Genomic DNA, 136,624 nt, shown 5'->3' on the forward strand with positions numbered 1-136,624 from the left:
AATGAGATTATAAAGACTCATGTGTCCACCACTCAGACCTCCTGGGTGACCGTTGTGATATATTTGCTTTGTTTTTACAAAATAAAGACCCATCCCAGGTTCTGTTAAGCTCCCTAACCTCGCCTCAAATCAAAGCCATTTCTCATCACATAGCTAATTGGGTTATGGTGACAGGTACAAAAACATTGATTTAAAAAAAAATGTTTATTTCGTAACTGGCCACCTTGGAAACTCGTAACTGTCTTGATAAATCTTCACTGGGTTCGCTTGAGTTTACCAAGCGGAATTTTCCGAGTGTCAGGGAATAGAAGTCATAGTGCAGCCTCTCCTGGTTCAATATCTGTGTCTTTTATTTCTGTCCAGCGTTCTCGCCAGGGCTCCTGGCCTGGGGGATGCAGCAGCCCGGGGACGAGGGACGGGCAGCTTAGCTTCTCCCGGGCTTCCCAACGTGCAGGACACCTGCTGCCAATCGGTGTCAATACCCTTCCATAGGTTAGCAAGATTCTCCCCTTTTCTTTTCAATCAGCAAGAGCCGCTGACTTCGATTAGCTGCTTTTCCAGCATCTGTTCAGATGATCCCAAGCTTTCCCTGCCTTTCTAAGAATGCAGAACTGTGCTTCTCAAACTTTGGGGGCCCCAAGATCCCTTTACCCTCCTAAAAGTTTCTGAAGACCCTAAAGAGCCTATACGAAGATTATAGGTTTTCAAGTTTTACTGCAGGATAACAAAGGAAAATCTACATAAGCAAAGATAAAACCCCGTCCTCCTGATGGGAGTTGTTGTCATGTTGCAAAGACAATGCTCTACCATATCGATTCTAATAAACACACCTTCCATCTTTGAACATCTCTGAAACTGAGATAGACTTTACAATCAAGGGCATATCACGGCGGAACTGGCCGCATTTTTTTTCCCTTCCTAGTAATAAGAACAATAATGATGTATCTTAAAAGAGATGATTTTTGATTTCTTTTTTTTTAAAGATTTTATTTATTTATTTGAGAGAGAATGAGATAGAGAGAGAGCGTGAGAGGGGGGAGGGTCAGAGGGAGAAGCAGATTCCCTGCCGAGCAGGGAGCCCGATGCGGGACTCGATCCCGGGACTCCAGGATCATGACCTGAGCCGAAGGCAGTCGCTTAACCAACTGAGCCACCCAGGCGTCCCGATTTTTGATTTCTATACATGCTTTTCATATGATAGCTCATTTATTTTTTACACCAACCCTTGGAGTGGTCTTGGTGTCATTATTACCCCATTTTACAGCTGAAGAAGCTGAAGCTCAGAGAAGTCAAGCAACTTGTCCAAGGGCACACAGCTGGAGAGCAGCAGAGCTGGAATTTGAACTGAGGCTTTTGGTCCTAGCATCTCCGCCTCTCTTGCTCTACTTCTCCAGGTGTTGGGTTTCTTCAAGCTGATCTGCAATTCAATCCAGTCTTAATTAGGGCCCCTAAAGGGTTCCCAGTCTCACAAGTTGATTATACAGATCATTCAGAAGAGAAAAGCTCAAGAAACCCATGAAGCAGAGTAAGAGGATATCGACAAGCTTCCACGTAGCAGTGGCTCCACGGAGCTGTGAGAGTCGCACGTGTCGCGTGCCGGTGAACAGACAGGCACATGGATCATAGGGCAGCAGAGGTTCCAGAACCAGACCCCTGTGTAGCTGAATGGATGCAATTTCCACTTCAATAGGGAAGTGGTGACACCGGGCTATTCGTGTGTCAAAACAAAATACAAACAAGACCAGGTAAACCTCTGGCTCATATCCACGAAAATCCTACCTGGGTTAAAAATTAAACATCAACTCAAAATGGCACAAACAGTAAGGAAAATACCATCTACTTTCACGAGCCTCCCAGCAAGCCTGGCGGATCGTGCCCATGAAAGCTGGCGGCCTCCACTCCATGACTGACCCTAAACCCAGGTGAGGACGGACACCCGCCTCAGAGGAAAGAGTTGTGACCCGTCAAACATCCTGAGTGTATAAAGAGTGTGTGCACATCAGTGTGAGGCACGAGGACTCAGGAATGGGAGAAACGGGCAGATGATCGGAGCAGATGTATGGAAGGTTCTCAACCTCACCAGCAGGCAGGAAGACACTAAGTCAACCAGCGAGAGAGAGTTTTCTGCCGACAAGTAGGAAGAAATAGAACGGATTACTGACACCCCATATTGGTGAGGATGCGAGGAGACAGCCCCTGTCCAGCATGGCTGGGAGGAGGGCACATCGGCAGGAGCCCTCAGACGAGAATGCTCGAGGAGGCATCAGAAAGCAGCTTTCACGGAGAAGTGGGCAAGGTGAGGAAAGCCACAAGGTAAAAGCAGTGACCAGGTGCTGTCTCCACGCCGAGGCCAGGAGGGGTGAGGCCCCAGAGAAAGGGGCAGAGGAGCTGGTGTGTGGCGTGGACAGACACAACCCCACCTGACATGAGCCTACAGCGAGAGAACCGCAGGTATGAAGACCCCACCTCTCTCCCCGTCCGGGCCATGCCTGCTGGGAAGCTGCAAGGCAGAGGCCCAGCGCCGACCACCCCATGAAAAGCAGCTGCCACCCGCCTCTTACACAGAGCCCTCGAGCCTCTCTTAAGAGCCACACGCTGCCACCTGTGGGGGCAGGGGCTCCTCAGCCCCAGGTTTCAGGGGAAGAAAGCACAGTTAGCCCGAGCAGCTCTGGAGAAGGCTCCCAGTGGAGGGAAGGGAAATGTTAATCTCACAAACGTGAGAGTCTCGCAAAGTCGCCTACGGGGAACATAAGCCATCGGTCTATTTGTCTTGTGGTGGTATAACTACCCCAAACCTCTCATCAAAACAAAACAGCCGGGGCACCTGGGTGGCTCAGTCGGTTGAGCGCCTGCCTTCAGCTCAGGTCATGATCCCAGGGTCCTGGGATCCAGCCCCGTGTCGGGCTCCCTGCTCAGCGGGGAGCCTGCTTCTCCCTCTCCCTCTATCTCTGTCTCTCTCTCTCAAATAAATAAATAAAATCTTAAACAAACAAACCACACCCAAAACAGAGGGAAATGGCGCAGCGGGAGAGGCCGGGCCGGCATGGGGAAGGGCACTTGCCCTCGTGTGTGATGACGGCTTTGTAACAAGGACAGTGGCCCAGAGTCCCTTCCCCCACCCAGGAGCCACTCTGCACCCTCAGCTGTGGGGAGGGGGGCTGACCCCGTTTCAGGGTGACAAGGGTCAATGACAAGACCAGGGACGGCGGTGGAGGGCACGTGCAGGGCGGGCTTTGCGCCTGGCACTTCCCTCCGTTTCCCACAGTGATTCGCAGAGCAGATCAGTGGCCTAGCAACTGGCCTGGGCTGGGAGCAGGGCCGCCATCAGCCCCCATTTGGAGACACATGCTAATGTGCCTCCAGATGTTCTCCCCAAAGCCTCGTGCGTCAGAGCGTTGCCAAGGGAAAGCCAAGAATGCAAAGGCCTCTCTAGAGCCCAGGGGAGAAGGGAAGGCCTGTCAGGCAGGGCTGTGGGGTCCCTGGGGTGGTCAGTGGGAAGTGGCCATGGGCAGGGGCCACGGGTAAATGCTAGCCCCGCTCCAGGCTCCATCAGAGGTAAGGGGGTTGTCTTGCCAAGGCTCCCACCCACCCACTGGGGATGGAGGAAACCAGCAGGACTGGGACTCCAAACACCAGCACCCAGGCTCCAGGCCAGAAGAGGACGTGAGATTTGGTGCTCAGCGCAGCCCTTCCTGCCAGGATGGCCGTATCTGTGCTGGTGGGGCCCCGCCCAGCCTGGCCGAGCCAAGGGTCCCCTCACCCTCATCCTGTGAGGTAAGCAGATCTGTGTAGCTCAGAGACATACCTGGGGAAACCGAGCCTTGGAGGGGCTGAGCGAAGGACCTGTATTCACCCACCCAGTGAGCAGGGCCAGAATCCGGCCCAGGCCTATCCGCCTCCAAGCCCTGTCTCTCCATTGCCCTGCCCCACGGCAGTGTGGAGCTTGGCTGTATGGCCACCCCCAGATCTGCATCCTCAGGTCCAAGTTCTGGACAAGCCCAGGCTGTGGGCCAAGCCCCGGAGCAGGCCTGGAGGAGGCAGCGGCAGACCCATTAGAACATCAGTTCTGAGAGGGCAGGGCTGGGCCTGGGGAGGGATGGTGGGCTGGGCCAGCATGGAGAGCTAAGTTTGCCCCCCATCCAGGGGACAACGGGGAGCAGTCTGGTAGCTCCTGCAGCACAAGGGCCCGGGGCGAGTGTAGGGCGAACTCAGAGGGTCGGAAGCTCTGCTGAGGGGTCTTGTGCTGGTCCAAGAGTCCCCAGGGCTGATGGGCTCAGATGGGCTCTGCCCTTTCTTCCTGGGAGGCCCTGGGACGGGGACGGGGGGCTCTGGGCAGGAGTTACCACTGAGTTGCTCATGACCTCTGTAGCCCAGCCGGTCACTTGCACTTCCTCATTGGTCCAATGGGAACAATCACAGTGGCCAGTGGTCTCCAGTAGGGGCGTGAGGAGCAGAAGGAGGCTGTGCTTCTGGCCACCCCTTGTCGGGGCTGCAGAAAACCCAGGACCAGCACAGAGCCTCCGGCGAATGCCTTCCCACCAAGGCTGACGCTGGGAGACAATGGAGAATGGAAAAGACAAAGCTCTGTCCTCACGGCTCTTCCAGTCCAGAGCAGACGGGCAGAGAATGAGGCAGCCCACAGATGAGACATGCCCGAGAATCAGGACCACGAACAACGTGCATGCGTGCTGGATGGAGAGGGACGGTGGGTGGGTGGGGGGGAGAATGAGGATGAAACTCACCCTCCATGCTTCTTTGGGGGGCTTACGAGAGGGCCGTGTTACTATAGGGAGACCCTAGCTGAGGCTCTTGAGCCACCCCAGGCCACCCAGATGTGGGGGTGGGAGCAGCAAGGCCAGGGCAGGAGGGAGCCTCGGCATCCCACACCTCACCCTGCACCCTTTGACCGTGGAGCACAGGGCTCGTCCTTGTCCTTGGTCTGCCGTGCTCATTCTGCTTCCCCACTCCTAACCCCACTGTTCCCCCTTCCTCTCCTCCCACACCCTCCCTCCTCCTGGCCCCCAATCCAAATCTGCCACTGTCAGCCAGGGCGGCAGGGTCTGACAGGACAGCAATGGCCAAGCCCTTGTTTTCGATCTTTGTGCCCCGGAGAAGGTCATGTGCTATAGGGCCCTGGGTGGCGTGACTGCATGTGACCCCCTTCCTGCAGGAAGGCCCTGCTCTCTCCCGGGGGCAGTGACAGGGTCCCACCTCACACGACATCGTATTGGTATGTGTGATGTCTGCCGTGTCACATCAACCTTCACCCTTCTGTTCAAATGAACAGCATTCTGCATCTTCCACAAGCCTGTGCTAACAGAAGCAGACAGGTTATGGGGAGATCGCTTTAATTTTAGGATCCCACGGTCCAAATAGTCAAGGTCTTATTTTTATCTCCTGTATTTCAGCAGGATAGACTCAGGGCTGCACAGCAGCATAGGACGTGCTCAGTGCAGACTTCGGAGTCAGACGGGCAGGGGGTGGGAGGTGGGGGTGGCCACGGCGTGGCCTAATGCCGGCCATTCACCTTCTCCGAGGCTCGGGTCCTTTAGTGCCAGACAAGTCCTTGTCTCCCAGGGCTGTCGGGACAGCCACGTGCTGGTAAGCTCACCACAGATGCCAGTTACCTATAGTACTGTCCTGGGTCTGGCTCCACTCAACCCAGGGAACCCTGTCTCCTCAGCCCTTGGAAACCTCGCCCACTCCGAGCTCCCCGACGCCAGGGCCTCCAGCTCGGTCTCTGCACCCACAGTGTGTGGCACGTGAATGAATGAACGAGTCCATGCACGCACTGCCTGGATTTGCTCAAGCTGTGGAGAGTGGGCTGGCTGGGAAGCGAAGATGAGATCACCAGAGCTCTTGTTAATGCTTCTCTGGAGAAACATTCCCAGAAATGGAGGAGATGGAAGAATCTTCCGTAGCCCCCGCCTCACGCCCCACCCTTGGCAGGACTTGTCACGATGAACTGTGACTCACCCAAGGAGCCCCGAGGGACCTTTGCCTGATCCGCGGCACCTCGCTCAGCGTCACCTCATCCTCATCCATCATCCTCGAAGATTCCTAAAGAATGAGCATATCAAGCTTTGCTGTCACAACGTTGTAAAATGTTGCAGTAATTGAAAACCACCAGTAATTTCTGTTCAAACAGACGAGGCTGTCTTTTCAAACCAGAGCAATGGAAACACCGCGCACACCACGTGTGCCCGAGCACCCACAGGCACCCCCAGCCCGCCCACTCCCGTCCCTCTGCACGCTCAGTCTCTAACCCTCTCGTTCTTGCTCTCTCCTGCATGCTTCGATGCCTTGTTATTCTCCCAGTCACGTCCAAAAGACACCCAATCCAAAGCCCTTGATCTGGAATGTGAGTGCACTCTGCCTAGCCAAAATCACAGAATAATGGCAATGTCATGGCATTGCTCATCTCTCAAAAAAAAAAAAAAATCTAGGGGCGCCTGGGCGGCTCAGTCGTTGAGTGTCTGCCTTCAGCTCGCGTCATGATCCCAGGGTCCTGGGATCGAGCCCTGCATCGGGCTCCCTGCTCAGCGGGAAGCCTGCTTCTCCCTCTCCCACTCCCCCTGCTTGTGTTCCCTCTCTCACTGTCTCTCTCTCTGTCAAATAAATAAATAAAATCTTTAAAATATATATATATATTCTCTAAATGGGTTTGACCTGGATGGATATTTTGGAATTGGGTAGACACAGTTTCAGTGACATAAGTGGATCCACAGAGCCCATTCGATCAACGGCAAAACCCCTCAGGAGTGCAGACCGGGGCAAAGAAAACAATTCAAAGACCAGACAAAGGTTAATTTAGTAATTGCCCGAAGGTGCTGGCAATTTCCAGAAGTACATGCTGGTGGAAACAGCAACCACTTGGGTCATTTGGCCCAGTGCCCATTCAGGGAAAGAAGAACTTGGAAGACTCCACATGGGGCCCCCGTTTGGTGGCCTAAGAACCACCAGGCAGCTGAAATGGGGGCCAGGCAGTGGGACGCCCACGCTGAGCTGCCATCAGCCGCCCCTTCTGAAACCTCAGGGACTTCCTGGACCAGAGGGGTCCCCTGGGGGCCAGCTCAGCCAGCTCGTCTGCTATGAGTGGACAGCAAGCTGCTGCTTGGACACGTCTAGGGATGGTGAACTCACTCCCTATTGAGGGTTCCCAGAAAGGGAATTGGAAAGGCTCTGGGTCATTATTCTTCATATCCTGGCCGAATCTTCACTCCTCACGCACTTGGCTCCTCTGCCGTTCAGCCGGATGAGACTCAGGTCAGAAGCAGCAGCTGAGTGCATACCCTTTGCCTCCAAGAATGTAATTCCCTCCGTCCAAATTGATATGTGACTATCTTCAGTGGGCGGCTATGATCAGAAGGTCCAGGCACCTGCAGTCACCGGCATAATTTATTCCTATGCATCAAGTCAGGGAGTACATATTGAACATATACTTTTGTGGAGCCCCAGAGAGAAATGGACATTGGTCATCACAGCCCCTCCCCTACAAGCTATCCACCCTGGCCCCGAAGAAAATGGATGGATATGAAGGTCCTATCTTTAGCGCACAGGGCTGATCTTACAAAAGCCCCATTCGCCCCCAGTGGAAAAGAAACCCTTGTAAACAGCCACACATGTTCGAACGTGTTGGGGCTTTTTCAACCAACTTGGCCATCTGTTGGATCTGAGTGATATCCATGAACTTCTGTGCTGGAGAAAGATGCTGGTGATGGGGCCATAGTAGCCACCATAAACTGAAGTTACCATGTAACTGAAAGCATATGGTAGTGGAAGGAACACTGGGGGGGAGGGGGGCGGGGTAGTACCGAGCCGTGCCTCCAGGGCTGTTTTTGGCCAACCTGAAAGAACTATGTGTAGTTCAAATCCTTTTTGCACCAGCACCAGGAGAACTTGCTATTTAAGGAAATCTGACGGCAAATCGTTTCTATAAAGTCGGACCAGTGACTGCTCACTTTCCCCCCATTTGTTTTTTTTGGAAATGGGGTTTTTGCTTAAAACCAGACCATGGTTTGGTCACACGAAGAGTTGAGTTTGGTGGTGACCACGGAGCATCGTTCTCCAAATGAAATCCGTTCAGTGCAGCAACCCCCTTGTCACTCATGTGACCAGTGGTAAGCTATTTCATGCCTTGGTTACCATCAGTAAAGTGAGAGTAAGAAGGGTATCTACTCTATATGTTGTATTATCAGTCCTGGATTAAGTAAAATGGGCTCCGATTGCATCAGCACAAGCCCCAGGAGCCCACCTCTGCAGAGCACGGGAAAGAAATCAGTGCTTCACAGGGTCAGGAGCTCTGGAGGTCTGCAGCCACCCAGACCACAGCTGGGGAATTCTGCAGCATGTGAATGAAGAGCAGGCGTGGGAAGAAGTGGAAGGGCATTGGAGCTGGTTGGTAAAAAGGATTTGGCAGTGATGCTCCTTTTAAAATTCTTGGCACACATTTGCCAGGATCTAAGCAGTCCTGAAATTAAAAAAAAAAAAAAGTGGCTCACTTGTCATAATGGGAATTTTGATGGAAAATGTCAATTTAAAGGATTTCTAAGCTGACTCCTAGGGCACCGATTGGCTGGCTGGTTTGCATCTCTCGAGCCCTCCCCCTCCTCCTTATATGGAATTTCTATTAATGTTCCCGTATTTTTTCGTAGGTTGGGGAGAACATCAAAAATCTAGAAGGAGGGTGTAAGGAGCACGTGTTTGGGATTTCGTCTAGCCCAGCTCTCTTTAGTCTCTGATCTTTGCTGCAAAGTGAGGGCAATACCAGTGTCTATCTCACTGGATTGTTGAGAAAATTTAAACGAGACAGTGCAGGCAACGTGTTTAGCCTTGTGTCTGGGACATATTGAGCACATAATGAGTGATGTTTATCATGAAATAAGTGTCTGGGGGAAGCAGGTACTGCACACAGTTAATTAGCGAATCAAGCACCGCCACTGATCTCTTAGGAAATGAGGCAGGTGACGTTTAATTATCCCGCTTGGAAGGGACAGAGGTACTCACCGGGGCAGGCACCAGCTCTTTCCATTAGTTAAGAGAAATGAGGTACCTGCCCGGTTTGCTATAAGGAAATTCTCCAGGGTCAAAATGGCTTGAACAGCTTTGGGAAATCGGTCAGTGACCATGCCTAGGGGACCTGACAGGGTGAGGTGGCAGGCTGGCTGTGTGTTGGTCTGTAAGAACTCACCCTCTTGGTCCTGTGGTGTGACTGAGCAAGTTGCTTACCTTTCTCTCCTCAGCCTGTCTATAAGGTGGGAATGAACTCCAAGCAGGTCATCTGATCTCCTCTACATGTCCTCAGTATTCTCGTCTCTAGAATGGGAGTGAAGTAACAGGTTCTTCTTACCAGGATATAGCTTCTTATAAAGAACTTAAGAGATGGGGCACCTGGGTGGCTCAGTCCATTAAGCGTCTGCCTTCGGCTCAGCTCATGATCCCAGGGTCCTGGGATCGAGCCCCACATCGAGCCCCACATCGGGCTCCTGGCTCAGCAGGGAGCCTGTTTCTCCTTCTCCCTCTGCCTCTCTCCCTGCTCATGCTCTCTCTCTGTCTCTGTATCTCTGTGTCTCAAATGAATAAATAAGATCTTAAAAAAAAAAAAACTTAAGAGTCAAACAAGCAAACATTCATATTATGTTTTCAATGTGCTAGGCATGGTTCTTAATGCTTTACATACTCTAACTAATGTTTCATTCCAGACCTCTGTCAGCTCGGGGGCCCTGTGGCTTCAGCCTCCTCTTGAGTATCTATCTGCAGGAACAGAGGTCACTCACTGCCTCTTGGACACTCCTTTCGGGTGGAGGGACCTTATGTCAGGAAGCAACTAGCCCCATCTGTTCTCCTTCAACGTGCAACCATTGGTCCTAACTCTGTGCTTTGTGGTCCCAAGGAAGAAGTCTGCTCCCTTCCCTATGGATGCCCTCAGAGATCCAAAGGCAGCTAGCAGGCCCCAACCCCCCGCCAGCCCAGGGCGGGACAAGCACAGCCCTTTCTCTCCCTGGCTGGTGGTTGCTCACCAGAAATGGAAACAAACCATGAAACAGGCCAGAGTTTGCTGAGCACTCATTGTGTGCCAAGCCCCTGGACGTCCCTGCCCTGCATTCTCAGACCAACCTTACAGGCACCTCTGCGACCCATTTCAAAGATGAGAACCAGAAAGAGACTCCCCCACCCCCAGCTCCGGGGAAGGAACTTGCCCCAAGGTCGCACTGTGGGTAAGCACCAGCAGCTTCAGCCTGACTCCCAATCCCAACGCTGTGGAAACGGGGAGCGCCGGAAAGCAGGAGAAGAGCAACGGGAGCCCCCGCAGGGCGCGGGGCGGGGGCGGGGGTGCCCCCCAAGGCCGGAGGGAGGTCGCGCGGCCTCAGCCCCAGCCCCGAGGCGAACGAGCCGTCAGCACCACGGACAGCTCCCGGACCGCTCCCCGCAGCCCCCGACGGCGGCGCGCGCGGGGCCGGCGGCGCGCTCCCCGCCAGCTCGGGCGCGCGCCCTCCCGCCAGCGCGCGCCCCGCGCCCGGGACTGGGCTGGAGCCGCGCGTGCCGCTCGCAGGGAGCCAGACTGCGCGTCCCGAGCCGCGGCCGCAGCCGGAGCTAGCAAGGGGCTCCCGCCCCGGCACGCAGTCGCCTCCCGCGGGCCTCCGGGCCTCCCCAGCGCCAGCCTTGCCCGCCCGGCCCCAGCAGGCGCCGCAGCCCGTGGCCTGGGCAGGAGCGGCCGCCGGTAACTGCGCCCTGCCCGGGACGGACGCCGGACCGCCCCGTCACGTGCGCCCAAGTCCTCGGCCGGCCGGGGCAGCGCCGTTCCCATGGTTCAAGGTAAGGGCCGAGCGGGGCTGAGCGGTCGCGGGGCATGGGGGCCGAGGACGCCAAGGACGCAGGCAGGGAAGCCCCGGCTCGGTGTCCACCTCGGCTGGAGCACCCACTGCAGCCTGCCCGGCCGCCTGGAGCCGAGTCCCTGCCCCACACAGCAGCCCCGCCACACCACTTGTCCCATCTTGATCTTCCCTGGAAGTGCGCCCCTGGGGAGGAGGCTGTGGACTGCGAATGGGGACTCAGGTGGGCAGCAAGGGCCTGAGGGAGGCGGGCGACCCACTGTGCCAAGGGACACCTGGGCTCTGTCTTGGCCTGGGCATGAAGGAAATCGGGGAGAGAAAGTTTCCGAGGGGAGCCTGGCCTCCATTCTCTCTGGTGCCAGGAGCTAAGACCTTTCATTTACTGAGGCTTGCCTTCTACCAGACACCTGCTGGGCACCTTGCCTGCGAGTAATCATTCATTCAGTTCACCCAACACCCATGAGAAAGGGACATTGGTCCTATTTGACAAATGGGGAAACTGAGGCTCAGGGAAGTTTGATCACTTGTCAAAGGTCACACAGCCAGTAAGTGGTAGACCTGACCTCAAACACCCCATTGTCTGTCATTGCCACTGGCCTCACCCTCACCTTTGTCTGAAATCTCAGCTTAAATGGGGGAGAGGAGTACCAGACTGGCATTTGAGTTGTCCTAGCGAGGAATAAAAAGACTCTCCAAACACCAAAGATCCAAGAGAGATTTCCTGTCCACCCTCCTGGTTCAGCCACTTCCTCCCACCCAGTGTCCGGCACTCCCAAAGCCAAGGACCACATGGACACTAATGGTCCTGCCAGGGTGCATCTCATGGCAGCCCCCATGACTCAGTGACAAAAATCTCAAAAGTCAAGTTCGCTGACCCTTCTCGAGGATCAGGGAGTGTCCCAGAGGTCTTAGCCCCTGCATGCCCTGTTTCCACATTCCTCGGGAAGCTGGAGCTCAGGAGAGCCAGAGGAGACAACCTGTCAGCCTTCCCCCAGCATTCCCCTCAGCTCATGCCAGGACAGGCTCTTGGGGGGGAGGGGGCGTTTCCAGACGCCATGGGAACTTCCAACCCCAGAAAGTTTCCACTTGCTAGGACACATCCATCCCCCTCTGCCAGTGGCACAGGATATAGCCTAGGTGACCAGAGTTCTTCTTCCCTAAGCAGGTGGCTCAAGCACTTCCTGGGCCCAGGGGAGGGGTTGACTTTAGTCCTTTGTGCTCTGACTGCAAGCTTCCTCAGGAGCTCGGGTGCTGGGAACTTGTGACAAATTCATCTTGCTCCTGAGGCTGGGGCTCAGGCAATGTGGGGTTTTGTTCAATTTTTCATTTGGCAGTGGCCATTGGGCAACCTGCATGACAGGGTGAAAAAAACAGGGTGATCCTTGTACCCTGGTTCCTCCTGACTTCTGATTTCCCTGCCACCTGAGTGTCCAGCGGGGCTCACTGGTCTGGATTCACTTGAAAGTCTGGGAATTGGCCTCCTGAACGGTTTGGGAGTCTGGGAAGGACCCGCAGGCTCTCCCAGCCTCGGTGCCCAAAGGGTGTGTGGGGAAGAGTGCCTGGGGAGCTCTGGGGAGCATCGGCTGTTCTTTCTGGAGCTCACTGGCACTCTCTGCTGAGAGCCTGGCCTACAGAAGTGTCACAGCTTCTCAGCCTGGCCTCTCCAGGGGAGAGGGGAGGGCGTCCACCACAGAGCCTGTCCCAGCCTCTGAGGCTTCGAGCTCCCAGACATGCATTGCTTACACCAGCACAATCATCAAACATGAGTAAGGACACTTGGGGGCGGGGGGAGGGTGGGCACAGCTGGAGGAGCCAAGACTGATCTGCCCAGTTCTGTCCACCCTTCTAGGTGACCTTGGACAAGTCACTCTCCCTCTCTAGACCTCAGTCTCTCAACTGTGAAATGATGGAGTGGCTCATGTTATGCCCCCGATGGGCCATTACCACTCTGTTCACCCAAGCCTCGAACTGAGCGGTTAAGCCTGGGAGGAGCTGCAGTATTGAGGGAGGACAGAGGGGTTCTGAAATCTCCGGGCAAACCTGAGCCCAAGGCCCCCACTCAAATGATCACCCCAGGCTTGCATGTTTGGGGGCCGGCTCTAAATCGCTGACTGCTGATGCTGGTGCTGGGTGACTGATATGGCCCGGCCGGCCTGGAGGCTACACAGCAGGGCCCCACTCCTGCAGGGAGGCCCCTGGGTCTGCTCTACAGAGTGGAGGCAGGGAGATCCAGTGAGGAATAATTACAGTGCTCAGGAGGGGTGAGGGAGCAGGCGGCGCTGCGGGAGAGTTACTACGTCTCTGTAAATTGCTTCTGACTCCGGGCAGGAGGCAAGGCACAGTGGCAGCAGGGCCCCTGTCCTGGCCCCTGGGAGCTCCCGGCCCCACCACTGTCTCCAAAGTAGCGAGCCTGTGTCTATCCATCAGTAAGAGGCAGGTTGTGGATTCTGGGCTACCTCGGGCAAATCGCTCAGCCTCCTCGTGCGCAGAACTGAGGGTGCTTCTGGCTTCCCTGCCAGCATACGGCGGCCCCTGAGAAACTGGGCCTGCCCGAGGCGCTGGATGCCCCGAGTCTCTTCCCACAGTCTGCTCCACGGAGGCCAGGGCGACTGGGGGCTTCTCAGCCTTGCTTTGCTCTCCTCCTGGCCCTGGTTTTCCTTGCAGTGTCTCGATCCCTTTGGATTTGCTCCAAAGGGGATTTGACAAGCCCAGCCTCTTCAGCGTTTGCCAGCCCCTCTCCTTCCACCGCTGAGCGGAGAGTTTCCTGGGCGCGGGTGCGCTGGTTTCTCTTTTCAAAGCTCTTTGTTCCCTTGGGAATGAGGTCCCCTCCCTAAACAGGCTCAAGCTGGGGAGCCCTCCCCTGGGGCTTGGCCCAGCCCCCCGCCCCGGCTGGAGGCTGTCTAAGGATGGTAGGGGCTGCAGGAGGAATTCTAGGGGCACTGGCCACCTTGTCCCAGGGGGAGGGTGGGCTGCAGTAAGAGCCCCAAACTCACACTGAGGTTGGTTTCTGAGTCTGGTGTTGCTGCTTCCTGGCTGTGGGACGTGCTGGGCTGTGAAATGGGGACTGTGGCCCCTACTTCCTTGGGGGCCTTGCAGGATGAAACAGACGATCCTGGTGAGAGTCCTGGGGCCTCTGGAGTGGGGGAGCAAGGCGGGAGGTTAGATCAGGCAAGGCTTGTAAGCCCTGCTCCAGGGCTGGGTTTCTCCAGGGGTCCACAGAAATGACAGGCATCGTGAGCCTGGGAGGGACACGGCCAGATCCGGCCTCTAGAGAATGTTCTTGGGCTGCAATGTGAAAGATTGCTTGGAGAGAGTGAGGCTGGAGGCAGGAAGGCTCTGGAGGAGGTCACTGCCTCCAGTCAGAAGGGAAACCATGGAGGCCTGGACCAGGAGAGTAAGAAGTGGGCAGCAACACCATCCAACCGAGGCGGGGGCACCGGGACGCGCGTTGGGTGGTGGGAGGGGCCTGGGATGGAGCAAATAGCGGTCCTAGGGCACTCCTCTGCATGGGGCCGGGCCAGAGACCGGGGCGTGGCCGGACATGCAGGATGGGCCAGCGCACGCGGTGAGGACGCAGCCCCAGGGGCCCCCAGGGGGACTTTCTGTCCCAGCAACATCAGCACAGTGTCAGAAGTGCCCATCACCACCTGTGCTCAATGGTACTGCCTGTCCTCTGCGCGTGGTCCCCGCCCACCTTGGGCGCTTTCCATGGGAACGGGCCCTGGCCGCGCCTGGCCAGTCACTATACCCCTGTGGTCAGCTTTCCCAGGTGGCGGAGGTGGGAGGAGGCTGGGCCAGACGCGAGGCCCACGTGGAGGCCGGCCAGGCTCCCGGGGCTGCAGCCTCATCTGCCACATTCCCCCGCCACGAGGACAGGTTGGTAGAGTGGCAAGTGGATGAGAGCATTGGCCAATGGGGCTGACCAGAGCCATGTTTCTGCCCAAGCTGTGTGTCCCTGGTGAAGTGACTTAGCCTCTCTGGGCCTTGGGTTCTTTGGTGATAATATTAACATCTACCTCATAGGATGTGCCGGATTACGACTCAGCTGGCTGACTGGGGAGGGCAGTCCAGGCATGCTGCGCGCTAGCAGAAGCCTCTCTTCCAGGCCTGGTCCACCCCCAGGGCAGCCCCCATGGGTGCTTGTTTCCTGGCTCAGCCGCAGAGTGGCCTCAGGGCTGCCCAGCCTCGGGGCCACCCTGGCTCCCTGGCTACCGCCTGAGTCTGGGTTCTTCCCGACCGGATCCACAGTTTCTGCAAAGCAACAGCAACGGCAGAGGTGGCCCTTCGGGGCACTCCCAGGCTGGCCCCGGCCAGTGGGGCCCTCTGCTGGCCTGGGTCCTTGGAGAACAGTCCTCCCTCTTATGGTTGCTGTTGTTTGTCGTCATTTGCTGTACTTAGTTGCGCATCCCAGAGGAGCTTACATTGGAGCCGTGCTACCCCGGTGTGGTCTGCAAAGCAGCATCAGCGTCCCCGGGGACTTGCTGGGAGCGCAGATTCTCAGACCCCCTCCAGACCTTCTGCTTTAACAGGCTCCCCGGGTAATTCCTGTGCTCAGTGAGGTTTGAGACACACTGTTCTAGAAAACATGCTGTTCACCAAAACGGAAAACCGACTCCACCTGCAGAAAGCTACAGCAGGTAACTGTCTCCTCCAAGCCACTTACGTTTTCAGCTGATCTGTATTACATTTTAATGCACTAAAGGGATTTTTAAATAAAATACATTGATGCTGGCTCTAAAAGAAAAATCAAACCCTCCATTTGTTTGTTTTTCATGAAGTAAAAGCCGCGGGCGTCCCCCCTGTGACCCCCCCCCCCCCAGCGCTCGGCACCTGCCAGTCGTTTGCGTGCCGGCCACCCGGGCATCTTCTGGGGGCTTATCTGCGTGTGTTCCTGCCTTGCCCTTTTAGCAGCAGATCTGGATCCTCTCCCCGAGTCAGCACCCATCTTCTCATTCGTTCACCTGGCCCCACATTACTAAGCCGGGGTGTAGGTCATCCTGGGTTTTTGTTTGTGCTGGATAGTGTTATTGACTTGTTCACTGGTGTGATCCCAACAGGAAAGGATCTCGTGGCAGAAGGGGCCTCAGGGGGGTGCCCACTTGTGAATAGAATGAGACAGCAGGGCACGGGGCAGCTCTCGATGGATTGTAACATGGGTGTGCGGCAGCAGGCATCCCAGATTCAGAGGAAGATACCCCATGGGCCAGAAAGAGCAGTCAGGGAGGGCTTCCTGGAGGCGGAATTTGAACTAAGCCCTCAAGGAGGAGTATGGAGTGGGGAGGAGCAGGCGTGCTGGGGAGATGGGGTATTTCTGCCATCACTGGGATGCAGAACACCTGTCTGTTGACTTGGGCTGATAATCAGTGACTCACGGAAGATACCCTGACTTTCTCCAGCAGTCCACTCCCCGTGAGGGTGGGGGGACCCGGTTGGCCACTTCCTGGTGGTCTCATCGGCTTTGAGCCTCAAATCTGTTGTGATTGAAGTTGGCTTTCCCGTGCATCACCCCCTTTCATCCTCTGGTCTCTCTGCCCAGCCTCGAAAGGGCTCCCCACCATCCCGGTGCTGATGGGGCTTTGCTACAGACAAGTGAGGGACCCGCAGCAGAGCCCCCACCCCTGCCCCATGGCCCTGCCTCAACTCCAGAGCGCCAGCCAGCTTTGGCTTTGTGCTTCCTGCCCGTGCGTCCCCCTAGCGTTGGCTCGGGTTATTTTGCCAGACTGCTGGGAGCAGGAACAGGGGCTGCTCAGAGCACAGGAGTGTGTGTCCCAGGGTGTAGGAGGAGGCTGGGAAGCATCATTAGTGTGTCCCTGACACTTGGGGGGGGGGGGGGCGCTTGCCTCGCAGTGTCTGAATGTCACATTTACTCCCTGTTTTCCCAATTCTCCCATTTGCTGTTGGCAAATGCACTTACTCATTACCTTCGGGAACCTTCCTAAAGCAAAGATGCTCATTTTTCAGATTCCAAGGCAAGCACCGAGTCCAGACGCCCTTTCTCTGCAGGGCATCCCCCCTCCTCACTGCTCCCAGAGCCCAGCAGACCCCGCTGGCTTAGGGAAGGACCCACAGTTAGGGCCAGGACCCGCGTGTCTGTTGCTATCAGGGTCTCCCCTGGAAACATTGCAAAACCAGCAATGTCTTTGAGAGGGCTAACTCCGGGATATGATGATCCAATTTTGGTTCGAAGGGGGACAGTGAAAAAGTCTTCGCAGAAAAACAGCAACTTCTTTGTAACATTGTCAAATTGCGAGCTTCTGGTATTTACCTGTGTTTAGAGTTTGTTTGGTTAAAACATTCATTATACAGAAGGCTCCTGGCTCAGTGGGAACCCATTTACAAAATTAAAAATATAGTCAACTTTAATTTTACCTTCATGGAACTTCCCACATGAGAGTTTCCTCTAATTACCGAACAGATTTCTATTTCAAAAAGAAAATTTTTGGTTTACGACGCAGCGTCTTACATAATCACTTTTGTGGTAGATTTTGATTACCACTGGCTGTCTTGTTTTTCCCTGCACACCCTCTTCTCTCTGGAATTACCCCACCGTTGAACACGAGACCCGGGGGCAAGAGGGAGGCCTGGGAGCAGGTGGGTAGGGGTCCGGCATGGCTGCAGAACCTGTGGGATGCTCGAAAAAGGCACAAGGGTTAGGACTCCACAGCTCAGCCCAACCCCCATCGCAGGCTCCTCCCAGCTGGTGAGCTGAGATGCACTGTTGAGTCACTCTGCACCCTGGTTTCCTGGTCTGTAGAAACGGGATGGTTGTATCCCTCCTGCAGGGTGGTGGTGAGGATTCTTCGTCACCCGGTAGGAGCGTGACAGAGGGAGCCTGGGGCTAGATTCTGGGGTCTCTGAGCACGGTGGGTGGCAGGTCCTGTTGCATGACACCCATGGTGGATCTCAGGTTCCCCATCGGCGTGTGCAGCTGAGGGTCAGTACCCTGCTTCCATCCCATCCCAGCTGAGGGCAGAGCCCAGACCCCCACTGCAGCCCAGAGGGCCCTGCATGCCACAGACCCTGCTAACCCCCCAGCCTCCTCACTGGCCTGTCTGCCCCACTGTGCTCCTGCATGTCGGCTCACTTCCCACTCTGGAACACGCCCAGAACCTTCCTCCCTGGGGGTCCTCCTGCCTACTCCCCTCTCTTCCTGGACGAGCTCTCCTGGCTCGTGAGGGTCTCGGCGTCCACGGTGTACTTCAGGATTGCATCCCTGACCCCACGGCACCTCGCTGGAGGTCAGCCCCATGACACACACCCTCGGACCGCATGTGACACTGGCTCTGTGCATCTTCCCAACTGGTCTCCCTCTGCACACGGGCCGGGGAGCCTCTGGAGGAGGGCACCTGTTGATGCTGTTCACCCATGAACCGAGCACCTGGCACGGTGCCTGGCACAGAGATAGGAGCACTTGGTAGATATTTGTCGGACGGCTGGAAGCTTTTTGGGCCGTTCTGCGGCCCAACCTCGTCTGCCAGGGGCTGGAGCAGCTTCTGCCTGGCCTCTCCCTGGACCGAGACCCCCCCCACATTTAGAGTCACAAAGGACATCTCTTTTCCCACCAGAAGCTTCCCTCCGAACACTCAGAACCTCCTCGGGGAGGAAGGGGCTCAGAGTGTTCCAGAAACGGAAGTAAGCCAGTGTGGCAAGAGCATGGCCGGCTGCGAAGCTGTTCGGGGGTCAGCGGGGTCTGCTCGGGGCAGCGCCTGGCGTTTTCCAGCTGCAGGAATGTCATGGTGGGGGCAGGCCTGGGGCTGGCGGGTCTCCCTCAGTCAGGCCTCAGCCCCCGGCCAGGCCCCCGGGGTTAATGCTGCCATTCTTCATTGACAACAACTGCTGGTTCAAAAAAAAAAAAAAATCACTTAATCTGCAAGACGCACTCTTTCAACAACACGCCTACACTCACTGAAAATGGCTGAGCCCAGTTTTCTTACAAAGGGAAGTTGATGTAAAACAAGTTGCTTCAGGCAGGGTCTTTGCTGAAGCCCGGGCCACCAAAGACTGCTGGGGGGGGGGCAGAGTTGCCCCCAGAAGTTTCTAACGGAGCCACTGAATTAGCTGCAACAGCAGAGCCTCGTGGAGGGGGCCGAGGCGGGTCTGTGGTCCGTGCCCGGGGCCCGCCTGGCGGGCAGTCGAGCGCCGGGAACTGCGTCAGATGAACGAAGAAATTGGGGGTGGGGGTGCTGGGCAGAGGGTTGGCAGCTTCCCTTGGAGGCCTCTGCCCCCAGGACGGCAGGTGCGTGGGCAGGTGGGGCCTCCTGGGGGCCCTCGTGCCTTGTACTTGGAGATGACTTGAGGTGACCCCCAGGGAAGAGCGAAAAGCCTGGAAAGTGGCCAGAAGCCAGAGGTGACGCTGCCCTCCTCCCTTCCCTGAGGGTGTGTATCCAAACACTCAGGCTGACCGTCTTGGATGAACTGCGATTTCCAGACGGAAATCTCCATCAGGGTTCATTGAGCAGGTGATTAAACCAGGTAACGTCCAAATCTAAGGGGGAAAGTGGGGGACTCTTAGATTCCAAGCATCATTATTCAGATGTACTGATTCTCTGAGCCGCGTGGCTCTCAGTTTCTGTGAGTCCATCATTCCACCGCCTCGCCTGACCTCTCCTCCCAGGCTCCAGTCGTCCTCTGGCTGTCCGCCGCCCTCTGGCTCCCCACCCCACATGAGACCCTGCCTGGAGCCCCAGCGCAGAAGGGGGGGCCTGCCTTAAATGATCTGCACTGACCTCAGGCAAAGACAGGGATCCAGGGATCTCCCTGGTAGGTGCCAGGTCCCCTGGAGGGCATCTGAACTCCCAGGGGAATGCCCAGACAGGGATGGTGCCGCCCCCAGCCCGCCCCCAGCTGCTGCACCGTCCAGCCAGTCCCTCTGGGACCACCAGGTCGCTCGACTCACCTTTGCCTGGGCTCATCTGTTGTTCCACACACACACGCATACACACACACACACACACACGCATGTATTTATTCAGGGACAGCAGAGAATTGCAATTCAAGACAGGCAAGTGACGGCAAAGCCATAGGTAAGTCCCGAATTGCAATTCCATATATGTATATATATATTCTGAATAGACCCATTTTGCTAGTAAAATAACCGGCTCTCCTATTTTTAAGGTTAGCGGTATACACCCACACATGGAGGCACACAGCACCGGGATGACAGGTGGCACTGCCTGATTGCAGCAGGGCAAGGCTGGCCCCGGCCCCCCATGGGCCCCGAGCTGTCCTGGCTGAGGCAGCGGTGCCAGGGCAGTCAGCGTGCGCGGGGTCGCCTGAGGTGGGGACACAGGAGGAAGCCTGGGAGTTGGACAGGTGCGGCCGCACTCCACCGACCCCCTCCCCGGGGTGACCCCACCTGTGAATAAGGATGAGGACTCCTGTCTTCCTAACTCATGGGGCTGCTCTTGGGGTAGATGCTGAAAATTCATCTTAAACAGCAGGGAGCTGTCCAGACACAGGTGGTGTTCTGGGTAGCTGCCGAATCCGTCCTGGGGAGCGTGGGGAGAGAGCTGACAGTTCCCGCTCGCTCCCTCCCTCGCTCCCTCCTTCCCTCCCTCCAGTCCAGCAGCCAGGTCCAAGTGCCCTGGCCTGTTGGGTTAAGGAGAGCCCACCTCCTTCCCTAAGTTCATGCAGCTTACCACGGCGCCCATGGAAACTGCGGTAACCGTGTGAACCGCTAGAACGCATATGTGTGTGTTTGGTTTATTGTTTTCAAAAACCTTATGCAGATTTCTCTTCTGCTTTTACACTCCTGTGAGGAGAGGGGAGGTGAATAAAGGCACAGGGTTGTCCTATAGAACATGCCTCGCACCTCCTACGCTCACTCTGCAGGGCCTGGGTCCAGGACGTTGGGGTCCCCAGTGGGGAGAGCCCCTGAAGGGCCGCTGCTCCCTCCACCTGGGCTTCCCCCAAAACAAGCCAGATTCCCAGTCCCCTATGAACAGAGTCTTTCCCCCAGGACTCCCCAACCTGTGCTCGGGTTGGGCCACTGGAGACCCAGACCCAATGAGAAGATAAGAATCTTCCAGCAATAGATCCGGAGGGCGTGCCCTGGCCTGGAGCCGGACTGTGGGCCCTGCCCTCCAGGACTGGGGAGTCAAGAAGAAGATATGGTACTCATGCTACTCTTTATTTCATCTTAATTTCAGAAAGATCTTTGCTGGACAGAAGATTCTAGGTTGGGGTGTTTTCCCTACTTTACACCTGCCGCCCACTGTCTCCTGGTTCCCACCGCTCTCACCGCAAAGTCCGCGCGTGGCTCTCCCACTTTGTTGCTCGTGGGCCTTTGTCTCTTCCTTCGATTTTCATGTCATTGCTCGTTCTAGACAATTTGCTCAGGACGGTTCCTCCGTGCTCCTGGTGTTTCTTGTGTGTGGAGTGTTTCGGATCTAAGTTTCAGCCAGTGTTTCTTCTCACTGGACCTCTGTCCGCGTGGGCCTCCCTGTGGGGGCGCCGGTCCCATGGGCTCTGGGCGCCCCCGCACCTCCCGAAGCCCTGCTCCCTCACTCAGGGTTTGTCTCTGTGCAGGTTCATTTTGGCGGTTTCTCCCCGCGTCTCCAAACCACTTCTTCCACGGCATCTAATCTAACATTAATCCCATCCGGTGTATTTGTCATCGGAACTGGAGCCTTTTTTTTTTTTTTTTTTAATCTCTAGAAATTTGGTTTGGTTCTTTCTAACGTCGTCTGTGTTTCTACTTGACGCGCCCAGTCTCCCCTCCCGCATTCGGACCACGGCGGTGACAGTTGTCGGAACTATTTTAATGTCCTGGCCTCCTAAGCCTATCACCTGTGTCATTTCTGGGTTAGTTCCGAGGGATTGACTTTTCTCCTCGTTATGGATCGTACTGTGGGCTTCCCTGCATGCCAGGTAACTTTCCACTGGATGCCAGACGTGGCGGATTTCACCGTATGCCGCTCTGCCAGCTTTGTTCTGGGGTGCGGCTGTTATTTGGAAACAGTTTGATTGTTTCAGCTCTAGCTTTTAGGCTTCATTGGGCGGGACCAGAGCAACACTCAGTCCGGCCCTTCTGGGTTATGAACCTCTCCTCTGAGAGCTGGGAGCAGGAACTGGACCTGTGTGAGCATTGAGTAGTGTTCTCTAGAATCCTTTACAGTGGTTCTCTCTCTGACCTCAGGTAGACTTGGTGCACATCCCAAGGTGAGGTTGAATGATCTAGAAAGCATTTCGGGAAGGAAAGGGCACCAAACTGCAGCAGGCAGAAAAGTGAGCACCAGAGCTCCGTGAAGGCTGTTCAGGAGCAGACAGACCCTGCGGGACCGCCCACATCCCGCCCTGTGCCCTTTCCTTCTACTGCTCTTATGCACCAGCTCCTGGAGCCCACCTTGCTCTGCCTGCCTCCGGGCCTTTGCACTTGCTGTTTCAAAGGTGGGGGGACCCAGAGCAGAAACCAGGATGCCATAGAAACTTAATGAATATTTGCTGTTGAACTGTTCATAAACTATAAATGCCAAGGACATAGTATGGACAGTGAGTGCTATTAGATCCCAGAAGCTCCTGGACCAGTGAGGGCCACGCGGTGAAGCCTGCATCAGGGCCCAGCACCTCCTGGGCCCCCCAGGGAGGGGCGCCCCCAGTGCAGCCCAGGTCCCGGGGGGGTGCCCCTTGCATGGCAGGCAGTATAGGACATCCACAGGTGTCTGCAGTCCCAACCCAGAAGGCCTGGCTCCTGGGCCCGCCCCTGGGACCCTCACATATTTGGCCTGGGGCAGGGCTGGGCGATGAGCTGCCCAGGTGGTCCTGATGTGCAGCCTGGGGCCAGCCTGTCGCTCCCCCGGGGGCCTCGTTAAAGCACAGGTTCCCACTGTTCCTGAGCAGGGTTCAGGGTGGGACCTGGATTCTGGTTTCACCAGCTGGGGATGTTCTGAGTGAAGAAGTCACAGGCCCAGAGCAGCCTCAGGAGCTGATTGTCTGCAGGGCGGCCAGGTTGGTGGCCGAGGAGGGCAGAGGGAGGCCCTGGGGGCAGAGAGGTTGGTTTTCTGTTCTACAAGAGCTGGGCTCTCTGTGATCGGGAGCCACCCCCCGCCACAACCTGCCCCCCCACCTTGCCTCCTCCTGGAAGCCTGCCTGATCACTGCACCGACCCTCTGCCCTGAACTGCTCACGAGCAGTCACCATCCCTGCAGGGGACAGAGGGCCCAGTGCCCCCGGCCCCTCCCCAGGCCCTGGGAGTGGGACCCAGCTGGCTGCCAGTGACTGACGAGGTGCTTGCCCAATCCCGTGAGATGCCAGAGGCAGCCGGCCTTTCTGAAAAAGGCCCCCATGTCCTCTCCCGGCCCCCGGTTCTGCCTCTTGCCAGCTGTGCACCCTTGGGCAGGTGACATCATCTCCATGACCCCCAGTTTTCTCATCTATGAACCCCAAGGATGATGATGAGGCTCGAATGGGGCAATGCGTGCATCCCCCCCACAGCACCAGGAGTCAGGCGTCAGCGCCCTCCAGGAGCGCTCTCGGAGCCACGGGCCTTCCCCGGGGCACAAGGCCAGAGCAAGGACCAGAAGCAGATGTGCTCAGGGTCTCCTCAGTCTCCCCCTCCCGAAATTCATCTACGGCCCCAAAGTCTCCCCTCCGCTTTTGCCTCCCCCGGCGTTCAGCTCCCAAGGGCACCGCCTTGGCTGGTGACTCATTCCACAGGCGTATATGGAGCTCTTGCGGTTTGCCAGGGCCCGTGCATCAAGGTGACGCCTGACTGAGCTCGCAGTCAAGGAGGCAGCTCACGATGCAGAAGATGGGCCAGGCCCACGGAAGAGGGTCATTAGGGTTTCATCAAACTCGAGGTGCCGAGCCGTAGGGATGGGCAAAGGCCTGGAGTCAGATCCTGGCTGTGCTTCCTCCTTGTGTCCAGACCCGGACGCACCGTGCTCTCTGTGCCTGTGTCCCTGTCTTCACATGGGGACGCTCAGGGGGCCTGGGCGGAGAGTGTCCATGAGGGTTAAGTGACATATCAAGAGTAGAGCCTTCAGGTCAGGGCTGGGACGTGGTGTGTGTTTAATGAACGGAAGCTCCGACCGCGCTCCGTCCAGTGCACCTCCAACCTCTGACCTGGGCCCAGGAGCAGCACTCAGTTCTCGGAAGAGGAAGCTGAAAACAGAAAAAGAAATTTAAGGCAAGCAGCAGAAAGGGTTTTGCAAACCCAGCTTCTACCCATTGTTACTCTTAAGGGAGAGAAAAAGGCAGCCCGACTGCAGCTGAGCTGGTGCTCACCCTCCCGACCTGCCCAGGAGACTCGGGGGGGCAGGCAGGTCCAGGAAGTGAGGGCCACAGTGGCGAGACCCCACCCCCTTCCTCCCCAAGCTCAGGGCCTGTTCAGTGGGGGCTCGCCAACTGGACCCAACCCCATTCCAATCCCCCCTATTTCGGAGCCCTCACTGTGTCCTTGTGCTGTGCTGACCCCTAGTGACAGAAGGGCATAGGAAACGTGGCAAACCGGGCTCTTGCCTTCATGGGGCTTGTAGTCGGACGGGGCAAGGAGGAGAATGCACCCCTGTCCCGTCCCTCCCACTTTTAGGCAAGCCTTGGGGGGCAGCCAGGAGGAGGGAAAAGACCAGACACCAGCTTTGGGGTGGCACACCAAAGTTCAACCCTGCTCCCCCACCCCAAACCACGTGACCCCCTGTGCACTTCTCTGGCTCTGTTTCCTTGTCTGTGAAATGGGGTGATGATAAATCTGCTCAGACTGTCCAGGGATTAAAGATGTTGGTGAAGGGTGTCACGCCCCGCCTGGCACAAAGGGTGCTCAGGACAAGATAATGTGCTTCTTACTAATGTGAGGTACTGGGGAGCTCCCCGGGGTATGTGAGGGAGGTAGTGACTTGTCCAGACAGGTTGAGGAACCCCAGCAGGGCAACATGGGCAGGAGGGTTGGGGGGAACCCCAGGCAGCCTCTCCGCGGTGTTGGAGGCACTTGGGCATGAACTGTGAGCGTCTACAGACACACATACGTCCTTCAGACCACGGGAGGTCAGACAGGAGAGGTCCGGGGGCGGCTGGGGCCCCAGGGCCAGACACTGCTGAGCTCAACATCAGACAATGGGCGCCTTGCCTCCTCTTCCCACCCCCACCCCCACCCCCACCTCGGGGCCCAAGGATCGGGTTCAGGGTCGCTGGCCAGTGCCCAGCCCTGGTTTTGTGGCACACATCCAGGGTGACTCTGGGCAGGACTCCCTTCTCTGGGGGGCCCGGCCACCTGTCTGACACACCACCAAGCCTGGTCGCCACAGAGCCGGGGGAGCCAGCCTTACCTCACCCCACGTCTCCCTGCACACCGAGTGTCCGCTCCTCTGGACAAGCAGGACAAAGTGCTGAGGCGGGGCCTCTGGGACCGACTGCAACAGTGACAGCTCAGACTTGAATTAATTTTGGAGCAGGCTCGGAGGGCAAGGAACAGCGTGGTAGCCTGCCTCTAAAAGGGCCCCACAGGCCGGCCCTTCCACGGGCATGATTGGGTGCTGCCCGCTGCCCCCAAAGGACCAGGAGGACGTGGGTGGCTTTGGCGGGGCTCTGTGACAGAGGCCAGGAGGGCCTTCCCGAAGGTTCCTGAGGAAGGGGACAGCGACCGCCTGGGGACGGTGCCAGAGGGGGCAGGAAGGCCACCCAGTTGGGGGTGCCCTATTTCCCAGGCAGCAGGGAGGCTGAGCTGCCTGGCCAGTCCTGGTGGGGCTGGCAGAGCAGCTTCCTTCAGTTTCCCGGCCGTGGCCCAGGCGCCCCAGCCACCCAGGGCCTGGGGTCTGCGCTGAGTCCTCTCCGCACGGTGCATGGCTTCGCCTTTGCCGCCTCAGCCACATCCACAGTAGGCCCGGAAGGGACACCAAGACCAGAGGTCCCTGCTTGCTCGGTGGGTTGCTTCATTTTTCCAGCCTCGGTTTACCCCCGGACTATGTGGGTGGGGTCATCTTGCAAAGAGATGCATCTGCTCCTTGCTTCCCACGTGGCCTGGGGAGAGCGGGTAGGGGGGCCACCCAGGGGGGAGTCGAGGGGAAAAAGAAGCTGGATGAACCATCCTGCTAGGCGCACGGCCGTTCTTATTAAGGCTCCTGGCTCTGCCCGGGTCCATCCTGGAAGTTCCCGTTGATTCTTCGAGAGCTCCCAGTCCCCCACACTCACTCATCACAGTTCCTCTGAGCATTGAGCACCTACTGTGCTCACTGGGCTGGGTAGTGGGAACAGAGCCGGGAACCCCAGGCAAGGCCCTGCTCCCCCAGCGCTGACCCCAGCGGGGGGGCTCTTCAGCGGGGGTCTGGGGAGAACTTCTGGAAGTCTGTGAACCCCAGAAATGGCCAGCACCTTGTGCTCTTCCTGGCAGTCCCTGAAGGAGCCCATAGCGTGCAGCAGGCCAGCCCAGGGCATCCTCGGCTTCCTGAACACCAGCTCCCAGCTGTGCCTGGCAGCACCAGGCCCCGTTCCCCCCCCAGCCCGGCCATTCTCTGGCCTCCACCTGGTGGTGGGCACAGGCCTGGCTCGCTGGGCCCTGCATCAGGTGGGCCTGCAGTTCGGGGAGCTTGGAGAGGAGATCTCCAGGGACTGCTGGGAACCGCCCCTCCAGGCCCTGCGCCGCCAGCCTGGCCCAGCCCAGCCCAGCCAGGCTCTGGAGAATATCCTGAGACCAGCCACAGGGCTGCTGAGCACTTCCCTGTCTATTTATTACCAAACCCAGGAATCTGGGAGCCCGCGGAGCGTGAAATTAGGAACAAATGTGGAGGAGGTCTAGACAGGAACTCCGCGGCCACTCTCACTCGCGGACCACGGGGCCCCTGGGCTTCCAGGTAGCAGGAGTGCTTTTGTAACCAGACAGATGTGTTTGTGGAGGAAAAGGCGGGCTGGCTCTCCATAAGCCCTTGACGAGACAGCAGGTTGGGGAAAGGCCTGCGGGGGGTAGGCAGGACCCTCCGCCAGGCTCCCCTAGCCTCGGTTTCCCCATCTGGAAGCCAGTGGTGCTTGTTACACAAGCAGATTCCAAGGCCCCCCTTGTAGACCCAGAGAAGCCTGGGCATCCGCGTGTGTGTCCCAGGCTCCCCCACGTTCTGGTGCCTGGTGGGTTTGGAAGTCACTGGTCGAGAAGAGCCAGAGGCCCGGCCGGGGCGCAAGGATGCCGGGCTCGGCTTCTCCTTGGCTCCTAAAGGAGCACCAGGCCTCTCAGGTGAACGCGGCGGACAGAAGCCTCATGGGCGTTGCTGTGTGCCCTGCGCCTTGCAAGGCTTGGGGCTGGGGCGGGGGGGATCGCGCAAGAGGAACAGAGGAAAACAGGAGTCTGAAACTCGGTGTGGGACGTGTGGTCCAGATGGCAGCTGCGCGGGGGTCTTCTGCCAGAGGAAGGTGGTTATGGGGAGGGGGCTCCGTGGGGGGGGAGGCAGGTGGAGGCTGGCGTCTGGCTCTGCTGCCAGGTGTTTCCTGCTCCCCGCCCCCGACACCACCCCGTTTGGTCTTCCTGCTCGGAGACAACCCGAGCTCATAAAGCAGTGCGCCCGCCTGCCTGCCCGCCGGGGAGACTGGCTACCCGGCCCCCTCCCCACAGACCCTAGGGGTGGGGGTGGGGGTGCATAGACGGGCCCCATCTCACAGCCTGTCCCTGTAAAAACCGAGGGTGGGGACAGGGAAGCAAAGCCGTTTATAAAGCTTTAAAACCGTTTATGGTCCCAGGGGGCAGATTAACAATTCAGCACGATCCCCGCCAAACCGTCTTGGCTGGCAGGGCAGTGAAGACTTTAGGGAGAGCCCAGGAGGAACCTCCACCAGGCTGTCACTGCGTCTGCCAGCACCTCTCCGCCTCCCAACCTTTGCTTTGCTGTCCCTCCTCCCATGGCCATCCCCTTCCTCCGCCAGCCCAGCCAGTCCCTCCTTCCAGGGAGCATCCTGGGGTCCCCCCAGGGCAGGCCACCTGTCTCCAGCCCTGCCCCCCAAAGCCCTCCGTTGGTCTCTTGGGCACTCAGCATAGCCATGCTCGGGACACAAGTGTCCAGGGGCCACTGGGCCAGCCCAGTTTCTTCCAGGCTCCCAGGGAAGCATGCACCCAGCGTGTCCGAAGCAATCCGCTCGGCCCACCCTGGGGGATGCCATCTTGATTTACGGCCTGGACCTGTGGCTGGCGCTGTTTTACCTCTGTGATCCTCAAACTCTTTCCTGCATCTCTATCACCCCAGCCCTTGGTAGGCTGGGCTGGTTAAAGATACAAACCTAGATGTTTCACGTCCGGAGCTGCCGGAATGGGTGTCTAAACCCTGCCATACCCATATTACGGAATAAGGAAACTGAGGCCCAGGGAGAGGCCTCTGACCCAGGGTGACCAGCAAGTGTATGGCAGGACTTTCCTCACCTGCCCCCCATCTTGGGCAGGACGAGGGCCCCTCGGGCTCATCACCATGGTGTCCGGCCGGGCAGTCCCCAGGCACGGGAAGGAGGTCTGAAAGGCGACGGTCCAGCAAGGATGGCAGGTGTGAGGGTCGGAGAAGCAGGCGTCTGGCTGCTCTTCCTCCGCGAACTCACTGTGAGGTCATGGACGAGCCACACCCACTGCTCACACTGGCCTCAGCCTCTCTGTCCATCCCAGCACTGGCATTTCTAGGATGGAGAAGTTCAAGAAGGCTTCCTGGAGGAAAATGCAGCATGCTCTGGGCCCTGATGGTAGTGTAGGCCCTGGGAGGGCAGAGGGCAGGGATCCTGGGGGTGGGCAGGGCCAGGGCAGAGGGGTGGCAGGAGGGCGGGGCCGAGGGAGGCCATGTCCCTCGGAGGGGGTGTTTGGAGTTAACTGTGGACTGATGTCAGGCCGGGGCGCCAGCGGCGCTGCCAGCCATGTGCGCGTCTGCTGGCCGGGCCTGGCCCCGGGACTGGCGCCCGCCGCGGGCGTTGCTGCCCCTCGGCATGCGTGTATCTGCAGAGCGAGGCTGAGACGCTCCAGCTGGACGCGGCCGGGGTGTCGGAGCCGTGGCTGCTGACAGCCCTGGGCGCCTGGCCTGCGCCGGCACCCTTCCCATCACGCCACCAGGCTGCCGGCCGCTGGAGGGGCCCTGAGAGCCGGGCCGAGCAAGGGGCCTCCTGGATCTCAGACGCGGGAGAGGGGCCCTGTGGCCACCACGGCCACCCTCCAACGTCCTCCCAGGCCTGCCAGAGGCGGTAGAGCCAGGGAGGGACACGTGTATTAACAAGAGCAATCAGCACAGTACGCCGGCCGGCCAGTGGGATCCTTGATGTCCTCGTCACAGCACCCAGGAGAGAACTGAGGCACGGAGCCAGCCCCGTGCTTGCAACTAGCCGGAGGGAGAAGCAGGCTGGCTCTAGGGGGTCTGCTGGGTGCTGGGTGCTGGGATCGCTGAACTGCCCAGCAGAGCTTAATCCCTGCATGACCTCTCTTGACTTCTTGCGAGCTGAGTAAGTTCCCTCACTGACAAAGTAGGAGCATAATTACCTTTTGGGGTATAAAGAGCAGAAACGCAGGCAAGGTGACACAGTCATAGAATGAGTCTGTCTGCGGATACGGGGAAGGACACGCACTTCCTCCAGTCAGGACCGCAGCTCGGCTCTCTCTGGGCACCGGCGTCCTTCCACTCTCCGCCCTGCACACCCCCGCCCCCGCCCAGGACCAGCTCCTCGGGCCGTCGCACACGTGGCTGGAAGCACCTGTGTCTCTGCCTTACATCAGGTGATCAGCAGGGACTGGTCAGGGCTGGGTCCCAGGCCCATCTCTTAGGAGAGAGGGGAGGACTGGCTCAGCCTGGGGCACACGTCCACCCCGACCCCGGCAAGCGACGGCCAGAGGGCTGGCAGCCGGGATCCACACGCGCTGTCGAGGGCCAGGCTTGGAGAGGAGACCAGGGGCCGGCCAACGCCCTGAAACCCAGAGGCTGCGGGGCTTTGCATGGTTGGGGGCAACAGGGGCTCAGCTCAGTTCCAAGATGTGATGATATGGCAGGTCTGACCTCCACCCTGACCCCAAAACTACTAGTGCTGGGACCTCTGCCAACCTTGGTTTGCTCATCTTCAAACGTGGGAACCACCACACCTGCGGGGTCTCCCGAAGAGGGGGGTCCCGCCTGACAAGCGCTGGGCAGGATGGGGGGGAGGCCGATGCCCTCTGGGCCTGGGAGGCCCTGGATTCCAGGTGGTGGGCCGTGGGGCCTCTATGGCTTCAGGCTGCAATGGGCCCTATTTGCCAGAATGGTGTTCCCGGATCAGCCCACCCTGACGGGGCGCTGGGGTTTGGCTGGGTCGCCAGAAATGGGCCTGCTCTTCTCTGGACCTGACTCCTCGTCTACAAAGTCAGGGTCCCAATGCTGGCTCTGCCCTCCCATGGCACCATGGACCCTAGGGAGGGCTGCCTGGGGTCCATTCCCCTGCCGCCTTATGGCCACTTCAGGGTAAGGCTGAGGTGGGCTGTGGCATCCTGGGAGCCCCACAGGAGGGCAGGGAGCAGGGGAGTCGGGCCAGCAGCTGTCGGCTGTGCTTGGTCTCACCTCAGCAAAAAGCGTAAAATGCATCTGGACAGCAGGCCTGGCCCCTGCCCAGCATCCCCCCGCCAGCCGCCTCGCCTGCACACCCAGCTCCCTGGATCTGGCCCCAGGTCGGCCTGCACCCTTGGCAGGGCCAGCAGGCCAGCTGGCCTCAGCCGCCCCGGGGGCCAAGGCGGGTGGGAGCTGCCTGGCAGGGTGCCCAGGAATGTGGGGGTCCCCGGGGCTCCTGCCTTGTCTGTGTGGCCTGCACTGTGTCTTCCTGACTTGGGCCCTGTCTGCACCTCTGTCTGAATTTGGAGCTGTCTGTGAGTCTGCGTCTCGTTGTCTCATCACTTTGGGTCTGTCCAGATCTGCCTTTCTGTCTGTCTGTCTGTCTGTCCAGAGTCTGGGTTCCCACCCCAGCCTTGCCGCTGAGGCACAGTGTTGCCTGGAAAGACTCTCCATGTCGGTACATGGTCGTGCTCCCCGCCATCTGTAGACGGGGTGCTGGCCTTCCTGCCCAGCCTGGCCCCCTCCCCAGCTAGCTGCAGAGTCTGCAGGGAAACCCCTACACCTTCCACCTCACCTCACCCCTCCTACACTGCTGCCCGAGTGCAGGGGCCCAGCCCCTCCCTCCCCACACACCAACTGCTCAGATCTTGAGTCTCCGAATGAAAATCCCATGTCAATTCTCACACATTCCTGGAAGGGGAAAAATGGGCCCAGATTCCAGCAAGTTTTTGGCAAGGTTTATCAAAAAACTTCAGAAACGTGCACACCATAAAGCTATTTGTTGCACATTCCTGTAATCTTTTAAAGTAGGAAATAATGCAAATGCTCACCCATAGAGCCTGGTTGAGGAAGCTCAGCTTCCCCACACTATGGGGCAGCAGGCTCTGCAGGGGTCCCTGGGGATGTTCAGTGTGACCAGGGCGCATATGGTCCATGCAGTGATAGATGGCCTGGGGAGATGGGGAAGGGGCAGAAAGTATATACAGAATGCCATTTTGGAGTAAGAGAAGGAAGGAACTACATATTCGCTTATATTTTTAGAAAGAAGCAATGGGAGGTAAACCCAGAACTAAGTAAAATTGTCCCCTCTGGGGCAAAGCAGGGGAGAGGTGGGAAGGGAGACCTCTCTGCACCTGGTTTTATGCTTTTGACTTTGGAACCAAATGTTTTCTACCATTTAAAGGCAAAACTAAATCAATTAAAAAAAAAAAAAAAGTAAGAACTAACTGGAATAAATGAGTCTGAGTATCAAGTTGGTGGAAAAACCATCCTAAGAATTATCTCAAGTGACTTTGAGACAGTTTTTTTTTAACTATCCACCCCTCAGGGGGTAAGGACAAAAAAGAGGAACAAGTACGTATCCTGTTCCATTCAGTGGATGTGTTAGTAAAAATATTGGTAATGTTATTTTTAAATTATTATATGTAATAGGGAAAAACAAGGAATAAAGTCAATATAAACTCCATGTTTTATTTTTCTTTTCCTAAAAAAAAAAAAGTATTCCCTGGCTGTGGTGTCTGAAAAAGCATAGAACCAATGAAAACTCAGGAACAGCAAGCACCCTTAGTGCTCAGACTATGTTCTCTACCAACCACTTCCCACTAAGAGACCCAGGCTGTCACAGAGGAACAGTGGGTCCCAAGGCCAAGATGAGCTGGGACATCTTGTGCCTGAAAGCCAAATATTATCAAGGATTAGTGGGGGGTCCTATCAAAATGACACAGGAGTGGGCGCCTGGGTGGCTCAGTTGGTTAAGCGACTGCCTTCGGCTCAGGTCATGATCCTGGAGTCCCGGGATCGAGTCCCGCATCGGGCTCCCTGCTCAGCAGGGAGTCTGCTTCTCCCTCTGGCCTTCCTCCCTCTCATGCTCTCTGTCTCTCATTCTCTCTCTCTCAAATAAATAAATAAAATCTGAAAAAAAAAAAAAAAGACACAGGAGTGAACGTGGAAGGGCCTCCAAACCCACAGTCCCAATGGGGTCATCTGAACACCAAGAAGTACATTAAATATATAAAAATCAGTGAGATCAAAGTGATACTAGGAAACCACCACACACCTCTTGGGGAGCCGACATATTCTGGAAATTGATAAGGAAGTGAGCATCCGGGCCTTTCCCCTGCAGCCTGTATTTTAGGATAACCGTGTAGGTATTAGGGAAAGTTCTTTAGAGAAGAATCAGAGTTGAGAAATGCAGGAGAGATGATAGTGTTTGAAATGTCACTCTCTGCAGCCCCTAATGAAGTAATGGATCTAAGTAACAATCTCCAAAGGCTGCTAAATCGATTAGGTGGAGGGCCAATAAGGAACCTTCCACTGGAGGAACCGGGCTGACAGCAGCTGAACCCCACCGGTTATTCTCGACATGACGACGAGAGGACGGAGTCTCAGTCCCTGGAAGCGATGTGATAGGAAGCCAGTTTAGAAGACAAAACAGTGATAGAGGCACCACGTCCAGTGCCACTCAAGGAGACCCAGCCCCCTCTAGTACATGGAAAATTCTGTCAGAGAAATGACCCAGTTTCTTCGATAAACAACCTGGGGCAGGGAGTGGGCGAGGAGAGTGGAGGGAACTGAAATGTTCTAGAGTCAAAAGAGCCAAACGCAACTGGATGCTGATTTGAACAAACCAACTGTAAAAAGACATTTTGGAGCTGATGGAAGGAAGCTGAACACAGACTGGGTATTTTTTTTTTTTAAGTCTTCATCTGTCAGATTTTGCACTAAACTGATATGCTCTGGGATTTCCTTTCATATCCTCGATTCCACCACCCACCCACCCCCCGCCCACGCCATGTCCCTGCAAAAGAGGGATGGCAAATGGGAACGGGGAATGCTGGAGCCAGCGACTCCTGGCTTGTAGGAGAGGCTTGCTAGCCATCCAGGAACTTTGCAAGCCAGTTGTCAAACCTTTGTAACTTGAACCAGGCCATAGTGAGAAGGGGCATCAGCTACTGCTCTAAGCGGGGCGCTTTGATTCTGGAACGGGTTTATCGGCGCCCGGGTGGGCGGACAGAACAGCTAGCAAGACGGTAGCTAATGACGCACGTTCGTTCTGCTTTTGTTTCTGTGACTTGTGCCGTGATATAGAGTTTACAAAGGGGCCTGTCCTTTGGCCTAGAAAGCCCACTTCTAAGAATTTATCCGCAAAGAGGAACTGAAGTAGGCCATGGCTCGGATGACTCCAATCACTTAGCTACAAGAACGCTTACTGAAAAACATCCACTTTGAATATTTCTCTTTAATGTAAACAACCTAAATATCAAAAAAGGATTGGTTGTCGGTTGTCAGCCGTTGAAAGGTGACAGAGTTCCGGAGCGTGTTCCATACACAACAGTGTGGCGTATTTAACGCCCCTGAACGGTACGCTTCACATGGTTACGATGGCAGACCACGTTATATGTATTTTAGCCCAGCTAAAAATTTTAAAGAAAACAGGTCGGTTATGTCATACAATGGAATATGCCTAGAAATCATGTCGTGGAAGGAAATGTAATGATATGGAAAAATAAGGATGATCTTGTTAGGTTACAAAACCATATGTTCAGCTTGACTGTGTTTGGGTGAATTTAAAAATGCGTGAGCTCGGGAGAGCCGGCTGGAAGGGCGCCATTCCCTGAGAGCGTGCTACGCTGAGTGCTGAAGTGCGTGCTCATGGAATCTTCTCGGAGCCCCTGGAGCCAGGCTGGGGCATGCCACTAGCATCAGCCCCTCCAGATGTGGAAGCCAGGCCCCGGAGAGGGAGGGGCAGAGCCCGCCTGGGTCTCCTCCTGCCCCTGCCTCCTGCCTGCATGCCGGGGGGTGTTTGGTCTCCCCCTTTCAGCCAGTGTCCTCAACTTTCCAAGCTCTAAGGGGTTGCTTTTGCAGCGAGGAAGCAATGATGCAGTGAAGCTGGTGGCGTGTGTTGCAGGCTGTTGATGGAGAAGGGGGCGGATGACAGCCGGGACAGTGGTCATCACCGGGGGCATCTTGGCGACTGTGATTCTGCTCTGCATCATCGCTGTTCTGTGCTACTGTCGGCTCCAGGTAGTCCCGGGGCGCCGGGGGGGTGCGAGGAGGGAGCCCCCCACCCCCGCGCTCGCGAGGGCTGGGGACCAGGAAGAGGGGGAGGGTCAGGTCCTGCAGAAGGCGCAAGCAGACAGCCCTGGCCTGGGTCCCAGCTGTGGGGGCTCAGGATGTGGCCACCTGGCTCCCCTCACCCAGGGCTCCCCAGACTCCCTGCAAGGGGAGGCCACTGAGGCTCAGGGAGGATAAGGCAGGAGAGCGGGGGTGGGTGCCTGCGCCGTGCTACTCGCCCCACCCCGCCCATCCCGTAGGGCCCCCCACGTCTCCCTGAGGGGAGGGGAAGCCATAAGTGCAGGGCGAGGCAGCACAGCCCGGCGCCCATCTTCGGGCCGCTTGACCCTTCTGTGCCTCAGTTTCCCCACCTGCAAAATGGCGATGATCCTCGTGCCTGCCTCCCGCTGCGGTGGGGATGAAACCAGCCCGTTCCTCCCTGCGGCGCTCGGCAGGGGGCCCGGCCTGAGCGTGCCCCGAAGTGTGGCCACTGCGCGGGGGGCGTGGGCGGGAGCCGGGGGTCACCAGCCCTCTGCCTGCAGTACTATTGCTGCAAGAAGGACGAGTCGGAGGAGGACGAGGAGGAGCCTGACTTCGCCGTGCACTCGCACCTGCCCCCGCTGCCCTGCGGCCGCAACCTCGTGCTGACCAACGGGCCGGCGGTCTACCCGGCCGCCTCCACCTCCTTCAGCCAGAAGACCCCGCAGGCCCGCGCCCTCTGCCGCAGCTGCTCCCACTACGAGCCACCCGCCTTCTTCCTGCAGGAGCCCGAGGACGAGGGCGTGCGCAACGGCGGGGAGCGCGTGGCCTACCAGAGCATCGGCCAGGAGGACGCGGAGCTGCCGCCCGGGAGCCTTGGGGGGCTGCAGGCGCTCAACCCCAACCGCCTGTCGGCCATGCGGGAGGCCTTCTCCCGGAGCCGTAGCATCAGCACAGACGTCTGAGCGGCCCGCCCGCCCGACGGGGCCCCAGACCATGGTGGGGTCCCCGGGCCGCATCGGCCTGGCCCCGGGCCAGGACCAGGGCCCGGCCCAGCCCTCCTCGCCTCCCTGTCACCACGGGGCCCGTGGGGGAGCTCCGCGGCTCACGGCACGGATGAGGCCCTGTGAGCACACGCGTGGCCGCCAGGGGTAGGGGCTGCGGGGCCTTGGGGCTGGAAGGCAGGCAGGCGCAGGCGAGGGGTGGTTCCCGGGTGTCAGGCTGCAGGGCAAGGCAGGGCTCTGGCGGGGGACCCCGGGCTCCTGACGGTGAGGCTGCCTTTCAGTGAAGCCGCCGTGGAGCGTGGCCCCCGGCCCGGCCCCGGGGACGTGGCCATCCCTGGCTGCGAGACCTGACCCCGTCCCCTCCCCTCCCTGGGCCTCCGCTTTCCCACCTGTTCAAGGAGGAGGGGTGACTGGCGATGCCACTGGCCCGGTAGCAAGTGCAGACCGAGTATTCTGTCCTGGAAAGGGCGCCGCTGTCCCCCCCCCCACGCCCCCCTCCCACACACACCCCTGGCTTCCAGGGCCAGGCTGCTGAGACACTCTTTGGGCAGGCCTCACTGCAGATGCCCTAGATGAGTTTCAGGGGCGGCCGGGCCCTCGCCATTCACAGCCGCACCTGGGTTTTTGGCGACAGAGGGAGGCACAGAGGGACGAAGAGGCCACATGCCGACCACCTGCTTCAAGAGTGTCCACACCACGATACGCGCCCCCTTCTGAAGCTGCGGTGTGGTGGCAGACAGAGCCAGGAACAGGACCAGAAAGACCCACTATCTCCCCATGAGGCTTGGGACAGGCCCTCCTACCCACTGGGCCTCAGCCTCCGGGGGCCCTTCAAGCTCTGGTCCCCAGGAGAGACCCCCCGAGCTCTCCCACCCAGCCCCTGTGTCTCGGGAGGATCTGGGAGCAAGGCCCATGATCCTGCTCTCGCTCCATGGAGGGCCTCAACTGAGCCCACTCCCCACCAAGCTCCCAGCAGGGCCAGGGTCTCCCTGGGAGCCCACCCTCCAACTCCCTCCCTCCAGCTGGGGAAGTGATACCCAATGGCCACCCCATGGAAATGACCCAAACCCAGCGCCCCAGGCATGGGGAACGCAGCTCCCCCACCCAGCCAGAGGCAACAAGCATTTCCTTCTCTGCAGCAGGGCCCCAGAGCCCCCGGCCCTCTTGGGGCCCGCCGTGGAGCCCCCAGGGTAAGGTAGCCCCTGTCTGCCAGGGATACAGACCAAGCTCCTCAGCCAAGCCATCTTCCTAAAAGACAGATCTTTGAGGGTCCCTGAGCCACGGGCAACCTGAGCACCTGCCTCTTGCCGAAAGCCCCAAAGAGTGGAGTCATCTGGATGTGAGAAGACTCGGGGGAAGACAACTATTTTTAGCTTTCTGGATTATTTCCCCTTCTTCCTTTGTCCTCCTGCCTCAGTTTGGACACGCTATTGGAATCCATCCCCAACTTTCCTTGCAGCCGATCTCCTCTCCCTTGTGGAACCCCATGAGTTTGTTTCGTGCATTTGCTTGGGGGGTGGGCTGGGGTGGGGGGCGAGCCCCGAGAGGTGACACTTCTGCGGGCGGGTCTGTCCCGGGCTCCTCTTTCCTTCTCTGGTCTCTATTCTCTGTATAGATTCATAGATCCACTTGAAATGAGATAAGCACCCCTCCGTGTGAGCTCACGCAGCTGCACTATGGGGACCTGTGGGGAGCTGGTGCTCCCTGAGGAAAGCGAAAGCCAATAAAGCTCATCTCTGCCACCACCGCCACGCCGCCGCCTTCGGTCAGCCTGGGACTCCAGGCCAGCCCAGACCCCTCCCCGGCACTGTCTGGGAGGGGGCAGCGTCCAGTCCCGTGCCAGGAGGAGTTGGCCTGTCCTCTCCCACCCGGGGGGTCAGGGCATTTCCCGGGGTGGTCGTGTCTGTCTGCCAAGGCTGGGAGCCACTGGCCTAAACTCTGAGCTCCTGGAGAGCGGGGTGGCGGTGACGGGCTGAGTCACCTGGGACGAGTGGTGGATGATCTCTGGGCCTGTGCTAACACCAACACGGTGGGGAGATAGCGATGCCCGCTTCATGGGGCTCTTAGGAAGCCCATGACGCAGAGCCTGGCACACAGTAAGGGCACAGTGAGTGTTGTTGGAAAGCAGGATGGGGGCGGAAGGCCGAAGAGAGGGGGAGGAGGGGGAGGAGGGGGTGACAACAAGGCACAGCAGAGGGGTGCATCAGGGAGACCCAGACCCCTGGATTGCGGTGGCCCACCTCCCCTGGAACCGAGCTGGGGACCTCATGCAAGCCCACGGCCTCAGTGACCTTCAGCATCCATCCCCATCGCAGCCCCGTGCGGTGAACCCGGCTCTGGCCCCGGTTTGGGGAAGCGGCTGGCGGCACATCCCAGGGAAGCCACCTGCCCTCCTGCCACCTGTCGCCAAAGGAGACAATCCCTGTGGCCTCCTGGGCCCTGTGGCAGTCTCACTTCCGGAGGTGGGTGGACACCCAGGTCTTCCTTCCCTCCACCGAAGCCAGAGCAAGTTGCTTTCAGCGTCTTCCACACCCCCCCACCCTTCCCCTGGAGACTTTGTGCTCGCTGCGTTCTCTTCTGCACACCCTTCCCACCCCTTCATCCAGGAGAAGGACTCCTGCTGCTGGACCGGCCGAAATATCACCTCCCCCAGGAAGCCCTCCAGATCAAGTAGTCCTATGAGGCCCAGAAACAGTAATGATGGAGGGTGTTCTCGAGCGCCCAGTGTGGGGCCTGCCCTGCCCTCCCGATTTCCTCCTCCTTCCCTACACACCCCAAAGTGGGGGTTTTTCTCCGGAGGTTCGGAGGTTCGGGGCAGGCGATTCCTCCAGCCCCACCCCCCGCGCCATCCCCAGCTTCCACACCAGCGAGTGGGCGTGAGATTGGCTCAGTTCTGAGTACAATGTCGGAGTCCTGATGTGCCCCGTCCCCCTCACCCCTGCAGGCACCCCACCTCTGCGTGCTTGCCCCCGACTGTCACCTCCTCAGGGAGACTCTGCCCCTCGGCCGAGGCCCCAGCAAATCTTCCTGAACTCGCGAGCTGGACGGCCTGGCTCTCAGAGCCCGACAGCTACCCCAGCCCTCCTGCCGGAGCCCCTGGGAACCCGCGACGCCGCCATAAATACGACCACTTTATTAACATACAGGAGTACTGACTGACGACCATATCCCAGCGTGCCGTGAGAAGCAGTGCCTCTCCCGGGGCCTAAAGTGCAGCGGGTCCCTCCGTGCGCGAGAGCTTCGTATAACGAGGCAAGGGGACGCTCGTTGCGAGATACAATTCCTCTGGAAGGAGCACGCCTAAACAGGATCCGGGTCCGAGGTGGCGCCTGGATCTCCCGGCCGCCCCGGCCCTCCTCGACCCCACAGCCCCGGAGGGAGAGGGGACGTTCCCAGGCCCCTTGGGTGGGGCTGGGGCCCGGGCTGGGTGCTGGGGCGTGGGAACCGCAAGCACGCCGTCCTCGTAGCTCCAAGAACGCCTTCCCAGGCAGGGACGGCTCTGTCGGGGGCTCTCCCTCCCCGGGGGAGAGCAGAGGCTCAGTGTCTCGTCTTCACAGCCCGGGCGCCCTCGGGAGGGGTGTCCGTGGAGGGACCCCAGGAGCTGCGGGGTGGCCCCAGGGGCGGGGCGCTCGGGTCTCCGAGGGGCGGCGGCAGGGCCTAGGAGTGAGGGGGTCTGCAGGAGTGGCAGCATGCCTTGCTGTAGTACCAGTGACCGCAGAGGTTCACCTTGATGGCCAGGGCGCAGTTGGTGCCTGGCTGGTCCTGGCAGCTGTCATCTAGGGAAGGGACGCGGTGGGGGGCATCAGAGGTGGCCAAGGGGTGAAAACTCAACAGGGCGGGACCCACCCCCACCCCCACCCCCACCCCCACCCCACTGCCTCCTCTCCTCAACTGCAGGAGCTTGGTCCACTCGGGGGTGGTCCGAGGCAGCAGAGCACCTGGGGGCCGGTGGCCCCTACCTGCCCGTTTCTAGGTGCAGGGGCAACGGGCCCCCCACCCCACTTGGGGCCCTCGAGCGCTATTCCTCTGCCACCCCTTTCCTGCCGATATCCCCCCAGTGGTTTGATCTGTGCATAAGAATGGTGACACCCAGAGCCAGGGTTGGGGGGAGTCCTTGACCTCACTTCCCAGGAGGTCCACAGGCCCACAGGCATCCCCGCTATGGAACAGGTGTGAAGCGACTCATCACCCGCCCTGGGGCCCCCACAGAGCCTAGCACCCTGCCCCTCTTCCAGGCACTCAAGCCCTCCATCAGCCCTCGCCACCCGCCCGCCCGTGCCCAGCACCTGAGCTGTGTATCCCGTTCAGGCTGAGTCATCCTGGATACGCTGGTGTCTGCCCATAGTTGGCCCCATCTTCTGAAGCCAGATGCCCACCTTGGCATGGCTCCTGGGGACCCTGAGCCCCAGTTAGGTCTCACCTGCCGCCCTGCCCACCCTCACCTCCTAGCCGGGTTCAGCCATTCGGGGGCAGGTGGGGGGAGGAGGGGTGGAGCCTTTGCTCCCCCATAGGACTTGGTGTCCCCAGCCACCAGACCCTCCTGGCCCCTTGGCTGACACCTGCTCATCCCTCAGGCCCTGGCTCTGCCCACGTTTGTCGGCCTCCCCCTTCTCACCTGGGGGCTCTGTGGGGCAGGGCTGCAGGTCACAGGCCTGCCTGCCGACAGGCTTCACCAGCGGGTCGCAGCCCCGGACGATGTCCGTTCCCTGGTAGCATTTCACGTCTCGCATCCGCACGCCCACCCCACAGGTCTTGGTGCACTGATGAGAGAGAGAAAATGACTGAAGTCCCCCCCTCCCAACCTGGCAGGACAGGGTTTCCAGCCAAAGAGGGACTCCCACCCCTCCCCCCAGGCTGCTGAGTCTCAGTGGGGGGCGGGGGGTGGACAAGAAGCCTGACGCTCATCCCCACCCAGGGCCACTCAGCTTCACCACACATTTGCACCTTGAAGCAGTGGGCCCCTCCTCTCCCCACTGTCCCTGGGTGGGTCCTTTGGTCTCAGCTTCCCCGGGGCCCGTGAGACAGAACATTCCAGACACATGGGGCCATGGCCGAGGGAGAATGCTGGTTTCCCACTCCAGTAAAACACTGTTTGTCGTGGGCCAGTTAAACCCATCTTCCAAAGTCGCCACTCCCACCGGAGGCTCCCCCGTCCAGATGTTCCCCTTGGAAAACCCTGCTGAGCTACCCAGAACACCAGGGACATCTGCTGACCCCAGTTGCCCCGTCATCCTCCTGCCGAGATCTGACAGGCAGTGGCTCTCTCTTGTTCCCCCTGATATGGGTGACCCCACATCACCCAGGCACATCTGGGGCCTGAGCCCTCAATTCCCCAAGGGGGCGAAGGGTGGGAGGCCCCAGCCCTGGACCCAGCCTCCCATTTAACTGATTAAGACTTAGCCGGGAGGACACCCACCCACTCCCAGCGTGGGCGGTTGGCCCGGGCAGGAGGCAAGAGGAGGCCAGCTTGGCACTGAGCACAGAGGACCGCCCACCACGGGTGGGTTCCCCGAGGAGCCTCTGGCTGTAGCCCCAGAGGGAACCCTCTGCCCCCGGGGAGTAGAGAGGACAGCTGGGAGTGTGAGCTCTTACTGAGCCCGCATCCCAGGGAGGGGCAGCCACAGGGACAAGATGCCAGAGGCCCACACGCCCACCGTGGTCCATCTGTGTCAGTCACCCCTCACCCACCCATTGTCAACAGAGCAATACGGGGATGTCCCTCCCCCAGCGCTCTCAGGACATCTGGGGGGGTCTGCTCCCTCTCTGTGGCTTTCCTCCCTTCCAGGTCATGGCACCCAACCCCCAGCACAGCACCTGCACTGGGACCAGTAGGTCCTGGCCCCACCCCCACAGCCACCCCCATCTTCTGAAGCTGGTTCCTGGGGGCCTAGAGCCCCAGGCAAACTTCAGCAGCCTCCCAGCCCCACCTGATGCCCTCCCCATCCCCCCCTCCCAGCCAGGCGCTGCCACTCGGGGGGAGACTTGGCCCCCTGACATGCCTCGCTCTGCTCTCTGTAGCCACTAGACCCTCCTGGCCCTTGGACGCCTGTTCACCCTTTGGACCCTGGCTCTGCCCACGCCTCGTCTGGAAGCCTCCGCCCCACCCTCAGCCCCTTTCCTCTCCCCAGGTGGGTCCTTCTGTGGGCAACACAGTATGAATAAATGTGTGTGTTTTTGCTCTTGAATGAGCATGCGTGCTGTAGGAAGCAGAGGTCCCATCTAGGGCAAGATTCACGTCACCACAGGTCTTTCCACGGAGAACCCTGAGCCTGGGGCTCACCCTCTGGGAGGGGGGCAGCACTCATAGAATCCCCAGACTCACCCTGTCTTATAGACTCTACAAATCTTCACCTTGAACTCTAAGGTTTAGGGATTTGGCCTCCACCATCCTAACAACCAAGACCGTGGAAATCCTTGGGTATGATGTCTGAGGCACACTGCAGAACATCACGGCTGAGTGTCCAGGGCTCCCCGTCCCATGTGACACCCCTGCGTCATCCCCATAGTGTCCAGAGCTGGCCCATGAGGACACTGAGGCCAGAGGCTCTGGAAACTCCAGGTGGCACAGCCTAGCCACAGCGGCACTGGCCCTGGGGCTCCTGTTCTCTGTCCCCACCCCACTCGGTGATGCTCAAAGACCACTTCGGGCCTCCCCTTGTGCCACCTCTTGAGAGCAGATGACATCATTAGGTGGAGAGGGGCCTGGGGGCCCAGGAGGGACATTGTTGCTAAGGACACACTAGGAGACCATGGAGGGGGTGAGTGAGGGGCACTTGGGGCGGGGGCGAGGTACCGTGGCAGGACCAGAACTCAGGGCTGGCCCGAGGGGGCAGAGGGGCCTGCAGGGCGCTCACCTCTGACCACGGGCTGGTGTACCACTTGAAGCAAGGTCTCTCGAAGCAGGTGCTCTCCTCGGGGGGCTTCTTGGCCAGCCCGCACTCGGGGCCGCTGCGGGTCTGTGGCTTCCCGTTGGCCAGCTCCATGCACAAGACCAGCCTCTTCTTCACACCCCGGCCGCAAGTGGTGTTACACTGAGGCCAGGGGACAGATGGGGCCGGGTCAGAGGCCAGAGGCCAGGGGGACCAGAACACAGCACGTGTGTGACTGCAGCCATAGGGCTTGGTCACCAACAACGGGTGAAAACGTTTGCATCCCTGGGAAATCGGCTGAGAACTCTTGGTTGATAACCATTTGGCCCCAGACACATCTGATCAAAAGCAATTGACTACAAAACCATCTGTTTTCAAACAGAATGGTTAATGACACTTTGTCCCAACAGGACTCGGCTAATAGTGGTCCACCCACAGCAACTTGGCGAGAACGACTCGTCCCGAGGGGCAAGTCAGTGACTGGCTGGTCAGTGGGCAGACGAGGTGGTTGTGGGAGCAAATGGCTGAGTGCCCGCCCCCCCCCCCCGCCCACCCTGGTTTTCCCTAAATCTGGAAAGTGGGGACCGAGAGGGGCAGGGGAAACACGACCCATTCAACATGCCTCATCCAGCACTTGCCTCCTTAGATTTGGCAAGTTTTAAGGGGTGTTCTTCCCTTGGGGCCTTTTTTCTATTTCAAATTAATTTGTAGTGAATCGTGCCATCGCAATGTGCAATTAATTCCCCGTATGACCCATCTGTCCCTCTGGCCACCTGGCTCTCGGCCGCTTGCTCTCCCAGGCTGCTGGCTCGGGGCACTCACCCGCTCCCAGTCCTGGGCCAGCCAGTGGGCGGGACAGTTCTTGTCCCCGCAGGGATGGATGGCCAGAGGCTTGGTCTCCGTCTGGCACTGCGACTCGGGCACCACCCGGCCGTCACTGGTCTTGCAGTACACGTGTCTGATCATACGGCCCTGGCCACAGCTTCCACTGCACTGCAGCGGGGAGGCCGGGGTTAGAGGCAGGGCCCTGTCCACGTCCCCCGCCGCCCCCCGCTGCCGCTTCCCAGAGAGGACAAGCTCCCCAGGCAGCATGGGGGAGGGAGCGGTTGCCACGGCAACCACTTTTTAAATAACATTTTCTGTTCTAATTACAGAAATATTCCATACTCGGTGAAAAACAGACACAGAAAAGCACACCTAAATTACCTAAAAAGGTCACCCGTGTACCCAGCACCCAGAGGGGACCCTGGTGAGCGGCTGAGTGTCTGACTTACAGACGAGGGACACAGAGACAGACACACAAGCAGACAGATGGGGAGGACTTGAGAAGGGATCGTGTTTTCGGATAAAGGTTTAGATTCCTCGTCATAGCAGGGAGAACGGCTGGTTAGGTGTTCTAACCCCACATCCTCACTGGAGACGAACAGGGAGACTGAGGCACCGCGAGGTGAAGAGGGGCCCCCAGCCCCGCGCGCACCGCCCCATCCAGGCCCTGCCCTCACCGGGCCCCAGTCGGAGACAGTCCACTGGCGGTCGCAGGGGGGGCCCGTGCAGTCCTTCTCCCCCACGGGCCTGGTGTTGGGGTCACACAGCTTCTCGTCCTCCGAGCAGCGGATGTCCCTGGTCACCACGCTGCGCTCCCCACACTTGGCCGTGCACTGCGAGGAAGCGGGTGGGGCGGGGGTCAGGGCTGCCCCGAAGCGCGCGGACCCTGAGCCCGCGGGCCAGGCTTGGCCGCGCACACGCTCACCTCGGACCACTCGGACATCTCCCACTGGGGCCCGCACGCTGGGTTGCGGCATGTCTTGCGTTCCTCGGGCCGCACGGCCTCGGCCGCCTCACACAGGTCACTGTACACGGAGCTGTCGAAGCCGGGGGACAGCATCTTCCAGCAGCGCACGATGCGGAACTGGTAGCCCTCGCCGCAGGTGCGTGAGCACTCGCTCCAGCTGCTGGTCTCCCACCTGCCTCGGGAGGGGCCGGCCTTCAGAGACCCCACCTTCCTTCCTGCGGCGGGGACCCCACGCAATCCCCCCGACCGTGTCCAAAATCACACTAGGCGAAGCCAGCCAGGAAGCTGGTGAGGCCCCAGGGTGGAGGCTGTTGCCCAGATGACCCTGAGCCCCCCGGGAGCCGCCCAAGGTTGGGGGGGGGGCACCGGTGCCGGGAGCTGGTGCCCAGAGCATGAGCTTGGCCAGCCTGCCTAGGAACCCATGTGGCCTCCACCTGTTCTCCCCTCCGCACACACCACCTGGCTTTCCAGCCTCTCAGGACCACGTCCTGGCCTTGCTCCCTTGCTCACGCTGCTCCTTCCTTCCCAAAGTGCCCTCCCGCCTTCTCCTACTCGAGGTCATGCTTCAGTGTCCCAGAGCCCTGTGCTGCCCCCCATGGGGACTCCAAGGGGGAAGGGCAGGCCCCCAGGGCGACATAACCAGCTTCTCAGAAGGGAGCATATATGCAGGGAGCAGAGGGCCCGGATGGAGCCAGCCAGAAGAGGACAGGTGCGTAGCCTCGGGCTCCTCTGGGGACCCCGTCTGGTCGTGCCTGGGAAGAGGACACGCTTAGGGCTTGGTCTCTGACCATCTGTGAGGCAGTGTGGGACATGGCAGAGGACTGGCAGGCCAGTTTCGTACCCCCACCCCACAGTCCCCTGCCCACAAAGCCCGTCGTGGGAGCAGGATGCTAGCTAAAGCCTGCTGCTCCTCTGGGCAGAGGCAAAGCAGACCCCCAGGTGCCCCCACACCCCCTGCCCCGGGCGCTGGGTGGCAGGTACCTGGGCTGGCACTCCCTCCCGGCGCAGAACTCCTGGACAGGCTCAGGACGGGTCAGGGCATCACAGTAGCTGTCGTCCACCTCGATGCCATCATAGCGGACGCACATGGCATAGGTCGACATGACCCCTGGTTCAGGACAAGGGAAGGGCCCATGAGCCACAAGCGAATCCTTTGGAGACCAGCAGATGGGCCATGGGACCACAGACAAGTCACCTGACCTCTCAGAGCTTCCCTGGTTTAAACTGAGGATAATGACAGTAACCAGCTTACAGAACAGTGGCAGAGCCCAGTGAGGACAGCTTTGTGGATATGAACTCTCTCCCTGCCCATGTCTCGGGGTCTGATCCCTCTCTGCACCCCCACCTCCACCCCTATCCCATCCAGCTCAGACTGGGCATCCACTTCATATGTCACAGACCCTGGGCTCATTTGGCCCTTATAGGGGTGCAGAGGCACATACAGCCAGGCGTCACTAATCTTCATTCTTACAGCAACTACCCATCTATGGGTGAGTAAATGGGAGGGTGGGTAGGTAGATGGATAGGTGGATGGATGGATGGATGGATGGATGGATGGATGGATGGATGGATGATGGATGAATAGATAGGTTGTGTGTACATGGATGGATGGATGGATGGATATGGGTGGATGGATGGATGGGTGGATGGATGTATGGATAGGTTGTGGGTGAATGGATGCATATGGATGGATATGGATGCATGGATGCATGGATGCATGGATGCATGGATGCATGGATAGGTTGTGGGTGGATGGATGGATATGGATGGATATGGATGGATGGATGGATGGATGGATGGACAGACAGGTTGTGGGTGGATGGATGGATGGATATGGGTAGATGGATGGATAGTTATGGATGGATATGAATAGATGGATATGGATGGATAGTTGATATGAATAGATGAATATGAATGGATGGAAAGTTTGGTGAGTAAATGGAAGGATGGATAGGTTGGTGGGTGGGTGGGTGGATGGATATGTTTGGAAACTCTCACCATTCCAGCCCTTTCTAGCTCCCCCCAGGTGTCATATTTGACCTTCAGACTCTCCCTGCCCTCCTATGGCACACCTTAATCCTCATCCAACTCTCTTGAACTTCCTTTAATCACTACGATGTGTGTTTACCTTCCTTGGTTCCCCAGTTCTCCGTAAATCCCATCAGGGGGACGATGTGTAAAGGGCCAGCCCTCACCCAATATGGTTAGTTCTTTGACACCCCCCCCCTCCATCTTCTACTCCTTTGGTCTTCTTGCCCCTGCACCCCTGCACTTGGCACTGAGTTGTCACAAGAGCCAAATTCACTGAACAGTGGTTGGGTCCCTACAAAGGAAGCAGGATGACTCAGGGAGATTTGTTAGCATCAGTGAAGGCCAGGTGGGGTTAGGGTTTGTTGTTGCTGGTGTGTGTGTGTGTGTGTGTGAGAGAGAGAGAGGGAGAGAGAGATGGGGGGACCCAGCCCCTGAATGATGGAGATAATGGGGTCCTCCTCAATGGAGCTGCCGGTCCCCCAGGAGGAAATCAACTTCCCATTGATGGAGAGCCCCAGCCCTCCCTTCCCAGCGGCGCGTGTCTAAAAGCTGCTGCCTCTCCAAGCCCCAGCCCTGGATGGAACGGAACAGCCTGGGAAGCAGCCTACAAGGGGATTTTTTCTTTTTTCCGTAAAGGACGAGCCAGGCTGCAGCACTGGGCTGTGTCGTCTTTCGCCCTCTCTGAGGGGGAGGCCGCCTTCCTGGCCAGGTCTGCTTGGAATGTTCCAGGCCTCGGAGACACCAGCTCTGGGGCCCAGGGAGGTCCAGGGTTGGGGACTTGCAGACCCTCGCCAAGTGCCTGATTATCCATTCAGACCTTCCCATTGACTGGAAACATGGCAGGTCTTGAGCAAAAGCTACTGGGGCTCAAGACCCAGCTCAGTGTCTCCCTCATCTCGTGAATACTGTCAGACTCCCCAGGCCTCAGCTTGGTCGTCCCCAAGTTGGGGACCTCTCCAAGATGCTAGGAGAATCGAGGTACCAATTTTCTTCATTACATCAGTCTTGAGCACGGTGCTTTTCAAGCCTCCTTACGCACGGGGCCTTCCCTTTAAGCAAAAGCGAGCAGGGAGCTGGAGCGCATGAAACACAGATTGGCGTCCTGCACTGGCAGGGGGCCAGGTTCAGGGCCTGCTGGCCCCGCTACCCCCAGCCCTCACCCCGGATGTGCCAAGGGGCCCCTGCTGTGTGCCCGTGACACTGCCCAGGCCACAGAAGGCATGTCACCCCACCACCACCCGGCCTGGCCTCGGCACCCCGCAGAACGGGATGTCAAGAGTAGTCGGCCACAGTCGCGAGCTTCGAATTCGATAGCGTGTGTGGGAGGTGGTGGCAGGGGGGCCATTCAGCTGGAACCCAACTCTGCCATTTCTGCCACGTGCCATTTGGGCCGAGCTGGGTGCCTCCGTGGTGATGGGGAACTCACCCTCTACCGGGGCCATTCATTTCACTCCTGGAGATCCTCAGCTAAAGGAAAGTGCTTCCTAGAGCAGAGCCCAAATCTTTCTCGCTTCCTTTCTTCTTTCATCCTGCTGTGCCCCTTGGGCCACAAGAGGCAAAGCCAGCCCGTCCCCCTGCCTGGCTACTCTGTGGCCGAGGAGAAGTGGCTCTGTGTCTCCCCCGCCCCCAGGGGGGCTGTCTTCCACCCAGGGCCAGCCATCAGGCCCCTCACCACCATCTCCAGCGCTGTCACCTCCCCAGGCAGCACTGTGTCCGGGGGGGACAGGAGCGGCTCCCAGACATAATGTTTCAGGACAATTCCAGCACCTGCAGCGTCCCGGGGAGACTGGGGGACTCTGTGCAAACCGGTCTGTGCCCTCCCGAGACAGCCTCTGGCAAAGCAGACCCTCCAACAGCGCCCCCCACGTGCCCAGCCCCCTTGGGCCAGCCCAGTGAGGTGGCTCCCGTGGCTCCCTCCCAAGACCAGCGGCCTGGCGATAGGTGGGTGGTGGCCACGTAGAGGCGGTGCCCACGTGCTGAGCTTTGGCCATGACAGCTTACTCCTCCTTTTGCTTCCATCCTCACAACCACCTTGGCGGAGGTGCGCGTCCCATTTTACAGGTAGAAAACTGAGGCTCAGAGAGACTCAGCAACTTGCCGAGGGCACGTGGTGTGGTCGGCCAGACGGTGCAGCTCCCGTGCTCAGTGCACACCCTGCAAAGCTGGCCTCATGCCCCCACAACATCCGGGGGCAAACTTGGCATGCCCTGCACCCAGCTCAGGAGGCTCTTGCAATAGCACGAGGGGCCCAAGCTCCCTAACCGACAGGTCCTCCCTAAGGACCTACAGTGTGTTCAGAACCCTGTGGGGCCACCTCCCCAGCTCCTCCCTCGGACATCACCTATGCCAACCGGGGCTGCAGGAGGTCTACGTGACCCAACCTGGTCCACCAGCTGCCCAGGGTCCACCAGTGGCCTGCCTCATCCTCCTCACTGGCTGGAGACTGCAGGGGCCAATTTGGGGGTTGCTGGGGCAGGGTGGAGAGCATCACACATTTAAGCGGCAGCCCCGGGTGTTGACCAAACCCAAACACGAAGTCCCAAGCATGGGCGAGGCGGCACTCGGGGTCTCCCTAAATGTTTCCCATGGGCGCAGGCCCTGGGTCTGACGTCTGAGCTTACAGCAGCCCCCAGGGGAGGGAACCCAGGTCCCAGGGGGCTGTGGCCAGCGTCCGAATGCGGCAGTGGCCATGTGGGCAGACAGACATGGGTTCGAATCTCAGCTCAACGCTTACTAACTAACCACATGTGTCTGTCTAGGGGCCACCAAGGGGGGGGTCTCTCTTCCCCTCCCACCTGCTCCCCTGGCAAGGTCCTAGAATCTGTCCCATTCCCTCATGGGGCGAGTTCCCCTTCCCAGGTTGCTGCAAACAAAAGTAAAATCCTCACCACTTGGTCGGTCTTACTCTTAACCAAAACGATGTCTGCCCTAACAAAATACACGAAGATGAGGGAGTGCTTGGGGCAGCCCGCCTCACCCCCAGGAGGCCGGGCCTGACTGTGGTCCCCACACTGCCGGGAGCACAAGGACACCAACTCCTGTCCCCTCATGCCGTCGCCCCATCAGGGGATCACCAGACCAGCTCCCTGTGGGCGGGGGGGGGGCCCGCAGCTGCAGCCCCGCCGTGGAGGCGGGCTGAGCAGGTGCTGCCCTGCAGGTGACTCGTACCTGTGGTGCAGGTGGAGCTGCAGGGCTCGTGGGACGAGAGCTTCCACCGGTACATGTCCGCTGGGCTCACGCCTTGCTTGCGTGCCTTGGGCCTGGTCCTGAAAGGGAGACGCAGAGAAGCGGATGAGCCCTCCCCACGGGGCTCTGGGCATGAGCTCCCCCCGAGGCCGTGCCCTCAGGGAACAGCGTGCCGGCCCTGGCCCCGGGCAGGGTCCGCACTGTGAGGGTCAGTCCCCCCGCCGCCGTCTAGAACGGAGGACCGGAGGGAGCACCGCAGGGAGGCACGCTCTAGGACAGAGCGACATTTGCCTTTCTGTTGTAGACCGAGGGCCGTCCAAGCACACGGCACGGCAGGCCCAAGCTCCAGGCTGGGGGCGAGTTCGGGGCTCGCCCGCATGGCCACGGCTCCCCACACACGCGCCGGCTTCCCACTGTCGCCTTCTAGCATGGGCAAGTGGATTCCTTTTCTCTACTCCCCCACAAGGGACCTCGGAAGGCACCTTCTCTGCTGAGAACGTGCCGGAATTCTCTCTTGCGGCCTCCCTCAGCCGGGACTCAGCTTGAATGGGGACGCGAGCCATTCAGCCTCCAAGGATCAAAGCAGCAAAGCTCAGCTGCAGACAGGGGAGTGGCCGGTCCCCTCCAGACGCCTCTGCCCAGGTCTGTGATGGCTGTTGTGCAGGGGAAAGCAAGCTGGGTCCGCGCCAGCAACCAGCTATGATTCTTGGCCAGAGCCCGCGCGGCTGAAGCCAACTATTGTTAGGACTGTTTGCTTCTTTGAACCAGTTGGTGTGCTGGGGCCCAGCCTCCATATCCAACATGCAGGCTGGGTTTGGACTCAGCGGGGGAGGAGGGAAGTGGCGCCCCAGCCTCTGCTCTGAGATGTGGCCGCCGGAGCTTGAAGGCGGCCCACGGAGCCCCGCAGCCCCCAGAACGGGACGTGGCGTGATGGCCTGGCTGACGGCATCCTTCGGGCCTCGGCATCCCTCTCACACCGGACCCTGCCCCGGTGCCCCAAGCCCGAGGGGCTGGCTGACCACCGCCCATAGCCGCCACCCTTCCACGAGGCTTCTGCATGGACACATTCACAGGTCCCTTTCCGGGGGCCTTCTGCCACCTCAGTAGTCAGGCTTAGTGAAGGTTCCAGGGCGTACAATCTGAAGGGCTTGCCTTTCGGTTCTGTGATCGGGACACTGGTTTGGATTCATCTGGGAGCTCGCTCCACTTCTGGGGTTTCTTGTGTGGACCAGCACCGTGGTCCACTCTCGTGGGAATGTGGCCCTGAAGGCTCATCTCGCTCTGAGAATCAGGGAATAATCCACCCACAACCTTAAGGAATGAATCTACCTTATGAAGAATGTGGCCTCATAACCCAGGGAGGGGGAGAGAGGTGGGGAGGCTGAGGAGGAGAAAGCAGGGGGGAGGTGGGGCAGACTGTGAGCCAGTGGCCGGTTTCAGGGTCACTCAAAACCACTGAGCCCCTCACCTGGTGGCTTCACAACCAAGAGCCAACCCTTCCCTTTCATAGATCTCGGGATGGGAAGGGGAAGGCCCCCCTCCCTCCTCAAGAGTGAAAAGAAATGTTTAAATGGGGCTCCCCACCCACCGAAGACCTTGTCATCGCAGAGCAAGGGACCCATGGAAACCTGGGCGAGAGCATCCAGCTCCCCGGGGCAAGGAAGGGCCCGGAAACCTACTACCTAACGCCTGACTCGGAGAACATGAATCTTGCTGACTGGGTCCCCCGCCCTCCTTCCCATGGCTTTCAATTCTCCCCAAGAACAAAAAGAGAAGAAGAGATCCCACCCATGCCCCACCGCCCCCCCGCCCCCCATGAGGAAGCAGCACCATCTTCAACTAATTACACACTCCTTAGCCAGCAGGCTGCGTGACTCATTCTTGACTCGAGAGAGAGCGGCCTGGTTCAAAATAACCCTTCGGGGTTGAGGCACAAAAGGTATTTCTGGAGGGGCTGCCCACACCTCCCTCTTACACGGGGCCCACGTCGTCGGGACCAGCAGAACCCCTCTTGAAAAACCTGGCCCGTATTTGCACAACAATGCAACGTCTGCCTTCTGTTCTTGGAAGGAGCGAGCACCCCCAGGATCTCTGAGCCACCAGCCCCTCTCCTGCCTCCTTTTGGAAGGAAGAGAGTGCCCCTTTCAGCCAGACTCGGTGGGGCTCTAGGCTCAGACAACCCAGGCAGGAGAGTCTTGTTTACAAATGAACCAGCAAGCCTCTTTGCTGTTCTTCCCCCGTCCAGGCCAGTGGGGGAGAGAGAGAGCCTGTGTCTCCGTGTGCTGGTTCCCAGTGTCTGCTTCTGGTGACTGGGGGGGCCTCCCTTGATTGTTTGAGGCCGCTCCGAAGAGATGAAAATAACCTTTCCTTTCTGAGCTGCCCCTTTGATTTCGGCCTCTCTCGGAGCAGACGCGACTTCCTGTGTTTGGACAGCGTGCCGCGCCGGGCTATTTTGGCTGGTGGTTTCCCCGCCGCCTCCCTGGGTCCTTTATCTCTAAAGACCATCTTTGGTCTCCAAGCAAGCAGCAGCATCCTTTGATGGCAGCCGGCTGGGGGCGCCGCCCCATCTCCCCGCGCCCGACTGGCTGACTGGCCGGGGCTTTCTGAGTGTGGACAATCGATTGTATTGATTCCTGCGGCCCAGGAGGCCGCCCGGGGGGCTGAGGAATGGGTAAGAGTCCTCTGGGTTTGGGGCAGGAGAGACACTTTCAGCGTGGCTCAAGGACCCAAAAGTTCGTGCAGGCGTGATCTGGCCTGGGAATCCCGGGCTGCTCGACTGGCGGGCCCTGGGGGTTCCTCCTAGCCCCGCACTCAGGGACATGGAACCTGAAGCCAGGAGCGGGTGGGAGACATGTCTGAGTCACACGGGAAGTTGGGATGGTGACCCAGGTCTCCCGACACTCCTTCCTGAGCTTTCTCCACGCCTTAAGCCACATGAGGCAGCTGGGCCTCTGTGCCACCCGGGTAAAGCCGTTCAGAGAGGGACGCCAACTTTCTTGGGCACCTGCAAGAGTGCCAGGCCCACCCTGGAGATTCTGCGGGCTACTGATGGTTCTATTCCCTGAGTCCTCATTCGAGGCTTCCACTGGGGGTAGATTGTAATCCTCTAGGCAGGCCTGGATCTGACAAGAGGCTGGCTAAAGATACGGAGACCAGGCTCGGAGCCTCCAGGAACGGGCTCAGTCCCACCAGCAAGGGCTGGCTCATTGTGAACACTGGCTCTTTGCCCATAAACCCCCCTCTCAGACTCGGACATGCACCTGGAAGCGAAGCCTGCCACCCCTCCCCGCCGCTGGGTCCCACATGCCCCCAAGGCCCCATACCCTGCAAGCTTTTGGTCCCTGGGCTGGTGAGCAGACAGCCCTGGTGGGCCCTGTGAGAAGAAGGGCAGCCACAGAAGCTTCACTCTGTCCACATTTGCAAAGAATTCCACCCAGAGCCTGTAAGAGGTGTCCCAGATGCGCCCTGGCTGTCCCCTGTGACTGGGCGGGGGGGACCTCAGAAAAGAGCTTGAGAGAAGGCACAAGCACCCTGGTAGGCTAAGGGGGGCCACTTTGCTGCTCTTGTCCCCAGGCTCACGGGTGAGAGGGTCACCCCAACCATGTGGCCTTATGAGTGAAGCCCAAATCTTCTATCAAACCCAGTCCCCCAGGGTCCCAAGGATGCCCACCTCTGCATCCTCAGCCCTGGTTAGGGCTCCATTCATGTTTGGTGTCTAAAGTCAAGGGGTGTGGGTGGGTCTTCGGAAGATAAAACAAAAACCATTGAGTCCTTCCTCCCTCCAGTCCACGCCCACCACCAGCAGTTGCCGAGCCTGACTCGCTCGGCTTGAGCAGCCTGGGCTAGCCCCTGAACTTCTGGGGAAAGGCGCGGGGACCCTCCCTGGGGGCCATCATCGGCCCAAGGGCCTTGTCACCAGGGATCGTCTCCTGGTAAGGATGGTGACCGGCCTGCTCCCAACTGCCTCCGACCCAGAGCCAGCCGCAACTGTCCAGGTATCTGCAGGTGCGGCTGACAAGGTGTCCCTAGGTGTAACTATCCAGATGTCTCCAGGTGTGTCCCTGGCTCTGGGGGCCTGGCCCCAGGTAGACCCCTACTTGACACATCCTAGAGGTAGCTCCAGCTACCTGAAGCAGAAGGCCTTATTCCCAGTGCCTGATTCTGGGGTCTCCCCCTGGCCAAGGACCCCACTGGACCCCTCCCCGTCTCCTCTCTGGCCTGCAGCGAAGGTTGGTGCTAAGCCACTCCACATTCAGTGAGCAGCCCGGGGCGTCCACCTCACACCCAGCGGCTGTGTGTCCAGACTGTCCAGACTGAGAACCCAGACCTTCAGGCTCTGTGACCCCTCTGAGTCCCTATAACTGCCCTAACACTCAGGGTGGTTGTGGCAGGTGTTTCCACGCACGTGGATGCTTGGCCTGAGCTTGGCTCATGATGACCACTCAGAACGGTTCTCCTCCTCCTCCCCCCGACCAGCGTTGGAGTCACACATGGGCGCTCAGCAGCCCCTCTAACTCACGGGCCAAACTTGCGGGAAGGATTCCCTAAGACCCAGGCTTCTGACCTCCTACTCAGATCCAGGGGGCGGGGAGCCTGGGCAGGAGTGGCTCTCTCCCATTGCCCCGGGGTCTGGCCTCACCCACCAAGCCCTACCAGCAGCCCCAGCTCCTACCTGGCCTTGTGAGTCCGGTTCCCAGCCATGGCTGGGAGGCTGGCACTGGCGTTCGGGAACGGGGCCTCAGAGGAGGTGTTGGTCACTCTGTCATTGCTCAGCTCCAGGTAGGACCCATTGAGCAGATAAGCACCGACTCCCTCGTTCTCCTCGTAGTCCACGTAGAGGCTCTCGGCCGGGGAGCTCCTCGGCGCGCCCTGCACAAAGATGCTGTTGCCAGTCTCGTTGAAGGGGAGCTCCCTGGAGTCGGAGCCTGCGCCCAGGAGCTGGTCGGAGATGACATTGGCAGAGAGGAGCCGCTGAGAGGTGAGACGTGCATCCACCTCTTGGTCATCCTTGTCCCCCGCGAGAGCCGTCCCGGTGGCATTGCCGTCTACGAGGGAGACAGGTGGCTCACTCTCAAGTGCTCCCCTGTGAGGGCGCGAGGGCTGCCCATGGGGGCGGGGGATGGGGGGAACAGTGTGACTGGCAGCAAAGACCCGAACCGGGAGCCTCCCAGGGGCAGGTTTCTGCCCAGGGAGCGGACGCAGACCACCAGGTAGAGGTGTGTGTGTAAGCAGGCCTGGATAATCTCTTGCAGGGAAATCTGCTTGACCTCTGCAGCGGATTAAATTGGGTCCCCCCAAAACTCATGTCTGCCCCGAACCTCAGAATGTGAGCTCATTTGAAATGGGCCTGCCTGCCCCAGACAGCTGCACGTAGCAAGCCTCTCATCTGCAGGCTGCAGGGGACTGAAGACCCCTTGCCTGGCCAGGGCCCTTCTCCCTAGGAAGCCCCCGCCCCAATCCCGTCCCTCTTGGTTACCTCGGAAGCCCTTGCCTCTAGGGGGTCCCTCGCAGGCCCTGCCGCCGGCCTGCTCGCACACCTCGTTGGTCTCCTGGCCCTTGCTCAGACCCAGCTCGATCCCCGGGCCCAGGTGGCCAAACACCCGGTTGTCCAGGCCCAGGCGCTCGGAGGAGGCCTGGCCATAGAAGGAGCCGTTGTGCCGCAGGAAGCCCAGCAGTGCGGCCCCGTCCAGCTCCTGGCTCTCTGCGCTCTCGGACGCGGGCTCGGAGAAGCTGTAGTAGACAGGCTGGATGCGGTGGGCGTGCGGCGGCTGCAGCAATGTGTACTCGAAGGTGATGGAGGGGCTTTTGCCGTTCTGGTTCCACACCTGGGGAGGAGAAAAGCGGGACCCCACCTCTTCCGCACAGGCCTGGAGGGGCTGCCGAGGTTCAGTGCCCACCAGCCCCTAGGGGAGAGATGCGCTTTTGTCCCAAGCTGCCAGACGTGGAGCTGAGTCCTTCCCAAGGACCTGCCCTTGACCAAAGAACGGGGCCTCCACCCACGCTGCACCTCGCCCCTGGGGCAGCCCACACCCAAAGCCTGGCAGGCAGGGGCACACACAGGGAGGGGGCAGAGGGAGCTGTCCACCCCAGGTGCAGGCCACAGAGGGTGCCCAGAGGATGTTCTACAAGTAATAAAGCCAACTGAAACCTGATCTGCATTTTATTCTCACCACGGGCCAGAAATCCCACAGGTATAGCTCTAGGAGAAAGTGCCAACACGCCACCAGGGTGGTTCTTGGAAGCTTGGAGAAAGGAGGCCAACACTAAGTGGAGGATAAAGCCATTGCAGATGATGGGAGCGTAAAGAAAGGCTGCAAAACCCACCAGGTGACTATTTCCGGTAGGAGCACCTGAGGGACATTCTGCTCACCAGAGCGAAAGGAAACGTGCCCGTGAGGAGGCGCTAGCATCACTTGGAGGGACGCTGTTAAGTGTCCACAGGCCGGAGCAGATGGCAGGACATGCTGTCATAGACCCAGACTCCCCACAATCATCGGAACAAGGGGGGCTGCCATGGTGGCCAGGAGGCCTGACCCACAGAGACCTCTGTACACAACTAATAGGAGAAAGGACTCCCAGGGGACAAATAAATGGGCCCAGAAAAGCGGCTTCTCAATCTGTAAGATTGAAAGCTAATCAAGGGTGGATATTTGGCGCGGGGGAGGGGGGGAGCCCCACCCGATTTCCGGCCAGCATTCAGACCCACAGTCCACTGAATGATGGAATGGCCAGGTCCCTGGGAAGAAGGAGCCACAACGAGTTTATATGGTAAAGATGCCCCACCCTGTTCTTCTCCCAAAGAGCCGACGGTCATTGACTTGGTTAACTGTTCACTGGACAAATGGGTAGACATTTGGGAACCAGGGTCCAGGTTGTCCCAGTTAATCAGGGACCCAAAGCATCATCGCTGCCCCCTGTTAGTATGAGAGCATGTGGGTGACTAGTGGCCCAACTATGGCCCAGGTCTAGCTCACACTGTGTCCGCGGGATCCAAGGCTTTCTCCGGTTCCCGGTGCATGGCTGCTAGCCGGCTCCTCAGCCTGTCGGGTAAGAGCTACCGTAGCGGGGAGAGCTACGTGGAAGCCCGTGACCCTGACCCCTGACCCCCATCCCCATCTGAGAGAGTGAGCCAAAAACAGTATTGCATCTTGGGGAAATTACAGAGATTAGGGACACTCCTAATGGCCTGAAGGATGCAAGGAAGGGATCCCCATATCCCCCACCTAACTCAACAGTTTGGCCCCTATGAAAACAAGACAGATCCAGGTGGGTGACAGGGAGCCCCCCCAACCCACCCAAGCAGGAGCCCCAGCTGCAACCCTGTGACAGATACAACTTGACCTCAAGTTGATCACATGTGACCACTCATGGGCCAAAAACCTTCTTTTCTACCCCAGCTGGAGAGAAGAGGTTTTTGTTCACCTGGGACGGACAACAGTACACCTTTGCAGTTTTGCCCCAGGGCTGGGGTCACCACCCCCCACTCCCTGACATGATACAGTGCAAGGGGGTCTGGACCATTCTACAGAACATCACACGGGTCCTCTTCGTTGATGACATCATGTCTACCAGACCAGCTGAGCAGGAAGTGGTGTGGGAGGGCTCAGTAAAGCATATATATTCCAGAGGATTGAAAGTTAAACCCTATAAAGATTCAGTGCCCTGCCCCCATCAGCGAACACTCCAGGGCTCAGTGGTCTCAGGCATGCCAGGACATCTCCTTGAAAGTAAAGGACACATTATTGCATCTCATTTCCTCCCTTATGAAGAAGAATTTGGGACATAGCATATTACTACATATCTGGGAATGCTTGTCCAATCCATATACTGGGTGTCATAACAAGCTGCCGGCTCTCAGTGGGGGTCCTGGGGAGAAGGGGCTCTGCGGCAGGTCTAGGCTGTGGGGTAAGCAGTAACAGAGATATCTGGGGAAAGACGTCATGTGAAATATCTGGCCAGCCTCGAAAGGAGAGTCACAGCGCAGTCCCCTAGCATTCTAGAGCAAGGCCATGCCGCCCATGACAAATAACTATACACCTTTTGGGAAAGAGCTTCTGACACACTACCAGGCCCTACTATAGATGGAACCGAGTGACCCCAGGACATCAAGGGACCCATGCAGCCAGAGCAGAACTCCACCTAACTACTCAGCTGGGGGGGCCCTGCAGCGATCCACAGTAAGATGGGAGCATCACATCCAGGATTAGGCACAATCAGAGCCAGAAGCCTGAATCAGCAGGTGGCCAGAACCCTCAGCATCCAAGCCCCCTACCTGGCATCTCTTAGCTCACAGCCATGGCTGCGTGAGGTTCCATTAGGATGGGGTCAGGGAGGAGAAAAATGGCCAAGCTTGAGCCTGAGATAGGTCAGCTCAGTGTGGGGGTATGAGCTGAAAATGGGACCTGCTTCACTAGAGCCCCATTCAGGGGTGGCTTCGAAAAACTGCAGTGAGGGGAAATCCTCCCAACGGGCTTTATGCAGCGCATGTGGTGTGATCATCTAATTTGTAGGAAACACAGAGTAGCCTAAGATGAGAACATGCACTGACTCGTGGGGGGAGGGGGGGCGGGGGGCACATGGTTTGGGTGGTGGGTCAGGGTCCTGGTGGAAAAGGGTGTGAGATTGGGGATGAAGAGGTCTGGAGTAGGTACCTGTGGATGGATCCATGGGGCATAAGATGCGAATCGCTTGTGTCACTTGTTAACGAACACCGGGGAGCATCCCCCACGGGAAGGCACTGAGCCACGGAGTTAGAGGTGGAATGGCTGTGCTGGTTGAGCTGGGCCAGCCTCTGCCATCAGTCTGCCCACTGATGGCAGGAGAGGTGCATGCACGGAATAGCCATGGTGGCAAGGTGGAAACTATGCATAGCCCAAGGGCATGGGCGCTCACCCGCCAAGCTGCTCTAGCTACTCCCACCTACTGAAAGCCCAGCCATCCAGCGCTGACACTCAGGCTAGCTCACAGCCTCACAGCCTCGAGGGACCATCGGCTCTCTGACGGCAAGTCGATTACAGGAGACCCCTTCTATCCTAGCGGGGGGGTGATGGATTTTCTGACGATGAGGTTGCCTTTCCTGCCCACAGGGCCTCGCCCCCAAACCCAAGGGCTCACAGAGCATTTGATCAGCCAAGACAGGATACCAGGTGACACTGCATTGGACAAGGGACCCGCTTTCTAGCAAAGGAGGCGCCATGGCAGGCATTTGACCATGAGATCCACCGGGCCCAGGCTAGGCTGCCTCACCCAGAAGCTGCCAGCCTGATAGAGCAATGCAAGGTGGAGCCCTGGTGCACTCGGAGACAGCGCCACCATGTGAGGACGAGGCGCTGGGGCGGGGACGGGTGGGGGCACCCTCTGTGATGCGACATCCCGGGTCCCCAGTGGGCAGACGCGTGGCTCTGGGAAGCACAGATTGGAAGTCGCTGTGGCCATCATTCCCCGGGACCCAGTGGGCATTTGGGATTTCCGGCCCCTGGGGCTCTAGGGTCCACAGTCTGCAGGTCGTGCTTGCCAGAGGAGGGGCACTGCCGCAGGAGACGTGGCAAGAATGTCACTCAACTGTCAGCTCCGATTGCCACCTGGTCCACTCGGGCACCTTGTGTCAGGACAACAGCAGGAAAGGAGTGGCCACCCTGGCAGGGAAGTGACCCTGACCACCACGGTGTGTACAGATGCTTCAACCCTAGAGGCAGAGAATGTATCTGGTTCCCTGCTGGCCCACTGGGGCACCTCCTGCTCTCCCCCTGCCCATTTTCGATGGTAACTGGATAAGAATGGGAATGGAAAAGGGCCTGGAGACCAGGAGCCCAGACCCCTCAGGTAAGAGGGACTGGGACACCTGGCCAGGTGAGCCACCTAGACTAGGAGAGGGGACTCTAGAGTGGCTAGCGGAGGAGGCAAGTCTTCGGATTTGGCAGCAGCCCCTGGATGAGCTGCAGTCCATCCCACCAGCCTTCCCTGTGAGGCTCCCTGGGAAGAAACCAAACAGAATTCTAGAGCTCGTCCTGCCAAGGTAAACTCGTTCTACAAAGCAAATGGATACGAGCGGGTGCGGTGGCATGCCCCCGGGCCCCGCCGTTCAGTGAGCTGCCTGGAGCGTCTCTGGACAGTTCGCAGTGAGCCCTGGCCCAGGAATTAACCTCAGCCGAAGAGAGCTGCCTCTCCCAAGGTCACGCCCGTCCCTGTGGCTTCCGGCAACTAGGCCGTGCCTCTCTGCCTCAACTCAAGACGACTCTGAGGGGCCACTGCAACCCCAGGGCCCCCGGGGGGTCAGCTGAGGTGCCACATCTCCCTCTGTCCCCCTCACCCCCTCACAGCAGCTGCTGCTGAGACCACACCCAAAACCCCACTGCACACAGACCTCTGTCCCAGAGTCTTCGTCCTGGGACCCCGACCTGCAACACGGCTCCTCCAGCTGGGGGTGAAGCCCAGCAGCCAGTCTGCCTCAGGGTCAGCGCCCATGGAAGGTGGAGAAGTCTGTGGCCCCAGGGAGGTTCTGGGGGCCATCCAGGGAAGCTCTTCAGCCAAGAAGCGGAGTGGGCAGGTGGGGGCAGCACCCCCGATTAGAGGCCCCTCCAGCACAGCACTTAAACAAACAACTGCCTCCAGGACCAAGCTGACCTGGACTCAAAGTACAGCGGTGGGTGCCGCGGACCAGCCTGTGTCCGGGCAGGTCACTGGCTCCGTGTGCCCAGGCTTTTCCTCTAAAGGGAGGATGTGAGTGCCCACCCTGGTGGGATTTGGAAATCAGATCAGGTCAGGTGGGTGGGTTCTGTCCCCACCGTGTCCCTTGGCTTCCACAAAAGCCGGCAGACTGTGAAAAACTTCAGAACGGCCCATCTGGATGTCACCTGATTTCAGTGACAAGTCCTCTCCTGTTCTCTCGGTGCTGGGGCACCAAGTGGCAGTGGCACTCATTTCTAGACACTAGCCATGGGAAAACTCCCAGCAAGCTGGGTGGAGCAGGGCCAAACTCTCCTGCTCTCTGCTCTCTCCCTGCCATGCTCCCAGAAGCTGGGAGCATCCTAGAGGGGCAGTGGGGGGGTGGGACAGGGGCCACGAGCATTGCCCTCGTCCCCCAACATCGAGGACCTGGCAAGAATGCCCCAGTGTCAATGGGGCCAGGGGCAGGGAACTAGGCAGGGGGCATAAACATCCAACTGTGGAGGTGGGGTATAAACACCCTCACCCCGGAACCCCAGCTAGCTTCCTGTCCTCAGCAACTCCTGCAGATGCTGATGACTGCAGTTTCCTACTATGCAGATCCACCAAGGTTGCTAACAGCAGTGGAAGGAAGGGAGGGAGGGAGAGAGGGAGGGAGGGAGGGAGGGAGGGAGGAAGGAAGGAAGGAAGGAAGGAAGGAATGGAGGGAGGAAGAGGAGGAGGGAGAGGGAGAAAGGAAGGAAGAAGTGAGTGAAGGAGTGAGTTAATGAATGAGTGAGTGAATGAGTGAGTAAATGAGTAAATGAAAGAATGAACAAGTGAATGAATGAATGAGTGAGCAAAGTCAATGAAAGAGTGAGTGAATGAATGAGAATGAATGAGTGAAGTCGGTGAATGAGTGAATTAGTGAGTGAGTGAGTGAGTGAGTGAGTGAGGGAAGGACCAAACCACCAACTACTGGGGTGAGGGCTGAGACAGTGGGTGGCCGGCTGGGCGAGTGACCGAGTAAATGAAGTAACGCATCAATGGGTTGTTGGAGACTAAGTGAAGGAATTAGACCCCAGGCGGTGGGATGAGTGAGGGAGTGACCAGGAGACCCCGCCAGGCCGGCCAGAGGTGCTGCTGTGTGCGAACGCGCCCTGGGGCCCCTGCACGGCACCGCTGGCCCCAGGGCCCGGCTCACCCACCATGACATTCAGGCCCTGGTTTGTGGGCCCCTGCGCCACGATGTACTCAATGCCGGTCTCGTAGACGTCCATGGGCCGCCGGTACTTGACCACGGTGCCCGCGATGTTGAAGTTCTTGGGGCTATCCACCTTGAAGTTGCCATTGAAGAAGTAGTAACCAGCTTCATCTGCAAGAGCTGGAAGGGCAAAGCCGCCCCGTCACCTGAGCTGGCCGGGCTAGAGGGGGGCAGAGGGACAGGGAGTAGCCCACATCATCCACTCAGGCAGCCTCGGCCAGCTCAGCTCTGTGACCCGCCCCGGGACACTCCCTGTTGCGGGGGAGGCCAGCGCTCCGACCGTGTCCGCGTGGCCCTGGCCTGGGAATGCTAAGGAGGTATGAACACGTTCCCATCAGCCTGAATTGTCCAGGAGATGGAGCTGGCTGGCCTGGGGCCCTAGGTGGTGCCGTCTGGCCACCTCTGAAGAGGCATGATGAGTACCATCAGGACTAAGGGACCAGGTGGACCAGGTGGACCAGGAGGGATCAGAGCCTGGGGAAGGCACACAGCGGACATTAGGTATTGGCCGGGTCGGCCGATGGCCCGGCCCTGCTGAAAACTGTGTGACCCTGGGTGAGTTGCCCCCCACCCAACTTCCCACCTTGGAAAAGGGACCACACATGGGGAGGGGACCCCAGGGATCCCGTAGGGCCCACACTGAGTGACACTGCAACCGTGGACCGACTGGCTTCGAATGCTGTCCCAGCAGCCCCAGCAGGCCTTGCCGGACCACCCCAAGCCTACCAGCTCCCTGCTGTCGAGGGGAGCCCTGACTTTGTGACCAGAGCCACCGTGACCAGACTGACCATTTACCCAATCAATCCATTCTCCCAGGCGTGGCCGAGGGCGGCCCGGGCACATGCTTAGTCACCCTCTCATTGAGACGGGGTGTGGGTGGACACTTGGAACAGAGGACCTCCGAAGGCTGGCCGCTCCCAGGGCCTGACCCAGGCCTGATGATGCCCAGACAGCAGGAACGTGCGTGCAACCCTCAGCAGCCCGTCTCCTGCCAGCCCCAGAGGCCGGAATAACCGCCGGGAGCTGGGGCGATCGTTCGGGGCAGCTGGCCCGCCCTGGGGCTGCGGAGGGGCTGGGGGCCTCGGGCCCAGGGGATGGGAGTGAGGAGGCAGGCTCCATGCTAGGGGACAGCGTGCCTTCCAGAGGCTGTCCTTAGAGCCAGTTCCGGAAACTGGCCCGCGGGCGGGGAAGAGCTCCATTTCCAGAGCTCCTGATGCAATCGGAGCAGAGGAGCTGGGCCATTCATTTATTATCAGGCAGACGCAACAAGCAAGACACGTCTGCTGGAAAAACACCCTCAACGCAGCAACGTCAGAAAATAGCGTGAATGACCGCCCAGGCTGTGCGCCGTGGGGCGCGTGCCGCGGCCCGGCTGGCTGGGCCCAGCCGCCAGGTATGTGCACAGGGTTAAATCCCCGGCCGGCATCCAAAGCCTGTTTCCTGACAGTAATGACCTTCCTTCCTGCGGCTCTCCCGGTGCTCGGAGGCTGTCCTTGCTGTTTCCACGCGTCTGGTTCAAGAGCGATTACTCTGCAGCCAGCTCTGAGAACACGGTGTTTCCTGGCCTCGCCACCCTCCCAGCGGGGGACAGAGCCACCGGCCTGGCAGAGGCCTGGCTCCCGAGCCGGGGTGGCGGGGCCTGGGGCCTGGAGTGGGCGGAGCTGTTGGCAAGGGGGCTGGAGCTCGGGGGCCTGAAGGGCGGAGAGCCCCAGCCGGGTTCCTCCTTGGGGGCGGTTGGCAGAGTCCCCACCCACGGCGGCCCCTGAGGAGGCTGGGTGTCACCCCACCAATCCTGGCTCACACGCATTGCCCTGAGATGCAGGGAAGTGAGCCAGGCGTTGGGACCGGCTTCCCTGCCTGGGTCCCCAGCCCGCCCCCACACAGGGCAAGGCCAGGAGCCGAGCAGCTTCTAGGCGGCAGCACCCACCCACCCCAGCCAGAAGGGCCTCGGGCTGCCTCCCGGGGGTGTAGACAAGGAGGTTGCCAGGCCAACGCTCCAACTACACAGGGAGACTTCCCAGAAATTGTCACCAATAGGGGCCTCACTGCCTCAGCCACTTATGCAAATCACTCCAGAATCCTCAAGCTGAAGGACCCCTACGTACCATGGTCCAGCCGCCCACCAGAGACTCTCCAGTGGCAAGAATGTCGACCTGAGAGCAGCCAGGCCGGAGTCTGAATCTCACCTCTGCCTCACGTCCCCCATGGCCTCCAACTGGCCACCTATTTGCTCTTGTTCCAACTCCTAAGTCTCACTCTTGTGCCCTGGGTGGGGGGGGGGGGGGGGGCAGCCAGAAACCCCACCTCCAGTACCCCCAGCTTCTGCCTGTGCCAGGATCTCCAGGGACGGGGAACTCCCTCTCTGTCCTCACCGACCCCTCCTTTGTCAAGCAGCCCTAAGTATGGGTCCTTCCACACATGGGGGTGCAGTCAGCTTCCCTAGGACGCCCCCCAACACACATGGACACACCTAGGTCAAGTTCTGGCTCCTGGGGCCCGACCCTCTCCTGTGGGATGGATCCGGGGTCAAGTGCCCCTCCTGCACCCATATGTTTTGCCCCCTACAAAACCACAAGCCCACGCGAAGCAGCACTCAGGCCCTACACACGTACCCAGGACACCAGCAGACTTCTTCCGCTCCACGATCTGGATGTCTCGGGCACCGGCCGGGATGTGGGTCACCAGAGAGTAACCTGGGGGAAATCGGATAGTGAACGGCGGGTCGGCTGTGGCCACCACCTCTAGGTTGGAAAGTCGCCACCCTCCCGTGCTCCTGGTGGGTGAGGGGCTAAGGCAGTCCCCCACTCAACGGCTGCACCCGGGCCCAAGACCCAAGTCGAAGGCCCTGTGGAAAAGCCCCGTGCCACCGGAGGGCTGCCCTGCCACCTGGTTTCCATGACCCTCTCCTACCAAGGTCATGGGTGACGCCCCTCAGTCCCTGCCCCAGCCCCTCTGGAGGGACTCCATAGGCCATAGACACCTTAAATCTGCCAGAATCCAGCAGACTTAGGTCCTACTCTGCCACGTGTCACCGAGCTGGTCCTGAGCCCCTGGGCCTCAGTCTCCTCGTCTGTGCACAGGGACATTTGCTCCCACTCTAGGCCATGTGGGGAGATTTCTGCAGGGCACAGAGCCTCGCCCCAAGGGCCCTGTCACGACTATTATTTTAAAAACCCATGTTGTCACAGCATCACAAGGATTTTAAACACTCGTTGCATTCGAAGATGTGGATGAGGAGCACAGCTGAGGGCCTGTCATGGAGGATGGGAGGAAGCCATGGGGACCCTCCACAGAGACGCCCAACGATGGGACCAAGGGTCTTGGGGGGCTGGGTCTGAGGAAGGGAGAGGTGCTGCCAGCAGGAGGTAGAGGGTGGTCTGAGGAGAAGGAGGAAAGATTTTAAAAGCCCAAAGATAGAAACGTCTCCCAGGAGAGAATGGTGACCATGTTTTCAGAAATCAGGTTTGCGGGGGTTGACACCCATGTTACAGTAGAGTCCACGTGCGCCTGCCCGGGCCTCCTGCAGGCCTGCCTCACTCTGCTTTGCAGGCCCCCGAGGCCCTGCGCTTGTCCCTCCCAGCCCGAGGGCGCTAAGTGGCTCTTGGCGGGGGCGTGGGGGGGGCGCTCTGGTCTGCAGAGGGGGCCCATCCCCGCAGTGTCAGCCCCCTCACAGCGGCCGAGCCCAGGCTCCCAGTGTGCTGGGCTGGGAGCAGGCAGAGCAGGGGGGAGGCGCTCGCTAGCCCACCCACCTCAACGGTGTCTCCACGGCAAACCCACAGTACGAATAGCGGTAAAACGAACGGGAGATGAGGACTTGGTTTAATTGTCATTTATCTAAATGTAGGGTTCAATACACTCCCTTTTAAATCAGCAGCCGGCTCACAAGCTTCCCATGCATTTAAGAACGGCTCTCGGTTGGGGCGCCTGGGTGGCTCAGTTGGTTGGGCGACTGCCTTCGGCCCAGGTCATGATCCTGGAGTCCCGGGATCGAGTCCCGCATCGGGCTCCCTGCTCGGCGGGGAGTCTGCTTCTCCCTCTGACCCTCCTCCCTCTCGTGCTCTCTGTCTCTCATTCTCTCTCTCTCTCTCAAATAAATAAATAAAATCTTTAAAAAAAATAAAAATAAAAAAAAAAAGAACGGCTCTTGGTCCGAGCGGGGTTGGCGCCACGGCGAGCGCGCACGCACATTTATCAGGAAGCGTGCAGACCACGGCGCTTAGGACCACGGACCCCGGAGCCGGGCTGTCTGGGCTCAGACCCGCTCTGCCACCTCCGGCTGTGTGACCTCCCGCTGGCTTCTTCGCCTCTCTCTGCCTGTGTCCACACCTGCCCGGCTGGTCCTGAGCGACGTTCCGAGGTGTGAAAGCCTCAGCCCGGCGCCCAGGACGGACTTGGCAGACGTAGGGGGACTGGCAGTGTCAGCCTCCAGCCCCTCAAGGGGGAGTTCCGTGGGGTACGGGCCTTGTCTCCCGGACCTCCGTGTAGCCCCCCGAACATGGCCGTGGGTGCTCAGACAGAGGCGCACCGCCATCAACATGCCCCGGGGTCTGGCAGAAAGCGGCCTCCGCCTGCCGCGCTGGCTACGTGTTCTTCCAACCCCCGTCTGGCTCTCTGCCCTGGGCCCTCCATCTCAGACACTCCCTGCTACCCTTATCCTGCCCCTCCTCAGTCCAGCATGCCCATCCCGAGGTCCCACGTCCACGCCCTATCGTTAACTCTGAAATTACCCTCCTGCGGGGGCAGGACCTCCAGGACGCGGCCAGGGTCCCGAAGGCCGGGGCCGGGACGGCTCCACCTAGTCCAGACTCGCCCAGCCTCCCTCGAGAACCTTGAGCAGGAACTCCCACAGCGGGCCTCGGTTTCCCCATGTGCCGGGTTGGTTTCACGTGCCCCGCCTTCCCCAGTCTGAGGGCTGTGCTAACCCAGGTTGACCCCACGAGTATTTACTGAGACCCAGAAATGCAGTCAGTTCAACATCGAGGGCTAAAGTGCATCGTTCCAAAGTTCCAAGTCCTGTCACATGCTCAGACCCCCTACCTGCCCACCACGCCCTGCCATCCCGAGCCGAGCCACGCCAAATGGGCACAGCGGACAAACGGACATGCTGCTGTCCGGGGAAGGGAGGGGCTGGCTCTGGGACTCGGCCTCGGCGCCCCTTCAGCCCTCCGAAACTCGGGTTTGAGGGCTTAGGCCCCAGGATCCTCATGCCCAGACTCAAATCTCACATTGGCTGTGCCTCAGTTTCCCCCTTTTGGGTGCGACTGCAAAGGTCAAACTTGATCCCCCAGCCAAGGGTGCACTGAGGCGCCTGGTATTCAGTAGGGACTCAACAAAGAGCCGCTCAGGATTCCTAGCCGAAGGGGGTCTTCCGGAGCACCTGGCCGGCCCCCCTGGGCCCAGGGGGGAGGATCAGGCGGCCGGCGAGGGCAGGGAACTTGCGCTGCGGCGGGGGACAGGGGCTCTTACCAAGGTGGACGTTCCCTTTGCGGTAGTTGCCCGTCACGTGGGTGCAGCTGCTACCGTCCCCCTGGCAGACGCCGCACTTGTCCAGCGTGTGGGTGGAGAAGAGCACCCCGTCACAGCCGATGGGCTGCAGGAAGGGAGGCGGAGAGGGCCGCTGGGAGGGCGCTGAGCCCCGGGCCCCGGGGGCCGCCACTGCCACAGGCGGACAGGCGGGGCGGTCAGTGCAAGGACACCAGCGGGACTTTTGCTACAATGTTTAACAACCTCACATTTTCCAGACACGCAAACCCCTCGCAGGTCGGTGAGCTTGCAGGACGTGCCATCGCGGGCAGGGACCATGAGCTGCCGCTGACCATCCACGGTGGTGCAGTGCAGGTCGCATGGCTTGCTGGAGATGTGGACGTAGTCATCTGATGGGGAGATAGGCTCTCAGGGTGGGTGGGGGGAGCGGCGGGATTCAGGGTCTACCACTTGCCCTCCCACAGAGACCGAGTTCCTCCCGCCCATGGCACAGATGGACAGACTCAGGCCTGGAGTGTGCAAGGGGCTTGCCCAGGGTCTCAGGGGCAGAAAGAGACCCAGATGCTGGGGGTCTGGCGCAGCCCGGGCTCCACGAGTTCCAGCCTCTGCCTCCTTGTGGGTGGGGGGCAGTTCCCAACCGTCAGCAGATCTGAGCCAACTGCTGGCCCTGGGCTACGGGTCCTGGACACCCCGGAACTTACTCCATGAGTGAGAGAGACCCTCATGTTCACTGTTGCCTGCGACCTTGGACAAGACCCCTCCCTCTGGGCTTCACCTTCCTGCCGGCCCACCCCAGAAGGGAGCCATCGGGTGTGGGTCCTTCCAGGCGGCTGGGGGGACGCCCCTGCCCTCTGCCCCCCGCTGGGCGGTCCCGGGCCGGGTACCGGGGTACAGGGGCTTCCACTGGTGCGTCCGCCCGTCGTACACGCGGGAGTTGAAGGAGATGCACTGCTCCTCTCGGAAGCTCCTCCCGTCCGGCGGACACTCCTGTGGGGCGAGAGACAGGAGGCTCCAGGAGGAACTCGGCCCGACAAAGGCATTTTTATCCGGGCTGAGCAGGAAGCGGCTGCAGCCGGGATGGCCGGGCCAGTGCCGAGGCCCACGTGGTGGCCTCTCGTTCCCCCTCAGTGTCACTCGCTCTCTGGAAGGAGCAAGGACAAGCAGGAGGACAGCTGCTGTCCCTCAAGCACGTACACCCATGGGCCCTCCTCGTGCGCTGGGCGGGGTCCGTTCACGTCCCCACCACCCCGGCCTCCTCCCCAGATGCCCCGGGGCGGGAAAGGCACACCTGGCCCGGGTGGCGCTCGTGCTGGCCCCCACTCGCCCTGCGACCCTGGGCAGAGGCCCGCCTGGCTGGCCGCGGCTATGGCCGCAGTGCTGGAACATGGCTCATTGGCTGAAGGTGGGCTTGAGTTCATGGAAGAGGAACCCCCGGGACAGAAGGGGAGAAGCCTGGCAGTGTGGGGGCAGCTGGTCACTCTGGGCCAGAACCCGGACTTAGGTGGGCCTCCCTCCAGAGCTCATAAGCATCCAGGAGGGGAGCAGACCAGGGACGCTAACACAGACCCTAACTCTGCACGTGCGCATATGCAGGGGCACTCAGCCTCACGGACACCGGGTCACAGGGACTAGAAGACCTCAGTGGCTTGCTGTCTTTCCACCCTGTGCCCAGGAGCTCAGGTTCAGACTGGCTTGGGCCCCACTGAAAGCCGCCTGGAGGCTGAGCCTGAGTCAGTAACTCCTGCCCCTCCCTGGGCGCCCCCCCCACACACAGAGGCTGACAGTGCCAGGGCCTGGGGAGCTGGAGGGGGCTGCAGTGGGACTTCCCACAGGTGGGGACGGGGACGCCTAGTGACCGTCCATCTCCTGGTGAGCACCTGGCACAGGATTTGTGAGCAGAGTGGGGGCTGTGGCCAGAGATCTCAAACCTTGAGGCTACACTCCAAGCGCCCCCAGCAGAACTGAGGCCTCATCCCTGGGAGTGTGGAGCACAGGGGGGGCAGGACAGATTTGATCGGAGCCAGGAAAGGGGCTCTGAGCCCAGGACCGCTCACCATTCTTCTCTTCAACAGGAAATAAGGGGTGGGCCCAGGACAAAGAGTCTGGAGTGCCTGGGGGCTACCAAGAAGACACCTAAGGAGATCTGCCTAAGGAGTTTGGGGGGGGGTGCAATCGCCCCAGGCAGGGCCTCACCTGCACTCTGCACAGCTGGTACCGCTTGGACGTGCCCGTGCAGGTCCTGTTCCCAGCGCCCGTGACGGACGTCCTCCTGGCGGGAAGACACAGGCTAAGCTGGGGTTGGGAGCCACAGGCTGTAGGCACCAACCCTGCTCCTACTCCAAACGGCCTCTGGCCGGGCCCCGGAAGCCCCCCCAATTCTTCTGACCCCCACTGCTCCACCACAGCCCAGGGGAGGGATGATACCCAATTCACCTCTGCATCCTGGGCACATAGCACAGGATCTCTGTACAGAACTAATAATAAGATCAAGAAGGTTTACTGTGTCCCAGCCCTAGGCTGGTAGGTAAGTGGGCCCTAGCATGATCTCCACTCCACAGATGAGGAAACTGATGTTCAGAGGGATTAAGTGACTTGCCCAAGGTCACCCAGCTAGGAAGTAACAGAGGCAAGATTTGAACCTAGGTCTGTCTGATGGTAACCACTGGACCCTATGTTTTTCCCCGTGTTTATTCAACTCAGGTCTTCAGAAGAGAAGGCCAGGGAGGAGCTCACCACTCATTAAAAGTCCCAAGAAGGGGCGCCTGGCTGGCTCAGTTGGTAAAGCATGCCACTCTTGATCTCAGGGTCAGGAGTTCAAACCCCACGTTGGGTCTAGAGCTTATGAAAGAAAGAAGGAAAGAAAGAAAGAAAGAGAGAAAGAGAGAAAGAGAGAAAGAAAGAAAGAAAGAAAGAAAGAAAGAAAGAAAGAAAGAAAAGAAAAAAAGAAAGAAAGAAAGAAAAAAAGAAAGAAAGAAAAAAGAAAGAAAGAAAGAAAAGAAAAAAAGAAAGAAAGAAAGAAAGAAAGAAGAAAGAAAGAAAGAAAGAGAAAGAAAGGGAAAGGAAAGAAAGGAAAGGAAAGAAAAAGAAAGAAAGAAAGAAAAAAAGAAAAGAGAAAAAAAAAATCCCAAGAGATGGATCCTGCTCTCATGAAAGTGCTGTCCCCAGCACCCTGGAGCAGGATGAACCCCAGGACATGGTCGCCCAGGACCTGATAGGCCAGCAAAAAGCCTGTCGTTCACCTGGCCTACACTGCCTCAAACAGAAGACCCCTCCCAGCCTGAGACACCACACCGCCCCCCACCCGCCCCGTCACCTGCTGCCCCACCCCCACACCAGCCCCAAACCTCTGCTGCAGGCAATGCCGCTCCTGGGACGTCACCCCGACCCCACAGCTGCGGGAGCAAGCCGTCCACTTGGTCCACTCTCCCCACCAGTAGGCGGTGGCGTCAGTGCCCCCTTCCAGGCTGTTGGACGTTGGGCTGTTGTCCTGGGCGACAGTCCCCACAGATGATTAGAAGGCTGGCGCACCGGGCAGGACTGGCCTGCCATCCCCTTGCCCTGGTCAGGAGATCACAGCCCCCAGATGCCCGCCGGCTGGGTCACTCGGCACCCTGGCCCACATCTCCAGGGTGGTCTTGGAGGGAACTCCCCGGAAGTCATGGGCCTTGGATCCGCCCCATCTTGAGATCTGGAACATCCTGGGGGCTTGATGGGAACGTGAGGCTGCACCTAACTGTCCTTGCTTTCTTTCTCCTGAGCAGCCTGGGCCCCAGCCTGGGTTCTGCAGGACACAGCAGCCCCCTCGACATGCCTCGCTGCAGGCCTTTGCTTGGAAGGAAGTCCTCAGCCCCCTCCGACCTCATCCTGTCAAGTCAGCGAGGGATCCAGGGTGGCCAGGGCCCCCGCTTAGGGGCTGGTCCGACCGGCTTATAAGACATGTTCCCGGGAGCTGAGTGGGGGCTCCGGGAATGCATGAAGGGGTCCCCGGACACCTGCCCCACACCTGCCACACTCCCTCCAACCTCAGCCCCTCTGGGTGAGGGCCCCTGCTTCCCACTCACCGTGGCCCCCGTAGATGCCACACCCCCAGCCAGAAGTGCCACAGCCAGAAGGCACCAGACCCAGCGTGAAGGCTGCCGTCTGCCGTCCATCCTAGGAAGCAAGGCCACTGTCACTGCTAGGCCAGGCCCAGCTCCCCTGACAGCTGACAAGGAAGAGGGAAGAGCCCTTGGGGCCCACCCAGAACTGAGGCCCTGAGGCTATCTGGGATTGATTGCTAGGGGCTGCCTGGTGGCCCTGTTGGGAGAGGTCGGTGAGTGATTAAAGATGCCTGCCACAGGCACGAGCGAGCGCCACAGACAGGTGGGTGGTGTGCTGGCTGAGCCTGGTCTCCCCACCCCCTCTCGAAGCGTGGGCAGGGATGAGCACCAGCTAGCCTCGGACTACCTGCGCTCCCTAGGGAGTGCCTGGGGCGAACACCAGGGACAGCTGGGGAGGCTGTAGGCCCGGGCCACACGACTGGATGAAGAAGCGAAGCCCCAGAGCTCGGGCTACCACCTTGGCTGGCGGAAGCGGCCTGAGCAAGAGCACCTGGGGCTTTTCACACGCTCAGGGCTGGCTGCCCAGTGGGAGGGTGAACTCCCTGCCAGCCATGTGCGGTTGCTGGAGGGGGCCGTGGACGCCACCTGCTCTGCTGGGCCCTTCCCCTCCCTGGCCAGCACTACCCCTGCCCTCGGTGGGGGGCTGGGCCCGGGACCCTCAGGGATCTCAGGCTGGGAAGAGCCCAGGCATCTGTCTCCTCACGCCCCAACCAAGACGCACACTTGTGCCCCTGGAGCATGGAGTGAGGGCAGCCCAGGGCTGCGGGACTGTCTCTTTCCCGACAAGTCAGCACTGTTAGCCCCAAACACCACTTGACCTTCCTGCCAGGGGTCAAATCAAAGGGACCCTCCAGCCTCCTGGGCTCTCAGCCTCGCCTATCTGCTTTCTCTGTGTGGACGTCTCAGAGGGGCCTCGGCAGCCTCTGTCCGGGATCTGTCTCTGGTCCTAAGTGTCACTTGCCAGCAAGGCAGAGAAGGGGTTTCAGAAACCAGCAAGCCTGTCCCCCCAGAGCCTGGAACCGAGAGAGGGAAGCCAGCTTGCCCAAAGCCACAGAGCAAACTCAGGCACTTGTCCCTGTACCCGGCTAATTGCAAGGAAGAAGGTGTGAAAGCCCCCCCAAGCCCTGCCAGCCCTGCCAGCCCCAAAGCCACCTCCAAATCTGTCCCCTCTCCCCTGCATCAACCCTGGCAGGTCAAGCACCTGCAGATCTCCAGGAGTTATGCGAGCAACGTTGACCCGTGCATCCTCAGAACCCTCTGCCGGGACAAGGCCGCAGTACACCCTGGAGTTTGGAGCCAAAGTCCTGAGACCCCCACCTCCCCGCCCCGTCTGCCACCCCTCCCCCGCAGGCCTCCATCTGCAGCAGCCCCGCCAGCCTCGCATAAGCACAGAGCCCCCCCTCGGCGGTCCCATTGGCTAATCGGTGCCCCAGCTCCAGCCTGCCGGCTGAAGACAGGTGCTGAGCCGGCCCCACACTTGGTTTTCATTAAGGCTCCCAGACACCCCTGGCCACAGGCCAGGTCCGCCTCACGCGGGATCCATCCCTCCCTGGGGTCCAAAAACAGCCACCAGCCAGCAGCAGAGGCCTGCCTTGCAAGGAGCTTCAGGCGCCCGAGGCTGGGAGCTGAGGAGCCGCCCTCGCCATGCTCTGAGGGTCCCGACCCCTCCCCGCGAGCCCTCCTCCTGTTATATAACGGCTCCCCGAGGGGGCTGGGGGATGCTCTGCCCCCCAGCCGGCTCGGAGCCGCGCCCGTGCCCTGGGAAGGCTGCGGTGGCCTACCTGACCCGGGGTCAGCAGGTTGTCGTCCCGGGGAAGGGGGCAGAGCTGCTGCGGGCAGGCGGCGCCAGGTGCTCGGAGCAGGGGGAGGCTCAGAGTGCGGCGAGCTGTGGGCTCTGCCTCGCTCCCTTCCTCCTCCTCCTCCCCCTTGCCGCCTCCCTCCTCCACTTCAAAGAGCACCCACGAGAGGGGGTTCCCAGGGAGGCGCGCAGCCCAGTGGCGGCTCTGCGGGCCCGGCTGCCTTTATAGCTGTCAGGCAGACAGGGAGGAACTCACACTTCCCACCAGGCTGCTCCCCCGCCCGCCGCCGGCCCGGCCTGGCGCACACTTTAACCCGCTCCGCGCCTCTGGAGCCCGGCCAGGCCGGCCCAGCTGCCTGCTCACTGCTGCCTCGGCAGCGGCCCAGAGCGGCGAGCAGGGAGGCCGCCTTCCCGGGTCCAGCGCTGGGAAGCATGTGTTGGGGTGTCCAGACAGAGCAGCCTCCAGCCTGGGGTCACCGGGGAGGCTGGTGGTGGCAAAGCCCAGCCTAGGCCTGTCTGATTTCTGCCTCGGGAAGGGACCCAGTCTCTGGCCTTCCCCAGAATGGAGTCCGGATTGTAGGAGGCGTCCAGTCTGATAGCTCCATTTTACAGATGGGAAAGGTGAGGTCCCGGTCACCCAGCCAGCCTTGGAAAGGTTCTCCTGAGAGGCAGATGCCTCCACAGATGGAAGGACAAAGGGAGACCCAGTGAGGACCCTGGCCAAGGGCTCCAGGGAAGGGACAGAAGTGCCCGTGGCCTGCTGACCAGACAGCCGAAATGGCCAGGGCCGGTGGGGGGAGGCGTGGGGAACTCTGTGCAGATGTTCAGCACCAGCTTGGCAGGGCACAGCGGCCTGGCTGGGCCCAGGCCAGTTGGGCAGCCCCTGGCAGGCCAGACGTGGTGCTCCAGGCCTGTGTTCCTGCTGAGTCAGAGCGTGGAGCAGAGGACGACAGAGCATGCAGCACGCCCTCCAGCCCCTAGGAACCCAGGCCGACCCCAGACTCTGCAAGCAAAGCCAGACCTGGCACCCACCCCTGGCACACAAGGCCCCCTCCCCCCCAGAGCCCACCCTCCTGGAACGCAGGGTAGGGGTGGAAACAGCGTGTAAGGTCTTCTGAGCATTTCATCCCCACCCGCCTCGCCCCCCGCCTCAGTTGTGCAGGTGGTCTAGGCCCACAGCGGCACCTGGAAAGTCCTCCTCCTTCCCTCCACCCTCCCGGCCAGCGGAACCGTGAGGTAAGCTCCTCCTTCGACTGCGTCCTGGCGTGGCTGAGAGTTATTCCAGCCCTGGGGAAGTTCCACCCTGTGTCTGGCCACCGACAGGAATAGTGGACAAGGAGTAAGAGTAAAGCAACACCACCTCCCATCCTGGAGGGAGTCCTTCCTATGCACCAAGGGCTCTGAGACCGGCATCCTGACCATCCCCATTTTGCAGTTGGAGGGACTGAGGGTTCAAGACCGTTGAGTGACACCCCGGCTGGCACATCTGGTTAGTGACACATCAGGGACGCCACCGCTGTCACTGACCATAGCCTCTCTGTCTGCAGGGGTTCTCACGTGGCATTGTCCCCCCTGCCCCAGAACATCGGGGAGGCAGGTCTTGTCCATCTCAGTGTCCCCCCTGGGGCTGCTGGGATGGCCGGTGCCACGGAGACTTGAACCCAGGTCCACACTGCCCCCTGCGGTCGGCGTGCTGAAGCACAGACAGGACAGAGCCTGTCCCCGGGCAGCCTGGAGTACACATCCCCACGCGCGCACCCCCCCACCCCAGACACACGACAGACAGGGCCAGGGCGCGCTCGGAGCCTCAGCCGCCATCCCCTCCCCTCCAGCCAAGCTCCAGGGCCCTGCACCCCCTGGCGCAGTCCCGAAACTCCCAGCGTTTCTGGCCCCACATCCAGCCAGCGCCAGGGTGACTAATGGTTTCCCTTGGGAGGGACCCCACAGCCAACCGACACAAACACCCCCAGTGCCTCCTCTTAGCCCGGCGGGACAGCGCCTGGGGGACAGGCCTGCCACTCCCCTGGCTCTGTGACCTCCTGCAGGTGTGTGACCCTGGGCGCACCACGCTCCACCCCACCCCGCCCTCCACCTCAAGGAACCCGCCAAGGCCCCCCCACCGCGTGACACTGGTGAGCCCCCACACTCCAGACCCACAGGGAGCTGTGGCTGCTGCTTCAGCTGCTGGTGGCCCTGGGGATGTCAGGGGGGACCCCGGGAGCCAGGGAAGGCTTCTGGGGGCCGCAGAGACCCTAGGAATCAGCGGAGGGAGTGAAGAATAAAGCATAGGCAGGAAGCACCTCCCTGAAGGCCTCACGGTGCTCTGAGTGTGGAGGGAGCTGGTGAGGGTGGGCCTCCTGGGCCAGCAGGCCTCAGGTGCCCTTGGGACCCACCTCACAGGCAGGAACCCAAGGAGCCCGAGGAGCCTCCCGGCCGGCTGCAACACAGCACCAGAACGGGAGCACAGCCCGAGCTCAGAAGGGACCCACGCTCGGGGCTGAGGCTCTGCCATCACTGTTTTGAAGGTCTGAATAATGTTATCTTTGAATCATGTTCTGGAAGTGGCATGGGATGGGGTGATGGAGCACGCACGGGGGCATGGAGCCTCGGCTCACGCACGGCCCACCGTCCTCCACCTCCCAGGTTCTTGACCTCCCACCCGTCCCCCCAGCCCCGACCCAGCAGCTGCAGCTGCCTTCTGCCCCCCAGGGCCCGGGGTGAGGCTGAGTCTCCGGGTGGGGTCCTGGGTGCTTGTGAGGGTGAGCACTCATCCCCAAAGTATCCTCGTGCCCAAAGGAACACGACCTTAAGCATCAAATAAAAAATAGCACAATCAGACCAGAGAATCTGTGGAGGAAAGAAAAAGCTCCATCCTGCTTTTTGAACAAAGGTCCCCCATTTTGCACTGAGCCCCACAAATCATCTAGTGGGGTCACTGCCTCCTGGTTCCATCCCTCCTGTGACTCAAACTGTCTGGGCTCCCTGGAGAGATACTGCAAGGGATGATTCCAGGCCCCCATCTCAGGTCCTGCTCCCCACTCCCCACTCTCCCCCCAGCCCTTCTTTCATACCCATCTGGACACGCTCAGCACCCCCAGATGATCTACTGGGGCCACCTCCTCCGGGAAGCCCCCAGCGCCTCAGCACTTTGTTAAGGCTTCAGAATGATCTTTCTTGACTGGCCGCTGGGACCCCACAGAGCAGGGGCTGCTCCTGGCTCACACTGCGTCTCTGTGTAGCATCTAGATGTACTAGGTGCTCAATAAACAAAGGGGTGGACTTGTGTGGCAGCTCCTGATGCCAGGGCCTCCTTGCCCTCTGGGGGTCCTCCACTCTCCTGAGGCTGAGCTCCCTGCTGGCCTGCTGACACCCCCCAGGGCCTTAGTCCCCTGGAGTGGCCTCACCCACACGCATTGCCCCCTGGGGCCCTGGCTAGGGAAGGGGTGCTGTAGACACCTGTGTTTTAGGAGACCGTCTTTCCACCAGAGCCTTCTGGATGTCTGGGGAGAAGCTTGGAAACAGGAAAACAGGCACATTTCTCCTAGAGGCCAAGCAGGGGCAGGGGAACACGGGCAGAAGGGCAAGAAGCAGGCTCAGGGAAAAGAAGAGATCCAGGGCCGGGGAGGGGCGCCAGGGGGTCATGGGGTGACCAGTTGGGGGTGCTGGTGGTTGAACAATCACGCTGGGAGCCGGGCACTGTCCTGTACAAGAAAGCGCCCCGAGCAGAGCTCAGAAGCATGGGGACTGCAGCCAGAGGCTGTGTGAGGTGGGTCCTCGAGGGTGGCCCATCTGGACCGTCTTCCCCACCGTCCCGACTCTCCTCCCTGCTGTCCCCCCAGCGCCTGGGGCATGCTGGGTGCCTTCTGACACTGAATTTTCCCACCCAGCAGGCACTGGGCCGCCGAGGGGCCATCTGGCCAGCTTGGCGGTGACCGGCCAGACCCCAGAAGAAGACCGGGCCCCAGAGGGCAGCCCCCGCAGCCAGCCCCTCCTCATAAGGTCCCTGCCCAGCCCAGGACAGACGACAGCTTTCTCTGCCCCAGGCCCAGGGCCTGGACATTCAGGAAGAACTTCCTCCTGCAGACCACTGGGGGTCAGCAGGTGGGAGTCTGGACCCCCAAATGGGCTTTGTTTCCTGGTCCTTCTTTCTCAGTCAGAAGCACTCGCATGTTCTGTTAGGCCAAGGCTTGAAGTGCAAGCAGGGGGACCCAGGAAGTGTGTAGGCCTCTCTGGTTCTCAGATTCCACAAGGGGCTCCTTTCCACCCAAATATGGAACAAGGATGGCGGCAAGAGAAGCCTGACGTGGCTGAGAAGGAAGCTTTACCACGGGAGCTCCAGGGAAACGAAGCCCCGAGGCCGGCCAGACAGACAGACGGACGGGCTACTTACTGCTCAGAGCGCCACACACTCGTCTGCGTCCCCAGCGACCCCGTGGGGCAGGGGCGGAGGCTCGGCCTGGCTCACCTGGCAGGCGCTCAGAGGCAGGGGTGGCTCGGGGCGCTCATTCTCAGCCGGAGGCTGAAGACAGCACATGATTGCTATCACAAGCTCAGCTGTAGACACACACACGTGCACAGAGCAGAGGCCCTGCATGGCAGTTCCGGGGAGGGGTCGGGGGCAAGGAACGAGCTGGAAAACATCAAAGCCCAGACCCCTCTCGCCAGGTGCAGGGGCGCCTCCGCGGGCGCCTGCACAGAGAGCCAAGGCCCAAGGGCCACTGTCCTCCGGGGCGTCCGAGAGCCGGGGGTCGGGTGTTCACAGTTTGGAGGCTGCAGGCGCGGCAGCTGGCTCGGCTCTCCGGGGCCGGGCCGAGCAGACAGCTGTCCGGGAGGCGGGAGCTGTGTGGCATTCCAGGCATTTCAGCACCTCTATAAAACCGGCCTGCTCTGGGCCGAGGGGGCGAGGGAAGGGGGTGCCGGCCGTGCGCTCCCTCTCCCCCTGCAGCTGCCCCCCACCCCCCCCCAGGGTCCCCCTGGGGCCGGCGCCATCTGCTGGGCAGAGGGGGGATGCCACCTTGGGCTGGGCAGGGAGGCCAGGTCATCCTGAGACCCTGAGCACTCTGCAAGAGTCGGTGCCAGGCACCAGTCCCTGCTCCTCTCTGGGCCTCAGGCTCCTGCCCTGTAGAATGGGGAGAGCAGAGACAGCGACCCCCACCCCCCACCCCCCAGCTGCTGACGGGACCCAACAAAGTAGGAAGAGTGCTTGGCACAGAGCCCTATCCATGGCCAGCGCTGAATCAATGTCTGTGTGTGTGAGTGGTTTTCAAGACACACACAGTGTCGTGGGGGTTAGAAGGGAGACACCTCACCCCGGCGGGGGTCAGGAGAGGCTAAGGGCTACAGTGTGAATGGGGAAGGCCCAAGCGGTGAGAGTCCAGGCAGAAGGAGGGGGAGCGGCCTGTGGGCTCTGGCGCAGTCGGAACATGAGCAGGTGGCAGGGCGGGGGTGTCCACAGCAGGCCGGCAGGCGGGGCCACAGGAGGGCGGGGAGGATGGGGACAGGCTGCACATCGGTTGCTCAGGCCCCCAGTTGAGCCTGCCCAGGTGGAGTGGGCTCCCAGCCCCGCCCCATCCTAGCCCCCCCCCCCCACTTCTCCAAGGGCACCACCACCCTCGAAGTGGCCGGCCTGTGTCTCCCACTCTGCGTCCCCCTCTCCCAGCCCCCAGGCCTGTGGCTTTCCAGGCTGCAGGGAGAGCCGAGGGTCATCTCAGTCCTGTTCAGAGCTGGACGCCACCCCCTGAGCCAGCTGGTCGGTCTCCAGGTGGCCAGGTCTCAGAGGGGAGCCACACGTGGGCCGCCCCCAGCTCCACGCTGGACTTGGACTTCCGGCCGGTCTGCAGGGACTCCCTGGGCTGCCCCAGGCCTGGTCACCTGTCTCCCCACGTTGGGGCAGCCCCCCTCGGCCCCTTCTGCCTTGATCACTGCAACACATGTACAGCCAACCGCACCCCTGCCTTCCTCCAATACCTCCCCCTTCTCTTTTTCCCTTCCCCAAGCTTACAGCCCTGGCCCTGGAGTTTACAGCTGCGAAGAAAACACACACACACTCATGCACAAAACCAACTGTGGAATGTTTTCCTGCTTCTGAGCAGGGTTTACGGCTCCAACGGGTTCTCTGAGCACCTGACATCTACTCGCATTTCCACACCACAGGGTTTATATTCCTCCTGGGAGCGGGGGCTGGGGGCTGGGTGAGGGCAGGAGCGGAGGGATGCAGAGGTGGGCAGGGAGAGCAGGCCTCTGTGACAACCCACGTGGGGTCGCCGCCTCCTGCCCTGCCCGGACCTGCACACATAGCAGGATCTGGTTTTCCCATTTGGAAAGGGAAAGGGACTCCTAAGGGCCAGACTGAAATGTGCAGCAGCCTGGCCTCCTTGGACTTTCATTCATTCTTTGAACAAAGTCATTCATTCAGCCAGTGTTTGTCAAACACCTACCATGTGCCAGGCTTGGGTCCGGCACAGGGGCACGGTGGCTTGCCTGGGTGCCAGGCCAGGGGGCAGCCTGGCCCACAGATGGTGCTGTTGATCCAGTGACCAGAAAGAGGAGGAGGAGGAAATACGTTCTTGCAGGGGAGGTGGGGGTCCGGGGGTAGGAGGAGAGACGGGGTCTGAGAGGATGGTGGAGAGCTGGCTGTGTGGTGGGGCGACAGGGCCGGGCCATGGATGGCCTGGTGGTCTCCTTGACCCTTGGACTCTACCCCAAGGACGGCAGGTGCCTTGGAAGGCACCGAAGCAGAAAAAAAATGGCATGACCGAATGCATTGTTGCAAACAGTAGAAACGGGATCCAGCTACTCGCACTCCTGCTGTCCCTGGGTGATCACACTCCGCAGTCCAGCTCCCAGGAGAACAGAAGCGTGGCACATCCACACAGTAGAATACTACTCACCCAGCAACAAAAGAAACCACCTGTCACGAAGTGGGCGTATCTCAGGGACGTTCTGTCAGTGGAGCAAAAGAGGTCAGACCCCAAAGAATGCGCACTGCATGGTCCCATTTGTACAGAATTCTAGAACAGGCCAAGTCAGGCATGCGGCAGAAACCACAACAGCGCCTGCTTACGCTGGCAAAGGGCCTGAGGGGTCACCCTGGGGTGATGGGGAGACGCAGTGGTCACACAGCTGTATGTGCTTGTCAAAATTCACCCAACTGTACTTCAGATCCGTGCATTTTGTCTTATGCGAATTGTATCAGAATGAAAAAAGAGAACAGAAGTAAAGATTGTCCTTCGGCTGACAACACATCAGGCTGGGGAGAGTCTGCCTGGGTAGCTCACCACTCCCATCATTCCTGGGCCAGAGAATAAGGGGGGACCCTGCCAGAGAGTGCCCCTAAAACCTCTTACAACAAGGGAAGGTGGTTTCCCAAAGGCCAGCGGAGGGATGTTGAGATGCAAGCTTCAGCCTCCTACCGGGAGCACGTTAGAGATCATCCTGCTGTTTACTACAGATGTGAGACAATGTAACCAAGTATGAAAAGACTGTTTCATTAGTCCAGTTGCCAAGGAAACCAAGGTGGGGAAAGAGCAAGCGAGTGGGACGTGATGTGGGCTGGTAAAATATGACGCCTGTCTGCAAGGTTCTTTAGCGATTAGAATTGACTAAACCTGGGGTTCTCTCACCTCTAACACCAGCGGACACGTGACTCAAGCCGCAGAGACCACGGTGCACTCATTCTGGGCTCCCTAGGGCCTTGGGGAGAGGGCCCAGACGGAAAGAGGCTGGAAGCTGAGGATTCTACTCATGGGGACTTTACTCCAAGGCTGTTGCCTCAAAGAAAAAAAGTATGGTCTCCTTGAATCAACTACTCTGGTCTCTCAAAAAAAAAAAAAAAAATCAGAGACAAGTGTTGATCACATGGCACATCAGCTGTTGGACCCTATCCATGTGCTCTCAACATATGCACTCCTTTCCCTGCCTCCCTTCCTGGTGTTCAAACCACAGCTGCCATCCGAGCCCCCACTAAAGGGAGCAGGCCTTGTCCCTTTGGTTTTCTCTGCCCTGGGGACCCAGGAGGCCTGCGCCCTCCCCTGCTCCCCGGCCCATGGGGACGCTCGCAGCGAAACTGCTTCTGCCCACCCTCAGCAGCCTGGCCTTCCTCCCCACTATCAGCATTGCTGCCAAGCGGAGGTTCCACATGGAGGCCATGGTCTACCTCTTTACCATGTTCTTTGTGGCGGTAAGTCTGGGGAACCCTCCCAAGGGCGCAGGAGAAGGGCCATCTATCCACCACCTTCCTGTATTGGTGAGGAAGAAAAGTGATTTGGAGGTGAAAGAAAGAGCCTGGAGACTGGAAGAGAGGGTTGGGGGAGCCCTCCTCCTCTCTGGACCTCAGTCTCCCCATCTGTGCCAGGATTGGTGTGCGCAAGACCGAGCTCACAACGGGCCAACGTCAGTCAGTCCAGGACAAGCCCTTCGAAGCTTCCGGGGTGCCCCTCGTCTTGCTGCCGGCAGAACACCCCAGGCTGCCCCCCACCCCTGCCACTCTCCCAGCTACAAGCACAGGGCAGCAGAGCAGGGAGGAAGGGGCTGAGCTAGGTCCGGGAGGGGTTAGCGGGGCTTAGGGAATGCATAGGGCCTGGGTGAGTCTGATTCCAGAATTCCGGAGCTGGCCCCAGTTCAGGAGGGCCTGCTCACGTCTGCTTGTCTCTCCTTCTTGAGGCCTACGTCTCTCTCTGAGTCCTTCTTTCTCCATGTATATGCCTGGATGACTGTCTCTCTCTCCCCCTCCCTCCCAGCTGAGCTCTCTCCCTCTGCATTTCTCCTCTTGGTTTTCTCTGCATCTGCCTTTTTCGCTTTTATTCTGTCTGTGTCTGGGTCTCTCTTGATTTCTGGAGCTCTGTCTCCACAGAACTTGCTCTCGTCCCAAACCTCCTGGTCTTTCCCTGTCTGGCTTTGTTCCCTTGGCCCTCCACGGGTCTCCGTGGCTCCATCTCCCATCCGAAAGCTTTTGTCTGTCTGTCCGTCTGCCCGTCTGCCTACCCTCCTACCTATGTACCTCTCTATCTAATCAATCATCACTCTACCTACCTAATCGATGACCCATCCCTCCACCCATCACCAATCTGTGGCTCAGTGCCCACCTGCGTCCCTCTGAGGCCCCCACGCTCACAGCTGGACTCCCTCCCTCACTCTGACGGTCCGCCCCATCAACTCCCGTCAGACTCACCCTTCTCTGAAGCCCAGCTTCCCGCGAGAAGCAGGCACTGGGGAGGCGAGGGTCCCCCAGTCTCCTCCTTGTGGCGGTGCCAGACATGTGAAAGCTTGCATGCCTCCTGCCGCTGGCTGGGCTCGCTCCTCAGCAGCAGGCCTCCTGTGGGTGAGTGTCCGGGTCCTTAGGGCAGCCCTGGGCAGCGAGGTCTGTGAGCACACGCACGTGTTTGCAGACGTGTGCGCACCTGTCACGCCGACGTCCTCGTGAGCCGAACCCACACTTACCTGCAAGGGGAGAAGCTGGGTGTTCACACGGGCTGGCGCTCCCTTAGGCAGCAGGGACCTGGGGCTGGGGGTTGCCTGGGGCTTCAGTCTCCATGCCGGGGTGGGAGAGACCTTGGCCACGGCGGTGCTGGCTGCGAGCCAGCGTCCAGGCTGTGGGGCGTGCTGGTGCTCTGGACACACTGTCTCATGTAGTCTTCTCAGCTCCCCGTGAACCCGAGATTGTGACCGGCCCATTTGACAGATGAAGAAACTGAGTCCCACAGCGGCTGAGTCACATGTCACTGTAAGCACCAGATGCACCCTGGGGCTCTCGGCTCATTCAGGGCATCTTGCCCAATGCCATTTCGTTAGCTCCGCAAGGGACCCCTACTTGGGTGAGTTCCAGGAAGTCAGTTTGACAGATGAGAAACCCAGGCACGGAGTGGACCCGGGACTTCTCTGCGGGCACAAGGGGCTTAGCTCTGGGGAGAGGAGCCAGGGGTCTTGTCCCCAGGTCCATGTTAGTTAGACCCAGCCCCCGAAACCCACAAACACCGCCAGGCCACCCCTCCCTGCTGGGGCTGAGCTGGCCCCCAGCTGCCTCCAGGCTGACCTCAGAGGCCCACCCTGTCCCACCCTAGCCTGCCCAGAGTGGCAGAAGCAGCTGCCTCCTGTGACAGATGTCCTCCGACCTCAAAGCCACACTCAGCCCCTTTCTCCCAGAGCCCCAAGCGACACCATTGCACCTCTAGCTCCCATGTGGCTTCTTCTGTGGACCAGAACCCTCCTATGACAGTCGCTATTTCTGTGCCCAACACTGAGCCCTGTACTCTGTCACGGGGAGTCCCCTGGCCCACCCCGCAGAGCCGGTATTCTCGCCCCTGTTTGACAGAGGAGGCCCCAAGCTGCTGGCCACTCACCTGAGCTCACAAAGCGAGGATCAGGAGGCTGTGGTGTCTCCCACCAGACCCCTAGCGGCACTCCACCCCCGCCAGCACCCTCAGGGGCCAAGTCCGCCCCTGCATCGGAAGAGGGAGGCAGGCCTCACAGTCACTGCTCTGCCCTGCCTCCTTGGCAGGTAGCGCTGCTCTGATTCTCCCCTTCCCCACCTGTCCAACAGAGATGAACCAAGGGCCTGGTGGGAGAGACGCTCCTGGGTCAGCTCTCCTTCAAACCACTCCAAACCCTGTCTCCCTGGCCCTGCATCCGCACAGCCAGGCTGAGACAGAGTATTCCTGCTCTTCATGGGACTGGGGTGGACACTCCCGAGAATCTCATAGTGATTAAGTCTGTGATTATACGTGGTGACCTGTGCTACAAAGGAGAAGCATGGGTGCAGAAGCAGCAGATGATCGGGGGAGGGATGTAGTTCTAGAAGTAGTGGGAGAATATCCACGTCACTCACAGGGCCTAGCTCTGCCTGCCAGAGCCACGCGCAGCAAGTGTCCTTCTCCCTGCTCTATCCCACAGAGATCTGAGCACCTTGATCAGGCCCTACCTGAAGCTTCTCTTGCCCCAGCTAAACTGTCATGTCCACAACCTAATTGCTCTCCTCCATCGCCTTTGCCTATGTCACTCTAAAGGGTGCAGCAGCCAAAGTTCAACACAGTTCTCTAGGTGGGTCTGACCAGAACAGAGAGAAGCAGGACTGTCACCTCCCTTGTTCTGGATACTATACCTCTATTCATGCCTCCTAGGTGCACCATAACTTTAGGTCACCTGTGATTATAACCAATAGAGCTCTAAATCGACCCCAACTTACTCAACTCACTGGTGACCCAGGGCTGCTGCTCCCCCTGTAACATCCCTGGGCCTCCAGACTTGGGCTGCTCTCCTGCGCGCCTCCTCCCTCCTGCTGAGCTGGGCTCACCAAGAGTCGATTGTGCTGGTTCCCAAGCTCGTTTATGTCCGTGGAACTTGTCAAAATAATTACGTCACGTAATTAAATATTACTTAAAGTGATGAAATGTGTATACAAAAGGAGAGAGTTGTTTTCTGTAAGAAATCAGCTGACTGCTTTGAGAATACTCCACAGAGGCATTTTGCTTTAGAAATTGCTATTAAAGCGCACCCGGGTGGCTCAGTTGGTGAAGCATCTGCCTTCGGCTCAGGTCATGATCCCAGGGTTCCAGGATTGAGTCCCACATCGGGCTCCCTGCTCAGTGGGGAGTCTGCTTCTCTCTCTCCTTCTCCCACTACTCATGCTCTCTCTCTCTCTAATAAATAAACAAATAAAATATTTTTTTAATTGCTATTAAACTAGGTGTTGGGGAGACTAGAGGAGAGAGATGGGCGAACCTACTATGCCGTGTTCAGCACGGTGGTCTCCGCAGTCTCCCAGAACTTTAAAGAAACCGAAGCTGAAAACTACAGCCGGAGGTTCTCAAAGTGTATTCCCCACGGGTGGCTGGCATCAGCCTGAGAAACTCTTAACAATTCAGATCTCTGACCCACCCCAGACCTGCTGAGTTAGCAACCCAAGTCTTCATAATACCACCCGCCCCCGCCAGGGTCCTGGTGCCCACTCACATCTGAGGACTTCCCCAGTGGGGTAGCCCAGTCACCACAGGGGGGAACGGTAGAGGAGAAAGCCGGGCCGATGGGCACCCAAAAATAGGCCATGGCCTCACGCCCAGAGGCGCTGAAGGAACACATACGTACTTGCTGTCGGTAAACCCAGGTGTTAAAGGAACGTGCAGGGCACATCTTTGGGGTCCCCACCTTGGCGGGCTTCACCTGCCCAATGCCCGGCCTCTGTCTGGTCATGTCATACATAGAACATAAGAGACACAAACGAGCCCTGAGCACATCCCCAGGCTCCCAGCCTCTCATGTGGATTGTTTTGTCTAACCTCCACAAGACCCCATGAGGGGAGCACTTGGCTCCCCTTTTTTTTTTCAGGTGGGGAAACTGAGGCACAAACTGACTTGCCTGAGCCTCGCGGCTAGTGAGTGGCCTGGCTGGCGGGGGGGCATGGCTGGGACCCAGCCGTGGTCCTGGGGCTCCCGAGCCGTCCTCTCTAGGCCCTGACCCCTGTGGGTTTTCCGGCAGCTCTACCACGCCTGCACCGGGCCCGGCCTGTCGGTGCTCTGCTTCATGCGTCACGACGTCCTGGAGTATTTCAGTGTCTACGGGACAGCGCTGAGCATGTGGGTCTCGCTGATGGGTGAGTGGCCACGCCTTGTCGCCCAGTGTCCCCGCCATCCTCCTGCCTGCTCCCAGAAACAGCAGAGCCCACTGACTCTGCTCCGCACCCCTCATCAGGAGCGTCTCCTCCCCTCTCCTGGGGTTCGAAGCCTGGTTTAATCAATGAAAAAGAACGCACAGTCCTTAAATGCCCTAAGTCCCATCCTCACATCCTGTTCAATTCACACATGAACGAAGGCTCATTCAGACCACTTTACATGGTGGAGCCGTGCCGTGGAACCCGTGGAAGGGCTTCCAGCTCTCTCCCCTGGGAGACCACGGCTCGCATGTCAGGGTTTGCCCCCAAGACTTTCTTGAGGCTCATACAAGCATCCACGCACATCACTGTCAGCTCAGCTTTTTGCGAGGACGGAATCACTCAAAAGTGCATTGTTTCTGTACCTTTTTTCTCATTTAACGCCGTCTGGCGGCAATGTCAGGACGCGTGGGCCCCATCGCATGGGCTCCCTGCCATTTGCCCAGGCCCCATGAAGGACCCAGATCTTTCCTGTCTCTTACTTGTGTGTCTTTGTCTTCATCCCTGGGGTCCTCGGGGACAAGTATGCGTTGACCTGCTCATGAAAGCAGCTTCCCACAAGCGCAGCCCAGGCTGCTCTGTCCACGTCTGTCCCTTACAACCAGCTGGAACTCAGACCTCGGGGTGGCCGGGCTGGGCCATGGGGTCTCGCTGGCTGGGGGCACCCCGCACCGGGGCCCCTAAGGGATGCCTCTGGAGGAGCAGTGGCCGGGAGGGGCAGAGAGGCCGCTCACCTCTCCCGGTTCCTCTCCCCCACCTCCAGCGCTGGCCGACTTCGACGAACCCAAGAGGTCGACCTTTGTGATGTTTGGCGTCCTGACCATCGCGGTGCGGATCTACCACGACCGCTGGGGCTATGGGGTGTACTCGGGCCCCATCGGCACGGCCGTCCTCATCATTGCCACAAAGTGGGTGCGTACTTGTGCGAGCCTCAGCGGACGGGCGCACCTGTCCCCTGTGACCCCTCCACCTTGGCGTCTCCATTTACCTCCCATCTCAGGGCTTCAGCTAAAACACAGAGACAGTGCGCATCAGGTGCCCCCACTATACAGACACCGTCTGTATCATCTGGACCTAACCCAAGTGACTCCACTTCTCTGCCTCAGTTTCCACATCTGAAAAGTGGTTGTTACGGGAACAGTCCAGGACCTACCTCATAGGGTTGGTTCAAAGATTAATTGAGTTAATGCATCTAAAATGCTGGCATAGAACCTGGCTTCTAATGTGCTCAACACATAGGAACTATTACTACTATCATTATTCTTTGCAGAGAATGACAGCTTTAGAGGTGCAAAAGCAATTGGAAATGGCCTGGGTTAATCTGGGAAGACTTCATGGAGGCAGTGAGCCTTGAGTTTGGTTCTAGTGAGGAGGGAGGCTGTGGTGTGTGGTGGACAGGAAGTTGAGCCTGACACCTGGTCCCCAGGCCTCCCTGCATCCTCTGTTGTGCCAAGGCCCTCCTGGCTGCAAGGGCTGAAAGCCGCTCATGCTTCCCAAGCTAATAAGGGATGCTAGAGCAAGATGGACCCAAGGGCACTTCCTGGGGCCCCAGAAGGGAAGGAGCTGAACCTTGCAGGGAGCAGCATACAGGCCTGGCCTGCTGGCAGGCCTGAGGCTGGGCCCACCCTCCAGCCGTGCAGCAGCCCAGGCCCCAAGGTGACATCCCTCTGGCACATTTTCACTCCTTTGGAGTTCCACCTGAAATCTCAGGGTGTCCCAACTCCAAGTGCTGGCAGGAGGGCTGGTCCGGCCCAGCCCAAGTCACACACCCACTCAAGGCCCCCAAATTAAGGCCCAGATGGCAGGGCCTCAGGGGATGGGGGCGGGGAGTTGCTGCTGGGCCACCTGGGGAGCAGGAGGGCAGTTCTCTGGGAAGAGGGGTCAGGCTGGGCAAGTGGTGCAGAAGGTGTCCATCAACCCATTTTACAGCTGCAGGAAGGAAAAGAAAGCCCTGCTCCTCCTACAGCCAGGGAGTAGAGGATTTGTTCTGCCATTCGGTTAGTGAAGGAAGTAGGGCTCAGAGAGGTCAGCAATCAACAAGTCACACAGCACCAGGCGAGGTCAGGCCTTGACTTTCCAAGAGAAGAGAAGGAGCCTCTTTCTCACTCCAGCTTCCCCAAGGGGGAAGGCTGACCCAGGAGGCCCCTCGGAGCTGCCTGTGAGAGCAGGGGAGGCACACTGGGTCTGCTGCGTCTGGACCCAGGGAAGGACCCCGTTAAGGGACATGTTGGAATGCATAAACACAGAGCCCTGGGTCTCGATAATGCACTCACTCCCCAGCAGGAAGTAGGATAGGCTGCTTGGTCTGCCCTGGAGGGCCATTCCTCCTGCAGATCTTGGCAGGTCTGGATCTGCGCTGGAACGTAATGAGCCAGAGTGGAAGCCACTCGCTGGTTTCCCTGGGAAGCGCTACGGTGACTTCCACGGCCCTCGGGCTGTGGATCCGGACACAGGAACCAAGAGGTCTGCCTGGCTCCCTACATCTGGGGCTCAAATTGTGTTTTTCAGACCACTTAACGTGGAGTTTATTTTGGATTTTCCAGGGCAGTTGTTCCCTGGAATGAGGGTGGATTTTTCTCTTGGAGGCTCGTCCCTGCTTGAGCCCGAGCTGGGGACAGCAGCCCTCGGGGAGAGGAAGCAGAGAGAGGTGGGTGTGGGGGCTGCAGGGCAGGGCCGGGCCAGGCTAGGACCCGACCCTGGGCAGACGCACGGCCTGGCCACCAGCGCCCAGGCGCCCCCAGCCGCACCCACACGCTGCCTGTGCGCGTGCAGGGCCTGATGTCTTATCGGCAATGGCAAATTCCAGAAACCCGCACCCCAGACTCTGGTGGCCTAGCCTGCCCCTGCCGGCACAGGGCCCTGGGGGCGGTGTGGTTGGGGGCTTCCATGATCCGCTGTGTGCCCAGGCGGTTATCGTGCTGAGATCCCAAACACCCTGCACTCTGAAACACCCTGGCCCCAGGGATTCGAGGTTGCAGGATGTGGTCCCTCATTTACTGCACATTCTCAGTGTACGTGAACCCATCTTTTCAAGCGTCAATGCCTGCTCAAGCCCCCCCCACTAACGTGAGCACCTGAGCAACCAGAGTTTCACGTGCTGGTCAGCTTGTCTCAGAAGCACTACGATGGATAATGATCTACGAGCCATTGAAGGGTCACTTGGACCACCCCACAGGCGCCCCGCGGGCCGTATGGTGGGAGGGGCCAGCACTCCAACACCCCCTTGCTGTGACTCGTCCCCTGGGGGCCCCTCTGGCTGGGAGGGGCCCATGTGCAGGGGTGGCCTTGTTAGGCCCCAAAGAGGCAGGCAGGGGCTGGGGTTCTTCACAGGGCAAACTGGCCCAGGGGGTTCCCAGACGAGCCATCCAGCCTGGGGCTCCCTTGGGTCCTCCCACCACGGGACGGGGCACGTGGGGCATCTCCCTGAGCCCCATCTCCCGCCCAAGGATAGCCAAGGGGCCCGTGCGTGCCCGGGGCCTGCTCTCCGGTCAGCTCTGAGCAGCATCCCCGCCCTGTGACCTCTCTGCGTGACCACTCTCCCCACAGCTGCAACAGATGAAGGAGAAGAAAGGTCTGTACCCCGACAAGAGTGTCTACACCCAGCAGATAGGGCCCGGCCTCTGTTTTGGGGCACTGGCCCTTATGCTGCGCTTCTTCTTCGAGGTACGGGGACTGGGGCGCCTCGGGGCGGCTTCAGCATCACATTCCTGCCTCCTCTGTCCCTCCCGGTGGGTGGAGGGGTGCCTCGCTCCCACCCTGCACCGTCCATCCCCAGCCAGGGCTCTCACTGTCTGCGTGGATCTGAGATGAGGTGCACAGCCCAGATGGGGCCTGGGGCTGGAGCCTGCACTGCAGGAAGGAGGGAGGAGGGAGGGAGGAGCCCCAGCCTCATTGTCAAAGGCCCAGTGTCCACTTTCCACCTTCAGTGCTCCAGGGGTCTGAGGTCAGGAAAGACTGCCCATGGGCTGGATGCTGAGGAGAGGCCCCTTGGAGGAGGGCACTTGGCCAGATTCCGGAGGGTGGGGCGTGTGTGACTGGCAGGTGCCCTGGCATGCCAGGCATGCAGGAGGCGTGGAGAGTGGGGGAGGGGCGCCTGAGGCCACAGACCCATCCCCCTCCCACCCTCCCCTGCCCCTGCAGGATTGGGATTACACCTATGTCCACAGTTTCTACCACTGTGCCCTGGCCATGTCCTTCATCCTCCTGCTACCCAAGGTCAACAAGAAGGCTGGAAGCGCAGGGCCCCCGGCCAAGCTGGACTGCTCTACCCTTTGCTGTGCTTGCATCTGACTTTGCAACCCCACCCCTGCCCCCCGCCCCCCGCAAGCCCCTGCCCTCCCCCATCTCACGCCTGGAGAGAGGCCTCCTGTCCTGCCCCACCCTGGCGCGCCCAGGGGAAACATCTCTCCTCTGAGCCTGAGAGGTCCCCGGGGATTTGGGGAGCACCTTGCTGAGTGCTTCTTGAAAGCCCAGTTACTGCGGTTCCCACCGTGGCCAAACATCATGCTCGAAAGAAAAGACCTTCCTCCCTCCTCCTCCTCCTCCTCCTCCACAGTCATGGCCCATAGGTGAGTCTGCAGAAGCCCGCAGCCAGGGGGTGTCCCCCCATCTCCCCTTCCCTCCTCACCCAGAAGTTCTGGCCCAGCTCCAGCCGCAGAGGCGTTCTGCCCACGCGCTCTCCTCACAGCATCTGTTTTCCCTTGAAAACTAGCGTCACCCTCAGGATCTGAGCGCACCCGGTCAGGAAGCCCAGGCCAGCAGGGGGCCAGCTCTGTCCCTGGCCCAGGCCTGCGTGGCCAACCCCCCAGCCGGGTCCCTGAATCAAGCCGGTTCAGGAACGGCAACCCCTATAAAGCTCCTCAATGTCTTGGCCTTACTGGGTGCCAAAAGCTGTATACTCAGCCCTTGATCTAATTCTTAAAACAAGTCTGCAGTAAAGTATGATCATTCCGTTCTAAAGACAGAAGCCTGAGGCTCAGGGGAAATGGTGTGTTTGGGGCCCCGAGCCAGTGAGGGCAGAGCCGGGCCCCAACCCCACTCCGCCGGTCCGAGCCATGCCCGCCCCCCGGCTCCGGAGCCACCCCATGGGCCAGGCATGAGCACCTGTGTTGGTCTTCTGAGCACTCCGAGCGCTCCGACCGGGCTAAGAGCCAGTGTGGGAAGGGGGTCTGGGTGCAGGGAAACCTGAGCAGAGGCCAGCAGGCCCACAGCTGGGCACCCGGGGCCGGCTTGCCACAGTGCACTGGGAGGTCAGTGAGCTTGGGCCCAGAGCCTGTCTGCACTGGGCCCCGGGGGTGGCGGGAGCAGGCCTCCCAGACATCACCTCACAAACCTGAGCCTCCCCAGCAGCCCTGCTTCCCGAATGATGTGGGCACATCTGTCAGGCAGGAAGTTACCTACACCTGTCTGGGGCCTGTTTGTATTTCCAGAAGGTGCACACCCACTCCCACTGCATAGGGCAGCCCATTATTTGTCCTAAAATCACCTCTTGCTCACCTCAGGGGGCCAGGAGAGAACCGGGGACGAGGCTGACCCCTCAGCCCGGCCCCCCATCTGTCGGCCTCCCTGACGGTCCAGAGGTCCCACGCACGGGGGCCTGGACGCCCACAGCCTCACGCCGGCTCAGCCCCTTTCTGTCCCTATAGGCCGGTGACGACAGAGCAGCCGCTCGGCTCTTCACACTGGCTCTCAGAGTCCTGGCCAGGCCCTGGGGAGCAGGGGTGCATCATGGCTCTGCTTCCCAGATGAGCCAGCTGAGACGCCACAGCTTCGGGGCCATCTACCCAGACAGACGCGTCCCCGCCCTCCCCAGCACAGCGAGGGGCAGATGCTGCTTCCAGTGGCTTCTCGTCTGGTTGAGGGGTGAGTGCACGCTCACATGCACTGTAGACACACGTGCACACCACATGTGCGTGCCCTGCAAACCGCATCTTCTCATCCGCCCGTCTCCCATCTCCGCAAGGGGAGACACCCGGCCGTAGGGGAAGGGAGGGCACTGGGGGCCACGCCGGGGGCCTGGGGGCACCACTCGGGAAACAGCATCCACAAAGCGGCTGGCCTCTGCCAGTCGCCTCTCTCCCCAGCCCTCCGCCTCCACCCCAGCACCTCCCTCCCACCCCCCTGGCCCCCATGCCCCGCGAGCACACCCCAGCTCCCAGGTCTGCAGCAGCACATGGAAAATTGGAGGCAGCGGGATGCTCCCGAGCAGGGAGGAGGTGGGGGGCCTGCCAAGCGCATAAGGGCCGCACTAACAGGCTACTCACTGTGGCCGCGCTGATTTATGAGGCTGTCTGGGAGCCCGGCCAAGTCTGTAAGTCATGGACAATTAGGAGGCGCGCTCCAGCCCTCAGCCCCGTCCGCCTCTCGGGCTCTAGGCCCGCTGTGCCACTCCAAGCAGGCTCGGCACCACGGAGACCCCACTGTGCAGATGAGGACACTGAGGGCCAGGATGTCGGTGGCTGGCCCCAGGCCTTTGGACACTGGCCACTGAGGTGGCTGTCCCCAGCGTCTTAGTCCTCATCCTAGTGGCATCTTCCTCCGGCTCAAAAGCTCACTTTGACATCTCGGTGACTCTAGCCAGGGGCCAGGGCATGAGTGCCCGGGAGGGGGACAGAAAGGGAGGAGGCCACCCGGAATGGCCAGCCACCCCTCCACCGCAAGACTAACAAGGAAGAAGGGTCATGGCCTTCAGACCAAACACCTGGGAACCCCAGTGCCGTCGAGCCCGGGGTCTTCATGCCCTAGAATCTGACAGTCATGGCACCTGGGGCCAGCAAGGACCTCCGAGGCCCTCCCGGACCCCCGTGGGCTCTGGACAGGACTCACCTCCCACCCAGCCCTGATGAGGGATTCGGAAACCAGGAGCCCTGAGCTTGCCTCCAGCCTGTGCCCGAATGTGGAGTCCTAGATGTTAGCGGCAGGCCGGGAGTGGCCAGGGCAGCAGGACTTGCCTTAGTGACGGAGAGATGCTTGGGGCCATCCGGCTGGCCCGCCGCTCGCTGCACGCCACTGCATAGCATCTGAATACAGCTCGGGCTACGGAGGAGCAAAATATCAGTTCATTTTAATTAATTTAAATTTAAATAGCCACATGTGTAGGGATGCAGGGTTTCAGGACACCTGGTTACACACGAATTTCAGATAAAAAATAATGATCTCCCCTGTGTATCTCACGCGATATTCAGGACATGTTTACATGAGACATACTGACGCTAAAACAGGATTCACGGTTGACCTGAAGTTCAAATTTGACACGGTGCCCTGTATTTTACGGAGCAACCCTCTCCCTGTGGCTACGGCTGGCAGCTACCGCTCAGGACAGCACATCCCCTGGACACAAAAGGAGTGGGGCAGCTCCCTGGACGTGCGGGCTTGGGGGTCCTGAGTGACACCAGGTGACATGGGCAGAGGGGCTGTGGCGTGCAGGACGCGTGAGCAGGAGGGCGTCGTCCCCCTGCTGGACCCCCCCTGAACCTGGGGGCTGCGGTGGGCACAGGCGTCCCCCGGGCCAGCCCTGGCCTCCAGACCCTGCAGCGCACGGAGCAGACACAGCCGATGCCCCACTGGAGCACATGTGTGCCCGGGCCCAGGCCCGCGCCGCCTCCCGGGCACACGCATGTGCACGCGTGCACGCACACACACGTGCTCGCACGGGTGCACGGGGCTCAGCTGCAGGGGGCCCCGCACACCCCCTCCGGGGCAAACGGAGAAGTATGAACACTTAGAACCACGCAGAGAAAACAGAGTATTGCAGGGGCCCCTCCGTCCCCCCCAGAGCTGGGAGCCGGGCGAGGGCCGCGCGGCCGGGGGAGCCAGCACCCTGTGTCCTCAGAAGGAGGCGCTTCCGTCGGAGAGCAGTCTGCGCGCTGTGGCCTTTGTCTGCTACCGACATTTCCTGTCTCTGTTAGTCTCTTCTTCAGTAAGACCATCTGAAACCCAAAACTTTTATTGCCCCTTTTAAAAAGGCTTTACAGCTCCCCACCTCCCTCGTGGGGGCCGCCGGCGGGGCTGCAATTGTAGTTAGGGGAAGCCGGCCGCCCTGGGCTCGGCCGCAGGGGCTTGGCCCAGGACCCACAGGAAAGCAACCGGGAGCTGCAGGGAGGAGCGCCAGGTATGTGGGCAAGACCGATTCTGCAGAGTCGGCGGAAGGCCCGGGGCGTAACCCAGCTGGCCGGGCAGCCGGTCCGCTGCTTAGCGGCCACGCTGGGCACATGCCACCGGGGACCCCCCCCCCGCCGGCGCGGGGCCCTGGGGCCCGTGTCGTCCCATGTCCGCACCACATTTCTTCACCTTTGATCCAGGACAGCAGCTTCGCCCACTGCCCCACTCCGGCCCCTGGGGTAAACTGAGTCAGAGGCTGGCTAGACTGGTCTTGGGAAAGTAAAACAGGCAAAAAGAGGAAGCAGGAGGCTGGGCTGGGAGGTCAGGTGTAGAGGCGAGGAAACAGCTCTCCCTCCGTGACCTCGGGTGAGCTCCCCGCCCCCTCCCGGCTCCCTGGCCTCAGCTTCCTCCTCTGTAGCAGTGCCCACCCCGCGTGGGTGTTGCCAAGATTAAATGAGGTCACTGACTGCAAAGCGCTTAGCACGGTGTTGTATAAATGGCATTTTAAGAAATGGCATCATTATTTCCATTATCAGTGGTCATGGGCAAGCAAGAGGGTAGGGGGCAAACAAGTAAAGGGGTCCTTACCGTTAGGGGACATTCACCTCAGATATGGCACCAAATGCCCCCATTTGCCAAGGAAACAAATGTTTATTATGGATCAAGGAAGTAAGCAAGGAAGGCTGCTTGGAAGAGGCAGGTTTGAGACTGAAACTAGAAAAGCAAAGTGGACTGAGCCGTGGGAGCCTGCAGATGCCTGGCCCCTGGGCCTCGTCTGTGACGGCCTCACCGTCCCACGGTTCTGAGTCAGACCATCCTCTGTGCCCTGAACCTCCCCCGACCTCCTGCCTCCTTCACCTCAGAGCCTCAAGAGAACCACAGCTGCCCTGATGGAGGGAAGGGTGCCCACGGCTGGACTGTCCTTGCTTCCGTCTCTGGCTTGTGATCCAGGACCAGAGGGAGCTAGATGGGCTTGGCCTGGGGTGCTCAGGGTCCAAAGGTGGAGCGGGGAGGAGGCCGCACTGGGCTCCCCTCCTGCCCTCTCTCAGGATTGGGGGGGGCTGAGGTCACTTGAGCACGTGAACAGGACTTCAGAGCAGGCCTGTGCTGGCCTCGGGTGCAGCCATGCAGGACAAAGGGCCGTGGGATGGTCCACACCCTGGTGTCTTGTCACCAGCTCTGCTCTGGGGTTTCCGTCTCTCCCCGATGCCTGTCCTGGCCCCGCTTGACAGCACCTCCTTCCTGGGTGGTCACCCGTGCAAGCAGTTGTCCCAACCTCGGGGCTTCACTGGGAGCACCCCCCACCCCCTGGGGCTCTGCCTGCCCACCTCGCACAAGCTAGCGGGGCAGCAGAGACAGAGGTGAGTGAGGGGATGGGCGTCCAGGGAAGGCTCTGCGGAGCGAGTGCCGTTGGCCGAGCTGAAGGAGAAGGGAGCAGTGGTCCAGGGAGAGGGTGAAGGGTCAAGCAGGGTCTGTGTGGGAACTGCCAGGGGCAGCTGTGGCTGTGGGAACTGGGGGCGGCGCCAGGTGGACACGGGGGCGGGGCCAGGTGGACAGGGCGAGGGGCCGTCTGGGTTCCCCGGGGGCGGGCAGGCTGCAAAGGAGGATGTAGGCAACTCTCCATGCACAGTTAACAAATATTTCTCAACAAAGGAATGGGTGGGTTTTTCCATGTCTCGGTGAGGGCAGACTCATGGCTCCTTGAAGAGCCCACTCTGGATAAATGGCTAGTCAGTAACCTCAGAAGTCTTGGCCTTGACCCCTTGCTGACCTAGACACCAGGAGCATGATGGAGGGGCCGAGTGTTGGAAAGGAAACGGCTTTGGGGTGCCCACTCCCCGGGGCCGTGAGACCTTGGTCACCCTTCAGGGCCCAACACCTCTAAAAGGAGAGACCCTTGCTTATCCTACTGGCGCCTCCCCCACGACCCCTCACTGCCAAAAACCTGTCCTGGCTCAGGAAAGCTGGCAGAGGCGCATGGGACCCTCAATCTGACTGGCAAACGGGCAACATTGTCGAGCTCCATTTTGGGGTGAGCAGGCACATGAACCCCACATCACCCACGTGCACTATGGAGGGACCCTCCAGGGAGCCCTTGGCCGGGGAGACTTAGATTCCCACCCAGGAGGCAGCCAGCCGATGGCTGCGACCACCCCAAGGTCAGGGCTGGCTGGGCAGGCCGGGCTCTCCGGCCAGAAGGCCGCAGGGAGGGAGGAGGCCAGCAAGTGCCTGGAACTGCATGTCCAGCCCAGTCGCCCCTCTCTCCCTCCCGAGAAGCTGGGCCTCCTGTGCCTTCACTGGGTTTTGTTTTCCTAACAGCTCTGCTAACAGGAGACTGCTGGCTGAGGGCCCCAACCAGAGCCAGGCTATCGGGTAGCTGTGGCCACATCTGGAAGATGTTTGGCAGAGCCCCCGGCCCCCTGCCCCCCGCCCCCCGGTAGCAGGCCTCAGAGCAGCAGCTGATAAGGGCCTGCTGCCGGCTCCAGCTTGGGCTCCAGGAAGCTGCCGTCCTCAGACCGGCAGCCCTGACTTCCGGGGCTGGGAGGGGAGGGGCTGGGGGGCCGGGGGAGTGATCCCTGGCCTGGGGCCTCCAGCCAGTTCCAGAAATCACAGAGTGGCAGAACCCACGATGTCAACACAAGAGGCAATGTCAGAAGCCAGCTGAACGTCCTTCCTGCAGATGCCTGCTCTTCTACACTGGGCCCCACGGTGCCCACATCCTCTGAATCATGTGATCAGCCCCATTACAGCCTGGAAGGGGCTCTCAAACCTGTTATCACTCCCTCATCCTAACGCGTCTCAGCTGCCCCCATTGCTCAGGTTGGAAAACTGAGGATCAGTGAAGTGTCAGTGTGCCTGAGGTCTCACGCCAACAGAGCTGGGACTTGACCTTGCTTGGTGTGGGCTCCCTAGCCCTGTGTCCTGTCCACTGCCCCTCATGGCCGCTCTTGCCCTGCTGTGCAATGGCACGATGCGGAACCCCACCGTGGACCATCCAAGCCACCGGGCGCTGCAGCCTTCTGTGAGCACGCAGGGAACCCGGCTATCTGTGCAGTGGCGTCTTCCTTGCTGCACGGGAATTCTGGGCGGGCCCCACCAAGCCTGGTGCATGCTGACCCTGCAGACAGCACCCGCTCACAAACCCATGCATGAATCAGCAAAGGAGCACGACAGGCAGGAGGCAGAGGGAATGAAAGTCCAGCCACCGGCGTGCAGCATGCCTTCCAGACACTTCCATACCCTGCTCCGTGTGTATTGACTCGGGCCTCTCCACCGTTGCCCACTGAGACAGGCACTGTGGCCGCCCTTGTTCTGATTTCACTACGATGTCTTCTTTCTTAATTTGCAGATGGGGGATGGGGGGTCAAGCTATAACTGATTTCTCACGAGTACTGAGGTCAGTCTATGAGACACCAATGTGTAAAAATTATTCCCCAGTGTGGGGTCAGTTTGCCTAGCTGCCCCTTGGGAGCCTGCCCGGCGTGTTTGCTCCTCACATTCTGTAGGAGTCCATCAAATCGAGCTCCACGGTGGAATCGCTTCAAACTTCTGTATCCTTGCTGAGTAGTTGCTGTCAGGCACAGAGAGAGGTAGTCAAACCTCCCACTCGGGAATGAACGGCTTTGGACAAAGGACACTGGCTCAGACAGACGTCCCCATGCCAACGAGACGCGAACCTCAACCCTTCCCTCACACCACACCCCAAAATTAACTCCAAAAACCAGAAAGCTTCCAGCAGAAAACGTAAGAGAATATCCTTGTGACCTTCCGTCAGGGAAAGATTCTTAAATAGGACAGCAAAAGTGTGATCCGTCAGAGAGGTTAATTAGTAAACTAGATTTTATCAAAATTTAAAACGTTGGTCCTTCAGAAGCCATCATTAAGGAAATTAAAAAGATAAGGAACAAGCTGGGAGGAAATACTTGTAAAATATATATATACGATAAAGGACTTGTATCCGGGACATATAAGGAAACTTCCAAAGCTCAGGGATGAGATAAACAATTCAAGAAAAAAAACGGCAAAAGGTTTCAGCAGACACTTCACCAAAGACTTATGAATTACCAACAAGCACATGAGAAGATGCTCAACATTGTGAGATCGAACCTCACCGAGACACCACTTGGCACCCACTGGGACGACTATACTCAAGGAGACAAAATCTTGGGGTGCCTGGATGGCTCAGTCACTTAGGTGTCTGACTCTTGATCTCAGCTCAGGTCACTATCTCAGGGTCATGAGATTGAGCCCTGCGTCGGGCTTCGTGCTGGGCGTGGAGCCTGCCTAAGAGTCTCTCTCTCTCTGCCCCTCCCCTTCTAAAAAAAAATAATAAAACACGTTCATTTTGTTTCTTAGATCTGATATTTCTAATATTTGTTTTTGTTTGGGGTTTTTTTTTTTTACTGGTCTGATTCTACAGTCTATTGTTTCTGCAGCCTTTGCTTATGGTTCCTTGTTCCCTTGTGTATTTAGTGAATTTTTACTCTGAACGGTTCGTTTAAAGCTGTGGAACTTTCTGGAACTTTTCTGAGGCCTGAGATGGAGGCGATGCCTTTGCTTCTGCTACACAACTAGGGCACTCCCAGTCTGAGATCCCTTTAGACTGGAATCCCTTGTTGGAGGTTTGGGGGTAATTGAGGGACTGTGAATTCAGGCCGCACGGACACATGAGGGCCAGCTTAGGGTTATGAATTCTAGAGAATTCTCCCGCCTCTCCTCTTGAGCCAGGCACTGTTGATTCAACATCTTGAGGCCAGGTGGATTTTCTAGTTTACCTTGACAGTGAAGTGGGGCGCTTGGGAATCCTGTGCCCCTGGAGGTGGTCTTCTGTGGCACCCCCAACATGCCCAGACCCAGCGCTTTGTCCTCTGTCCCTAGTCCCAAAGAGAGCCAAAAAGTGATGCTCCATTACCTATGAGAACAGAAAAGTTTCAGCTCCCCATATTCAAAAAGACAAGACAGACTCTTCCTTGGCCATCACGACCAGTAAACACCAGGACCAGCGTCGAATCTATCCCAACCTATCGGTGGCGACCTGCTTCAGGCAGCCAACCAGCAGCCCCGTTCCAGTGACTCCCCTTCCTCAGCTCAAGAGCATCCAGCCCCTAAACTGCCCCGCGGGGAGGGTCTGAGGCCACACTTGATAAAACTCTGTGCCTCACAACTATGGTTCTCCCTGGCTTTTTTTTTTTTTTTTTAAAGATTTATTTATTTTGGAGAGAGAGAGAGCACAGCGGGGAGGGGCAGAGGGAGAGAGAGACTCTCAAACACACACCCCACTGAGCGTGGAGCCCAATGTGGGGCTCGATCTCACGACCCTGAGATCACGACCTGAGCTGAAATCAAAAGTCGGACGCTTAACCGACTGAGCCGCCCAGGTGTCCGACATATAATCCCCGGCTTAACAAATAATAAATTCAATCTTTTTGTTCCAGATGTGACATGGTGGCCTCATCCCCCTACATCTCAAAGCAAAACCAGCATGAGTGTGCCACGTTCTCCCTGGGTCTCCTCCTTCCCCCATCCTGGCCTGAGGACTCTGCAACCTCCTAGCCAATGGAAGACAGGGCTCAAGATGGACATCTTTTCTTCTATCCTGAATTTGTAGCTGCTTTTCCTATTGATAGGAACAGAAATCTCTCTACCTTCAATGTACAGATGAGGAAACCGAGGCACAGGGACATTAACTCGCTCAACGGCCAGTAAGTCACAGACTCAAACCTCAGAACCCGGACTATCTGACTCCAGGGTCTATGCACTCAAACTCTGCCATTCTCAACAAATGAGTTAGTGATTGGTGAATTCGTTCACTCATCCAATATTTATCGAGCATCTCCTATATGCCAGGCACTGGAGATACGGCAGTGAACAAGACAGGTGACAGCACTGTCCACGGAAGCTCATGCTCCATGGGAGTGGAGTGATGGCGGATGTCTGCAGGACCCTCCTCTGCAAGGGCCAGTGGCAGCCATCAGGGGCTCTGCATCTCCAGAGGGACGTGTGCCCATACTGGCCATTTGGGCTGGACCTCAAGGCTGGGACCCCTCCTCTGAGTGCCCATGCCTTTGGGGGGCAGCTGCAGGAGTGAGGAGGGAGCCCACTAAGCCCCTGAGAGCCCCAAGGCACAGAGAAGCTTTGTGACTTGCCCGAGGCCCATGGCCCAGCCCGTGGTTTGATGCATGCCCACGGTTTGCCCTCCTCCCGTTGAAGGCTCCAACAAGGACCCGGGTAAGGCCTTCCGGGCAGAACAGCTGCGGATTCAGGGAGGTCAGAGATCACAGCAGCAGGGTGGGTCTTCTCTGCAGGGGATGCTGGTGGCCATGACAAGGGAGGTATGAGCTCTTCCATTGGAAGACAGAGCCTCTGGTAACTTCACAAGCCCAAGCAAAGAGCATCCCCTGGCCTGGACTGTGGACAAAACTTCTTAGCCACACGATGTACCTGGGAGGCCTCAGGAAGTCAACAGTTTTCCCAGACTCTGCAAGCCAAGCGGGTCTTGGCCTCTGTCCTGTTACCCCAGGGTCCTAGGTCCCCAAAAGGGCCCCGACACCTGTGTCCCTTGGTCAGCAGAGCTGGGAGGGGTGGGGGTGGGCTTTCTGGACGATGTCATTCGGGAAACAGCTGGGCACAGCTGTGTCCTGAGGACACTGCCCCAGCCTCTCCTGGAACACAGGGTCAGACGCCATTCCCGGCACGGGCCTTGTGCCAGGAGGCCAGGCCAGGCCAGGGGACAGCGTGTCCCAGCCTGACCAAGCAGTCCCCCGCCCGCCTCCAGCCCTGCGGGGTGGGGGGAGGATATCTCTAGCCCCAAACCAGAGGAATGTGTGAGCTTCTTCTCTGGAGGCCTTCCCAAGCGGGGTGACTTCTGCGGGGTGGGGCCATGTGTTGGTGTCCCAGAGTGTCTGAGAAGAAGGCCCAAGAGGCATTGGTAGCTTCCGGAAGCCTGCACTTGGTTCTCACCAAACTACTCAGGAGCCACCACGGAGCCCGAGGCCTCGGTGGAGCCTGGTCCCAGCCCCCTGCACGCCGGCCACTGTGGACTGAGACCTCTCTTGGTTCAGACTGTGGCTCTCCTAGCCCCTGCCCAGCGAGATTCTGGGGCCAAGTCACCGTCCTCCCTCAGCTGCAAAACTTCACATGGCATCATGCTGCCGCCTGTCCAGCCTACGCACCTCCCAGCGGGCCGGCCTCACCTGCCCTCTGGCTGCCCCTCCCGTTAAGCTGCCACCCCCTCCCCCAGCACATACTCTATGCCCAAGTATGCATGTGTGTGTGTGCGTGTGTGTATGAGGGCGTGCACGCACATGGGCTGTTTCCCGCACCCACAACGCCCTCGGGCACACCTCTGCTCCCTGCCTGTTAAAATCAAACTCATCCTCCAAGCCCCGACCCTTCCATGGCCCCCCAAACTGCCCCTCCCAGGAACCCCTTCCTCCATTCATCACTCATGCCGAGAGGTATCACATGCATCCACGTGTGCATATCCCCGACGGATGGAGCCCCCTCCACACTGCCTCGGTTCCCCTCCGGTCCCCAGCCCTGCGGCCAGCGACCATCCCGTCAGGGTGTAATGGATGCAGAGCTTTACAGGGTTGTAGGGATTTTCAGTTACGTTTTACCACTGGTGACGATTCTAGTTTGCTCAAAACAACCATTTAAATTCTTCACATTCGTGTGTGTCGTAGAAAAATTCAAACATGCGGATGAATAAAAAGACCCTTTAAATCACCCGAAATCCGAGACACTTTCCCCTACAGACACCTATAAGGGGTTCCCAGTTCGCACTCCGTGTAGGAACTCATGTGATCCTCTGGCAGAGGGAGGCAGGAGCCACGCCCACGGTCAGGGCCAGCTGGAAGGTGACAGGGCAGGACCTAGGCCCACAGAGCCCATGGTCTCACCCACTGCGCTCTCCGACTGCACTCCAACCTCCATCTCCCGGCCGGACTGGTCACGCCCCCAACCTCCTTGTCCCACCTCGCCAGCCAGCTCCTTCAAACGCCTTCTTAGGCCGGGGACCCCATGTTCTCTCCTAAGCCCGTCACATCCCAGACCGGCAGGTCAGCCCCAGCCGAGACCAGGTGGACAGGAGCTCCATTCGGCAGGACTGCACACCCAGTCTGTGGCCGGGCCCCTGACCTGCCGGCTGGCCGAGTCAGGGATCCCAACTCCTGCCCAACCGAAGGCCGAGTCGGCTGCAGCTCAGCTTCCCAGAGCCCGGGGGCCTGTTCCAGGTCCTCGAGCCTGCAGTTCAGACTGGCCAACCTGGGGTGGGGGGGCAGGGGGAGTGTCAGGAGGCCCCAAAGAGTGAGGGCGCTGCCCTTGACCTCACACAGAATCTGCAGGCAGTTCTAAGTAAGTGAAACCCCCTCTGCCCTCCCTGAGGGTGGAGTGAATAAGTTGAAGGGCAAGGCACCAAGGGAGAATCCGAGAAAGCACTGGGTGGTCCCGGGGATGCCCAGCTGTCAGACAGCCCCCCTCACTGCTACAAAGCTGTGTGGTCGGGGGCGTGCCGTCTGCACCACCAAGGGGCTCCTCAACCATCATCTGGGAGCTGCCCAGAGAGAGGTGTAGGGCTGGCTGCACCCCGATCTGGGGGTGCTTTGTATGAGCCCCATGTTTCAAGTGCAAGTGGGAGAATTTTCAAAGCCAAAACACCTCTGAGCTGAAGACCCCTTGCCTGGCCTTTCAAGGGCCAGACCCCATGCTTGGAGCTCTTGACTCAGATGCATTATGTCTGAACTTTGAAATGAAGGTGGGAAAACAGCAAGGCTGCAGTGGACGGTCTGGGGAAGGGGCCAGTTTCTCAGAAACAGCAGAGGGGCCTGACGGGCACTTGACTTTTATTCTTAGTAATGAGTCGGTGAGAGTCAAGACGGCCAGGCAGGAGAGGGCATTCCTGTCCGGGGACAAAGCCCTACACTCCCTGGACATGGACAGCAGCTGGAGGGGCCTCCAGGAGCTTGCAGCTGACCCACAGGCGCAGCGTGGAGCCCGGTAGCCGCAGGGGGCTCGTTGGGGTCCCCAGCTGTGGGGTTGCACGCACATGCACACCAGCCCCCGTACTTTGGAGCTTCTCACTTGTAAATGCCATCCAACACAAAATCTGTTGTCCCAGCAGAAGTCCCAGCAAAGGGAGATTTGCGGGCTCAGGGTGCTCTGCACCTGGAAAGCCAGGAAGTTTCCGCAAACAGAGGCATTTGCTCTTGGTCCCGAAGAGCATCCTGTCCACAGGCAGGGTGGGGGCTGCAGGGCGATCTTGGAGAACCTTCCCCACACCAGCCCCATAACTGCAGCTCATTGGAGCCTTCCAGGCCTGGCCCATCGAATGTACAAGGGCCATCCTCCTCCCAAGCCAGGCACCAGACCTCCATCTGGAACAGCAGGGGCACACTCGGGCCGGAAGGCACCGTGCTGCCGTATTCGTGTGGCAAGCACATTTCTTCTGCCTAATTCCATGTTCCTATGGGTCACCGCTCCCACGGGACTCAGGACTCCAGGAGACAGTGGCCGGGATCCTGGTGAGCTGAAATGGAGAAAAGTCAGGCAGCCACAGTGTGGGGGCCATCCACCTGGTGGCCACAGGGAGGCCCCGGCCAGGGCGGCAGGATCCCTGAGCCCTGCAGCCCACTCTCAGCCCCAGCCCCAGCCAGTCTGCACCTGGGGAAAGGACGATGTGATTGCTCTGGACAGAGGGGGGCCCTGACCCCCACCACCAGCAGTCCCTTCCCCACCACCATGCCCCAGAAGGTCCGGATCCTCCATTGTGTCCACGCCCACCAGCCAGTCCCTTTAAGGGCAGCAGGGACCTGGTATCCATCCTCCAGGCCCACAAACACAAACCCCACTCCTTATTGGCAAGAGGGAACCAGGCTTCTCAAAAGAGCCACCTGCTTGGGCAGCTAATCCGTCAGCTCCCACAGAGGGCAACCCGTGAGACCCCAGGCCTCAGTTGGCCTCCCGGGTCATGGAGTTGCTGTGGGCCGAGCCCCTCAGACAGACATTCTGCCTACCTCCAAGATGAAGCCTCAAAGGTCGGGGGCGGGTGAGGGCAGGCACCCCATCTGCATCTTCCCCTGCAATTGCAGCCGTAGTTCCAAACCCCTGTGGCTGTCCAGGGCGACAGGACCAGCTGGAAGCCAGCCCCAGGCTGTGTAGACATCGGGACAGAAGACACACCACGGGCAGGCACACGGCATCTATGGGTGTCAGCCCACAGGCAGGCCAGGCCTGAGCGTCCAAGGCTGGACCCCCCACCCTCAAAGCCTGACCTCTCTCCCTCAATGCCCCACTCAGCCTCATGCTCCAGCCACACCCGCTGGTGACAGCCTCGTCCACACCCAGCACCAAGCCGCTTCCCGCCCTGGGGCCTTCGGAAGGACAACCGCACCGCCTGGCTGGCCCCACGGGTTCCTATGCACTGAGCTTGGGTTCACTCCGTGACCGGGAGGCATGCTCGGTGCCCACTGCAGGCTGGGACCGCAGCCCTCCCCTCAGCCGCATGCCTGTCCTGCCCCCGCCTGCCGAGCCCTTTGGCTGCATTGGGCTCCCACTGGACCAGGAGCTCCCTCGGGGCGGCGGGGCAGGTCCGGATCCCACTGCCCGGCAGGAACTAGTTACCGTGTGCACCGGAGAAGCATTTGCGGCGTGAGTGGGCGCAGGGACACGCCCACGGGGACCAAGCCAGCCTGTCAAACAAGCGATGGGGTCACAAGTGTTTTCTCTCCTGCGAAGCAGGCACCCCACTGCCTGACAAGCTCACACACCCTGGTGTTCCAGAAGCACCAACAAGCGACTGCTCTAAATAAACAGCCTCGCTCGCCCCAGCCCTCCCCCAGCTCACCAGGCACCCCAAAGGTCTACCCCGGGGCGGGGGTTGTGCTGGCCACAGCACGCTCCCAAGCCCCCGCTCCCCACCCCCGCCGTGCCCTCGGGTCTCCCAATGGAACATTTTTTACATATTCTAGACCATCAGCAAAACAAGAGTCAAAATTCAATCCTTGCTTTTGGCAGGGAGTCCACGGAGCAGCCCGGGGGCCAAAGATAAATGGAGGGACACGGGGGGCGGCCGGGACCCAGCCAGACCGTCGCTTACACTGCAAGCCAGGGAGAGTCCGGCCGCCCGAAAAAATGTACCGTCACACTCGAGCAAGAAGAGCAGCTGTTGTGTGATCAGCAGCCACAGCTGGACGGCTGGGTCCCCGAAGACGGCGCTGGCTGAGGCCCGCAGGGTGGCGCCCCCGCAGGGGAGGGGGCCTGAACCCCAGGGCGTCTGGGCCGGGGTGGGGGACCTGGGTCTGACCCTTCCTGGCGCCAGACGGGGAAGGAAGTCACTTCACCTGCGCGGATCAGCCCGTGTCCACACCAGCCTGCTCTCTGGCAGGCCTCGCTCGGAGGCTGGTCGGCCAGTGGGGACGCCAGCAGGCAGGCAGGGTAGCGGGCGCCCGTCCGGGACACTGGGCATTGGCTCGGAGCTCCGCTGCATTCGCCCGCACACACCTCCCCGAGCTCCCCCTGGACAGAAGAGGAGATGGAAGCGAGCGGAAGGGAGCGGGTTATCTGGTTACCCCAGGTTATCTGGCTACCATGCCAGGACCCCAGGAGCAGAAGAGGCAGGGGTCCCAGCAGTGCCCTGAGGAGGGGCTGACAGCCAGGGGAGGAGACAGCCCCACCTCGGCCTTTCCCTGTTCCCTATCCTGCCCCAAGCAGGGCGCGCCTGATGGTGTGGGTTGGCTGAAACCCCCAGAAGGTGCCCAAGAATGTCCCCGAGGGGACGTCCAGCCAGGCTTTGCTGCGGCCCTGCTGGGGCCCAGCCCTCGGGACTGGCTGCCCCGAGTTACAAAGAAGGATGCTATGTGCCCTGCTCACCTGTGGCTGTGTTCTCCTGCCGTCGGCGTCCTCTTCTGTCCTGTCTCTTGGGACGGGGACGGAGGCTTCCACCTGTCACAGGACCCACAGCCCTGGATGGTTATTCTGTTCCCACCTCGCGGAAGGCAAGAGGCAGGAGGAGGGCAGTGGGTGGCACAGGGCCCGCAGTCCCAGGCTGTGTTTGCTCTCCTACCACCGCCCTGTCCCCTGTGACCTGGAGCCATCCCCCTCCCAACAGGGGGCCAGGCCGGGCTGGTTTGGGTAGGACCCTCCCTGGACGCCCCTGTCTACACCTCCGGGTCAGCACTGACTCACGTGGCCACCTAGCTGCAAGGACGGTTAAGCACCCCGCCACCGCAAACAAAACCAGGGCCCTTCTAGGAAGCAGAAAAGCAGAAGGGACAGCGCTGCCCCCAGCGTCCCGCGGGCTGACGAGGGAAGGAGGCTCTGGCTGCATGACCCTCCCAAGGACACACAACCGGAGAGCAGCCTGTCTCTTCAACAACAGCCAAGGAGAAACTCATCTGGCCCCTCTATGGGCCACTCAGCCTGGCCTCGCAGACCCCCACCAGCCCGCGGCCAGGCCGGGAGGAAGGATGTCCGTTTCACCCCACGCACACACGCCTGTATACACGTACACACACCCATGTTACACGAACATTCACACATGCACACTCACATTCACGCACATGCAAGCGGCCTGCCCCTGGCAACTCGGCCAGCCAGCTCGGGAGCGCACCCCCCACCCCAGGCTTGCCCAGCCCAGTCCCCAGGCCCATCCCGGCACCCTTCGCAATGTCCGACCCACCCAAAGCCCGTACTTTCCTGACCTGGGGCATCTGGCTGTCCCCGCAGGAAAAACCCCCAGGGGGAGGGGCGATGTTTATAACACGGGTCATTGTGTTACACAGAACCACAGTTTCCCTGCAGGTCACCAGTCACAAATGCAAACAAGCAGAGCCTGCCTGCTTCGGTAGGTCACTCCTTCGCCCTGGGCCCCTGAGCAAGGCCCAGAGGGGCTTCCCCCCCCAGCCCTGCTCCCCAGAGGGCGCTTCCCAGCTCACTAAGCCTTCCAGGGAACCAAGGAACTGGAAGCCACCTCTGGGGGGAGTGGGGACCGCCTGACATCTGTGGCCATGATCTCACACTTGGAGGGAAGGAGCCAAGGATTTCCCTCTGGTTCTGCAGCCTCTGAGAGGGAGTGAGGAGGGAGATGGGGAGGAGGGGTGGGGGACAGAGGGAGTCTGCAGCTCCCCGGCACCCCAGCCTGGATACGCAGGTGAGCACTCTGACTTCAGGAAGCTGGAGGAGCAGGAGAAAGAAACCTCCTTCCTTCCTTCCTTCCTTCCTTCCTTCCTTCCTTCCTTCCTTCCTCCCTTCCTCCCTTCCTCCCTTCCTCCCTTCCTCCCTTCCTCCCTTCCTCTCTCCCTCCCTCTCGTATGGTACATGGCTGGGGCCCACCCCAGAGGCCTGCACTTCCCGAGGGAGGGACAGCCAGCCAGCAGGAGGAGAAGAGCACAAAGCCACCCTGAGCTCTCTGGGGGCCCAATTCATCTCCCCGTGTCTGGCACATGGTGTCTTGGTAAGAATTTGTTCTATGAGGACCGCCAGTCCCAACCTGAATGTCCCCCGCCCCTCCCATCCTCAGAAATGCAGCCTTCCTTTGTCAGGCTCCAAGACAGGGCCCCCGTGGGGCAGGAGGACACCCGCGACCCTGGGCTTGACCGTCACCACCCCCTCCACCCCACCTGCCCCCTCCACCCCCTTCCTGATTTTTTTTTTTTTTTTGGTAAAATTATAGATGCAGAAATGAAGGGAACAAAGATAAACAGCACATGGTAAAGGAAGTTCTAAGTAACAAGACTTGTGCTTATCCACAATCTCAAATGTTTCCACTTAAAAAAATAAAACCCCTTCCCCTCTGCCAGGAGGAGCCCAAGGGGATCCAACGACAGATGATGCCATTCTTACTTCAGCCACCAGGTGGCGGCCAAGACCAGTGCATCCCTGCTCCTGCGGCCTCCGCTTCCGGGGAATGGGGCTTCCTCCGAGGGTCCCTGGCAAAAGGGAGAGTGTCGGCTGCAGAGGTGACCACAGAGTGCCTACCCACTGGTCAGCCTCAGAACAATGCACAGAAATAGGTACGGCCATCCTCACTTGATGCCTGAGGAAGCTGAGGCCCAGAATGGAGAAGGACATCATCCACTGTCCCAGCCCGTCATGGACAGAGCCCGGGCTGGAACTCTCATTTCCTGACTCACTTTGCTTCATCCCACAGATGCCCAGGGGTCACCTGGCTTTCTCTGCAGCACCCAGGATGGTCATGCAAAGATGGGGAGCCCCACCCTGCAGGAAACCGGCATGAGGTGGACTTGAGTCCCGCCTGCCTGGGCACTTTCGGCTGCCCCAGGCTCTCAGCCCACCCTCTACAGCCACCTGGAGGCATTATGCCCCAGCTGCGGCACTGGACAGCAGAGGCCAGGGCTCATTTGGGTTCCTGCCTCCAGCGGGGCGTGGGGGTGGGGGGGCTTGGGGACTTCCTGGGCTGCCATAGACAAAGGTCACAGGGTTTGGCCCAGGGTGTGGCTGGGAGGCCCAGCCGCCTCCCCACACTCTTACCCTCGAACCCTCCAACCCCCTACCCCCACCCCTGTCCCTGGCTCTGCTCCCATTAGGCCACTCCTGATTCGTGCCAGGCCCAGCCAAGGGATACCCCATCCTCTGCCTGGGAAGCCACGTTAGCAGGAGCCTCGGAGGGGCCTGTCCCACACCAGCCAGGCCAAGAGCAGGAGGAACAGCAGGACCAGGGCTGCAGCCAGGGTCACAGAGGGCACCAGGTCCGAGTCCTCGGGGCCAGGGATGGCATGGCCAAGGGCAAGGTGGAGGGCAGCAGGGGCGCCAGACAGCTGGGTGTCAGAAACCTTCTCCCCTGGGGGCTCTGGCCGGCCCATCTGTGGGAAGGAGGAGACGAGGGCAGCGGTCCCCTCTCCGTCGGTCCCTCCCATCCCTCTCCCCTCAGGGGCCCTCCAGACATAGCAGGAGCCAGGGCCAGGAGGTGGCCCAGAGGTGACCCTGGCCAGTGACTCCCCGAGGCTCCGTTTTCTCCTAACACTGGGATGCAGAAGGCCACCAGGGAGGATAAGGACCAGATGAGACAGTACGGCCTGGGTCTTGGCATCTCCTTCCACCCCCTTACCTTCCCTCTTGAGATGACTGGGGCTAGAAAGTCAGATTCAGTGCCACAGCCCCCCTCTGAGACCTTTGTCCTTGTGCCAGCAGGTCTGGAATGCAGCTCAGCCAGGTTCTTGGGCCCTTGGAAGCCTGCAGACTGGTCTGGAGGGACCTTTGTCAGACTGCAGGAGCTCCATCAAGGCCTGCCCAGCTGCCTGTGCCCACCAGCAGCCCGAGAGGGGGGCACCAGGTTACAGCCATCCTACAGCTCAGAGAAGCCAGCGTTCTCGAGAAGTTCCAGAGGTTGGCAGAGGTGGTCACAGCAGCCTGAGACCGGGTCCCCAAGGCTCCTCCTCTGTAAGGGGCAGACTGTGCACAGGCCCTCTGCTAAGCTCCAGAGCAGCCAGGGATGGAGACCGTGCAGGAGCCTGCAAGTCGGTGGTGGTCTCTGCCCAGCCCCTCCCCAACCCTGGCAGCTCTGCGGGAATTTATCTTCTGACCAGGGTGGTAGCTCCCACGCCCCAGAGCTGCCACCTTCCCCAGTGCCCAGACCAGTGGCAGCTTGAGTGGTTCAACTAGGGGCCCTTCCTCTAAAGAATCCACCCTCCTCGGGGCCTCCCTCAGGGAGGGATTGGAGCTGGGGCAGGCGGGGAAATGAGGGACCCAGCCCCTGCTGTGGGTGTGTCCTGGCCGGAGAGGGGAAGCAGATCCAGGTCCCCTGACTCCCAGACCAGTGCTTTCTGCTGCTTCTGAGCAGAGACTTCCCTGATAGGGGCTGAGAGAAGCTAAGGGAGAGGGGAGGGCTCTGAATTCAAATCGACTAGGGGCCTCCCAGCACCGCTTTGTGCATATGCTGGGCCAGGCACCGGATGGGCAGGGAAGAGGAGGAGAGCCCCACTCCGCTCCAGAGACCAGGTCCCCAAGCAGCCCATATGGGGCAGACCCAGGTGGCAGGAGAGAAGGCCCAAGCCACCCAATGGGAGTGCAGGGGGTGCTGGTTGAAAGAGGCCTGAGGACTGGAGAAACATCCTTGCTGAAAGAAATCATCCTCTGAGGACAAAGATGGTCACTGAATCACTAATTTTAAAAGCACACATGTGGGGGCGCCTGGGTGGCTCAGTTGGTTAAGTGTCTGCCTTCGGCTCAGGTCATGATCCAGGCGTCCTGGGATCGAGCCCCGCATCGGGCTCCCAGCTCCACGGGAAGCCTGCTTCTCCCTCTCCCACTCCCCCTGCTTGTGTTCCCTCTCTCGCTGTCTCTTTCTGTCAAAAAATAAATTAAAAAAACAAGCACACATGTGTGAGATAGCCTTAATGTCCATGAAGGAGATTCCTGAGCAAACCACGTTACATCTCAATTGATAAAACATGGTTACATGGATTGCTCCAAGTTAGCAACAGGAGTCACCGTTTTTTGGCTCTGCCTGGATCCAAAGCCTACGTCCTTTACAGCAGGAAAATGCTGAAAATGTGCTGTAAGTGGTCACACAATTGTGCACCCACACACAATGCGAAAATATGCAGAACGGACCCACATGGGGAAGGACACCAGAGTGCCAGCAGGGTGACGGATGTGGTTTTCCCGAGCATGCTTTCTCCATTGTTCTACTAGTTGTATTTTGATAGCAAAAGGGAATTACAGGATACTTTTTTTTTAATATTTTATTTATTTGACAGAGAGAGAGACAGCAAGAGGGAACACACGCAGGGGGAGTGGGAGAGGAAGAAGCAGGCTTCCCACTGAGCAGAGAGCCTGATGTGGGGCTCGATGTGGGGCTCGATGTGGGGCTCGATCCCAGGACCCTGGGATCATGACCTGAGCTGAAGGCAGACGCTTAACGACTGAGCCACCCAGGCGCCCCTACAGGATACTTTTTAAAAACAATTTACTGGTGGGGAAGCTTGTGCCTGGGTGGCTCAGTCGTTAAGCGTCTGCCTTCGGCTCAGGTCATAGTCTCAGGGTCCTGGGATGGAGCCCCGCATCGGGCTCCCTGCTCCGCAGGAAGCCTGCTTCTCCCTCTCCCACTCCCCCTGCTTGTATTCCCTCTCTCACTGTGTCTCTCTCTGTCAAATAAATAAATAAAATCTTAAACAAAACAAACAAACAAAAAAAAAACAATTTACTAGGGGCGCCTGGGTGGTTCAGTCAGGTTGGGCAGCCCACTCTTGATTTTGGCTCAGGTCTGATCTCAGGGTTGTGGGATAGAGTCCTGTACTCAGCGGGGCATCCACTTGAGAGTCTCCCTCTGCCTCTGACCCTCCCCTTGCTCTCGCATGTGTTCCCTCTCAAATAAATTGATAAAAATCTTTTAATTAAAAAATTAAAAAAAAGATTTACTGTTTAATAGCTAAAATTTGGAAATAACCCAAATGCTCAACAACAAAGGATCAGTTAAAAAAAAACACACACGTGGCACATCCATGCAGCAGAATAGGGTGTGAGCCAGCCCCTCTCTGGAAAAGTCCGCAGGGAGAGCGGGTACTAGTGGACTGTGTTACTGTTTGAGGGTGAGCCTCCAGGGAATACTCTATTTCTGTTTTTCTTGTTTTTTAATTTATCTTGTCACCTGGATGATTCTCAACAAGCCCAAGTTATTTCTGCCATCAAACTGGGCCAGAAATGGGGAAAATACAAATCTGTGCCACTGCGACCACCGCCCCCTCCTCCCTGGGCCTCCACCCCACACCCGCTCTGGCTGTCCGAGATGCGGGATGCTGTCGTGGGCACTCCTCAGCCAGATTTCAGCTCACCCCTGGAGGGGAGGGGGCAGGGCCAGGCGTGACTCAAGCACACGATGCAGCAGGGAGGGAGTCCAGGAAGGCAGAGCGCAAGGCCTTCCTTTGGAGGGAGACACCTGCACTCCGTGTGACCTTGGGGAGTCGCTAAGCCTCTCTGGGCATGTTTTCCTCCAGCCTATAGGAGCTGGGTGTGGGGTGGGTGCTGGTATCCCACCCAGACGTGGACACGGACGAATCCGCAGGGGCTCTGCGTCCATCGCGCCTCTTCCCTCGGGTGCGGGTGCAGGGGTTCCCATCTGAAGGGCCAGCCCAGGGGCCTCCCGGGGCGCACGAGGTGCGGGTCACGCCCATTTAAAACCTGGCCCCGCCCCGGGGTCCGCGCCTCAGGAAAGCCCCGCGGAGCCCCGCACCCGGCCCCGCCCCGCCGCCCGCGCCCCGGGAAAGTCCGCCCGCGCTCCGCTCCCGGGTCCGCGCCCTGGGAAAGCCCGGCCGGGCCCCGCACGCCGCCCGCGCCCCGCCCCGGCGCCGCGCCCGCATCCGAGCATCCGCATCCGAGCATCCGCACCGCTCGCGGCGGCCCCATTGGCCGGCCCCGGCTCCGCAGGGCCGCCTCGCAGCCAATCGCGGCCGAGGGGTGGAGCTGCAGCCTGCGCCGGATGCTCGGAGCCGCTGCTGCCCGGAGCGTCTACTGGCCGGAGCTGCCCGCCCGCACCCGGCCCCTCGGCGGCCGCACGGACACTGCGAGCGAGGGCGGCCATGCAGGAGCCGCTGCTGGGAGCCGAGGGCCCGGACTACGACACCTTCCCTGAGAAGTCCCCGTCGCCGGGGGAGAGGACGCGGGTCGGGTGAGAGTCGCGGGGCATGGGGGCTGCGGGTAGGGGCCGGCTTCCGCCTTGGGCCTTCTCTGACCTTCCGTGAGTGTCCAGCAAAGGTCCGTCTGGCCCCCTTCTGCCCCAGACACCCCAGTCCTATTTAAGGAGCTGTTCTCCCCCCGGAGCAGGCCCAGCCCCCAGCTGGCGCAGCCAGGGTGAGGGAAGCCCAGAGAGGGCAAGGGGCTTGCTTGCCTAAGGTCACACAGCAAGCTTCAGAGGCAAAGCTGCCAACGGAAGGCAAGCCTCCTCTGCTAGAGAGAAGTGCCCCTTCCCCCATGTCTCAGCCACGGGGGTGGGCTTTGGGGACTGTCCTGGGGATTCTCCAAGCGAGAGGACACAAGGTCTGGGAGCCCTCGGCCCAGCCCAACCCAGCGCTGCCCTCCGAGCCCCAGCCGGCAGCCACTGGGCTCAGGACCCGCAGCCTTTCAGCCGCGGGGGGAGGAGGAGCTCCAAGACCTCATCACTCTGCCCGCCCCCACCACCACCAGGGCCCCACAGAACAAGAGGGTGTTCCTGGCCACCTTTGCCGCCGTGCTGGGCAATTTCAGCTTCGGGTATGCCCTGGTCTACACGTCCCCTGTCATCCCAGCCCTGGAGCACTCCTTGGACCCGGACCTGAGTCTGACCAAAAGCCAGGCATCCTGGTTTGGGGTAAGGGCCCTCCTCTGAGCTGGAGACGGGCAGAGCAGGGTGAGCGGGGACCCACGAAGCTAGGGCCCCCCTGTAGGGCCCTGGTCTTCCCCCTCCCTGATCCTCACCAGGTTGTAGGAGTGGCAGTGGGTGAGTGAGGTCAGATGATTGCTCTGAAATATAAGGAGGAAGTGATTGCTAAGAAGCTGTGGGAAGGAGACTGTGGAGAGGTGGTCCTCCGGGTCTCCCTCCTGCCCCAGGCCCCCCCACAGACCCCCAAAGCCGGACTGCCACAACAGAGAGGGCACCTCCCTGGATGATGGGGGGCAGGGGCCTCAGATGCCAATGGGAAGAGGCACTGGCTGGGGCAAGGAGGGCCCCCGGATTGAGTGTGGGCACGTGGGAGGGAAGAGCGGGGGCCCTGAGAGTCCCAGGATGCGAGAATTACCATCTCAGTAGCCTCCAATTTACAATTACAACAGAGCAGCTAAGATGATACCCAGTGTGTACTGAGCACTCAGTATGTGCCAGGGGAGTGCTGCTGGGCACTGTACATGAGAGCTAGTTGACTCCAGGGCCAACCCTATGAGGTGGGTACTCCTGCTGTTCCCATAAAACAGCTAAAGAAACTGAGGCTCGGACAGGCTAAGCAATGTGCCCAAGTCACTGACTGGATCCTACTCACTACACTCTACAGGGAATCCAAGAACCCCCAAATCTAAAAATGCCAGGGACTTCAGGTCACAGAATTCTCCTGTCTGCCGTAATAGTATTAGACATTTAAACGTTCGGCTGAGCTGAACCACTATGGAGAGGTGGCCCCACATTACTCCCCAGAGCAGGACTCCCCATGGTGGCATCTCTAACAAAGGGTTGTGCACATGATGCTTGCACACCTCTGGAGACAGGAGGCTCACTACCAGTCAGGGCCTGGATCCTGCAGGCAGAGATCTCACGATCAGCCTAGAAAAGTGGCTGCCCCTAGGCTCTGATGGGGGGTAGGAGTGTTGGGTGCCCACACATGTCTGCCCTCCACCCTTTTTCTGCAGTCCATATTTACCTTGGGTGCAGCAGCTGGGGGCCTTAGTGCTATGGTTCTCAACGACCTCCTGGGCCGGAAGCTCAGCATCATGTTCTCAGCTGTACCATCAGCAGCTGGCTACGCGCTCATGGCAGGTGCCCACGGCTTCTGGATGCTGCTGCTGGGGAGGACGCTGACAGGCTTCGCTGGGGGTCTCACAGCTGCCTGCATCCCGGTAAGGCCAGGACTGCCCATCCCTGTCCCCTCACTGCCTCAGCACTGTGCTAACAACCACGTGGCTGAAGTCTCCCGGCCCCCCTCCCAGCCCCCCGGTCAATGGAGATATGTTTGCCGGGGAACCTCAGCTCACCTGCAGCAGGGCAGCTAATCTGTCCCCACATCCCCAGCCGACCTCACTTTGGATTCCTTCAAGTTCCCACCCCATTTCCCGACAGTCAGGCACATTGCTCAACTGAAGAAAATCTGCGTTGAGCAATGGGGAAAGGGGAAGTCTCTCCCCTCCCTAGGATTCCTCCCACAGCTGCACCCACACCCTGTCAGGGGCCAGGGCAAGGCCAGCAGGGGGCTAGGGATGCCCGGGAGGAGCCGAGTCTGGGTGCCTATGGGCCTCCCGCCTCCCCACCTCATGCTGCCCGTTTCAAAGGCAAGCACTTCCGCCCACTTGACGGTTAGGGAAATGGACAGAGTCACAATCAGGACAAGAGCCCCATCAGAAGACCCCACTTGTCACTTCCCAAGGTTCACCGGGGCCACCTCTCCCATCTTAGCCAGGCCCAGGAGCCTACATCTCACCAAAGGCCCTGGGTGGGCCGATGTGTCTTGCAGGTGTACGTGTCTGAGATTGCTACCCCGAGTGTTCGTGGGGCCCTGGGGGCCACGCCCCAGCTCATGGCAGTGTTCGGATCTCTGTCTCTCTACGCCCTTGGCAAGTATCATCCAAATGAGCACTGAGCACCTCCTGTGTGCAGGGGTGGGAGTGACAGGGTACCGCTGAGCAGACAGGGCTGGAAAGGCAGTGAACACGCCCCAAAACAAACCCCAGCTGGGGGACAAGATACCACTGTGCTATGTACATCTAGGCAATACCCTGCCTCTCTCTGGCCATATGGGAAGTCCATATAGAAAAGAGATCAGAGCCCATCTGGTTGAGACGGGGTGGGGATTTGGGGTAGAAGCCTGGGGCCTTGCCTGCTCAGGCTACCTATCACCCTGCCATGGCCCTTGAGACCCTCCAGGGACCTCCTTCTATGTGCTGGGCCCGGTGCTAGGGGCCAAGCAATCCCTGGGGCCCCTCCTGGTGTAGATCACAGAGGCTTGGGGCAACCAGGGTAGGCTTCCTGTGGGAGGTGGCCCTGGGACTAGCCCTTGAGGACAGATGAGGTTGCTCAGAGGCCTCGACGGGAGGGGACTCTGTCCAGCCTGGACCCCAGCTCCTCACCCCATCCTCACCTCCAGGCCTCCTGCTGCCATGGCGCTGGCTGGCTGTGGCCGGGGAAGGGCCCGTGCTCATCATGATCCTGCTGCTCAGCTTCATGCCCAACTCCCCTCGCTTCCTGCTCTCACGGGGCAGGGACACAGAGGCGCTGCGGGCACTGGCCTGGCTCCGTGGGGCTGACACCGACATCCGCTGGGAGTTCCAGCAGATCCAGGACAACGTCCGCAGACAGGTGTGGGAGGGTTGGGGTACACAGCTCTGTGTGGCTGCGGCCAGCCGCTAGGCCTATCTGAGCCTTGGTTGCTTTTCCCGGGGAATGGGGATAAGAGCAGCTCCCACCTCCAAGAACCCGGGGGAGGGGAGATATTGCCACACTTGACCCAGAGCACGTGCTCCGTGCTGCCAATGCCTGGGCACACAGAGACCCTTACAATCAAAAATCTTCCTTGACCCACCCGCTCATCCAAGAGCCTGGGGTTCAGGCGGGGGTCCCCCAGGCCTGTGCATGGCCTGGACTGCCTCCAGGCACAGGGTCCTTCCTGGGGGAAGAGAGGAGGGAGTCTCCTACCCAGCCCCATGCAACCCAGGGCAGGGTGGAGCCTGCTGGAGGGGCCGGCACAGCTCCCCCTCAGTGGCAGCTTCATGTTTCTAGAGCACCCACATGTCGTGGGCCGAGGCCCGGAACCCCCACATGTACCGACCCATCCTCATCGCCTTGCTGATGCGCTTCCTGCAGCAACTGATGGGCATCACGCCCATCCTTGTCTACCTGCAGCCCATCTTCGAAAGCACTGCCGTCCTTCTGGTGAGAGCCCGACCCCACACCACCCGGCATCTGGGAGGCCGTCCCTTACTGAGCACCTGCCCTGTGGCTCGTGTCAGGGGTGCGTGTGCCCTGTGGAGCCCGCCAGGGTCTCCTAGCTGGTTTTGTGCCATGTCCCTGTTCTCAGAATAATGTTTATAAGTAAACTTACATATTTTAAAATATCCGGGATTCCAAAGGAACCCGTTGTCTAGAAGTGCGGAGCCCTTCGGGGTCACGGACCCCAGGTTCAGAACATCTACCGCTCACTGAGGGAAGTCCCTTGCCTCCAAACCTCAGCTTCCGCCTCTGTAGACAGGAGATTAGAGGGTGTGCCTGCGCCGGCCGGTCCTGGACTCAGAGGGAGAAGAGATTGAAAGATTAGTGACAGTGCAGTCCCACAAGTCATTGTGGCGCTGGGTTCCATGCTGGCCCGGGGGGCCCTGTGGGCTAGGCTGGGTGACCAGAGGAAGCACCTGACACATGGTGCCTGCTCAGCAGCTCAACGCTCCAAAGGAGCTGTGGCCACAGCCTGGGACCGGAGCGTCCCGCGGCCCCTTGTTGGGGTACGGGTGGGACAGGAAGCAGCACGCTGGAGCCCCTCAGCCCTAGCGGCTTCCTCCCTGCAGCCCCCGAAGGACGATGCGGCCATCGTGGGGGCCGTGAGGCTCTTCTCCGTGCTGATCGCCGCCCTCACCATGGACCTGGCTGGCCGCAAGGTTCTGCTCTTCATCTCAGGTGAGCACTCGCCGCCTCCTCCCGCCGCCGACGATGGCGCGCCGGCCCGCGCAGGGCGCGCTGTGGCTGGGAGCTCCGGGGTGGGGTGCGGGGTCGTCCCACCTGCCCTGTGGGTCCTGCCTCCCCAGCACCCAGCACAGGGCCTGGCATACACCCGCTGCGGCAGGAGGGCCTGTGGGGGCCACAGTGTGACCGAAGCTCCAACGCAGGCAGGCAGAGCTTGCTGCTCTGCAGGAAGCATCCAGTCACTGGCCGTGGCGGCCGCCTGGATGAGAACCGGCCCGCGGAGGGCGCAGGGTGCTGAGGGGCTATGCAGAGGAAGCACCGGCTCAGAGGGTCCTGGCCCCCCCTCCCGAGGGCCACCTGTCTGTCCACAGCCACCATTATGTTTGTGGCCAACCTGACGCTGGGGCTGTATGTCTACTTCGGTCCGAAGCCTCTGACTCCCAACAGCACCATGAGCACCATGGGCCTCGAGAGTGTGTCCTTGGAGGGCACAGAGCAGCCCCTGGCCACCCCCTCCAGCTACCTCACCCTCGTGCCCCTGGTGGCCACCATGCTCTTCATCACAGGTAGGTGTGCAGCGACTGCACCAGGATGAGGGCTCGGGAGGCTGATGGCCAGCCAGAGGGGGGCTGGCTTGTGCTCAGGTGTGAGGGCCCTGCTAGGGCATGGGCGGGGCACCGTGGTCCTGGTGTGTCAGCGGGGTTGGCGACCCGGGGGTCTCGGCAGCTCCGTGCAGGCAGCAGAGGCCCCTCGTCCTCTCTGTTGGCAGGCTACGCCATGGGCTGGGGGCCCATCACCTGGCTCCTCATGTCGGAGATCCTGCCCCTGCAAGCCCGCGGTGTGGCCTCGGGGCTCTGCGTGCTCGTCAGCTGGCTCACTGCCTTTGCCCTCACCAAGTCCTTCCTGCTGGTGGTGGTGAGTAACTCAGGTGGGGCTTCTCGGTCAAGTCCTCGGAGTGTCCCACAGGTACTCCCGGGCCAGGACAAGTGAGCCCAGAGGGCCTTCTGTCCGGGTGGCAGTTGGGGTCTCCCGGCAGGGTCCCTGCTGGCCAGCCCACATAGGGCGCTATGTGCCCTTCTCCCCACTGCTGGCTCAGACCCCAACAGGCCCTGAAGCCAACCGGAATCTCGTTCCCAGCTCCCGGGAGGGACAGTGTGACTGGGGCAGCCAGGGCCAGGGCCGCCCCTGGTGTAGCCAGTGGGTCAGGGCAGGGCTTGGGAGCACATGTGGTGGGCACAGCCCCGGCAGAGGCGCAGATGAGCCTGGGGCAGGGCAGGAGGACGTCTGTGGTGGCTCCAGAAACACAGGAGCTTGCTCCCGCCAGGCTAGGGGGTGCAGGCCTCCTGCAGGTGGGAGAGAGGTGGCTGTCTGAGCCGAGGCTGAGGCCAGAGCTCCCGGCCAGGGCGGGCCATGCTAAAGCATTTGTGTCTCATGCGGGAGGCAGTGAGGAGCCCAGGGAGACCCCTGAGCGGGGGAGTAAGGGGAAGGCCCCTCAAGGCTGGCTAACACTAGAAGGGTCCCAGGAAACCCCCCCCCCCCCTCGTGTGACCAGGCATCCCTTCCATACCCCCAGAACGCCTTCGGCCTCCACGTGCCTTTCTTCTTCTTCACTGCCATCTGCTTGGCCAGCCTGGTGTTCACTGGCTGCTGGGTGCCTGAGACCAAGGGCCGGTCGCTGGAGCAGATTGAGTCCTTCTTCCGCACTGGGAGGAGGTCCTTCCTGCACTAGGTGAGGGTCCCCGCCCGGGGTGCCAAACCACTGGGCGCAAGGCCTCTGCGCTGGCCACAAGCCTGCACGCTGAGCCCGAAGGCAGCAGCAATCTGCCATCTGACGGAACACAGGAGGACCAGACAGAAGCATGGCAGGCCCCCCACAGGGCACGTTCTGGCTCTGGGCAGGCAGCACCCCTCTCCATCCTAGGCCCCAGCTCAGGCAGCCTGCCGTGTTGCACACTCATCGGCCAAGACGCACCGGCAGAGGAGGCAGCCATGGGCCACAGGGGAGCACACGGCCCGGGGGCCAGGACAAGGCCCTGCTGGCTGACCTGGGGCCTGGTTCCTTACTTGGGTGCAGAGGATGCGCCCAGAGGGCTATAACGAGGAGAGAGCACAGGGCGGGAGACGGTGGATGGATCCACACAGGGACATCATCGTGCCATTTTGTTCTGATCCGCTTAGTCACCACGGAACAACTTGACTACAGGGAGGAAGACAAATCTGTACCTCTAAAAGTTTATGGGTACTATGGGGAACATTCTAGACTCCCACAGGCCAGGGCCCAAGACCCAGCACAGGCACTTCCTCCTGCACCCACCCAACCTCTGGAAACGGGGCTCAAGTGCTCCTGTCTGCAAACCATGTTCACCCTGTTTGTAAAAATAAATCAGGCTCTTGGCCTTGGACTGGCAGGATGGGGTATATTGCAGATGGGGGAGCCCACCCAGCAGCCAGGTTTGGCTAGACCCAAACTCTCAGCCAAGGTTGCCAGGGCCTGCTGCCCTAGGCAAGGCCCCCTCCGGCCACCCCCGACCTGTCCACAGTAAGGCAGAGGGAAGGGGCGAGGCAGCCGGTGGGGTAGAGCCTGGCCGCGGGTTGGCTCTGTCCCACAGACTCAGCCCTCCCCAGCTGTGTGACCTCGGCAAGCCACACTCCTCGTCTTAGATGCTGTGAGCAGGATTGGGACAGGGCCAGCCGCACAGAAGGTCCTCAATAAAATGGCAGTTACTCCCAGGGCCAGTGGTCCCAGCCTGCTTGCTTACGGCACCAGGGGTGGGGCTGGGGGTGTGGAGGGAACAGGCAGTATATGAGCGAGCATACAAACTCCCGCCAGGCTTTATTGCTCAAAATGCACACCGAACACTGAGAAGGTGAGGGCCCCGAGACAAGAGTCCAGACCCGTGGAGGCAGGAGTGGAACCTGGCGGCCCAGCCCCTTCTGCCAGCTGGACAGATGTTCCTTGCAAGGCGGCACCCCACACTGAGGGATGGGGTCACTGCTCCAGGATTGCTTAGCCCTACTCGCTGGGAACCTCGGGTCCATCCTGGCCGGTGACTGAGGGGCTGGAGGGCCCTCCCACCTCTGCGCCTGCCTCTAGAGCCCACCTGACCCCCACCCGACTTCCCAACAGGGTAGAGGTGCAGCCTTCCTGAACACAGAGCCAGCCCCCCTCCTCCTGAAGAAGGAAGCCCCCGCCATCAAGGCCCCTGCCGCAGGGGCAGGAGGGGTGGGCAGGAGTGACCCTTGCGTCCCACTTCCTGGGTAAGAATGAACCAAGAGGGGCGCTCCTCTTGGGAGGTAGACAGGTCTTACAGCACACGCAGAAGACACACAAACACACACACGGCAGACACAGAGACACACCCGCCCGCCCGGAGAGGTCTAGAGCCCACAGCCCTTTGAACCTAGCGCTTGTTTGAGAAAGGTGGTCCCAGAGGACCCCCGAAGGCACGTGTCCCACCAGGCCAGCCACGCTGCAGTGCCCTTGCCACCCGGGGGCCCAGCCTGGTCAGGCCCTCTGGAAGGCCGCCGGGGGCCACTGCTGACCAGGAGCCCTGGGATGTGTCCCCAGGACAGTAACTGCCCCTCCTGCTGTCCAACACTAACAAGCCCCTGAGAGGAGCGCGCCCTCTGGGAAGCAAGGATCTGGACACAGCCCAAGGTCCAACAAAGCAGGACTGGGGCTGAGCTCGGGGCCGTGAGCAGGCGCCGCCAGGGTCCTGGGAGAAGGAAGAGCAGAGCTAGGCCCCAGATGGAGCCTTTTCTACACCGCCCATTTCTGCCCAGTGCCGCCTGGGCTCCGTCAGGTCCCATCAGACAGGCCTAGCAGCTGGGGGCAAGTCCGGTGAGCGGAGCCGTCAGCGGGCTGAGGCGGACATACGCGGGGGACACAGGAACACTGGCATGGAAGGAGGCCGGGGGAGATGGTGCACAGCCCAGGCAGGGCCGCCTCCTCATGCCCCCCGCACAGGCTTTGTTCCCAGGTGGCCTGGGTACAGCTCATGGTGGCGGAGGCAGCTCTGGCCTCTGCCCAGCTCTCAAAGGCAAGAAGCTCCCCGAAGGCAGGGTCGGGGGCAGGCCAGCAGCAGTATCGGTGGGTCGAGCTTAGACCTACTAACTGGGCTTGGGCCACTGCTAACACGGCAGGACCACACCAGAGAGGTGGACAAACAGCCCCATGGGAGAGGAGAGCCTGCCCTCCCCACTCCCTTAGCACCAGGGCCTTGGGGGTTGAGGGGAGAACCTGGGGGCCCAGGCCAGGCCCATGAGAAGTATCCTGGAACAGCTTGTCCAAGCTTCCAGGGAGCTGGGGGAGGGAGCACTCCCCGGACGTCCAGCCGCTGCCAAGGCTGCTGTTCTGGGTACTCTAGAAGCATCCCGGGAGTGCTGTGGGCTCCCATGAGAGAACAGAGAGGCAGGGAGGGGCCCGGGCAGCAGCAGACCATGGGCAGCAGGGCACCACTCTGTCCCAATGACAGGTGGACAGAGGGGGCCCAGGTGGCTCAGCCTACAGCATACTTTCCTGCCTGGAGAGCCAAGAGGAGGCTCCCTCTGCCCAATGCCCGGGCCCAGCATCTCTGGGGGAAGCTCCTCCCAAGCGTTCAGCAGATCCCCGGTGGCTCTGCTAGCAGTGGGAGTCTGGAAATGCACACGACGGCCTGTTTCCGGCTGAGCCAGGCCAGCTGTGCGTGGGGCCAGGCTCTGCTCTGCCTCCAGCCCTGTGGCCTGGGTCACCCCTGGGGCTGCCCGCTGTCACTGCCAGTCTCCTTCCTGCTGGCCGAGGCCCAGGGCCGGGAGACACCAAGCTAGAGAAAGGAGAAGACAGAAGAGGACTCCAGGGATAGGGACGGGGGTAGAGGGGCTGATGGGAGCCAGGCAAAGGCTCCTCTTCCAGGCTGTCCTTCAGGGTCAATGCTCCAGGCCTCATCCCTGCAGGACGTGTCCACACAGAGGCACAGGAGCGAGCAGGAAGCTCACATTACAGCTCCCCCTCCAGGGTGTCCGTGAGCTTCTCCTCATCCCCCTGCTGCTTCTGCTGCTGGATCCTGGCATAGGAGATGGCATCGCCCCTGGGGAGAGAGCGAGTCAGCGTCACGGGGGGAAAGACCCCAGGCACACAGCCCTCCCAGCCACTATCAGATTCCTGGCCTGTGACCAAGGCACGACCTGCAGGGACACCCTACTGGGCTCTGGTTTCCGCAGACACCCTGCTGCTGGGATGGCAGACAGGTCCCCTCTAAGAGTGGCACGGCTGCCTGGGGTGCTGGGTGGAGAAGGACTCAGAGTTGCAGTCCGAGCTCTGAGGACAGAGGAAGAGGCTCTCCCAAGCCACAGACCTGCCAGCCCCACTATGGGCTGTGGCGAGGTACGACCAGGCCAGCAGAAGCCCACGAGCCCTCCTGCTCCTGTCCCCTAGAGCTGAACACCCCGAGGATGTTGACAGCCTCTGTGCCTCAGTGTCCGCAGAGGGGTAACGAGGCCCCTCCCAGACCCTCCTCCCTGAGAGACTTTCAGGAGGCAGGATGTCAAGATCCCCCCGCGGGGGGCCAGGAGAGGCACACTCACTTCTTGCCCAGAGCAGAGAGTCCATACAACACCCCAGTAGCGAATGCGATGGCATTGCCCAGCAGCGTGGTCAGGGTCAGGCTGATGACGACGGGAATGATGGCCATCCTACGAGAGAGGCAGAGGTCAGGGGGTACTCCCGCCCTGCGGCGGCCTCGCCGCTTCCAGGCCCCCTCCCCAGACACCAGGTGCAGGAAGGGTCCCGAGAAATCAGTCCGGACACAGGTTCACAGCCAGGCTTCAGAAAGTCCTTAGACACACAGGCACTTGTCTGCGAAATTCTGTGTATTTTCGGGGAGAAGATGTAAAGCCTTCATCAGATCGTTGACAGGGTCTGTGGCACACAAAGGATGAAACAGTACTGGGATAGTCTGCCCTCCCTGTCCATAAAACAGGCCGACCAGAAAATCGCATGTCAGTCCACCCCCTAGTGGCTTTGTGACTCAGCAAGTCCCTGAATTCCTCCCGTGTTAGTGTTAACGACACAGTACAATGCCCGGAACAACATCAGCACCAGATACATGGTAGCTCTCTGCACTGTAGTAAAACCGGCCACATCTCACCACCCAAGAACCCAAAGCTTCAACTGCACAAGGCATGGGGTTTCCTGCTTGCTAGGTTCCCGGCCGGAGCAGCCGCAGCTCCGTCTGGTCCCGACCTCTGTCTGGCGCCACCTGGCGGCAGGTGTCCGCTCTGGCTTGAGTAGCCATGGGGCTGACTCTCTAGATTCTGGCAGGGATTCCCAGACCAGGGTGGCGGCTAGGTTACCTACTCAGGAAGATACTGCGTCTGGAGGACCAGCACTCTGTCCTGTTGCTTCCCTGGGCCAGACTGTCTGCCCAGAGGCCTCCCCTGCCCACACGCACCCTGCACACAAAGAAGGTAAGACTGGACCACCAGTGGAATTCCACCTGACTCTATTCAGGCGGGACAAGTGATCTGAGGTTTTACTGTGGTCATAAAATTTCTAGGTAATAAAAGAATAACAGAAATCACCATGAGGGAAAATCTTCAGTCAAAACAAAAGCACACAGGCTGGAAAAATGTTTGCATAAAATATAACAAAGGACTGAGAAATGTTCATTACAGGAAACGTAGAACTTACTAAGTAAAACATTAAGATGCCAAAAGGTAAAAAGTAAACTAGACCATTTCCAAAAAAGAAAATGCAGTTAGCAAAGCCGTCTGGAAAAACACCTCACCTCCAAAACAACGGACACAAGTGTAAAATGGTGCACACACTGGGAGGCTAGAGAGGTGACAGAAACTCGAAAGCAATGTAGTCATGTACTGAAGCCTTTTCAATGACTGTGATCTCTGACCTAGTAAGTGCACATCTGGAAACATATCCTAAGAAAAGCATCACAGAAAAAGCTTTGGCACATCGCGGGTTATCACGGTTTGATTTGATTTGCACCACAGTTAACAAATTAAGAAAAAGCATGACGTACACAGTGGAATAAATATTCCCATCATTAAAAGTAACGTCCTAAAGTCTTTGTAGTGATCCTGAAAATGTTTATATCACGATATGAAGTGAAAAAAAGGAGGATACAAATTCCTTTAGAATGGTTATGACCGTGTCAGAAACCGGTTTAAAAAGCTGCCTGCAGAGTAGCAGACCAAAACTTACCAAAGCGTTCCAAGTAGGGGGGCTTTAATATTTTCCAAATCATTCTTAATGAATGCATGTTACTGTTAGTATTTTTAAAATACATTTCTTAAAAAAAAAAGGTCAAGGCAAAGGACACGATGACAGGCAGCGCTCTGTGATCCTGTATTACTCTGTGGTGGAGACCCAGCGGGAAGTGGCTCCAGAGCGGAAAGAATGCGTGTCTGGTGCGTCAAAACCACTGGCCTCCACCAAACGTCTCCGCTTTCATTTCAAAGATAACCTAAACCCTAGTAACTACTGCTGTTGCTGCCAGAAGCTGCTGAGGGCCTCCTAGGCACCAGCGCTGTTCCGAAGCTTCTGTGTATTAGACACATCCTGAAATTAGTTCAACCTCATGACTCAGGTGGACAGGGCTGCGTACGGAATCTGTTGTTAGAAGTGGGAAAATCAAAGGGAAGCATATAGAAAGGCGACCGTTTCTGTTCTGCAACTCGCCCTCATGTCAGGGCACCTGGACGGGCCACACTCTTGAAAGGCTGCCCACAAACACATTCTATGAACCTACCAGAATCTAGTTAACAACTCCCAAATGATGGGCCAACATTCCAAGCACTGCTCACTTTTCTCTATCACACAGCAGGCCACGGGGCACCTACATCCCACATCTGAAGTGCGGAAGACTGCAGCGGTGGGCTCGCTCCCCCGCTGCGCCACCGCGGGTCACACAGCACAACGGCCATCACCAGAGAGCTCTGCGCAAAGCTCTCCCAGCCTCATCCTCGCTGACAGTCCCCCCACGCGCCAGCCACTACCTAGTGCCTGCCCTTCAGCTCCTTGAGTCTTGGGAAACGTGTCAGGGGCCCTGGAAGGTTCAATGTCCCCACCGTCCCCGCCTGCCCTGGGGCCCCTCACCCGCAGTAGAAGACAGCCTTCTGCCAGGAGCGCAGCCGGTCCACCTTCTCCGCCACCGTGTTCGCAAACTCAATGAACTGGCAGCAGAAGGGCGCCTCGCAGAGCAACAGGATGAAGGCGTTCATGCTGGAGGGCAGAAAAAGAGAGGGGCAGGCTGACAGGCCTGGGGATATGGGCGGACCCCAATGCCCAGCACCAGAATGCCTCCTCCCGCCCACCCCACCCCCCTGCCGTCTTCCTCTCAGGGCCACTGCTGAACCACTGCCCACACACCAGCCTCCCTAACCGAAAGGAATGCTCCAGAGGAAGAATCTGGTCTTCCCTTTATCCCTCTGTCTTCGAAGGAGACAAGACCCCCTGCATCACGGCGCCGCCATAAGCATGCAGTGAGTCCCTCCACACAGAGCACTGGGCAGAGAGCCAGCCGCCACTCGGCTACTAGCATGATCACCCCTGTCACCCATGTGGCCATCAGCACTGGGAAAGCTGTCCCCAGCAGCGGCTCATCCACCAGAACGGCCAGGAGTGGGTCAGTCAGTCCACAGTCACTGAGGGCTGACCCTCGGCAAGGCCACACAGGGAGGAGGGAGCTTAGCAAGCCCTGTGGTGTAGTGTTCTCTCCCCGCTCCCCCATGCCTTCCTGTATTCTGGCTGGGGACAGCTAACCCGCGGGGACAGACTGAGGGGTCTGCTCCAGTCTTTGTGTTCTCCATGGCTGGGTCACAGTAACAGACACCAGGGCCCTCATTACCTATGTTCAAGAGAAACTCAAGCTGCAGGTGCCCCAGGAGCCCACCTGAGCCCAGAGCAGGGACTCTGCACAACCCACATCCCCCCACCCCTAGCTCTCCCCAGCCTCCTGTACAGGCCCGTCCTCCCAGCCCTTCCACAGCCAGGCCAGCCTGTCTTCTGACTCAGCCCACTGAAGCCTCGGCCCAGTGCCTCAACACCCCAATCCCCCATGTGTCTCTGGGCCCCACCCAGCAAGCCTCCGCCCTGGCCTGAGTTCTCTGGGGGCAGGACTCCACCCTGTCCATCTCCGTGCCCCTCCCCGGCCAGGTCCCACAGGGGCACAGGCAATGCCTGGTGCACGGCCACCTCTCACGTGCGCTGGGTGGCTCAGATGCGGCCAGAGCCGCACTGGCCAGTGCTCACCCCCTGCCTTCCCTTCCCACGGGAATGAGCTACCCTGGCAGGAGGCGGGCAAGGAATTCATCTAGGGCATTCTAACCACCTGATCCCGCACCAGCTCTAATCTGCCCCGTCTGTGGCTTGCTCACCTCCAAGCTGGAGCTCCAGATCCCAGCACCGGGCTCCAACCCCACCAGACACCAAGCCTCTAACTCAGGACATGTTTGTGACCCCAGCCCTAAACCCAATAAAGGCCTGGATGGGGGTTCCCCTGGCCTGCCCCTACAGAGAATCAGGAAAACGAAACATGACAGGGTATGAAGGAGGTGAAGCCCTGCATGGCGAGCCCCAGCCCCACCGGGCAAGATAGTCACGAGGCTACTCACATCATCCACACGCCGGCCGCGATGTTCAGAGGATGGATGGTGACGCAGTTGAAGAGGCCTGAGATGGCGCAAGCTTGGAAGCGAGACAGGAGCAGGAATCAGCAGGGAGGAAGGGACAGAGCCTGCCGGGAAGGACCCCCAGCAGACCCCTTCCGACACCCGACACTTGCCTCCGCCCACAGCACCTACAAGTCTCCCCTCTGCCACCCGAGACAAGGGAGACCAAAGTAACTGCTCGGCATCCCGGATGAGGACGCAGGCTCAGAGAGGGGAAGCGGCTGGTCCCAGGCCCCACAGCAAAGGTGTGGCTGGCTGGCTTGGAGGGCGTCTCACCCTCTGTCCAATGCATGGCTCGGAGGGCCGGCCTCTGAACCCCAGCCGTACCCGTACCCACTGCCAGGTACTGAGGATGAAAAGAGAGAAGAGTCTGGAGGGCTCAGGCCAGGCAGGCGCCACCATTAGCAGGGTTGGCCACACAAGAAGCGCTCTGACGCAGAAAACGTGGCTTGGATTTTGGTTGGGACCAGAGCGGCCTCTCCCGGAACAGAAGTCAGGACCAGGCAGCCCTGGGTAACCATGTCAGCTGTGACTTGCACACAGCTAAGGATGTTCTCGTCACCGTTTTAGGCCTGTTTTCTCTCCTGCACATAGGCAAGTGCCACAGCCCAGGCCACCCACCCCTGAAACACCAGGCCCCGATGCCCCAAATGTGGAGCCTGGCCCTGCACTCCTGACTGCGCCCCACGGGCAGGGTGTGCCAGGCCCGCCTCTGCACACACCAGCTGCCTCTGGGGCCCGCTTCTCCCGGAACTCCCGGTGCCAGCCAGGCACTTCCGGGGCCCTGGCTCCCAGCCCGGCACCCAGCCCAGCTGCCAGGGCCCTAGCTGGGGTGGGGCTGAAAGCTGGGCCCCGAGGCAGCAATTAGCCACCAGTTCATTAAACATTAAACCTCTGTACCTGATCCCTGGCTGGGCCTGGAATTCTGTTGTTCTCCCTTGAAACCCTATGCAGGCTGCAGGCGGTGGAGGAGGAAACCAGATGAAGCGAGCCCAAACTGCAGAGGGACTGCCCTCGTGTGTCCCCCAGGTCTCCTAAAAGGACAGAGGCACATTCTGCCTACTAAAAAGGCGGCACTCCCCTTGGACATGGCACATAGGCTTTCAGGCAGCAAGGCCCCCCAGGGCCACAGACGTGAGTGCCTGCAACACAGTACTGCTTCTGCCTGGCTCTTGGCTGTGCCTGGGCTCCCCTGACAGCAGTCTACACCTGCGGCAGCCAGCATTTCGCCTCCAGCTCCGGCCCTCCCCACACTGTCCTACCAACAGCGAACCTTGGGGGAGAACCAGGTTTCGACCCAAACAGAAAGGCTCCAGCCAGGAGCCCCGTAACAGTCAAGGCTGGAAGATGCCCCTGGAGTTTCCAGTGTTCTTGCTAAGTGAGGAAGGCATCCTGTACAGTCCTCTTCCCTCCCAGGCTACGGCCTCTACATGACTGTCAGGACCCTGAATAAATGCCTCTCCAAGGCCCCCACCGGCCAGGAGGGCAACCCTACCCTGAAGTGACTGACCAGAAGCACAACCCTTATCTGAATTCCTGTTTCATCCCTGAGCCTTTTTTTTTTTTTAAGATTTTATTTTTAAGTAACGTCTACACCCAACGTGGGGCTTGAACTCACAGCCCCAACATCAAGAGTTGCACACGCCACCAACTGCGCCGGCCAGGCGCCCCTCATCCCAAACACTCCTGTGTGCTTTGCGCCCTCCCCTGTGGTATACTACTTGGTGTCTGCGTGACAATCCCCTCCCACCGGTCTTCAGGTGAACTGACACTTCAGGGTGATGCCACAAGCTTCTCCTGGTGCTTCATCTGTAGCCCCAACACCATGAAGTCCTGGGGCGGCCCAGGTACCCCACTTTGAGAGACACAGAACTGCATGGGATATCAGGGTGAACCAGGGAGTCAGCAGGGCTGCTGAATCCAAGAGAGTGGGAAGGTGACAGCCCACCGGCCACCGTCAGAACCCTTCCTTTCTCCCCCACCGCCCACTGTCACTCGCTGCAGGACCCCCACTCTGACCTGCAAGGAAAGCAGCTAGCCAAACTTGAGAGGATCTTATCTAAGGCCTGACCTCGAGCCAGCAGTCTCTCCAGAGTCAAAAACATGCTTGCTCCAACAGCAGTGACGCAGTGGGACGTGGCAGTGAGATGGGACTCAGGGGCGCGTCCCATTATCACCTCCGGATAAGGGCGTGCCCTGCCTGAGCCGCACACTCCCACCCCTGCACTCCTGAACGTCCTTCCAGCATCCACCCACCGGCAGGACTGTGGGGCTGGAAGGGGACCCTGAAAGGTGTTCCTTCTGGCCGACGTGATCAGCATCTGCCCTGCCCCAGCCCTCTGTGCCAGGCGGGCACTCGTTCAAGTCCAGGGGAGGTGCCCTCTCCTCCAGCAAGTCCCAAAGCGGAGGGCCGCAGGCACAGGCGAGGCGAGAGGACCATTCAAACGGACTAGACGCCTATCTGCCTTCCGAAGACCTGCCGTGTGAGCTTTGTTTTACTTCTGTAGCAGGTCTGCCTTGCTGTTCGTGTTCTTTCGGGGGGGTGGCAGGATGTGTGTCGGGGGTGGCGCTGGGAGTACGAGGAGGGGAGAGGAGAGGCGGCTGAGGCAGAGTGGCCAGCAAAGGGAACGCGCCCGCCTCTGGATGGACAGTGAGGACCCCGATGAGAGGCCGCGTCCCCTCGGCTCACTGCCCGGCCCTCCCTCGGGGCCTGCTTGTCCGCCCCACGTATCAACAACCTTGCCCAGAAGTTAAGACGGCTGGCGCCCCCACCCACGCCCAAGTCAACAGGTGCGGCTGCCTCCGGGCCGGGCTGAGCGGGCGCCCGGCGAGCGGCATCTGGGAAGCCTCGGGAAGCCCCGCCGCCCCGCCGCCGACACAAAGGCCGCGCTGTCCCCGCGCTCGGACGCGGCGGGGGGCGGCGACTTGGCCGCGGGGGCTCCCGCCCTCCTGGAACGTCCCCGGGGCCGCCGGCCGCGCGGCCGGGAACCATAGCAACCGCCAGGCGCCAGCCCCGCGCGCGCCCCGCAGAGCCCCCCAACCCGGCCCCCCAGCCCCTCCCCGCGGGGGCGCGCCCGAGGGGGCGGGGCCGGGCACGCATGCGCGGTGGGCGGCGGGGCCGGCCCCTCCCCCGGGCCGGGTACTCACAGACGGCTCCCAGCACCCCCGACAGGCGACACAGCCAGCGGTACCACCACGTCATGCCCTCGTCCTGCGCGGGCGGCGCGGAGCTGACGGCCGCCGCCGCCGCCCCGCCCGAGCCGCTCATGGTGCCGCCGTCTGGCGCAGCCCGCCGCCCTCACAAAGGGCTCCGGAGCCGGCCGCGTCGTCCCGGCGCGCTGCCTTGTGGGAGAGGCGGCCGCTCATTAGCATGAGGGGCGGGGCTCGCAGGGCGGCGGCGAGGTGCGCCCGAGGGCCCGCGCTCGTTAGCGTAGGGGGCGGGCGCGCGGTGGCCCTGGCGCTCTCGGTGGGCAGACCCTCCCAGCGGGCTGGCGCAGGGGCGGGGCTTCGCGGAGAATTAACGGGCGCGCCAGGGTCGGCGCCCATTCTTGACTCGGCGCGGTCCCTCGCCCCTCCTCCCTGGGTAGCAAAAAGGAAGGCCACTAGGGGTGGCGTGGGGCTTGCTCAGGTCGGGAAAGGGTCCGGAGCCCGACCGCTGCCAGGGAATCCCGGCAATGCCGTGGGGTGGGTTTTCAAGCCCGAGTGGACAGGTTATGTGAAGGAAACGCTGCTCAGACTGCACATTCCGTTTATTGGTACAGAGAGGCTGGAGACTGCCTTTCCAGAGAGTCCAGTCCCTACTTTGCACCGCCTAGCCTTTTGCATGTTGTAGGAGGTCCCAAAGGAGATACTTAAGATTGGAGGGAATCCAAACTGGAAAGCACTGAGAGACCAGAGTCAACCCTCTGGGGCTCGCCGGGCCCCTAACAGGTGCTCATAAATGTCAGGCTCCTTCTTTTCTCTTCCAGTATCTGGAGGAGGCATCCCACTGTGCCCACAGGTCCCTGGAGGTATGTGCTTGGAGAAGAAGCTAGGGCACGGCCCAGCCAGGCTCCTGAACTCTAGACTGGAGGGTCCAGTACTGGCCCCGTAGGCTGGCATGGGCCTCCAGGAAGCCCTGGCTAAACTCCATCTCAGCCTGGCTTCCCTCTGACTCCCAGTAGAGTGCCTGCTGCCCGTGAAATGTCATCGTCTTCAGGCTGTGGATGTCCCGGATCTGAGGGGAAAGGGCCAGCCACAAATGATAACTAGCTAGCATTCATGGAGCCTTTAATATACAAGGCACCATACACTCAGGGTCACGTTTAGTCTTCACACAACAGCCCTATCAAGAAGACACTGTTATTCTACCCAGGAAACTGAGGTTCCGAGATGTTGTCCTACTTCCCCAAGGACACACAGCCAGGGTGCCAGAGCTGGGATTCCAGAAGCCAGGCTGCCTCCAGTGGGGGAGCTGACACCTTGCAGAGGACAGTTCTCCCAGAACACATGAACCTCGGGAGGGGAGCGGTGGCCCGCTCTTCTGGAAAAGTTTTATCAGGGTTTAAAATTATGCTTTAGTCCTGGGTTAACTGACCGTCTACATCAGTAAAGGTCTTTTCTATTTCACTCTTGTGCGGAGCTCAATAAACATTTGTTGGTGGGTAAGTGGAAGAAATTCTTCTCTCCCATTCTTTCACTAATAATTTTGAGGTTTTTGAGCAAACTCGGGGGGTCCTCTAGTACAGTACCCCCGGTTCCCATCCCCAGGGACAGCTGTCTAGAATCAGCAAAAGTCAGCACATTCCTGTCCCCATCCTGGTGGCCTTACCGAGACGTAGCTGGTACCAGTTCCCGTGCCCACATCAGTGGCCAGGGCATGGATGGCAATCCGGGCCTGTGGGGCCACGTTAATGAAGATGCGGCAGCCCCCCGAGTTGCTCCCATCGGGACTCATCGAGGGGCTCACGATTTCACCCCAGGGTCCAAAGAGCTGCATGTCACAGTCTGCAGAGAAGAGTAGGTGGATGGACTAGGCGTGGACCACCTCAGGTCCTAGAAGCCCCCAGAATGACCACTAATGCCAGAGGCCAGGGCAGCTCACAGCTGGGGAGCAGTGAAGGGGGGCAATATGGTGTGGTGGCCGAGATCAGGTCTCCCACACAGAAGCCGTCACGGAACCCCACCTCTACCACTCTCTGCCGTGTGACCCTAGGTGAAGGCTTTCAATGCTCTGCGCTCCAAATCCCCCCTCTGTAGAGTGAAGGTAGCACCCTGGGAGAGAGGTTTTTAGGAGGACTTTGCATGTGCAAAAGTGCTTAACACTGAACCTGTCACAAAGGCCACTGCCATTACTAGGAGCCCACTGGAACCCCGCCTGCCTGCACCCCTGGGCCCCCAGAGAACAAGAGCCCATGTGCATGAGGCCAGGAAGTAAGGAGCTGTGAGAAGGGGCAGCCAGCCCCTTGGGCACTCAAAGCCTGGCTCTCAGTGAGGGCACTGAGAGGTGGGGGATGCTGTCACATCTCTGTAGAGGCAAAGCCAGGGGGATCCCAGAAACCTCTGGAACTGGCTAGGGAAGTCGTGTTCGGCCAGCCTGGGCTGTTGGGAGAGGCCAAGTCCCCAGAGGCCTCCCAAGGGCTACTGGAGGACATTAGGGGGGCCATGGGATGCCATCTCCTCCATGAGGTTGTGTGTGTGCACGCATGTACAAGCATGTACAAGCATGCGTGCACACACCAGCTCTGTGGGGGCTGAGCCAAGAGGACGGTGCACGGGAACAGGGCTGGGGGCGGGGGAGAGATGCACACGGAGGACCCTGAAGGGTCCTGAAGGACATGAGTGCCAGGGCCAGGGCGGGGGGCCGGCCTGAGCGACAGGGTGACGATGTCAGAGTCCCACGCCCACCCATGTCGCTGCAAGGCCCCGGCGAGGAAGGGATGCAGCACACGTGAAGGGACCTCATCCTGGGGTCAGGGGGCTAGCTGGCGGGGTCCTCCTCCATCTCTGTCGGTGCCCTCTCTGCCCGGCCGCCCCGTGGGCAGCAGCGCCCACCCAGCCACCCTGCAGGGACTGGGGGGAGGCTCTGGCGCCCCACCGTACCTCTGTGGGGGGTTCCCGGGGCAGGCTGGCTCCCATACCGCAGCACAACCCCGCCTTCCAGCCGCACACGGCGCTGCCTCACCACCAGCGTGTTCGTTTTGGAGCTGAAAGTCATGCCAGGCAGCTTCTCGCATGTCTTCCTCCACGTGAGCCTGTCCCAAAGCAGCAACATGTCCCCTAGGAAGTGGCATGGCGGTGAGGGTTGGCAGCACTGTGGGCCTGGGGTAGAGCGAGCCGCGGGCGGGGTCCCCCCACGTCCCAGCTTATGTGACTCTAAGTCCCCAGACACAACCTCAGTTTCCTCATCTGCAGAATGGGGACCATCCCACAGCTGCCCGCGGGATGGCCATGAGGATTCCAGGTGGGGTTGCAGGCGGCACATCCTGCCAGGAGCAGGGCAGGCCGGGGTCGTGCTCCCTGGTGCCTGGCGGCCTGACAGCAGTTGTGCACACGGCCCGAGACGTACCAGCACTGCAGCTGAGGGAGCTCTCAAGGACGTGCAGGGTCACCATCTCACCCAGGGGCCGCCCGATGGCCACCGCACAGTCAGTCTGCCCTGGGCCTCGCATGTCAATGGTTCCTGTCGGCTCAAGGTGCTGCCGGCCACAGGCACCTAGAAAGCAGGAGCATGGGTGAACAGAGCTTCGGGGCGGGGCCGGGGCTTTGCGTGCTGGGGAGGAGCCTGGCAGGTGGGGTGGCTGGCATCCTCCTAGGCCCCGCCGGAAGCAGGCTTGGGGGGCGGGGGGCGGTGGAAGGGAGCTGCATGGGTCCCGGTGTCTCCATCTAGGGCCCAGAGCCGCTTCCAGACACTCAGGTAAGAGGGAGGCAGCGTATACAGCAGGGCATGGCTTTGAGTCCCACAAATCTGGGGCTGACTCTGCGAAACCTCACGTTCCCTTTCCCTTGTTGATAATAAAAATGAGCTTGCGCTCTGTCAGCGGAAGCAAAGTGGAAGGAGAGGGCCAGGCCAGAGCACCACCTCCCAAGCCCATCCCTTCAGTCCAGCCACACACCTCCCAGCGATCCAAGGGGGCTCCACAGGACCACCCCAGGGGTCCTCCCAAGGAGCTAGTCCCAGCTCTCCCAGTGGAGAAGCCTTTGCCCGCCCCTCCCGCAGCCAGCCACCTGCCCAGACAGAAAGGTTGAAGAACATAACTGGACTCAGTGGGGCTCTCCTGGGGCCCAGGCAGAAGCCCCTGAAGCCAGGGGGCTGGGGAGAGGAGGTGGGCCCGGTGCTGGGGCCACTCCGGAGGAGCACCAGCAGTGGTCTGTTCTGGAACAGTGGCTTCGTCATGGGGCACCGGACTGGGAGTCCCCTGCCTGGCGCAGGGCCCGGCCCAGCAGCCCCGCACCGTGGCTGGCTGGGGCAAATGCCGGCAGAAGGCGGCCGGCACGGGTGCCTGGGCCTGGGGTCCAAGGCAGGCGAGATGCCGGCGCTGGATGCCATCTCCGCAGGAGACAGAGCACTGCCAGGAAAGAGGAGAGCGAGCTGAGGCTGACCTTGCCAGGGAGCGGCGGGCACAGTGGTGACCACTGGCCACGCACGATCCGATCTAATCTTTGCACAGCCCAGGAGGGGAGCCCATGTCTCCATTCCACAGATGAGGAGACTGAGGCTCAGCAGCTGGCACCCACCCTGCCGGCCTGCCCTGCACTGCCCTCCTCCGAGCGCCTGTCTCTACCCGACCCAGATGCCCAGAGCCCTCTGATCGATGCCGACGGCAGCTGTCTGCTTTTCCTCTTCTCCCCTCCACACCATGAGCGAGCGCCTCCAGTGGGAGACCTAACCCTATTTACCTTTGTCTTTCTAGGACCTTGCAAGGTACTGGGCATGGGACGGCCCCGGAAATGCAAAGGTGTGGAATGGAGCTACCTTCCCCTTTATCTCCTGGTGTCTCCAGACCTCGGTCCAGACCTGCCCATCAGGTCTCGGGGCCCCGACCACCTCCTCCCACCCCACTCTCCCCCTCCTTTCAGGGGCTCACAATGAATCAAAGCCCCCAGGGTCCCCGTGGGTGAGGACCCTCAGCGGACCCACTCCCCAGCCACAGCCACAGCCCCAGCACTTACCTGCGTCCAGGTGCTGACATGCCACCGGTAGGTGCAGTCGGCGATGATGCAGGGGATGCTGGCCTGAGGCCGGACCAGAGCCGCACAGGCTGCCCCATCCACCTCCACGTCCTGGCCTTGGCTGAGCTGCACACAGGCCACGGAGCGGGTGGCCGTGCCAAGGCCACAGCTGGCTGAGCATGGGCCAAGGGACATGATTTTCCACCTGCAAGAAGCAAAGGCCCAGAGGGCGGCCCTGAGCCCAGGGAGGGCAAGCCCTTCCTGTCAACGGCTCACCGTTCCTCTGTTATCCAAGGAACAGGGATGGGGGAGAAGGTGCCCCAGGAGAAGGCAAAACGAATCTCAACAGTGGTCAACCCTGCCCGTGGTAATCTGTAATTGTTCAACAAATGATAAGAGCCGACATTTTCCAGAGCTGGGACCAAACCCAGGGAGCCCGTGCTGGAGCCTGAGGCCCTCATCGTGACATTGTGCCACCTCCTGGCTCACACACACATGCCTTCAGTGGGCTTGGCGCTGTTCTAGACGCTAGGGAGATGTAGTGAACCAGACCAAGACCCCCACACCGCCCTTCAGAGCACATATGCTTCCCCACCTCAGCGCGCCTGACCTTTGGGGCCGGCGGGTCTGTCGTGGGGGCATCTGTGCAATGTAAGACATTCAGCAGCCCTCCTGGCCTCCACCCACTCACCAGCGCCACTAGCATCCCCCTTCCCTAGTCATGACATTGAAAATGTCTCCAGACATTGCCACATGTCCCGTGGGAGGCAGAATGGCCCCTGGTGGAGAAACCACTCGGCTCGAAGGAAGAGACAGACAGCAAACGGGGGAAGAAGTGCTGGGCGGTAGAGGAAGGCAGAGCCAAGAGTCATGGGGTGGGCAGAGTGTGCCGTTCGGGAGCAGTGCTCAGGGAGGACTCCCCACCTCGCTGCTGCGATGCTCCTAGCAGAGCCTGGACGAAAGCATATCCAGAGCAGATGCATTCCCGCAGGGGGAAGGCAGGGGCAGAAGCCCTGAGGCAGGAGTGTGTTCCAGAACATCAAGGAGGATGCAGCTACGTGACATCTGTGGAGCAGCCCGAGCCCATGTGTGTGTCACATTCCCATATAAGTCCCAGATAAATTCCTGTATGAATGAATGTGCTGCACAGCCAAGGGGCTTTAGCACAAGCAAAGAAGCCAAGAGACATCGGTGCGGGTGGTAAATGGACCATAAAGCTACAGTATTTAAAACAATCTGGTATGCAGGGGATTACAAACACCAGAACCTGTAGAGAGCCCTGACATAGATCCCAACATACACAAGGATCTAGGACACGATAAAGGAGCTGGCTGGGGGAAATTCGGTTAATGATTTGGAAAAATAAGTATGCTCCCTACTTTGCAACATGCCCCCAAATAAACCACAGATGAGCTAAGGCTTTTAACTTAAATGAATTCTTATCTGTAACAGTGTTCTTTCTTTAAAAGCCAAGGAGACCAACTCGAAGGAAAGACAGCAATATAGCCCATCTATTAAATCTGGTAGTGACACGTGACTGTTCCCTTCCTCTCTGGATGATACAGAAAAGCATTTCATTAGTAAAAGTGCAAAACAACAAAGCAGCAACGGTGGGAGCACTGTGAATCAGGCGGGCAACTGTCTGCTCTCCTCCCGCAGGCTCCGACCCCGCCTCTGGACCTCGCTGGCTTGAGCTCTTCGGTCCCATGCCCCAGCTGGGACCACCGTTGGGCTCCGCTTAAATGCTGCCTTCTCCCGGTGACGCTCGCCAGCCCTCCCACACCCACAGCCCGATGAGAACGGGCAGCGCCGCGTGCATTTTGTTGGAATGTCCCCTCTGACTCCTAGTGCAGCCTGCCAGGTAGTCCCGCTTCCGAGGACCGTCTCCCGGGCCAGAGCGGCCCTATAAGCCCCGAGGCGACTGGCGTGGTGTCTGCACACTCCGGGCCCTCAGGCTGCTTCCTCGACACCTCGGGGCTGCTGACCTGGGCGGGCAGGGCTCTGGGCTGCAGGCCTCCTGCTGCTCCAGGCCAGGCAGCCCCTGGCACGGCATCCGGCAGGACCTCCTCGTCCTTGTCCTCCCCATGGGCCAGTGCACAATACAGCATCCTCTGCACAAACCCTCCCACAGCTCACTCTGCACTCCGCCAGCTCGTGCCGCCACCTGGGGCAAACCGGAGTTGGGGGGACGACCCAGGGGAGCGGGGCCTCCGCTCATTTCTCCAGACTGGGAAGGTCCCCCTTACATCTCCACCGAGAAGCCGGGCACCGCGGACAGAGA

General features: G+C 59.8%; 6 protein-coding genes across 7 annotated transcripts in view; 3 read left to right on the forward strand and 3 right to left on the reverse strand.

Annotated features, from left to right (window-relative positions):
* The first annotated feature begins 10,603 nt into the window (after positions 1-10,603).
* Positions 10,604-35,375, forward strand: FAM163B (family with sequence similarity 163 member B). The gene is made up of 3 exons (XM_035016642.1): positions 10,604-10,815; positions 34,191-34,306; positions 34,879-35,375. The coding sequence occupies exons 2-3, from the start codon at positions 34,214-34,216 to the stop codon at positions 35,278-35,280; spliced, it is 495 nt and encodes a 164-aa protein (XP_034872533.1). The 5' UTR covers positions 10,604-10,815; positions 34,191-34,213; the 3' UTR covers positions 35,281-35,375.
* Positions 35,376-38,443: 3,068 nt separating this feature from the next.
* ADAMTSL2 (ADAMTS like 2) lies at positions 38,444-72,528 on the reverse strand. Its single transcript, XM_035015507.1, has 19 exons — positions 72,471-72,528; positions 70,651-70,741; positions 69,934-70,076; positions 68,783-68,858; positions 67,474-67,576; positions 66,833-66,978; positions 66,572-66,695; positions 63,718-63,798; positions 61,050-61,225; positions 54,674-55,022; positions 53,870-54,242; positions 49,180-49,277; positions 44,962-45,088; positions 43,939-44,152; positions 43,691-43,846; positions 43,011-43,181; positions 42,174-42,350; positions 39,935-40,079; positions 38,444-39,095 (listed from the first exon to the last, which is right to left on the reverse strand). The coding sequence occupies exons 2-19, from the start codon at positions 70,738-70,740 to the stop codon at positions 38,977-38,979; spliced, it is 2,868 nt and encodes a 955-aa protein (XP_034871398.1). The 5' UTR covers position 70,741; positions 72,471-72,528; the 3' UTR covers positions 38,444-38,976.
* Positions 72,529-80,419: 7,891 nt separating this feature from the next.
* On the forward strand, positions 80,420-89,417 carry MYMK (myomaker, myoblast fusion factor). Its single transcript, XM_035016644.1, has 5 exons — positions 80,420-80,666; positions 84,956-85,070; positions 85,891-86,039; positions 88,674-88,790; positions 89,268-89,417. The coding sequence occupies exons 1-5, from the start codon at positions 80,532-80,534 to the stop codon at positions 89,415-89,417; spliced, it is 666 nt and encodes a 221-aa protein (XP_034872535.1). The 5' UTR covers positions 80,420-80,531.
* Positions 89,418-111,690: 22,273 nt separating this feature from the next.
* Positions 111,691-119,255, forward strand: SLC2A6 (solute carrier family 2 member 6). 2 transcript variants are annotated; one of them, XM_035015508.1, is made up of 10 exons: positions 111,691-111,849; positions 112,365-112,527; positions 113,556-113,762; positions 114,374-114,473; positions 115,004-115,215; positions 115,636-115,788; positions 116,415-116,523; positions 116,901-117,095; positions 117,299-117,444; positions 118,103-119,255. In XM_035015508.1, exons 1-10 carry the CDS (start codon positions 111,761-111,763, stop codon positions 118,256-118,258), a joined length of 1,530 nt encoding a protein of 509 aa, XP_034871399.1. In that variant the 5' UTR covers positions 111,691-111,760; the 3' UTR covers positions 118,259-119,255. The 2 variants fall into 2 exon arrangements, with proteins under 2 accessions (XP_034871399.1, XP_034871400.1); XM_035015509.1 differs by lacking the exon at positions 115,004-115,215.
* A 78-nt stretch (positions 119,256-119,333) lies between these two features.
* Positions 119,334-129,534, reverse strand: CACFD1 (calcium channel flower domain containing 1). Its single transcript, XM_035015510.1, has 5 exons — positions 129,340-129,534; positions 126,136-126,208; positions 124,619-124,744; positions 122,092-122,199; positions 119,334-121,595 (listed from the first exon to the last, which is right to left on the reverse strand). Exons 1-5 carry the CDS (start codon positions 129,458-129,460, stop codon positions 121,505-121,507), a joined length of 519 nt encoding a protein of 172 aa, XP_034871401.1. The 5' UTR covers positions 129,461-129,534; the 3' UTR covers positions 119,334-121,504.
* A 394-nt stretch (positions 129,535-129,928) lies between these two features.
* The window catches only part of ADAMTS13 (ADAM metallopeptidase with thrombospondin type 1 motif 13), a 27,575-nt gene continuing 20,879 nt past the window's right edge, over positions 129,929-136,624 (reverse strand). The window contains 9 exon segments of the mRNA XM_035016645.1: positions 129,929-130,408; positions 131,003-131,178; positions 132,274-132,450; positions 132,740-132,886; positions 133,430-133,739; positions 134,344-134,548; positions 136,329-136,391; positions 136,393-136,470; positions 136,472-136,507. Coding sequence (XP_034872536.1) covers positions 130,223-130,408; positions 131,003-131,178; positions 132,274-132,450; positions 132,740-132,886; positions 133,430-133,739; positions 134,344-134,548; positions 136,329-136,391; positions 136,393-136,470; positions 136,472-136,507 — 1,378 coding nt within the window. The 3' untranslated portion in view covers positions 129,929-130,222.

This window comes from Mirounga leonina, unplaced genomic scaffold (genome assembly GCF_011800145.1).
Source record: "Mirounga leonina isolate KUSES-001 unplaced genomic scaffold, KU_Mleo_1.0 Mir_170, whole genome shotgun sequence".
Lineage (NCBI taxonomy): Eukaryota > Metazoa > Chordata > Mammalia > Carnivora > Phocidae > Mirounga > Mirounga leonina.

Bases quoted from the DNA above. Each gene is read 5' to 3' on its own strand.
- CACFD1 (XM_035015510.1), bottom strand. From the start codon at position 129,460: ATGAGCGGCTCGGGCGGGGCGGCGGCGGCGGCCGTCAGCTCCGCGCCG. The intron at 124,745-126,135 runs GTGAGTAGCCTC...TCTGCCCTCCAG, and splicing joins GCGGCCGGCGTGTGGATGAT to CATGAACGCCTTCATCCTGT. The intron at 121,596-122,091 runs GTGAGTGTGCCT...CTCTCTCCCCAG, and splicing joins CTCTCTGCTCTGGGCAAGAA to GGGCGATGCCATCTCCTATG.
- MYMK (XM_035016644.1), top strand. From the start codon at position 80,532: ATGGGGACGCTCGCAGCGAAACTGCTTCTGCCCACCCTCAGCAGCCTG. The intron at 80,667-84,955 runs GTAAGTCTGGGG...GTTTTCCGGCAG, and splicing joins TTACCATGTTCTTTGTGGCG to CTCTACCACGCCTGCACCGG. The intron at 88,791-89,267 runs GTACGGGGACTG...CTGCCCCTGCAG, and splicing joins TGCTGCGCTTCTTCTTCGAG to GATTGGGATTACACCTATGT.
- FAM163B (XM_035016642.1), top strand. From the start codon at position 34,214: ATGACAGCCGGGACAGTGGTCATCACCGGGGGCATCTTGGCGACTGTG. The intron at 34,307-34,878 runs GTAGTCCCGGGG...CTCTGCCTGCAG, and splicing joins TGTGCTACTGTCGGCTCCAG to TACTATTGCTGCAAGAAGGA.
- ADAMTSL2 (XM_035015507.1), bottom strand. From the start codon at position 70,740: ATGGACGGCAGACGGCAGCCTTCACGCTGGGTCTGGTGCCTTCTGGCT. The intron at 66,696-66,832 runs GTTGTTAAACAT...CCCTTCCTGCAG, and splicing joins GCGTGTCTGGAAAATGTGAG to CCCATCGGCTGTGACGGGGT. The intron at 40,080-42,173 runs GTGAGCGCCCTG...CTCTCTCATCAG, and splicing joins ACACCAGCCCGTGGTCAGAG to TGCACCAAGACCTGTGGGGT.
- SLC2A6 (XM_035015508.1), top strand. From the start codon at position 111,761: ATGCAGGAGCCGCTGCTGGGAGCCGAGGGCCCGGACTACGACACCTTC. The intron at 115,789-116,414 runs GTGAGAGCCCGA...TCCTCCCTGCAG, and splicing joins AAAGCACTGCCGTCCTTCTG to CCCCCGAAGGACGATGCGGC. The intron at 117,096-117,298 runs GTAGGTGTGCAG...CTCTGTTGGCAG, and splicing joins CACCATGCTCTTCATCACAG to GCTACGCCATGGGCTGGGGG.